Below are 144,179 nucleotides of genomic sequence, written 5' to 3' on the forward strand. Positions count from 1 at the left end.
AGGTCTGGTCCACAACAGCTGCTGTGGGAAATCAATCACTTGTACTAAGAGGGTTTGCTCCAAAGCTGCACTATTGCTCCAAAGCTGCACTATTTCTCCAAACTATTTCTGCAAATCTGTACTTAGGCAATAAGCAGCATGTTCTGAAAGTAGCAAAAGCAATATTCAAACAAAAAGACACCCAAGGTCATGTTTTTATTTCTCAGACTGACTCTATGAAATCAGGGATTTATTGAAGCTGCTATTGGATGAGGATATGTTATGCAGAAGCTCAGAGCAGACTATCCTAACTATTCCTGTAAATATACGGAGTGATGGATTATGCTTCAATCCAAGWCTTGGGTCAGTCCTTACGTTATCCAAACTATGCTTTCAGTCATCATTTCACTGGCATCTTCCAACTAGTTAAGTTTCTTCAATTMTTAAGTGAGGATCCATAGAAGTAGAAAAGACAGCCTCACCTATCCAGGAGCACTCCTGAAACACAGAATGAGGTCCACACTTCAGGAAAAGCTGGTTTTCTAGGCTCTGATCCAAATTTGTGAGAGCATGTTACCAGRAGTCCAATAAAGCAACCAATTTCTTCAAATGAATTAGGATGTTACAAGCAGAGAAAATATTCCATATGCAAACAAATCATCAAAGTGTAAAGATTAAAGTACATAATTTTTACAAGATGAAAGACATTTTAATAGAGTTTATTCTAGCAGTAGGTCAGCTAGGTCACAGCAGGATGTTAAATCCTGCAATCCATGAGGTATTTAAAGAGCAAGAAACCAAACTACTGAAGATGACTTATTTGTATAAGAATCAAGAACAATAGAACTGGTCACTTCTGTGCTCCATGAAAAGTTAGTTCACATTAAAAAAAAAGGTTAAAAATATATTTACACATAGAATCAAGAGAATCAACCAGAGACTRAAAAAATCAAAATTTCTAGAATTGCAATTCAGAGTGAATTTCCAACTGAGGCAACAGACATCTTCTTTGGACAGCTAATAGATGCTGATGTAAATATTCTGAGTCATTTTAGAGGAGCTRTACAAATATGACCCTCCCACATAGTGGAACGTACATAGACTTTGCTCATACAATTATTTTAGAGTTCTTATTCATTTCACCCTGTTAGGTGAATCACTATGGTAATTACCAATTCAGACACAACTGAATACCTGAAAATCTAGACAGTACTAAATAAAGGGAGAAATATCCGAGATACTAAGTTCATTGTCATCAAGAACACAAAGGCTGCTACCTGGGAAAAGGTGAGAAATCCTTGAACAAAGCATGACCCATGTCAACAGTGGGGACAGGGTGAAGTGGCAAGAGTTTGTCTGGAAGTTATCACAGAGCTAACAGCTRCCAGCAGGGAAAAACGAAGCACTGCATGGGATAAAAGGCTGAGGCACAGAAACACAACTCCCMCGCAGATGTCCCAGTGCAGAAGCCTTCTCCTACCTGTGTGCTAGGATGAGGCGTTATTCAGCACAGAAACAATTGTATCATTTGTTTACTCTCCTGTCATGTTGCAGTGAGTTTCCACAGGATGCTGGAAGAGGCTCTTTGTTCTTCAAGGGCAGTGCTGCTCTGCTCCCCCTTGCTCCCCCTTGCTCCCTTTCTCAGCAGATTTTGGTCACCTCACGTATCCAAACAGTGAAGTTGTGGGAAATGAGCTTCAGCCAGTCCCACACAGGTTTCCACAGCTCCTGTTCACTTCTGCACTGATCTGGCTTTGCTGCCAKCTCAGAAGTTCTCCAGGCTGTATTCACACTCCCTACTGTCATCAATGCACTCAGACTTTGGGGAGAAACACATTACATTTGCATTGCCATGGCAGCTGTAACACAACTCCCATGAGGACGTTAGCTCAAGTTAGTAAGTCATTTGCTTCTTTACACACTTGACTCCCTTATCTCCTCCACATCCTTTTGGGCAGCAAGCTCCCGCCCTTGTGATCGTTGACAATCTGCCTTTCCTGAAAACCTCCTTTAGCTCAGGGCTGCAATTCCTGCTTCCACAGGTTCCTGCAGAGAACTCAACCGCTACTTTTAAGGTATTGCTCAAAACTGCTTTTACATGGAAGAGCACTGGCAAGGGTGCTACTTCCAGCTGCACTTCAGGTTGGATGTCTTTTTGTCCCCTTTATTTTTTTTTTTTTTGTAAAATCACAGTTTCTCACAGGCAATACAACTGCAAMATGATTAAATGATGAGTTCTCTCCTTAACACCACAGTTCACAATTGGCWCCACAATTTTTTAGCAGGTACTCAAACACTTCCAAATAACACCATTTATTGAAAATGTTTTGAAAATACATTTGCACATTACAATCTTAGGAAATTTTTCACATTTCACAAAGCAGTGGCCAGTGTCTTTCATTGGGCAAGACATACAGTGACATCAATCCTGCTGTCACTATTTCTAAGGCACRTATTCACAAACTACTTTAGGAAAGTGCTGCCATGAAAATATACTTTGTGTTTCATTACCATTAAAGCTTCTTTTAGTGAAGAGACAAATTTGCTGTGTAACCTGAGATTTTCTATAGCAATGCAAAGCTCTCAAACTTGCTGTTTTACAAAGCTGTAACAAGGAAAATGGTGCTTTTTACTTCTGTGCAGATATCTAACTTCTGATGAATTAAAGAAGTCACTTYGCCCAAAATCAAAATGAAGCACAACACTCAAAATCCAGAATTTTTCTTTATAGAAAARTGTGTTCCAAGCATCTGGAGCCCATCAGTTACATAGCTCAGGTTCAGCTTCYGTGACAGGTTTGATGATGGCCCACAGATAACGGGATCCAGCCTTACAGGCAGAACAGCACCTCTCACCTTCCTCTTCTCTCTCTCCCTGGCTTTGCAGGGCTGCCTGCAGTTGTGATGCAGTGATTTCTAAATTAAAACATCATTCCATTCTGCTGGGGGGTAAGTGCCATGACAATGGAGTGGTCACAGGATGCAGGAAAACAAGGGTGAACCTTACTTAATTTGCTTTACACTTATTGACTGCAATTAACTGTGGCACAGCTGGAGGCCAGATAACTCTCCAGGTTTATGCCTGTTTTTTATACAACTTTCATACAAGAAACTAGAGCTTAACATATAAAGTTATTTACTTTCTCTCTTACAAAATACAAATATAAAACCACCTTTTAATACCACTTCTGTAATTTTGTAGGTTAGAATTACATTCAGTATATCAGACTTCCAGGAGAAGCAGAGCAAATGAATTTATGCGAAGTCAAATCACTTATAAAAAAAAGTGAAAAAACTTGCATTCAACATTAATTATTATAATCACACAGAGCTGAAATACAGCAACCATTTTTCATTTGTACATATTGAACAGCAAAAAAGTAAAAAAAACCACATATACAAGCTTAATAGGGAAAAAAACCTGCAACAGTTTTCTACTGCTCAAGAATAAAACAATTTTCCCTTAAATGTTTTAGTGCATTTCCCCTCATTCCCAAGAACTAATGAATTCTGTCTTCCTGTTCCAAGGCAAACTGAAACCAGTCAAATCTTCCTTCAAACCAAGAACAGCTGTGAACTAGTGAATTAATACAATTCACCTGAGATCACTCTGAAATATAGGACAAGATGAATAATGATTAACAGCTAAGGTGCGCAACCGTTTGGTAACTTTTGAAGAGAAACAGCATTTACACAGAACAGTTTTTGCTACAGAACAGTAAAACTGTCATCTGTAATCAGAATAGTAGAGGAAGAAACAGTATGAGAACTGCAAGCAGTTTACTCTTCTACTTTCTTCTATTCAATATTGGCCTGTTCCCAAGTTTCTGCAACACAAAAAGAAGAGGAAGGAAGATTAAATGTAAAAAAAGCAATTATTAAAAATATTTCTTCTATAACTCAGATTATTTCATGCTTATGTAATTTTCACTCATATTTGTTGATTGATTTCAAAGCAGTCCTATGTAAATACTACAAGTAGATGCATTTCAYCTGCATCAAACAGCATAAAGCAAAACCACAAAGCTGAATATAGYCTACATGTGCATCCAGCTCTGATTAATAGACAGAATTAACCATGAGATAAAAATAAATGAGCCAATGCTTCTCCCATTCCTTAATATCTGRATTTAGTTATTTAATCCTTTCTAAAGTAATTCTTGAATACARTTGGTATCCACTAGTATCATGTTCCAACAAAATCACCATGGCTGCTGCTAACCACTCAAAAACATCATGAAAATACTCATCCAAGCACTGAACAAGTCGTGCTGCCACGATAAACAGAGAACTACCATTCATAAATTACATTGAGGAAAGCAAGGGCTTTTCCAAAGGGACTGTCCTGTACTTTGTGTTGGTCTCAAGAAACAGAACCATTGTGATGTYTGGAGGTGGGAAGAATCCAGCAAAGAGTGAAAAGGAACATTTTGTCTCCTTATTTTTTGCTTATTTTAGGCCATGCATCAGTACTGTATGTACATGTACCAGGTCATTAAATCATTTAACATTCTGTTCTTCACTCTCATGATTTGGGGATGAGCCATTATCTTTAACATGTGGTACATGAAGGAGAAYTCAATTGAAAATATCAGAAGAAACCCATGCATCTAAGGACTGAACTCCAGTTTCTAGCATCTCACTACTTTGATGAGGAGACCATCAGGCAGAAGTGCATACAGAGCCTTTTTAATTGTGTGTTTGGCACAGCTGCTTAGTGTCTACACCACGTGAGACACAATTGAGGGGGAAATTCTGCCTTACAAAAGTGCTCAGAAATACTGAGAAGCATGATTGAGGGTGTCATAACAGCCCCAGCTCTGATGAATCTGCACAGGAAAAATAAAGTAAGACTAAGTTTCAAGCTCAGATCCTGCAGAGATCATGTGCCTCACAGGAAATACAACATCCAAACTGAAAGGAAATCTGTGACTGCCATGTTTATAAGTGAATACACCACCAATGCAACATCACTGTGGCAAAGCCTATGGCAAACAAAGCTACAATTTTATAAAACTCATTTGTATCTCTATGTCTCGGCAGATTAAATCCAAGTATTTACACTGGGATGTCTTTGTGGTATCAATGCATCAGATGCAATTACAGGTGAATATTAATGCAAAATTTAAAGTYATCTCTACGTAGTGTACTTGAAGTGATTCCAACTGGAAAACTGAAGACACAAAAACCCCCATAATTTAAAAATGTATTTTTAATGTATCTTCAAACAGTAACACAACTTGGTTTTGTGCAGTATCATACATAAAAGATGTACCCAAAACACTTAGAAGACTTTAACATCTCAATTGCASAGTTAAGCAGCAGAAGAGGAAAACAAGTGCTACAGACAAGAAAGAAGACATAAGCTCTCAGGTGGGACTTGAAACAAAGTGAGAAATTAATTAGCTTTATCTCCTGTTTTAAGTCTAGAATAAAACAGTCAAAAAGCAGTATCAAAATATTTCAGTTTACCTCAATAGCATCATCCATTTCTGTGCTCTCATACAACCATTTCAGCTTGTGTCAGAATAAGGAAACTCTTTTTCTGGAGAGCTGTCATCACTTAGGTCACTGTAGCTGTCACTGTAAGAAGCAATAAGAATTCAGAAGGATCTAAACCAARCATTTTATTCCAAACCCTCCAACCCATGATGCACATGATCAACACTTTCCTCAAATGCAAYTCATTTCCAGAAAACTTTAAGCTCATGCCAAAACCATGGTATTTTAGAAYACCTTCCTCTAAAGGAATGGGCTGGAGTTTGTAAGACCTGATGAGGAAGAATGTTCTACCTGATAAACAGTATGTTCAATTTCTTTTTGCTTGGCTCCTGTACATTCATTCTATATTTTGCTGGTGCTGTATGTCTATGATCATGATTAACAACATAAAGAATAACAGTTATTCAGAGCAAGAATAAAAGGAATTTCTCTTTTATGGTAAAGAAAATAATTGTTTTGACCAAAGGAAAAACTTAAGACAACTTTATTAGCTCAGAATTCTTCAATTTACACTTAAATTATAATTCTTGCTCTTCTAGTCAGAACACRAGTAACTTTCATGGCACCAAGCTATATCCTGACAGTTTTTCCAGAGGTTTTATCCCCTTTTGCTGTTTCCTGAGAGAAGCAGACTGCTTTTCACAGACCAAACTGCCATGCAAGTGATTGTTTTGTAAGTGGCGAGAACAAGGAAACAGTGAAGAACAGGAATCACCACGGTGACTGAGAGAAAGAAGTGTCCACAAACSGCCATGTTCAGTCAGTAAGATGTCTTTGGGTCTCCAATTTTATCTTAAATCTTTTCAGAAGTGCCTCAGCCTCAACCACTCCCTACTATATTTCACTTCTACAGTCTTTTCCAGATACTCAAATTTCCCCAGATGAGAAGCCAGCAAAGGGAGCCCAGGGAACTCACAAGCACATCTGAGCAGCAGAAATTCTGGACCCAGAAATTCTGTGACCCTGCAGAGCACAGGCTGTGATTAGCACAGCACAGGTGAGGATCTCAGACCTCACTGGAGCGGGAACATGGTGACAGCCGTGGGTCCCAACTCCACACAGTTGTCACATGTCCCTTTTCCCTCCCACCCTTCACGCTGCAGGCAGCAGGACCCAGTCACACCACGCTCCCATCCCTGGGMAGGATCTCCTGCTGAGGCAGCGAGCCCAGGACACCCAGACAGAGCTTCAGCAGTGGGTCCCTGCTGGWAATGCTCCAAGGGAGCCGTGCAGCCCCACAGCTGGAGGCCTTTGATCAACACTGAAATGTGGAACACTGAACAAACTGCACTCAGCTACTCTGCTGCTTGTTACTGAATTTCACCCCCTCTTCTTGGAGAGAAAAGCAAAAYCAAAGAGAGAAGAGCTAAAAAGACAGACACCTGAACAGAGTGGGACGGGAGGAATGGCATCAACAGTCACCTCGTTTAATTTATACTTCTGTAAGGAAAGTCACCCACAGTTACAGCAAGTCACTGTATCAATTTTTGTGTAAAATAACAGATATTCTGGCTGTCCTAACATTAAGACTTCACCTAGAGCAGTCTGCCCTTTCTTTGCATGACACACACTGCTGGAATAGTTCTTATAAAGAGTGTGTCATATCAGGCTAGTGTGAAATGCTCAATTTGATCATGTCACCAGCTGGTGATCAATTACACAGCTCAAATGAGGAAAGTGTTGTTAACAGAATGTTCAAGCATGCCAGATGCACACAGACAAACACAACATCRCCAACATTGTACTTACTTTTTTCTGAAAGTACCCGTGGAAACATGGAACAAAAATTCAGTATTATTAAAACAGTTWTGCGTTTTCACATCACAGCAAAATAGCAAAAACTGTCCACAGAACAGAGAGCTAAACTGTGATTGCAGAGAACTGCATAATCTTATGACAGCCCTGATTTAAGCCCAAAGTCTTCAGAGAACTGGTGCTTTTTTTTTTTATTTAGCTCTGCTGCCCAGTGGTAATCAGAGCCCAAAACCATGCCAGAGCTCTGTATACAACAGTCTGGGACTCAGATGTTGTTGTGGGTAGATGTTCAAGGACAATGCTGAAGGACCCATGAGGTGCATGGAGAACTGTCCAGCTCCATCTCCTGGAGGCAGCCAGGTGCTCATCCCCACCCAGCACTCTCACCCTAGGCCCTCCCCCCTCAATGACACAGGTTTTAGAGGCATTTGYCCACAGAAGCCATCACARAGCCTGGATGTTTCTGTGATTTCASTGACTTACCAGCCCAGCAGCCTAAGCTGTTTGCAGTTTGCCAAAGCTGAGGCTCAYTTGGCCATTAGAGCAGAGGTTACAACACTTACTCAGCTGATGAGCTTTGTTCCCGTTGCCACACTGCCCAATTTCAGTACAASATTTGACACCACATCCCACAGAAGGGTTCTCACCAACACATTCTTGACTTCTGCAGTAGCACCTCACCGTCTCCCCTACTTTAGGGCTGCTCTATGGGGTGTAAGGCAGTTTTATGTCTCACAAGCAGGTCCCCAAGGGCAATAAAGGACCCCAGTAAGGATCAGCCCTTGGGATTCAGACTCAGGTAACTGTCAGTCTCAGTTTCAGCTGCTTGAATGAGATCTCTATGCACACCCAGAACCTGTGGCAGCATCTTAACAGTAACACCCTGGGCCCCAAGAAAACCAGAATTGCAAGAGTTAAGCTGCCAGTGGACTTGAAAGCAAACAGACACTCCTGAAACTTGGCATATCTACACCTGTTACAGCTTCAAACCAGCATTGGTGTCCGGTTTCTAAGATTTACTCTGATGTCAAATGTACTTGACTCATGTAATCTGAAGGAAAACTGCAGGKGGTATCAACTATAAACAAGTCATCTTTTCTCTTTGGAATAAATGTGTACTTTGTTCCAAATTACAATGAGTTGYACACAGATATTAAACACAAAAACCAAATGGATGCTTTGTGCTCACAGTTGGTAATATTAAGCAACCTTACTTAAATCTGCTGGCTGTGAAAGTGGGGGTGGTGAGAAATCAAATAAGYCCAGCATTCCTTTAGGAAATTCTTCCTCACACTGAGCCTACCACTGAAAAAATATGCTTACATTTGCTTCAGCAAGTTTTCTCTCAGTTTGTGGTCAAATTAATTAGTAATTATTTTGGGCAGGAACTCGACACCCACTTCATCTTTTTTTTGTAACAATCCTTACAACAGTGGACTCCAACAAAAAGGAGCCACTGAGCAGATCTAAGGCAACCAGTTCTAAGACCTAACCTAAACAGTTCTTTTTTTTTTTTTTCTTTTTTCCTTTTTTTTTGTGGGATCTGTAGTATAAAGAAATGGCCAAGGATAAAGAAAATGTAACAAAACTCTATGCAGTGTCACAGCATCAGGCAGTCACTTTAGTCTTTAACATGAATAATTTTGGTCACTTTGCTCCTGTAAAATGGGTACCTTTTGAACATTCTGTTTTTCACTTGGAAAATTCAGATCAATATTCTTTAGAAACAAAGTATTTGGCAATTTCAGGGGAGCTCTTCTTTCATTCATTTTTAATGTACAATTGATAAAAAACTCCTTTTCCAGAAATGTAAGGAATTTAAACAACTGTTACAGGAATGCTATGCCCTGTAAGGAGCCAAGCTAAGTACATTTCTCCCTCAGTGCAAATTAAAGATACATGAAGTACAGATAAATTTAGTACAGGCTGCGGTTGTTTAAGTTGTTTAGCTTTTGAGGACTCAGCAAAAGGAAATCTGTGTATTATTATCATTTATTCCCCGCTCCCCAAGCTGAATTATTAAAATGATTATGTCCTTAAAGCATTATTTTGAATAAATGCATATTTGATTRTGCAATGGTTATAACTGCAGTCAGCCATATTCTCAGTATGTATTTAAAGATCATTATGTGGTAAAAAAAATCACAGATATCATTTATGGTCATAAAATATWCATATATCCTTTATTATTATGGTCWTCATYATACAATCCTATGCTTTCCTAAAACCTGATTTCATCTCGGAATCCCTCAGCACACACCCAAAACTGCCCATTCTGAACTCCCAACCACCTGCACTCACATAACTGGACCCAGGATAACATCTTCACCTGGGACAGTCACCAGCAGCTCTGGACAACCACTGGAGAGGAACAGGCACTTGCAGCATGAAATGCATAAGTGACCCACATAACAGTTATCATGAGCTATTTGGTTCCTTAAAGKGCATTTAACAACTACAGAAAAAAGCTTGAGGGGATGAGCTCAGAAGGGTTTTCACTGTAAACAGCGAATATTTAAATGACGAAGTTAACTGACATAACCAACCATTACTAAGTACCAGTATGGTTAAGAAAGGATTTCATKTAAAACTTTTCTCTAGTCCTCTGTAAGAGCTCTGAGGGTAACRGGAGCTTTGCTGCCCCAACCATCCTCAGCTGATGACTGTCACAGGAGCCAGAGCACTCGCCTGGTACTGACTCTGTAGTCAGGACCCCATCCCTACCGGGCCAGCTCCCACCCCTGGCTCCCCCAGGGTCATCGTTCGTGGAGCAGCCCCTCTCTCGCTGCTCTCTTGACAATCTTCAAATCTCATTTCCTTCAAATCACGTCTGGATTTGGCCAATGGAAGCAGCATGATGCTGTGCCAAATGTGTTCTTGACTGGGGACAGGGTCCAGGGGACATGAGACACCAGAACGTGACACACAGGTTGTTTTCTGCTCTGTTCACGGGTGCTTTCCTCCACAGCTGAGTTGGGARATAGCTGGACCATGCTAGTGCAGTAAGCACCATGTGGGCAAATTTTCTGAGATTTTTGGTGTTTTATTTAATGCAACACTCCTTCTGTTCTCCGGCCACTTTTGCTCCTTGTCTCTGAACACAGCTCAYTTGTCATCTTTCATTAATAACCTGCCCAGAACTTGAGTACTCTGTGACWAGAAGCATTGACTGGTGCCTCACATTAGCATATTCACTAATGCTTTCCAAAGGTTTTTTTTTGGCACTAGTGAAAGGCACTCACACTTACCTAGGAACACCTCTCACTTCCTACATTTCCTCCCTTGTACTGGACGTTTGTGTTTAAATTATTTATCTTTAGCTTCTCATCCTCTTCCTCCAAAGATGTCATTAGATTTAGCACAGACTACTGAATTTCCTGCATTTTCTTCTGTGTTACTTCTTTGTTCTGAAGAGCGCTTTCAGCTCTTATTCAAATGATATTATTTGCAAATATAATTAATACACTCTGGCTTACTCTCGCGGGCCATTAATAAAGGTGCTGGTTGTAGACAAAAGAAGAAATAAAGCCTGCTGATGCTRAACTGGATAAGGGGAAAAAAACAAACCAAAACAAAACAAGAAACATGGCTTTATTGTACACCAGTGGTTTTGCAACCCATATTATTCTGTTCCCAAAGATAAGTCAGTTTTTATTAATTTTTCCAAATGAAACTACATAAGTCTCAGTAAAAGCCAACAACATTACATGTGGAAGTCCCCTCTTCATCCACTGGTTTCCTATTAAAACCTTTTGTTTTCKCTCATAAAGCAGCTTATTTGTGAGTATTGCACACTTTGAGTTTCATGCAGTTTTGTTTTCTCTGTCCTTGAAAATGAAAACTTAAATTGGCAGTCTCCCACCACGTTTCTCCCTTCTGTATGAAATGTTGACTTCACTATTTCCATGGAAGGGTTTGGAAAAGGTCATGATCTAAAACCATTCACAAGGAAATGAAGTGCATGCCTTTGTTTGATGGTTGAGCACCCGAGCCATAAAGCACAAGAGGCTGAAACCACAAAGGCATCGTGGGTGCCCAACTACCACTTCAGGTAAGTAAGTAACAATTAATCACTGAGTTACTCTGATCCTTTGGTCAGTTCTTGACTGTCTCTACATACACCAAAGTTTCTAGAAACTAAGCTTACTCCCAACAAACATTCCAGCCTCAAACTAGGTATGTTCTGCCTGTACCAGACTAGGCCTCACAAAAATTTAAGAGACTGTTTATTCCCTTTCATTCACTTAGGGCACTCTCCTGGAAGTYTTAATGCATCTTTAAATTTATTATTAGCTTTGCTGACAAGCTAGGGCTTCTGTCCAGGTGTCAAATATTGTAAAATTGCACCCTAATTATGAGGCTCTTACATGTTCCGAGGTAATAGCTTTCTGTTAAGACTCTTATGCTGAAATACATATTTCCTTTTGTCTCAGGACTTCATTATCATGCACTCTCTTTTTAGTGTTTATGGCAGCCTTGCACAGGTAATCTGCTCAACTTGCCAGTCTCCACAAATTCCCTTGCAGCTTACTTTGCTCTRGCCAACAGTACAACCCCAGCTCATGTGGGTGTGCTGGATGAGGTGTGCAGAAAATCCTTTCCTCAGACTTCTTTCAGCCTTGCTATGACATGCCTTACATTTATAACTCAATGAAATCATTAGCATTCTGGGGTTTAAAAGTTTACATTGGAATTCCTTTCCACTCAGCAGGTGGGTATATTAATATGAGTACATGTGCTGTAATTAACACTGTGATTCCCTCCTGAACATTCTTCCCTACAAAATGTTCCTCTTTTAKCCTCAAAATGCTTTCCTATTCCAGTGCTCTTTCTCAAGACACAGTGGTTTTCTCTGATTGCTGTGTAACCAGGTAAATAGCAAAATCTGTAATTATATATTAAGGTTTGGGGGGGTGGGTTTTTTTCTAAATGTTTAAGATTTGGTAGGAATTTATTCTATGAACTTGAAAAGGAGTTGGRTATACATTTTGAATGATTCATTCAAGTAAGTCGAAGTGCAGCACATTCAGTAGTGGCTGAAACTTTAGGTCAAGGTTAGACAGCAGAGCTGCTATAATGCTAAGGGATCTAAATTAGCAGGACACATGCAGATCACTCATTTTAAAATAAGTAAATTTTCTTTATCTCAGAAAAATGAGTAAGTTTACTTATGGGACGAAGCAGTGTAAGACAGGACGTTGGGACCTGTGAAGCAAGATGAAGTGTGAGACAGAATTCCCACCAAGAGGGTGAGACTGAAGATCACGGAAATGGGAGACTCTGCCTTACCAAGCAACCCAAAAATTTGATGTGTGTTTTACACCAGCACAGATTTTAAATGGTAGCTAAAGTTATGACCACCACTAACAATGACGGGAGTGTTTCAATCAAGCTGTAGTTTCCAGATCAGAAATTCATTCTCTTTGTATGTACATCACTGCACAGTTGGGCAGAGTGAATAAAAACTGATACCCATAAAGGAGTAGGGAACCAAAACAGATTAGTCTGGTCTGGCTTGGCTATTTTCCCATTACTACTCATCATTAATAAAATTTCTATTTCTCACTTAACAAAAGTGAGACTCACTTGGATTTCAATAGATTCAGTCTTGTATTTCAACAGAACACAGGACTCAAAAGAATAAAAAGGCCAACCCACAGAATTAATGTTTGGTGWCYTCTTTARAGGGTAAGTCAAAATGCAAGAGTTRGRTCTGTTCAATATTATTATTCAGTCATTTTGTGATTATTTTTTTCATTTTTGTTATTGTGCCCAAGGCTTCCCTCTGACTTCTTTATTATTGCTATTATAATAAAATTGTAACTGCTACTAATATCATTGAAATAAACAACAATTAGTTAACCCTGCCTAAAAAACATTGCTACATTCAAAAAACCAAGACCTCTGTGTCCAAGAGACCTAGGACAAAGAATTTGGGCTGAACCATCCARTTTTGACCTAGATACAAACCTTTCTGTAAGTCTAAAGGTATCCTAACTGTTTTATTTCAGGCCTGTATGTGCAAGTATTTATTATTTAGCTATTGCAAAATAAAATCAGTGTTTTCTTTGTTGTTGCTATCATCATTCAAGTACAGCTAGGTAAGAATTTCACTTCAATGCCTGATCCTCTGACAAATCTCTTTCCTGATGAAGCTGCTGTCAATGGAAGTTAACACAGAAGGCTGCTGTCTTCATTTGAATTTAATAAAGGTTTTTTACTTTTTTTTTCTGATTGTAATGTGGAGTTCTGCCTTTATCCCTAACAGCCTCTGAAAAGGAAGAAGTGAGGAACTGTGCTTCCTGCTTACAGGTTATTTTACACCCAGGTTTATGACAGGCACACACAGCAACAAGGAAATCAATACATGGAGAACTCCTTTTCCTCTTCTGGCCTKCTGAATTGAAGGATGGGATAGTACCTTCAAAAATGCAACTGTCAAACTGCAGGCAAGCAACAAAKAAAGATTACCTTGGAGACAATTTACATCCACGCTGCAGGTATGCGTTCAGTGTTCCAGTTGCTGCTAGCAACAGTCCAAGGTATGGAGGTGAAGGTTTCATAGGTCTTGAGGAAAATTCTGGGTGGAACTGAACTCCCACAAAATATGGGTGATCTACAAGACAGACATCGAAGAAAATTACACTATGTAGGAAGAAGAGAGTAGAAAAACTTTCAGGAAAAAACATTTATTGAAGATTTCAGACAGGTCTCCAGAAGCCAGATCGGCACATGTAAACTTAAGGGTGAGGCAGCAGAAACTTCTACAAAAAGCTACTGACAATAGAGGCAGAAGTCAGTAGGGAAAACCAAGGAAAAATTATCTTGTGATTCATAAAAACTGAATAATAAACCTGTACYAACATGTAAGGGGCAGGGGAAAGGGGGCACAAGTGGAAAAGTCACTAAGTTTACATTCATCATGTTATTTTCATAGTATTTTGGTTTCCAGTATCTATTTATGCATGTCTATTCAGAACAATATGTTGCTTCATACTTTCTAGAATCTTCATCTCTGTTTCTCACTCAAAGCACCATTTTACTACTACTTCTGCTTCCTTTCTATTTTCTTCAGAAGAACGGAGAAGAAAGAAAAGTTTTTACAATCTTTCATGCTGATAACCCATTCCTTCTCTTTTTTAATGGAGCTAATATTGATCACTTCAAGTGCCAGGACATTGGACAAAACCAACTACAGATCTCCTCTGGTTTGACAACTTCCAAAATAGTTCCCAACATTCAAGGAATTTCTCTGCAGTACAGAGTAAGTGATGAGAAGAAATCAGCACTTTTCTTCTAGGAAGATAGACTGCAGGGTCTAGTATACTGTTCTCTCTGCTGCTGTAATTATATTAAAGAGAACCTGGATCCTAGATTTACCCCAGAACTTCAATGACAAAGCACCAAATATTTCCTGTGGGGATAGTTTGCTCAAAAGTGTTGCCTAAGCTAGCTGGTGTACTGTTATTTTTATGTTTCTGCTCCAACCCACCGTACATACCTATGATTGTTCTTCCTTAGTAACCATCTCCTTGCAGCCCATTGTGAAATAATYCCAAGTTTTACTGCTACTTTTATTTCTTTCACAGAAACATCCAATTTAAAATTTCTGCCTCATTTATTTCTCAGTGCTCTCTACAGAAGTTGTTTCATGTGGGGCAGACAAAATAACCTCCCAACAACAGCAAGTGCAACGGAGATAATCTGTCAGGGACAAACTAACCCAAGAACATCCATAACAATTAGTAGTTTATTAATCTATCCTGCATCTTCAGGTGCCTGATACTTATCTAGCCAACAGCGACTTAACACTAAAGAGTTAATCAAAAATCCAATCAAAATCAAAAAGATGGTTCTGAAAAGCTACTCTATGTACCATTCAACAAACATACACAGTGTAACTCCTTTTTATTTCAGAATCTTTTAGAAAAGACATCAAGTCTTACTTGGTAAAGTAATACTTCCAAAGGATCAAACAYTCATCTCTCTGAATCACTTGTGCGAAACAAAGGAGCTTTCTTTCTATTTGACTTTCATACTTCCATTTATATGGTTCTAACTAGAGGGKAACTGAAAGACAAAGTGATTGGAAGGCACCTTGGGAGGACTCTATTCCCAACCTCCTGCTCCAAGCAGGGATAAACTCCAAGTTAAATCAGGTTGCTCAGAGTCTTGTCAAATTTTGAAGGTCTCTACTGCAAGGATGAAGATAGGTAATATACTCTAGTAATGTCATACACTTTGGCTACATKGCACATATACATTTTTCATATACTCAAGCAAAATGAACACATATCGGGACCTGACCTAGAGTGTTTGAGGGTTCTTAGGGAGCAGGGCAATGTCACTGTAAAACTGGTTTTTATTAAAAGGCCAGAGGTCCTTGATGACTAGAAAAAGCCAGTCACCATGCTCTTCTTCAAGACAAAAAGAAGGATCCAAGGAACCACAGAACATTAAGACACATGAAGGTCASGAAGATTGGCACAACAAACCTGAGAACAATTTGTCTCTGGATGCAGGGAGAGCAATAGCTTTCCTTAATTCTGACTYCAGCAAAGCTTTTGATATGGTTTCCTACCCTTTAAGTTGGAAGTTGGGGACTATGGGTAGACCACAAMGTGTGTTAAAAAAATGGCCAGACTTTGGGGTTCAAAGAACAGTGGTGACTGGTTTGAAGTCCAAGCYACATCTTACTTGGAGATACTCAAAACCTGACTAACACCACTCTTGAGAACCTGACCTGTATTTGAAGGTAGCCCTGCACTGAAGCAGAAGGTTGGACTATATCACCTTCCAAACCACTCTATGATTCTATACAGCCAAATCTCCCTGAGCTAGAATTAGGACCTTTTGGAAAAGAAGCTTTATTTGTCCTGGTTATCAAATACATGCACAGTCTTTGCAGAGAGTAAGACTTTTCCTAACGTACTCTGAATTTTCACCCATTGTAATACACAGGTGGAATTAGCASTAACCCCAGAATTATCTTGGCTGTTATGACAGCTAAATATTATGACTACATCTCATTTAACTATTTATACAGTTTTAACAAATGCAACAAGTATTACAAACAAGTGAGTCACTCACTCTCCAGTTCAATAATTTCCATCCTGTTCCCTTCTGTATCATGGCCAACAAATTTCAAGCCTTTCTCTTCAAAGCAATGAGTCAGTTCTGGGTTCACCTGAAACATTGAAAGCAATAATAATTGTAGTTCTATTTATTTTTGGATTTAACAAACCATAGCAATTAATCGTAATGTTTTTTACATGCATACAGGAATGAAAATAATTACGTAAGAGATGGAAACTTTTGCTTTCTTGTTTTAACAGCTCTGGTATAAATTTRTAAAAGTGGGCACATAMAACACAGGGRGAGAGACTGGATGAGCTGGATTTGYTGAGYCTGGGAAAGAGAAAGGAAAGAGTGGATCTCGTGGCTGACTTCAACTATCTAATGAGACAGCATAGAGACACACTCTGCTCAGAAATGTATAGCCCATGACTGAGACCAAAAAAGAAACTGCGCAAGGAATTCTCCTATTAGACACAAGCAAAAAGGATCCCAATGTAGTGGTTAAGCATTGGAACAAATTGTCAAAAGATACTGTGGATTCCCTCTTCAAAGAGACTCAGAATTAGATGGAACAAAATCCGGAGTGATCTAATTTTACAGTTGGCTCAGCTGCAAACAGGGAGCTGGACCAAAATACTTAAAGAGGTTCCTTCCAATCTAAACAATACTGTCTAACCACTACCAAATTTTGGTTCATGGTTACGTAAGAAATCTCCCACCAGCTTTTTTTCTGACTGCCAATAGAAACGTAAGTTGTCAAGCTTTACTTTTGAGCACCAAGTACTTCAGCAGTGCTTACCTCATATCGATGCCTGTGTCGCTCYTCTACGAACATTTCATCACCATAAAGTTTCCCTGAATATACAACAAAAGAGAAATTAATGCCAATGTGTTGCTTTAACAGTTGCTACAATTATTTCTTGTAATTTAAAACTCAAAAAGGTCACATTTGACACATGTTAAACATAACAATACACTATTTGTCTCACTGCAATTTGCTGTTTTTCCTGAGTGAGGACTAATTTCTTTTAATTTTCTATTACCGGAGTTGACTCATATTCAACATTCCTTGACCAGACATAGCTTAGGTAGATGAGAATCTAAACATGCTGTAAGTAATTCAAATTGCAAAGCTCAAAATATATAAAAAAAGTCCGAGTGAATAAGTAATGCAAAATCTCTTCAGGGTTTTACAACAGTTGCATGCAAAAGATGCAGGGAARGAAGCCTTTCAGTAACATTTGCTCAATTTTAATAGATTATGCATGGCACCTGGTATAATACCTCCAAAGAACAAACAGAGAATATTGYTTTTTTCTGTTTTCCTGATCTCATTACCCAAATTACTCTTGCAGTCCTCTGTGTATAATCTTCAACATTCCACATTTCACAGCAACAAGAAGCCAGTTAGAGGTATGCAGTAAACCAGATTTCAATCGTATTTCTCATATAATCATGGCTGAAACTTTGCTCTCTATTACCCTGAGGTCTTTAGGATTACTATCTTACTGAGGGGTTGGTACAAGAGCTGGACTGCAAGGAACATCTTCAAAAATTGCAGAATAATAGTACTGCCATTTACAAAAAAGTGGTMTGCACCTAAATTTTAAGGGACCACCTTTCCAAAACTATTATTTCCATACTAGTTGTAAAGCATATGAAAAATAAATGAGATTTCGTGATTAAACTACCAGAGCTTTTTATGATTCTTTCTAACAAAAGATCTAAACAGATCTAAACAACTCATAATATTGGTCAAGAGTTACAAGTTAATTTTTTTAAACTTTTCCAAGAAGTGTTTAGGCCACAGAACAACCTGTACTTTGAGATATCTATGTGACATGTAGGCAAAGCATCACCCAGGTTAGTTGGATCACTACTATGGGCATCTTTAAATTTTTCACTAAATGTGCATATGTATTACACTTTGGTCTCCTGCTGAAATAAATGTCATTTTYAAACACTCAGAAGGATACATTCCTTAAGTTCCACACAGCTAATAAAATAATAGCTCAGATCAGTATCAGGGGCAGGGCAATAAAATACACACATATTTAATTGATGGATAAGAAACTACTTTTTACACATTTGCTGCACCATCCATACTGTATAATGGGCTGATTAGTAAGAGGAAAGTATTACTTCAATTTTTAAATACACACAGTTCAACGTAAATAAATTGTTCTATATTCTGATTGTTTTTATTTTGTTATCTGAGCAAATAAAATACAAATTTTTGAATAAAAGAAAAAAAAAACAAATCATGCTCCTTTCCAGCAACAAATACTGTGCTTTCCCAAAACAAGACTGTTTCCAAGGCTGGGCTAGGACTAATGCAGTGCTGGATCAGAGACTGGAGTTAAGAAGGGTCTGGCAAATGTTGTCAAGACAAGGCAAGCATGAAGGCAACAAGGCCAGCTGACACTGCAGGGTGAGGTGCACTGGAAAATCCAGGGAATGACAAGCAATATTTAGGTCTGGCAACAGCACAATGGGCAGGAGTTTGGATTAGTTCTGCCAAAGAAGCTTCAAGGGTGGGATAAGAAGCCCTGGTTCACACCGATCAGCTCATAAAGAAAATAGGAAGAAAGCACTCTGACCTTCACAAGAACATAATGAATTAAACTACCATGAAATGAATTTCAGTTGCCTTGGCATTTTACTCATTGTTTTTAAAGAAGCATTGGACCTTAACTGACAGTTTCACTGGGAATTACAGATGTCTCTCATTTCTTATTTAAATTCCAATGCTCAGTAAATGTAAATAACAGGATCAGAGTGAGTGAGCTCAGGGAAGCTGTCACCCAACTGTATGCTTAAGGTTATAGCATTTTTGATTTTTCATGTTACAAAGCTTCTATCCAAAAGGCAAAGTCATATGAGCAGAACAATAACTTACTTAAAACAGAATTTTCAGTTTTGAAAACAGTCCTCCTCTTCCCCAGTCTCATTGTTCCTCCCATATCTCCAGGATTGTGCTCTGGCATGTCAATAACCTGCAGAGAAAAGTTGTTTAGACACTGTTTCATTCAACAAATAAAAAAACCCTAAAACAAACAATTGCCTAGCAAGTTGCATAGATTTATAAATGGTATGTATTTTACCTCCAACCATTCCCAGTTATTTCTTTTGGCTTTTCAAATTATTTGTCCTTCAATACTGGCACTGTCATAGACAGACAATGTTAACTAATTGGTGGTAACTAACTCCCTCAATTAATGTTAAGATTTTAAAAAGCAACTTACTAATTTCTTTTTTTTTAATTTTTGAGATGGAAAAAAAGGCGTTTCTTAAAAAAATTGTCCAAAATGTTACCAACAGGACAACTCTGCCCAACACTACTCTTTGTGCTAAGAGAGTACACAGAGTTTTAAAAATTCTAATTCATAGACCAAAAAAATCCATCACGTGACAAAGAAACCATCTCTAGAAAAACAAAGTTCCTGAACCTCACAGTGTTAGAGGCCGAAAGATTATCCTGCGTAAATATTCCTGCACACTCAAACATTTCTTATCTTGCTCTTCCTCATGCTAAGAGGCAGAAAGAGCTGTGTTATTGAGAAGAAAACCTCTCTCTTGGGAAGCAGGAGGAGGAGGGCAAGCAGCAGCAAAGAGGAAACTTGTAGCAAGACTGTAATGTTGTAAAAGCAGAGTATGAGAAGAGGTGACTCCAGTATGTGTGTGCTGTTTCAGATCATAGATGTAAATAATTTATCACAGGAAATGGAAAAGCACTCCCCCCTCCATTCACCTCTACTAAAGRGTTTTTCAGATTGCTGAAGAATTCACAAAATATTGGATTGCCTTGCATGAAGAACATGTGATTTAATATAAAATTTAAAGATGAGGATATGCAAATACTCTGAGGACTGAAGCAGATGGGTCCARTGGTTGCTATGTGGCTCAAGTGAAACCCAGGATGGTGGGATTCAGGGCATGTGAGAAACCACACCTTAGTGGAAGGAGTGTGTTTAGTTTTGCTCAGTTTAAAAATTCCTGCAGGGTCTGACAGTCCAGTTTAGAGGAAACCTGTCTAAGAGAGGTAAAACAGTTCAAAATTGTAGAAATGTGTGCCAGAGCTTTGACCTACATATTAGTATTCACATATACAAAGTCACTGAGGAATGTAATTGATGAAGAAAAATTCTAAAAATACAAATATTCATATATATGGGTAATCTAGAATGGATTTTTATTAACTTTAATTTGCCCTCTGGGAGTAATGAAAACAATTTCTGATGATACACTTCATAAAGTGAAGTTAYTCAGTTTAGGTAGGAATGGTGGAAAGTGCTTAGCCTTTGGCCTTGTGCCAATGCATTTCAGCTGTGTAATTATCTCAGGATAACCTTATACCTTCAAAACGTTATTTACTCATTATAAAATGTCATGAGCAGGAGTTGTGATCAAACCAATGGGATATTACAAATCCTTCAATTACCTCTCAAATCACAAAGGTGAGGACTGTGCAAGACATTGAGCTAATCCCCCCTCCACAAATTCAAAGAAGAAAAAAAACACATTAACTGAATCCTTATTATTTTAAAAGTATGAAAATTACTGAATTAATTTTATTTCCTTTCATTTAATTTCACTTTTTTCTTGAACTAGTGGTCACAAATATAAAGAGGGTATCAGCAGCARAGCATCTGCTCTGCTGAAGCCTTCTGTCATCAGACCCCAACGTGGGGCTGCAACCCCTACARAATTTTGGCTGGAGAAATGGGCTCATAGGGAAGATTCAACACCAAGGTGTGGGGGAGGGTGTTTCCAGCTCTCCATCTTTTCCAATACTATTACATTTATCATAAGAAATGGACCAGGTTTGACATACTAACTTTTGTAGTCAGGTGATGAAAGGAGCTACTTTAATATCTCAGAACTGCTTTGGCTCTGTGGCTCAGATGAAATCCAGCAACTACAGCAGCACAGCCCTCAATGTTTATGTATTACTTGGGTTTCTCTGTAACAAAGTCTGTGCAAGAAGCTTTTGAAACCAAAGTGGCACTGCTGCCCTACAGCCCAATGAAAGTAATGAGAATCAGAAAAGTAACTCATATTAATGAAAATTTTTGCYATATTATACAGAATTTACTTAATCAGAAAAAGATGAGCTTTCAAATAGTGGTCATTTTGAACAAATGTGCAACTGAATGGAGTCTTCAAAGAGCTTATGGTTCCTGGAACAGACTAAATCAGTTCTTCCTATGCATTAGTTCTTTGAAGGGCAGAGAACAGCACAGAGCACACACAACAAGAAACAAAAAAGTATCAGTAGGGAGGCTGCAGGAATAGATAAGGTCTATTTATTAGGTCTTTCTTACCCAAATGTTTGAAAACTGCCAAAACTACAGGGATTTTACAGAGAACATGTATTACTACATCAGACAGCCAACATGAAATTAAGCATGAATCATTGAAACACAACACAAAGCAGTCTGATCAGCTTTAAATCACGTTGCTGATGGAAAGCGACTTCAACCACCCATGAACAGAAAACTTCTTTCAGATATCTACTGCTTGGATTGTTTCATTGTTGTTAGAAAACATATGAAAGCTGATGAGAAAACCTTTCAAGCCCTGACACTCAACACAGAGCAGCCAAAGGCACTGAAAGCCCCACACCTATCATTTCAGTAATCACCCCAGGCCCATCACACTTTATCTTTGTTTTGCCTTGTGTCCTGCAATGCCATTTGGAGAAATACATCAACTCTGGTTATCTTGGCAGGAGAAGGGGGGAACGTGGAGCTGTGTTTTGYTTGTGGGCTTGGTTTTTCAGTAGCTGGGGAAGGAGACAAGCACTACTTGATTTGAACAACTGATTGCTAAGCAGCTTTGGAAGCATGTTTTTACAAGGTTGGAGTTTGGATTTTTTTTTTGTGTTTTTACTCTGCCCTTGACTGGTGAGCAAAAGATCTATCAATGCTGAAATAAATTACTACAAATGTAAGTGCTGATCAAAGCATCAGGAGATGCCATGACCCTGGGGATTAACTGAACACTGAAAAGAGGCTCCAAACACACAGCACACCAGAGATGTGTRCAGGAAAGGTTGACAGGAGCAGCGAATACAGTGACAGGAATTGATGAATACTAATCCCTGCTGAACACAGCTATGAAAAAAAAAATCCAGCAGCACAAACTGACAAGRACTCAACCCCAACTCAAGGAACTCATCCTTTTATTGACTATTCCATCATTTCTCTACAGGATAAGTCAGTACTTAGTAGATTTGATATGATCAATCAGTCCCAAGTTCATCAGTAAACAAACCTAGACACCTACAAATGGGTTGCTCATACTAATATCTATTCTATTTTAGAAACAAACTTAGTACAAACATTTAAAAGAAAACGTTGCCAGCTGCAACAGTACCAGTGGCACTGAGAGCTTCCAACCTGGCAAGGAAACAAGATGCCAGACTTTCCCTGTTCGTTAAAAAGGAGGGTTCATGTTCAGTTACTGAAAGAGGTGCAAGGATCACATTTGCCTGAACCCCTTGTTCCCTTTCCCCCCAGAGATATCTGAGTTCCAAGCAAAGCCCATCACTGCCCACCTATCTAAAGCACTCAGCACCCTAGGACTGAACAGCTGCCAACAAAGCCTCTTGCAAAATTAGCACTTAGTGCTTCATTATTCTGGCTGAAGTAATGTTTGTTTTTAAAAAGATGACCACCACCAGCAGAAGATCACAGCAGAAATCATCAATAGCTGATYCATGCAGTTACATACTGATATGAGTAACCAGCTTGAAAAATCCTGTCCTCTACTCTCTTCACCAACACACAGCACAGTATCCAAGCACTCCAACAAACACCAGTTTAAATCTCCTAATACTCTTAAAATCCCACAGCATACTACTGCCAACTATTTTCCAGTTCAGGCGACCCTCTTTTCCACAGATTTGCCATTTCTTATTTCAGAATTAAGTAACTGCCATGGAGCATGTATTCATTAAAGTTAGAAGCTTTCTAAGGATCCTGTCTGAAAAAGCAGAAATYCTGCTACAGAATGCTTTATAACATTTTCTCCTTAAGAATTCATTAAGGGTGTGGCTTCTTTTCAACCAGTGCTTACTCACTTGTAAACAGAGTGCAGTGAACTGAGGAAGTTAATGGAGATGTTCATATGCAAAGCCCATACAGATATTGCTCAACAGCACTTTGAGAACTCATTTTAGTTATTCCAAACACACGTCCCAGAGTCAGCTTAAAGACTTAATCAAGCATTAAGTTTCAGACTGTTAGCATTAATGAAAGGCACAGGGGTGGATAGTGCTGGCTATACAAATTCACTGGAATGCCAGTCACGCCATGCCATGAAGGGCAGGATTTGCCACAGACTTGAATAACTAAAAGGAACATGGAAGAGTATTCTCAGACTTCAGACTGGTCCATCTCACATTATAATTAATGATTAAATACTCACTGATTTAATTTCAGAAACATCAGCAAATCTGTAGCTAGGAGAAATCCTTCACCCCATCACACACATCTTTCAAAAATCAGAACTGTGCCACTRCCTTTGAAGGCAACTTCTCCAACTGCAATTGCTTGTAAGTGAAATCAGGTATATCAGAAGGAGGAAGGCATGAAGCAAGTCTGTGTCTCTGAGTACCATAAGCACAGGGAAGAATCTAGAGAGTGAGATAGAACCTGGTGATCTCTTCATCAAACATTCTCACCACAATGGTGAGACAGGAACAGGCAAACACAGCCTAAGAATGAACCATAGKACACTTGGATGGTCTCTGACTCAGAGATTTATTATATCCTGCAGGCAATAGCCATGGAAGACTCAGYCATAGAGAAGCCCCATTTCCTAAACTACACAAATTAGCTAAGGAAGCATGAGATTGTCCATGGYAGAGACAAAGCACAGCACATTTTACCCTCAAAACTGTCCAGTTTTGGACAGTAAATTCTACTTCCTCTTCCCCGAATTATCACTCATGAGCAAGAATCCATTTCAGTTGTTTCTCATTCATGAACCCAATTGTGCTATTTAGAACCACCTCATTGTCAGTTATCTCTGCCTTCAACAAGCAAGACAGAAGGAAAATCATTTACCTCAAGGAAAGAAAGCAGGAAAACTGCTTATTTCAAGTGGTCGCTACTCCAAACCTTCCCTGAGAATTATTGATACCATGTTTCAGGCAATGCTCAGTGCCACTATTTTATATCCTAGTACTGTCCTAGAAGAAATTCTGTTCATCTGCCATAAAAGCCAATATCCTCACATGGAGGATGAGGAAAACTAGCAACTGGTTTTCATCCCATTTCCCTAAAGTAATCAGACCACCGTCAGACCTAAGAGTAAGAAAGACTGCATGGATTCCAACCACTGATCCTTCTCCCAGAATGGTGCCACCACCCCTTTTGATATTCTGCACACCTTCCAAACCTACCCAGTGATGATTTGGTACTTGATAATCAGGGACACAGAAACTGAGGCATTTCTTTTAGAAAGRAACTGAATGGGAAACAGGTAGAAACTTACAGATTGATCTATTTTAATTTTTATTGGAAAATACTTTTGTTGTAGTGTAAAACTTCCCAGATAAATGTGGAGCTGAGAAGAAATCTCTGGAAAAGATCCTGAAAGATCAGCTGAAAGACATCTGTGGATTACTCATGTTATTTACTGGATATGGAAAAAACATTTTATCAAAAGGATAGCTATTTGAACAGAAAAAAAAAAAAAAGGTAAGGTACCTAGCTGAAAAGCTGAAAAAGAGACTGGAAATTTTCAGGAAAAAGGTCTTCTCACAGAAGAAAGAAGTGCAAATGCCATCTAGAGTATGAAATTCATGTCAGTTTTAAGAACAAAAGATAAACATATCTATATTTTTTGTGGGTTTGCTTCTATTTTAAGAGAAATTACTTTACTTTCCTTTTGATTCAGCCTGATAAGTCATTTTTACATTATCTGACAACACACGCTTGACTGAAAATGAAACAAATTATAGCAGCTAAGATTTCATCAATTAGGTTTAGTTACATCTGATTAATATATCAATAAATGGAGATTTTAAAGTGAAGGACAAAAAAATACAATCACACTGGCTGATAACGACACAAGAAAATGCCTTACCTAGAACCTGGAGTAAATGATTTAAGTAGAAAGAAAGGATTCTAGCTCCAAAAGGATTTCCCTGCTACAGATATGTAGAAGCAGCCCAGTACCGCTCATTCTAATTACAACATCATGCTTGATATTATGTCCAAAGACCAGTGGCTCACCATCACTTTAATGGATGATTGATCACCTTTTGAAATGGACAYCAGAATTTAAAGCCTGACATTTCTACATTAAAAGGAGTTTTCTACTAGTTGGATTGAACTGGTATCTCTGATAGATGAACATTCCATGAAAATCAACTGAACAGAAGGATAAACAATACACAATACTAAAAAAAAAAGCTAATGTTTAACATTTCTAAGAATAAAACACCCATAATACAATTCAAGATCCCAAGGAAAAGCAAAGTAGTGAGAAAATATCTTAAAATGTGTTAAAGAAACTGGCGAGCAAGCATGTCAAACTCCTTGAGGTATTTTGCAGGCTGTACGTCTTTGGAAAAAAAACCCCACTACAGACAACTGCAGACAGTTGTGAAAGTAAATCTTGATCTACACCCTGAGCCAAAATCTTGTGCCAATCTGATTCCTTTAACAGGCAGCTCWGCTGAGTCCACTCTGGAAAACCACACCAAGCAGCCAGCCCACGCCAACCACTGTAACCTTTAATTGAAGCAATTTGTTGTGATGCACAAGTCTATTTTCTTTTCAATTGTTTCTTTATGTTTAAGCTGCAACTTTGTAGAAATGAGAATCCATGTAGTTAATGAAGGCTGGAGTAGTTCTCATACTAATTTACAGCATAGTCTTGCTTCTTCCTACCTTCCACCCCTTCCTTTCTGCATTTACATTGTTGCATTTTGAAACCCCCTCTCACAAAGGATCACAACTAGGAGGAACACTGTGCAAGCTAAAGTAACTGGTGTTGGAAGGCATGCAGCATCACTTTTACCGTTTAAACTGATTCTTTTCTACCACCTAGATATCTTGAAATATTTTACATGCATTTCTGTATTGCCCTCCTTTTCTCTTCCTCTTTGAAACCTTGTGGTTTGATTTAACTCCAGTTCAAATGTCATCCCTCACCTCCACTATCTACTCCCCATAACAAAGCATACAAAATGAAAGGCCCTGTAGAACTGAAGCTGACCACTCTATCACTTAGTAGTCCTCCTACTTAATTTACTAATTTGAGAAATTCTAGTAATGTTAATCTTAGGGATTAAGAGCAGAACACACATATTATAACAGGGATTTCCAGACAGAAATCCCTCTGGCACCATCACTCTAATTTTAGTTACTATTTTTGTCTTCCACTGCATGCCCAGAACAATAAATGTACTTTGATCTATCTGGTCTTTCACGTCTGTAACTCTTCCTAAATAACAGAGAACATGGATTCTGGGTGTCTTGTTAGGCATATAGGATTGACATTTATTCTTTTGGAAAGCTCTCCAGCAACAAGCAAYGGGATTTTCTTTACCCCATTAATTCAACAGCAAATTACTTCCAGAAGTCCTTATCTTCTCTCCCACATATACATCATGATATTTCTCATTCCAGCTGGAGAACTGGAAGTACTAAAGAAAGACATGGATATCATATACTGGTAATCAAGGTGYTGATTTGTAATTCTAGGATTTTCTAAATCCTATTGTTTCCTATTGTAAATTACATTAGAAAAAAAAAAGAAAGGATAAGGAGATAATTACAATGACACAACTTTAAACAGTTATATTAGTTAGTAAGKACTTTGGCATTTTCATTACTATCTCTCCAACAACAGTAAACATATCAGCTTCAGAAAACCAAAAGGAGTTATATGTATTAATGCCACAGCAGAGATTAATTACCTTGATTACCTCTGCCAGGCATTTCAGAGATGCTTTGAGACACATTCTCTACATTACATTTAATAGTTTCCTGCTTCCACTCAGAAAAGCTTCAGTTGGCCAAAGACCATCTTGTCTGAAAGAATCTCAATTCTGGTAARACACTTATGACCTACAATCCATTATTTTTTCTAATTTCAAGTAGAAACTACAATGTCGTCCTTCTGAGCAGGATTCCTATCTCACTTTGTCTGTCCTACTTCCTCCAAAAACCTGATAGACATCACTGTTGACATCATAATTTAATTCTGCAATTCTTGTGATCTTCTACCACAGCATGTTAACTCTATTCCCTTCGACATCAAAGCACAAGAATTCCTCAGAATTTGCTTTCCTTAACCGTGTTTATAAGGTATAATCAGGGGGCCAAGTTCAGATAGCACTTAAAAGGACAAGTGGCTTGAACAGTTGCACCCATGCCACCTACATGAAATACTAATTGCTTCCTGCCCCAAAAGGRCACCAGTGAGCACCACTGGGATGCCTGAATTCATGTAATAAGGTCCAGAGTCAACGTGACAGTCCAGACACACCTGTGCAGCTCTTGTTTGCTAGGAGTTAATAAGGCCAGAATTGCAAACACCCATTTTTTGGGATGAACATGGTACACTTTTAAAATAAAAACCAATAGAAAGAGCTACATGTGAGGAAGTAAGAAGAGAAAAGCAGCAAGGACTTGTGCATGCATATGGAGAACCACTAGCAAAAAGATCACAGAGGAGGAGGAATGGATCTTCAGATCACTTCTTATTTAGCAACTATACGGTGAAAGCCTCCAGGAAATTCTACCAATATCGTTTCTAAGAAAGTAACATCTATAGAATCAACATTATACTAGCACAGATCGAGCATGCATTTAATTAGTGTGACATCAGCTGAACACACCCAGCTGCATTCCAGACACCCTCTGTGAAAAGTGTGGGTGGCCGGGTACAGATTAATTCAACAGATAATGAGGTGATCTACTCAAATGCTACAAATGTTTACTAAGCAACCAAAAGACATTGCCACACAGCCAAAGTTCCAAGCTGTGTCACCACAGTGGCACAGTGGCTCACAACAGGCACCTAGCACAGCCAGCCTCACAAGTGATCCATTTTTCAATAGTGCCCATACAAAACTCATTTTTATCCTTCACCTGCACCTCTGATAGTCTCCAACAGTGGAATGAAGAGTCAGTGAGCATGTGGAAAAAAAAACAGTTTAAAAGAGTAGATCTACAGTGAATCACTGTCAAATCCACTGCAAATACAGTTCTGCTGCTCAATGCCTGACTCCCCAGCATGAATATCATATTAGCACACACAATGAAGGATGGCAAGCAAATAAATACAGAATTAACAAAACAGAAAATCTCATTAATAAAAAAGTCTTCCTTTTGGGGGAACTTCCACACTCTTCTAATTCCTGTTATTTTTCTTCAATAAAACTTTAGCTAATAGCTTTTTATTTATTATTGATAAAAATKAAATACTTCATAACATAATGAACAGGCCACTCACATCTCATAAAATACACCCTCCAATACAACCATTCAGCTGATTTGAATCCYTTGGTTTTTATTGCCCATGAACTTTTAGGCACATGTTCAGTTGCACTTCTCACTCCTGGCTCTTAGGAAAAGGCTGGAAGTCCTCAGGTGCTGCATGGACCTTTTGCTGCAGGTATCAAGTCACTTTACAAAGATAAGTGGTTTTATGATCTCCATTTGGCATGGGAAAAATAAGGTAGATTAAACAATTTTTTTAACCTAGCAGAACCAGGACTTCTGTGATATCTAATCTTGTTCCTACACTTTAGAAACAAGAGAGCTGAGGATACAGAAACCACATTCCTGGGTGAGCTTYTAACAAGACCAGTGCCTAGATAGAACTTGGTTCCTTATCTAGGTAGGAAAAACTTCTACAGAAATGGCATTCATAAAATYGGAGATTTCATGTAGTTTTCAACATATGAACTGCAGTAATCTATTGAATTATGCTGAAATCTGTGAGCAGGTAATCTATTTCATGTTTTCCACTTTTCTAATTTTTTGTTAATACACAATTTCTGCAAGCTGGTTTGAAGGCCGGTGGGTGGGGGAGGTGTTTTGGAGGTGTTCAATTCAGCAATATCACAGCATTTAGACAATCCCTTTCCAAATTTCTTTTCTTTCATTGATCAGCAGTACATTTTTAACTTGTCAACTGGGACAATGGTGACAAACTAGCTCACCAGTTCCACTGCTTCCCCAGTGTGTGGGAATCATCTCACATGACTTCAACTGCCTCACTTTTAGATAAATAATTTAAGGGAACTACCAGAACAGGGACCAGAACACAGACAGGTGCCAATACACTCCAGCTGGAGAATCACACCAGAACATGTTGCAGCTTGAAATGCTCAYCTAAGCCATGAGATAAGCAGTGYTCTTCTGCCCTAACATGCATCACATGCTTGCACAAAAACAGTTTTGTGAATGTCTCTTTAAYATCCATTCTCTGTCAACACTACAYACACCATCCCAGAGCATCCTTAGTTCATTCTGAAGTGACACACAATATATTGCAGTATTACCAATGCAGTCCTCCATCAAATAGATGTTCTCTGCTTGTTAAATCAAACGTTGACAGACATTCACCTACATCCACTTCATCCAGAAAAATGTTTTGTACATAGCATAAATTTCCGTACTTGATTTACAATTAGTTACACATCATTCCTTTTGTAAGTACTGAAAAGGGCAAAGCTTTTTCTGATAATCCAACATGCAATTCTACTTAGAAAAATGCCTTTTTATGAAAAAAAAAATTAAGAAAGGAAAAAAGGAGATTATTAACAGCAAGAAGGCATTCTTCACAGAAACTGAATGTCCAAATGAAGAAACACAAATACATTTAAGTTAAATATATGAATACCAAATAATGAATCCCACCCTGCAAATATTCAAGAAGAAACTTCCAAAAGGAAGTTTCTCATAACTGAGAGTCAAATATTTTCATTCATTTTCATTTAGGGAGAAAAATTTTGGCATTGTGAAGTTAATCAATTATCAGATAAAATAAAACTTACACTCATAACTATGACCATGGCAGAAAGGACATGAGCATTCTGCTTGTGTTCAGTGTCAAAGAGTTTGAAAGACATTCCCAAGCTAAAATCCATCTTCAGAGAAGCTCTGATGTGCCCATCTCAAACAGAAGAGTTAAAACAAGTGGTTACAAAACAGACAAAATAGACAGTAATAAAATTCACCAGAAACAGAAGGTACTCATTCAATTTTGAAGCAACTGAAGGTTAAACAGCTGATCCAGTACCTGTGGTGAATAACCTCTCATCAACCTTGCCACCCACAGCCACCCAATTGGCAAATGCCTCGGAGGAGAAACAGAGACCCAAAGACTGAACCAACCCTGTGCCAGGCAACAYAGCTGATGCTTTAACAAAAATGTAGAAGTAGAGGACACCTGGGCAGCTATAACAGGTTGGGACATTGCCAACAAAGATTTTGTAAAGGGAGAGACAGGTCAAGTCTGGCCAAGTGGGCCTTTGGTCTGTATGGGGCTGTGATCTGACCCAGTGTGCTTTTCTTATGTAAAGTTGATACCATAATATGCACTGTAGAACACCACACACATTGTCTACCTCTGATATAATCATAGGTGTTCACAAATGTATTTCATCAGCCCAATCTGGCTTCTAACAGGAAAGCAGGGCTCTCTTAATTCACTATCTCAAATAAAGGTCCTCACAGTGCTATTTGTCACTTGAACTTCAGGTTTTGCTGAGTTGGCAAATATGCGGTAGAATGAAGAAAACAAGTTCACTGGCAAAAGGATTTTTAGAAACATTTTGAGTTGTTTGCTTAAATACTGTCTCTCTAACGCCTCCAAGAAGACAAATAAGATTAAATGTCTAATTACTTAAGTTTCAGCTCAGAAAATGCAGGTAAAAATTAATTAAGTTGGGTGAGAAGGTGATAATATATTCACCGCCTAGTAGTGTTAATGATACTAATTCTCAAAAATGGTAATTTACTTGGTATTAGTGAATTCGTATCATTTCTCTACAGTATCACTTACATTCCACATTCACAGTGAGAGAAACAGCAAGACAACACAAACCTTGAAAGAACTCTAATTATCTCTACTTAAAATGGATTATTCTGAGAAAGATTAGAATATTTCTTTGTCACAAGACAAAAAGAAGTTGTGCACAAAGTCAAGCTGTGCAAGAAGGCACTGTCGCTGATCTGTGTCGTTTGTAGACACAGCATGTCTGCTGTGATTTGTCAAAACTCATTTTTCATTTTACAGATTGTGCAATACTGAGGTTTTGGTGTTTTTCCCAGGCTCTTGGGCAATGGTTGGGCTTCCTTCTTATCAGTGAAGACCAACACTAACAGTTTCATGGCAAGTTACATCTCTGATGCCTACAAAGGCTCTCCCTAATTAGCCAGGCCAAATGACAATCCCAATGGAAGCCACAGATAATAAATCCACATCATCTTTTAGCTCCAATGCAATAATCACCCAGTGGTTTTAGAAATGTATTTTCATTATTTTCATATTTATAATTCCAGATTCTTCACTGCTAGATATTAGGGCCTGTTAATATTAGGATCCAATGGGCAATAGAAGGAGACTTTGCAGAGGTGCCGGGAAAAATGGACTTTAGTAAAGTCTCARAGGAAAACCAATGTTTCTCTTTTTTTTACATTTTGGCACAGAACTCACAGGTCTCTTGGGGTTACACAGGTCTGTTCCAAACTGATACCAGCTTTAACACTGACCTCCATGTGGCATCTGGTATGCAGCCTTATAAGCTAAAGACACTTAAAACTTTTTTATCAAGTTCTCTCCACTCTTGATTTTGAATCTTAAGAAATCACTTAAAGCTCCTATTTGTTATATCCTAGTTGCGGACTCCTGTGTATTACAGGAAGAAAAAAMCAAAAAAGTGAAGTCCTTTTGTGTTGAAGAAAAGATTAGTCACTAACCTAAAATAAATGAAACTGGCTCTAAGSTAAATTCAACTTAATTGATAGCTGGTTTCCCAACTAGAAGAGCTGAAGAGCGAGTTATGACTGACATGGATAATTTGCTCATTTCAGTTTACAGCAAAATGCAAATCTACTTCTTCAAAGTTCTGCTTTACAGATGTTATAAATTGCTCATTCAATGCATTTGTGAAACTGAGAAATTCYAAACTACTACTGTTGTTACTTACTGAACTTAGTATAATGTGGCTCTGATTTAATAATCAAATTGAGTAATTAGAAAATCTAAAATTAAGCTAGGTATGCAAGCACTGTCCTTTCTTGACTACAGTTTCTGTGAGTAGCCATAGCTTAMTTTCTTTCAATAGGCCCTAATCACTTACTGCTAACTAACAGTTAGTTAGTTAGGCTCTTCTCATAAGCCTCATTAGTGCCTCTAATTCTTCGATTTTTCCTCATTTCCCACTCTTATTTGGTCAAAACAGAGGATGGAGGGGAGACGTTTGTAGCAGCCTTTTGCTTCCATTGTCCTAAATTCCCATATTAGAGAGAACTGAAAGTTATTAATGGTAATTTTGAAAGCTCTCCTTTGGAAATAACTGAGCAAACATCTATTATATATAGATACTGATACATCAAAACGCTAACAGATGAGGGATTTCTATGCCAAAGGTAAAGCCATTACTTTGTAGCATCACTTTTGTTATGTTTCACATTGGTAATGAAACATACCCCAGCATACCACTAATGATCTGATCTGACATGGCATGGCTCACTTCCAGACTTCTGACTGAGAATTAGTAACTTTTGGAGCTCTACTGGTGCACATAAGCACCTCTTTCTCTGAATCAAAGAGAGAGCTCCAAAGTTCTTACCACTGTTCTATTTATTTCTCTGCCTCTGCATTTTGTGCTGCTGAATCTGGTCAGGCCAGCAAAGCTGACCATCTACACAGTGCTGAAGGTAAAATAAAAATGGAACAGAGAGGTTCAGATGTTTCTACTGAAAAATTGCCTCAATTTCTTTCTCCCTAAGGGCATCTCTCATAGTTGCTGCTGTTTTCCCCAAATTTACCTTTTCCTAGAAGAATGCGGGTGGTCATTATCTAGCACAATCACCTTTATTGTGACACTATCTCAATATTTCCCTTCCACTTCAGCAACAAAGTCAGCACAGCTCCAGCGGGGTCACAGGGACCTAAAGGGTCACTGCAGCACAATTCTGATAAAAGGCATCAATCAGTGATTTCTAGGGTCTTTGGACATGGTTAACTGTGCTGAGAGCCCACTGTCCCTACCCAGTGTACATCCACAAAAGAGTGCACACTGGTCCATGGGATCAAAATACCAGAACACTCATTCTCCCAGCTTCTGCTGTTAATAGAAAAGGCAGAATCCTTTTACAGAAGCCAGAACCCCAGGTTCCCCATCCTTCCCACACACACACAAAGCGAATCCAGAGTATCCTATCATGTCACCGTACCATCATCTCAAGCTGCAGGCTTTGTAAGAAAGCTACACAAACTCATGTGGTACCAGACTCCTCTCTGTCAAATCCTTTTCAACAAATTGTAAAAAATACAAAATGGATTGCACCCTTCCAGGATCGAGACAACCAGATATGACATTTCTGACTCACCAGTAGGATTATTACATTGACAGACAATAGTCCTGGACTCGCATGAAAACGGATTAAAACTATTTATAGCTAAAAAATAGGCTGGGCAAGGAAGTTTCTTACATGGACATTTCCCCTTCTGAGATAAGACATCTCAGTGCAATGTAATCCCTAAATTATGAGTCCATGYGATTTATCAGATTTACTTCTGGACCTCTTTTGAACAGTCCATYAGGTTTGCATTGTTGGGAGCAACAACAATGGTCTGAAAATTAACTACAAACTTCATTCCAACTCTCCTCACTGATTTTTTCTTCAGGAGGAAGAAAGGTTCTTAGACAGRGCTGTGACATCTAGAGACTCCCGGCATCACCAGGATTAAAGGACAGCTAAGAAAATACCTAATCTCACCACAAAAAAAACCAAACTTGCTAGTGCTCCTTGTACAGCATTACATTACTCATACTTTGCCCTACCTGAAACTCAAACAAAGTCCATAAACTCTTCCATAAACCCATACATGCTTTGYTGGAATGGAGATTTACATATTTTTGATCACTCTAAAGAATTTCAAAAAACAAATYTGAGTTTAGTATGGAACAAAAAGGTTTAGGGTTCTAACAACTACGTAACTGTAAATTTGAGCTGTGGCAGTAACAACAGCATTGCACTGCTGCACAAGTCAAGCTTCACAAAACGGAAGGATAAAACCTCTTATTGAAACACATTTTCCCTCAAAACTATCTTGTGCAATACAGAATATCTACATCACAGTGAGTTTCAGCAATAAATTAGTCTGCCAGAGGTGTATGTATAGCAGCAATAGCTGACACATATAGCTACATGAGTAACACATCATGGATTTAAAGCTGACTACAAACAATGCATCTTATTAAATCATTCATCCCCATAGCAGTCACACCCAGTCCTGTTTAGGTAGACACCTTCAACATCTCATTAGGTGTATGTCACAAGGGAGGGCCTGCAAGAGACTCTTGTCAGGATAACCCATATAGCTCAAGTTTAATTTGTGAGATGAGACAACCCTTTTACACGTCACCACTACAGGTTTTACAAACAATGACAATTTTAACATAGGGAATGCATCATCTGTGACACATAAAGGATTTTACAACTCATTCCCATCTTCAGTCTAACAGTTCCATCCCTCAAAGCAATGCCATGCTCTCCACAATGGCTAGAGTGCAGTTTGCTGAACTTCTGACCCACAATTATTTGATCTTTTTCAGAAAGTTTGTTCACTGGATGTTCCTTTTCTCTCAGTCTGTCTTTTGTCTCCTCCTAGCCTGACAATAAGAACCAACTGACAACATTGAAAAGTTCTACCACAACTCCCCTATTTGCACAACAGAGCTAGTTCCCACATCTGCCAGCSAACACACATCTTGAAAAAGGTTACCCATATATTAGACTGGCTCTCAGTATACCAAATTTAAAGCCCTTTCCTTTTTGCAGACAGGTCAAGAATGTCTGAAGATGACTGCCTGGAGCTGCAGGACTGATTCTCCGCAGAACTCAGCAGAGCCCTTGGAGCTGAAGTGAATACACACCATTGTCACAGCAGACATCTGCATCTCTATGGTTTTCATTATTTGCAAATTAAAGTACAATATATCCCATATTTACCTCCAAATGCTGCACAGGGATTGGTAACTTACACAGGCACAGACACACGCATATTCTTCATATTAGCACTAGTTCTATACAAATTCTGCTCTATACAAATTTACTCAAAATGAAATCACACCTATTTGACACCTGTGCAAGATTTCTTTGCAAATCAGACAGGAGTCATATGCTCCACAGAGTTCCTAATCCAGCCCAATTTACTTTAATTGTCCCATCATCTTTCTCCCACTACAGCAAATAAGCAAAGTTAACACAGGGCTTTGATCTAGAGATGGATGGATGTCTGTAATCCTGAGATGATGCASGAGCACTACAGAAGTAGAAACAAGTRAACRCTAAGCASAAAGCTGCTTCCWGCTCTTTCTTTTCAAGWGCTCAACATCCACAAAGGAATATTCTCCATTACAGCAAACTTCACCTTGGCAGCAGAYATTTCAATAATTTGGCCAGGCTGTAACATAAGCCTCACAGAGATTCCTCAACTAGYTTTAAAGTAGCTGGGCTCACATGCAAGTAAGCCTGGTGCTGCTACAATAAAATACACCAAAGAAGGTGGAAAAATACTGGAGGGTTAGGGCGTTAACCCATCASTAGGGGATTAAACAGGATGATTTGATATAGTTTCTGCCTTCAGGTGACAGCCCCACCCCTGTGGAGAGTGCCCTGTCCCTTCCAATAGTGTCAATGAATGGCACAGAAACCCACTTGCAGGCCAACCCAATTTGTGTCCAGCAYGTTAAGGTAAACAAGGAGCACAGATTCACGTAACATTCAGCCATCAATGGTGGCAGGAAGGATGTGACAAGGGTAAAAGAGACAGCACCTGAGTAACCATCCCATTTAATCCATCATTAAATGCACATGACTGTGATGCCATACACTTCACCCCTCCTACCACTAGTCGTGGTGCCCCAACTTCAGTCATCCTGTAGCTTGTATTCTCTTACTCTCCAACGTGACTGGAATTGCTTGCTCCAAATATGCCAACAAACCAGTTTACTAGGAAAATATTCACCAACAGGCAGCTTTGAGTGAAAACTGAGTCTGCACACACCATCACTGAAAGAAAAWGACACACAACCATCACAGAGACATGTGATGTGCATTCTTAAACAAACTTACAAGACATCACCAACTTAGTCCTCTTTTTGCTAACGACTTTGTATCCAAGCTAAAATAAAAATTTCAATTCCAAAAGGCTAMTGAGCTTACTAACATGATGTCTCAGGCAAACGAATTGAATTATGTCATAAACTGCAGGAATTATATATTTTCACACATGCAAGAGAGAGCAGGAAGACACTGTAACCAAAGCTGGGCTGCTGTTTCTGTACTGAAAGTCAGCTTGCATAGACTTTAAAGCTTCAGGCACTACTCTTTAGCATAGATAAATGCTGCTGTCTGCTAGGCACACATCATCTAACAGTATGCAACAGCAACAGTAATAAATTACCTTCCCCTACTGCTGTTCAAATTCTTAGCAAGCAACAAGAATTCCTTACACCTGGATATCATTCTGCCATTGCTGGGCTGCGCTGGATTAGCTGGATGTATTTCAGAATAGCATTTACGTCCTACAAAGAAGTCTGGAAAAGACAACGTACTGGGTCTTGTCAAACTGAGTTCTGTGGCAGATTCCAATACCAAGTTCAGAGATGCCACACAAACTATTGGAGAAGGGTACTGCAGGCTAAATGAGAGTGAAGAGGACAGAGTCAGGAAATCAAACTCCAAATCCCAATTCCACCAGTCTCTCATTCAGATAGCCTTGAAGACTGCAGTGGCTTGTGAATAAGGCTGATCTGAGGGCAATGGATTCATCCCCAGATTTGGCACACAACTCTTGAGCAAATCACCCAAATTTCCAGACACTGATCTCCCAYTTTCACAGAAGATGTTTCAGTAAAACTGGTAATGCTATTTTGCAATTAGGCGGTGTTCTTTAATGAACCCTTAGCAAATTAACATAGCTAATGTGCTGAATTCCCTGAGTTGTGATCCCTCAAACATAGTTTTTTCATACTACTAAGCACCTTACTATTACATTTTACACTTAGGGAGGTGCCTTAGGTACAAAGAGAAGTAATTTGAATACTTAAAACAGATCTTGCAAATACTGCAATGTCAACAGTACAGATCAGGCACATCAGCTTCCCAGAACTGCCTCCAAAAGGGATAAAGCAGTAAGGATGGTGAGGCTGCCAGACAGGAGCTGCCAGGAGGAATTAGCAGGTGGGGAGCAGAAATCTCAGCATAACCTGGTCGTGCACTGCTACTAGAATTTCACCACCTACCAAAGGTGGCAAAAAGGATGAAAGGAGAAAGAGAGAGACATTTATTTTTCATTTTGTTGGAAGAAGATGAAAAGGACTTAGGACTATCTTATTGTCATGAATGACCACAGAGTTCACGCCCCAGTCTGTTGTATGGGACTCACCCTAACCCATACAAAGCATTCCAGGCCACGAGTCCCACACTKGCTTGCACTGCTACCCCCATATCCCATAGCAGCAGTAGGGGTTCTGATAATATTGACAGCAGCAGCTCCCAAATTTCTGTAGAGCCAAAAAGCAAACACAGGAGAAAGTGCATTTCCAGCTTTGTGCCTCAGTTGGGCTGGACAGACACCTGGGATGCCTTGCCCCAGTTCTGTGGACTTCAAGCTAATGCCAAGCTTTTGCACTGAATTTGAAATKAGGTGTCAAGAAATTTTACACAAGTCTTCCACAGTTAAAAACCTGTAGCTGGACACCTTCCTGTAAAATAACATAGAGATTGTCCTCATCAACCAAATGCCTCAGGAACTATTTAAATCCTCAACACCATGAGCAATCAGAATGGTGAACAAGTGGTACAACCTGGGACATGGCATGACAAGCAGAATGGGAAACAACTGAAGAAAGTCAGGAAGAAATTACTAGATCTGAGAAGCAGCACTCACAAAGGAAGACTAAACTAGCAAGGATTTCCAAATAAAAAAAAAAAAAAAGGAGTACAGGGAATTTTGCTGATGTCAAAGGCCATTTAAAGAAAGAAGAGGATAGGTCTGTTCTGCCTATCTGTGGATACAGGAGAATCAAAGGGCTTAAGTGAAACAAGGCTTGTGGGCATACAGTAATACAGTCTAACATAACCCACAAGGAATACATGAGATAAGGAGATTGTGGATTTCCCATTATTTAAGGCACTTAAGTTCAGCAGACATCCAGCATCAATATTGGTGACCCCCCTACAGGGAAAAGGAAAGAATTATATGATCTCTAGGGGACTCTTGTAATACTTGACACTTGGATGTGAGTACAAGCACAATCAAACAGGCTGCTAATGCAAGGTGTGTATTTACATGATTCATCTACCAAAGTTTGCCTGGTTTTGTCAGGAAACCTCCTAGTTACCTGTTATGGAATCCTACACCCATATACGTGCAGTTCCAAAAACTTCCCTTCTGCCCCATCCATCTCCTACAGATCCACAAAGCTCTTGGTTCAGAGTTATAAGTGATGCAATGACAATTGATTCTTAAGAATTSATGGACAGAGTGAAAAATCTAATCAGTGGGTCTGGAGCTAAGCACCAGAAGAAAGACAACAACAGACAGCAGGTAGATTAGAAACCACAAGCAGAAACCACAGCCAGAGCCAGCAACTCAGCAGCTGCAAAATTAACAGTGTTGGGTCATGAAGCATCAACCACAGGCTGATTATCAGCTCCAGAACGTCCCACAGAATACCAATGGAACATGATCAAACCATTGGAACATTCAGAATGGAACATTCACAACACAATATTCCGTTCCAAAAACCTGCTTGAGAAGGGACTGTTTTTCAGAACCTTACATTCAACTCACTCATTTAGAACGCTTCTGTTTCTTTCCATTTACATCATGGAATGTTTTGATTCTTAACACTAGCAACCAAAACTATTCCAGAGGAAATTCAYCTCTTTCTGGTGCTAAGAAATAGCACAAAATTTGAAGAAGTGTGATTATCTACTCACACAAAGAGTGAATAGCTTCTTAGTATTTTATGTATCTGGAATTTAAAAAAAAAACCAACAAAAAAAACCCCCTAATATTTGCCATTTTCCAAAAAGCCACTATAATAGCAAATGCTTTAGATATTGCAATTGGAGTCCTTTTCACACTTCTTTGAGTGTAGTTCATCTTGATGTGTAGAATACACACATTCAAGCAAAAAAACCTCTCCAGGATCACCCACAAAGGCCAAGTAAATATACACCAAGTGCAGTGGAGTATGATGATGCTTTTCAGAGATAAAAATAATATTACTCATTTCTGCTGCTAAAGTATCCTTTCCTTTGACTACTGAAAGCACAATAACTAGTGCACTGACTCAATGACACATGCTAGTTTCATAATTAGGGTGGAGCATGCAAGCAACTATAAAGGTGGCCCCAATCTGAGACTGTCACTGCTGGATACATCTGAAAGCTCCGGACACYGAGTGAGGTAAGCATAACCGAAATATATTGGGCCTTTCAAATCCTTTAAGGTAACTTAGATAATTTCCTTTCTTGGGAAAGTTGATCAATTTTGCAGGAAAAAACACAACTCTTTTCATCTAGGTTAAGTATTACTCATTAAATGGTTAATTAACGAAAGAAGMGAGTGTCAGATACATTTCAAATTCTTATTGTTACTGTCTGTTTTGTTTGCAGTTATTTGTCAAGACAACACCTGAGAAACATGGAACATCTACTCAACGAAAACCTTCTGAAGTATTTCACCGAGTATGCTTTAAAGGAGGGCAGCACCAGTGCACTGTCCATTGGTGGGCTGAAGACTCTACTTCAGAATCAATTTGCACAGTACCTGAAGGTAAATTTCACTCTCATTGTATTCACTGTGTATCTATGAAATGCATAGGATAAAGGAAACACAGGCAGTGATGTTCAGGGCATATTATTGTGGCCAAATGGTTTCAATAAATTTATAAATAGTTCTTAAATAAGGTTTGGCTTATAAAACTTCATTTATATTAATGAACAGTAGCTCCAAACAGATATTTGAGCACAGTTTATAACAAAGTCCTTTGAAACAAAATGCAAAAAAAATCTAAGAAGCTGTTCTGTTTGGGTTTGGKTTTTAGGGTTTTTTTAATGCAAGTTGAATTTCACCTAAAATATCATATCCAAATGTTACAAAATGWTTTTCATTTCAGTCTAAGCAATTAATCTTAAATCTAGAAAATATATAGAAAAATATCTATAAACCAAGTAAAACAGTAGAATACATTAAAAGCAAGACCTCAGCCAATTTCCATCTAGATTAGATAACCACTATCACAAAGTAAGTCTTGCCATTCCAGAACAATGCCAAGTAAAGAAAAGAGATGCCACCAAGCTAGAGAGAGAAATACCCATTTCATGCAGCTAGAAGAAAGTCTGTTCTGATTTCATATATATTCTCTGCCAAATCTTTCCTGAACTGCATTAGGACTCAATTTAGATTCTTCTGCTAAACATATCTTTAAATACTGTGTTTTGGATATCTGACAAAAGCAATTTCTACTAATGGTTGGAAAAGTGGCACTCCARTAGAAAAATACAGTATTTTGAGAACTACAGTAATTCAATTTAGTCATTTCAATTAACATGAAATGGCTTATTAGCAGCAACCCCCCCAAAAAAACCCTAATAAAACACAAAGGGTTTTTTTCTTTCACTTAAAAGCTTAGAAATTAATTGCCAAAAAATTAATACAACTGTGATGGCAAAGTCAGAAGTATAATGCTTTTTATATTAACTGAAGACAATTCAGCGTCATACCCATTTTCACAGACATGTGAAAATGGAACTGCTCAGAAAAAGCAATCCTGATGTTTTTCTGTCTGGACCTCAGACATTTTCAAGCAACAAGTCTGTTTGCAGACATTTATGGCACCATAATAAATCAGCATCAAAACATAAGAGGACATTACAAAACATGAATAGGTATAAGCTATGAAAAAAAAAGAAAACATTTTAAGAATTTAAATTATAAGTCCAAATTAGGTCTATATTATTTAATTAGCCTGACCAGGGTTGTTACCAGAATACTCACTGCATCAGGATGGTACATGCAGTCTGAAAAGACACAACRAATTAGCTAATAATCTAAATTAGATTTAATACATTAGCAAGATTCTTTTTCAACAGCGAACGCAGTATTCCTAGCAAAGAGGGGAGAAAGTGAGGGAAAGAAACTCTCAGATCCTGGCCCAAAGGATGAATAAAGTAGCAACATGTTTTCAAAYAGTGCATGCTACTTAGTGTCTACCAAAGGAGTAGGTGGTATGCATATTCATTTTTACTGGTGATTATGTACTTGCTCCAGCTGTTTCACCTGCTCCATTGCCCATATTCCAATTTACCCACAAGACTGAAGTAATAGTTTGTATTTCTCAAATGGTTATATATCTTTGTTAACATTTTTGGCAGGCAATGGCAGGCACTGYCCTACTAGTTTAACCAGTCAAATGAGTAAATACACCACCACCAGTAACACCTTCAAGTAACACTGACTGTTATTGACTGYGTCACTTCTCAGCAACACTCTTCATAGAAAAATGCTCAGGGCGATCTAACAATTTCTTTTTTTTTTTTTCCTTAATTCTTCTCCTATAAAAACAGGATCAATTCTCACTTGACAACATAATTAAATCGTTGGACAAAAATAAGGATGGCTCTGTCAGCTTTGATGAGTTTATYATGGTTGTAAAAAAGATAACTGGTACAGGACAGTGAGGAATCTGCAAGAAGGAGTATCACTGCTTTGAAGAAGAGCCTGGCATTTGTTTACATTATACATACACCTAAACCCACAGATTTGTTATTATCTTAAAGCATATGGAATAAAGATTTAACAGATAAAGTATGTCTGTATTGTGTTTCCTCCACACTCRCTAGCCACACATTCCAGACAAAATGCCTTACAACTAGTTCAGAACTGCTGCTTCTATTTCATGCTACATTTGAAGTGTTATTTAACAAATCCTGCTTTACCTGGGCTATTATTTGTACCTCCAGARAAATTCAAATCTCACCATTTCTAAAACACACAAAAGAAAGGTGCAGCATTCCATCTGAGGAGAGTTTCCTAGTGTACACTATCCAACACTGCTCCCAGTCCAGTTTCATCATTCCCAGAKATGACACTTCATTCTGCAAGCAGTTCAAAATTTTAGAAAATGAAGTACCTATTTTCAATAGTAATGGAAAAATGCCAAGTATGGTAACTGCAACATTAGATGCTCCTTTTAWACTATATTTACCTAAGTATGTACTTCTTTTGTCGTGACTCTGTAAATGGGAACACATAAGTATATRTATAAACTGAGTGACTATTGTTGCAGTTAAAATCCATTAGTTTTATTTGGTGCAGYTTTAACATTTTCATTGCATGATTCCTGTGACAGATGTGTTTTCACAAATGTGATTAATGGGCATTATTATTTACTTTAAAAATAAATTAGTGAAAGAGAAATACAAAGAACAGACATTTTGAAGACAAACAAGCAGTGGATTAGGCACTAATCCTACTAGAGAACTTGAAATTTCAGACTGAATTTTAACACCAACATCACYCATTACCTTGACAAATCATTTAGATCTCAGACTTCAGGACTTAAAGACTCAGCTTAATTGCAAAGCCTGTTGAGTGCATTCAAGATCCCATACTACTGTGGTTCCTATCCCTAAATTTCCCCTCCATGAAATGAGGAATAAAGTATTCCACACCAGTGATGCATGAATAGAATGCTTAAATGTACCACATTTAAACATGGTATGAATGTCCTAACAAGCTCCCAGGCCATTCTTTTACAAAACTCCTTTAGCTGTTGAAATKTGTTGTTTCTTGGCAGAAAGGAAAACATAGTATTTTTTTTCTGGTTTATGAAAGTATTCTAAATTAATATGCTTTGATTTCAAACTAAATACACTACCTGCACATTATGCTAAGCTCCACTTTACACACCTAAGTACAATCACAGAATTTTAAGAGATGCTTTTGCATGTGTGAGACACAAGTTCCTTTTCATCTCTTAGACAACCTTAGAAATTTTGGAATTCAATCAGGTAACTCACAGCCTGAATAGGAAACACAAGTACCAGGAAACAAACATGTTTTAAGAGTGTCACCTACTGGCAAACTATACTTCTGCACAATTTCTTGAGTATACAGAAAATGCAGTCATTTTACCCAGTGCACTAAGTTTAGGTTCATGATGCTATACAAAGTATAATCGGTCAGGAAGAACAATGGTCACAATTAAAATCAGCTTTTTTAAATCAAAGAGAAAAAAAGCATTAAAATTATTTCCAGAAAGAGTAATCTTTTTTTCTAGAACAATATTAGATGCAGTTGCAATAAAATTGATGAACATAACTAAAAGGATCATTARAAAATAATTAATTGCAATAGTAGAGGAAGATGAGACAAATGGAGCAAAACAAATAATTCTTCATCCATGCAGTGAATCCAGTTTGCTAACAGTTCAGACTATATATTTTTCCTTTAAAGGAGTTATTTTTGAAATTACCATTTGCATGAGAAAATTCATCCCAAGCTCTATGCCCAAGCAAATGCATTACTTTTCTGAATAATCATCTTCTTGCAAAGAAYACGAAAAATTTACCTATCATTATTTTTCAAAAAGGCTAGAAAGTAAAGCAGAAAGCTTAAGAACATATAATGGGAACATAACCTGCAAATAATCAMCCAAGATGAGAACAAGAACTTGGGCTGTGCTCAGAGCTCACACACCTCCCTCATCTCCCCCACTAAACCTTGGGGAAGGCTGCTGGAAAGCTGCCCTGGGGAAAAGGAGGTGCTGGAGCGTGTCCAGAAAAGGGCAATAGAGCTGGTGAAGGSTCTGGAGCACAAGTCTGATGTGGAACTGCTGAGGGAGCTGGGGTTTAGCCTGAAAAAGGAGGCTCAGGGGTGACYTTATCAATCTCTACCACTGCCTGWCAGGAGGCTGTAGCCAGGTGGGGATYGGCCTCTCCTCCCAGCAACAGGATGAGAGGAAATGGCCTCAAGCTGTGCCATGGGAGGCTCAGGKTGGAAATCAGGAATAATTTCTTCACTGAAAGGGTTGTTAAGCATAGGAATGGGCTGCCCAGGGATGTGGTGGGGTCACCATCTCTGKAGAGGTTCARGAYACAACTKCACCYGGCACCTGGTGCCCTGGTCTAGTTGACAAGGTGGTACTTGGTTTAAAGTTGGACTTTTCCAACCTAAATGATTCTGGGATTTTGTGTAATACTGAGGTACATGAGTATTTGATAATTGCAATTTTTATTTGCAACAAAAAGGTTCAAACTTACACAGATGCAGACAACAAAGGGAAACAAAAGAGGCCAAGTATTTTCTAAGAAGTTTAGATGAAACCATCAACTTCAGTAGTAAAGTTCTGAGTATATGAATGCTCAGTAAATTAAGAGATGAAAGTAGCTGTATATTTTATGATGCCACTCAGGTCCCCTAGCAAACTTCATGTTTCAAGTTTTGTCTCTTTTTTAAAAAACAAAAGGACWTGTAACTACTGCCTCACTAGTATCCTTCCTCACCCTCTCCAGTTTCCAAAGGAGGGGAAACCAAAAGCAAAGTGCACTGCTTCGGTCCTAAATTAGCACACAGCAGCATCACAAGATAGTACCAGAGATATATTCCAATTAACTTTCTTGGATAATGAAACACCTACATCAGTTCCATAGTTCACAAGCTTCAGTAATCTGCTTCTCTTCCAATTGTTTTTATTGATTATATAGAATATCTAAACAGCTTTCAGCACAAGATGGACTCTGCTAAGGCAGATTATTTAGCAGCTCTAATTATTGAYAATGCAAATCTCCCACTTGGAATGATTTACATTTGTTTCTTGTCCAGAACTGAGATGTCAAAGACAGGATTAAGATGCTGAAATATAAGTGGCAATAACCAATTTCAGAACCTTAATGTAGCTCAGAAAAACAGAATATCCATTATACATACTGCAACAATACTACTTCCACTGCAAACCAGGTATTAATCTTCTATGACATATATGTTCATTCCATTATTTTCTTAACTTTATGTCCACATAATTTTCTCTTTAACATATCTACCTTACTTGCCCTTGAATGCAAACTGCAAATCACCCRGTTACACAGAATTAAATCAAACTGGCACTCAAAAAGCCCTAGAAACAAGGATGCCTCAGAATCAGTCTTCTGTGCTCTCCATTCATACAACCCAAAATTTTACAGAAAGCTTTCAACATYTTCCACATTTTACAACATTATGAAATTGACCCCTGCAATGAAAGAGCACATCTTTGCACATACTCAAGGAGGAAGGAAGAGACCTCTAATTATGGCAAGACCACAAATTTGATGCCAAAAGCAAAGTTTACCTTCACTCACCTGAGGACTTCTCCAAACACCCCCAAGTTTTAGCAGAAAGTCTCACACTGAAACTCTGAAGATCTTTAATTTACCCTCAAACCTTCAGGMTGGATTATCTTTTCTATGCAAACCAGCCACTTTGACAAACAGGGTAAATGCTCTGAAAACCCTCCTGTTTGCACATTTCAGACTAAGCAGACATGAAAAAAAACGTACCTTTAACTTGCAAATCCCAACAAAATTCTTTTGAAGGAAATTCATACAGAAACAGTAGGTCACTGTGAGCAACCCACCGAATTAGTCACTAGAGCAGATGTCTACTTCTCACACCACGATATTGCTTTATTTCTCATATTTATTTCTGTTCYTTTTCATTTGCTTAAAAAGCCTCTTTCACTGATCACTTTTGAGTTTTACTACAGAAATAAAGTGTTTTCTATCATCAATATATGATGCAGAAAGCCCTGCCATATCTGGGGCATTGAAATTTTTGTCAAAAGGAGGATTCTAAGATGTATGGAGAGGAGGGGTATAGTCATCATTTACATTGTAAATGTAAAGGTAAAATAAGACTTTTTCATTTCCATTTAATCCTTACCTTGTCCTATAAATTTTTTTTTTTTGTAATAAGTTTAGTGCTCTACTTCTCAGCTCCCTTTTATATTTTATTCCTTAGTAAAGTCAGCCTAATCATTATTTTCTATTCCCAGCATGAGTTTACAGATGAGGAAACTATTACAAAAATTACAAAAATAAASCTAAGGTAATTCACAGAAGCAAATAGGAAATGGCAAGAGACTATYAAAAGAAAATACCTTATTAAACAATATTGAATAAAGACAGCAGATACCACCTCATGTCCTACCATATAAAAATAGAGATAGATTTTTAACTAAAACAGACATAACTCCCTTTTTAACAAAGATGTACGTTCACAAGACACATAAAGGAAAAAAATATTACTTACAACGGGGTTTTTTGTGTCTGGGTCAAATTCTGTAGAATTTGCATCTGAAACAGAAGTAYAGAGTAAACACAGTACATTTGCTCTACATGCACTACAAACTCGTGGCAGCTCTGTGGCATTTCAGGAGGGAATGTCAACAATTACGTTTCAAACTAGTGTTGAAATGTATCCTGCACCACTTTTGAAGGAACCACATGAAGCATATGACCTCAGACACATAGACTGCCTTTCCTTCTTTCCAAARCACTTYCCTCTCTKCTCTTAGTAATAGAAATCYGTTGATGAGTTAAATCKCTTCACACTACCACTGCAATAGCTCTGCTTTGGCTACTCTGACTAATGGAGGCAAGAGAGAAAAACACTTCTCACTTTTTACTCCTCACCACCTGCACACTTCAGAACGAGACTACAGAGGTCAACTCCAAGCACAGTTTCTCCTACACTCTTCAGATCAAGAAGCAGGTTTCAATGAATCTGCATAACAAAGAGTTCTTACTCTCTTGCAGAGAGGTAGCACAGGGTACTTAGCTGAAAATKATCTTGCTGCAAGAGCTAAGTACCCAACAATCACAGGATCTGTAAACAGTTGCAAAAATAGACATACATTTCACATAGAGAATAAAAATTCTTCTAAGCAAATGATGTTCATACTAGCACACTGAGCTCACCTTCCCAATTCAAACAGTTTCTTGCAAATTCCACAACTGCTAACTGCATTCCCAGGCAAACCCCTAGAAGAGAAAACAAAAAATCCAGAATTTACCAGGACAAAAGGCAGGACAGACAAAGTATACGCTGTTCTGTTTTAAACAGGACTACTTTGAAATCTTGATACTCAGTGTATATACACAGACTTACAAAAAGCTAAATCTAAAGTGGCTGCTTAATGTGAAACTCACTCTTCAAGTCTGGCACACTATAAATACATCTGACACAATTATGTGCTTTAAGCTCTTTCAAAGATATTTTTCTCCTCCCTTCTATTTTAGCAATAATTACTGCAAAGACAAACAGAAGCTGAAAACCTGGACATATCCAGATTCAAACTTTGCCTTGGCAACTACTCAGACACTTTAAAAAATGCAAGAAATGTGGAGTAGTAAGCAAAGTTTCAGAGGCATTTACACAAAGAACACTTTGCTTATAGGCCACATGACATCTTTAGACTTTACTGTAATAACACATGCCAGTAAATCAAAAAAGAGAAAAATTAACTTCATAAAAGTGGTCCAAAGCCACCTATGTTTTTTGCACACTGTTCAATATATAGAATTATAYTGATTTAATTACAGTGAGAAGCAAAGACTCCACTTTTGTACATAGCAAATTAAACCTTTTTTTTTTCTTTATACAGATGTGGTACACAACTACAGTCCTAGGAATTCTTTACAGGGCAGGTATTCACAATATCACTTGCACTTCCCTAAGACAGGTTCCTTCCCTACTGTGGGTTTTGAGGTTTTTTTTAATCAAATCAATTAGCTTGCTATACATCTCCTAAACACAATAATTTCTCACTCTAATTATCTTACCAAGGAAAGGTTTTTTCTTTTTTCTTGCCCAGGAGATAGCTTGGAGTTTGCCTTCTGTTCCCCTAATTCCAAAACCTCCTGGGACCAGAATGCCACTGTAAAGACAGACATTAATAACAGAATCAACATTTGGAATCAAACAGCAGAGGAATTCATACAACTTGAAGACTTTTGAGATTATAACTAAGCATGCACAATGCATGAAAGGCATGTTTAACATTACTATTCAGAACACAAAGAAATTAACTCTGAATTTGGAGATTTGTTTTATCTACCCACCCCAATTCTCATCTGACCAATCTCATGCCTGACAGTGAAATTCCCACTGCTTAAATAAACACTGCTCAAATAAACTAGCTACCTATTAACCACTTGAATCTTAACACCCAAACTTTAGATCTTCTAATTATTACCAAAAAGCTTAAATGCACTTAGATGAGAAATCTCTTTACAAATATGAATTTAAATCCTGGCAACAATTCTTAACACAAATATTTGCAGGGTGTCACTAGCATTTACAAGCTCCATTCACTATGCTGCATGACAACAAAAATCCTTTGTCAGCTGGCCTACACTGCAAAGGAAGCCCAAATATCCAAAAAAGCAAAACAACAGCAAAAAAAACCCAAAACCCCAAACCAACAACCTAAAAGCTGAAACTTGTGTAGAGGTATTAGGCAGAGTATGAGGATATAGGTTGACTAATTTGCTGAAGCTTTTCACCACCCATGCAATCTATCCTTTCACATAAGTAACAGAAGATTGGATGCAGTGAGAAAATATTTGATTTATTGAAGCATTTTTCATCACATGAAATAAATACCATGGTCTGCATTTGGGATATAGAATACCCAATGTTACTTACTCTGCTTTGCACAGTTTGTGCCATGCCTGGTGATATTTCACTGAGTTCTCTGCTTCTGTAGAACRCTCAAGTTCTGTTGAATCTATGTACTAACAAAGAAAAATATGTAATGAAATGGTCTCTTCCTCCACAGAAAAGAGCAGAATAYAACATATAATCAAGTGTTTAGAGAAATTATTAAAAGTCTCAAGTGCATTTGCCAATTCCAAACATGTAATAATTTCATTGAAGACCCAGTATTTTGTGTTTGCTCTAATTGCAGCAATCTGTGCCCCTTTCTTTGCACACAGCTCAGGATTCTGTCTGCCTAAAGCCCTGTTCAGCACCCTCCAGGCAGGCACACTTGCTAGAATTCTTCCCAACTGTGAAYCCAGGTTATCTTCCTATGGCAACCAGGGCCATACAAGGAGTGGTGCTGACATTATCCTGTTATCTCAATGGGATGTGGCCAGGATGTTCACCTTCCTGGCTTTTGGGTGCCACAGTTTATCCAATCTTATTCTAATAARACTGGAAAAACCTGCATTGTCTATGAGAACGGTGTTCCTGGGAACTCTTGTGTAGAGATGGAGACAAACTCATTATCTGTGCCCTACTAGAAATACTGCACTATAATTTCTAGTGCCATTAAAATGCACAGCTCCTGAGGCACTGCTAGAACAAAATGAGGGAACTATATACTGCACTGGGGACACAAAAGATCAGAGTTTGATTCTGGATTTTGTCAGTCTTTTTCTCAGATTAATATAATTAACCACATCCTGACGTAGCATCCATCCTCCATAACCTGAGATCATTTGAAATGGCAGCACTCACCTGTGTGCAGCGAAATGCAACTTACAAGGAGATTGCTGAAAGTTTCCCAGACAGGACTGCCTTCTAGCAAATATTTTCTACTTTTTCCACATTCAAGAAGGCATCAAAAACACAACAGAAAAATAACTATTTCTGCTATTCTATACTAGAAGAATACTTACTACAGGACTGACAACTTACAACTGAAAGAACACCATGATACTGCAARGTTGGAAAGAGAATTACAGTTGGAGTTAATTCTATTTTCCTTGCCARACATATTGAGAAGACACATTTATCAGTTCAAGCAGTATCAAYAGCATTCAGATGAAGCAGTTACTTCAGAACATAGGATTATACTGACAGCCTTTGGGCAAGAACACTAAAAGGAGGTTTGGACATGCAGGTAAGTACAGTGGGAGCTGTGCCTGTTAACATTTGAACCCTGCACTGGAGTTCAGCAAGCATCAGYTCTCATGCTTGCTAATGCAGAAGCCCCACCAAACTTAAAACCAGCTGCACACAAAGCTTGATGTGCATTTGCAGACAGGACACCTTTCACCTTTTTTGCTAAAAGCAAAGCTATTTTTCGTATCATAAAAATTTCCCGCTATGCAGCTGTCAGTATGAAACACTACAGAGACACAATCACATAGATCAAAAAGGACCTTGGGAGGTCTGGAGCCCCACTCCATGCTCAAAGCAAGTCAAATTAGAGCAGGTTGCTCAGGGTTACTTCCAGCCAGGATCCAAAAATCTCCAGGGATCAATTCTGGATGTTCCCACTTTGTTGTTTTCATGCACATAGAAATAAGATTTTAAGAGTATTTGCTAATAATCTTCCCAGAGAACAAGGAAAGGCTGACCACCTGCCATTTCCCCAAATCCTAGTTTTTCCTTTTCTTTTTTTAAGATTGGTACATGTGCCCTTTTCCTGTCATAGAATAATTAGATTGGAAAGAATGTCTAAGATCACTGAATCCAACTGCTAACACAGGACTGCCAAGTTCACTGTAAAACCATGTGTCACAAAAACAAGTGAAATCTAACTTGGATGGTAGATATAAATGTGCAGATAAATTGTGCTTTTTCATCAGATCCAGTTTCAGGTAACTTCAGTGTTCCTTTCAGGTAAGTTTAGTTCCAAATAAAATAATTAAATCTGTAAGCATTTCTTTAAAATTATGAAATGCTTGGTCAGTCTATATTTATCTTCATGATTCATTTTCTAATTTTCACATGAATTAAAACTGCCTCACGTGATGGAAACTAGTAAGTTGTCACAAAATGATACAATAGTAGATTGAAAGTATTCCTGAAAGCAAAAGCCAGAAATATCCTCACCATTAAATCCAGTTTGTAATTAATTGCCAGCGCAGAGTGTTCCAGAGCTTTGAAAACAGATGCATAGCAGTCACTTAATTTCGTGTACTTGCCAACRAGAGCTATGGAACACACCTTCAGCAACCTTTCATACCTGCCAAAAACAAGTTTGTCAGTTACTATACCAGATTTCACAAAAAAAAAAAACCACCATTTTAACAGTGTTTGCTTTTTCTTTAACTCCACAAAATATTTCCTAAAATTTCCAAATTGCTAATAATTTTAAACCCAGACCATTCACAGCTGTTGATCACCACTACTCCCAGTTCAGTTTGGTGGCTTCATAGCAGCTGGAAACCTAACCTGAATTAAAGCACTTCGAGAAAAAGCAGCAGGATGGAGAATACCTGCAAGCCATTTTCTTCCACTTCATTAGAAGATCACTTGGCTGGTCATCAATAGGTAAATTTAGCCTTTGTTTGAAATACTTAAGGATGCCTTGCTCCTCCAATAGGATTGGTACTCGATAAGTAGAAGAAACATCATGAATAAATATCACCTAACAAGAAAAAAACAGAACACAAAAACATTACATMAATTTTTAAGAAGAAACATGCATTCTACTTTTGAATACTACATGCATTTTTTCATTCTACACACATTCTGGTTTTTAAGTACCTTCCTTCTGAATGAGCAGGACAGCACAGCTAATATTTAAGGTTCCATTAAATCTACAAGATAAACGTTACTCAAGAAGTAAAAAATGTGTTCTACTCCTCCACATCATCACACTGGCTTGTCAAGCCTATCAATGCATCAGTTTTAATGCAAACATCTGGCCACATAAGCATCCTCACTAGCACTTCTTTCTTCCCTTCTCACAAATTAGAAATATATTAACCATGAAAACCAAGACCACAAATTAAACCTAACAAAATGGACCCAATTTGATTGTGATAAAGTTTCCTAAAAGTATTTTGTTAGCAAACTAGGTTATGTGATTACTGAGTGCAGTCCATTCAAGTACCTTTTTGTTAAGAACACATTTATAAATTGCACCCGAGCTGCTGGCAATTAAGCTGATTGTGCTTGGCTTATCTGAGATCACAAAGCTCAGAATCCTGAGCACAAGTGTTCTCTTCCCTGACAGACATGAGAAGTGAAGGATATTCACTTTATTACCCTTGAGCTACTTCTGTTCACCACATAACTTTGTACAAGTGCATCCTGCCCCATGCCACTCTATGTGCCCATTCAATTTGAAATACCACATAATTACTTGCATCTGTTGTATTTTTAATATTATCCATTATGTTGAGGAGTAAAGTGCTCTCACTTGCAAAAATATTAATGAGAAGTCAATTAATCAAAATTAGTATTTGAATAGCAATTAATTGCAAACTATTAAAGGAAAAATCACACATTAATTATGAAAGGATATATAACTACACAGTAGATACATGTCAAAGGCCATAAATAGCCTATTATATATTATCACAGTAAGAGGGTTCATGTGGCTGTGACATCTGTGGATATAAGCAAATCACCCAGCTTTAACTATACTTTGTTCATCCATGATTACAATAATCTGAGATTATTCATGGGTAATAAATACATCATAATAAATAACAAATYGAAGCAGCCATAGTTGTGAAAACTACACTCTTTCATGCTGTGTAAAACAACTAACCATGCACTCAAAATCTATTCCTTATATTAACTTTTACACAACATGCATCTAAATTATTAACAACTGTTTGACATAAAACTTTTCATATACATTCCCAATATTTTGAAAATGCTATAATATCCATAACAGCAAGATAAAAATTATCAAAACACTATTAATGAAGCAGTYGGATGTTGAAAAGAGAAATGCATAGATGTATTTGTATGCTTTTCCACATGTAATGTTAAGATACAGACCTGCTCAGGCTCCACATGACAAAACATGGAAATCTTCTCCTTCACAGCCATCTCTATAGGTTTTGCACTTCTGCAGACWATCTGTCATAACAGAAGAAAAACTTCAAGAATTTACCAGGCAAACCAATAGAAGATCCTCAATAYTTCATAGAGAAATTCATCTCCTCTGGAAGCAGAGCACAAACAAATCTCCCTTTTTTTACTCTTTCCCCTCTTCTGGAGTTCTACAATATATCATAGCTGACAAATATCTACTTAGCAAGGCAGAAGTAAATCAGTCGCCTGCCCATACTGACCCATATTCATTCATCTTTCATGGGCAGTCTCTGTAATAGTGCTTCCTCATGCTGTCCTTTCTTGCAGCTACTACTGTAATACCCTTTACCTAAAGCCCAGCACTCTCTTAAGTATGACATCATGAATCAAAAGGAATTTGCAATCTAACCAGTAAGATCAGATTTAAATTGAGATCATTAACACTTAGTTTACATGCATGAGTATTTCAGTACTTCARCATCTTTTTAATGTTTTATTTACACGTCATGACAAAAGGAAGCCAAAGAAGAGAAAATTAATTCATATTTATATGGAGTTTTTACTACTGCAAGTATTCTGCTAGTATTTGACTGATACATTTAAGCCMCAGTAATTTTAGAAAATATTGATAATTTTTAACCAATGAATAAAACAATTATACATTCTGGTGTTTGTTGGAATGGGTCTTTTCCTGCACTTTGTATCTCCAGGCAGYTAGTTCAAAATGCAGAACTGCAGTATCAAAGTGCCTACTGATTACTCAGTCTAGTACCTTATTTTAAAACCTRAAAGTATATCAGAAAGTAGGATGATCCAGTTATGAGATTAGTTCATTACTTTCCCCATCTTTCTAGCAAATGCAACTGCTCAATGTATTAAGCCCTTTTGTTCAGAAACTTGTAGCTGACCTTTGATCACCTTGCTAATGCAGCTTAGCTACATTGATATTGATGGAGTCTAATTAACTTACCTGTAATTACAAGTAATTCTAGAAACAGAAAAAAATGCCAAGTATAAGGGAAAATTAGCACACGTTCAAATCAAAATGGAAACAATTTTTACATTCAATTCACTCAAGCACAAGTCATACTTAAAAATTTGGTACACTTTGAAACTGAAGGTATAATTCATAAACCTTGACAGTATGAGCATGTGACTAAACCCACTTTGAAATCCATCATCCATCTTGCAGAGACACATTTAATGCAGACACAGGTATTAAAAACATTAGAATCAGCATGAAAATTACAAAACTACAGTAACAGTGGCAGAGGTGCACCACAGATGTCCTCACAAAAGATGAGGAACAATTGAATCCAACAGGGCAGCACTCMCAAGCTCAAAGAGCTGCATCAGAGTACATGATCTCTGCAGCTCCAGCGTGTTCCTCTGGCACTCAGAACACKGCACAGAGAACAGAGAGGCTCCTGCACACAGAGCTGAGCAGGCAGGGAGGCAGCAGGGATTCTGAAAGGATGCCCAGCTCAGGCAGCCTGGCAGCACAGCACATGATGGAARCTTTCCTGGCTGCTGCTGTAGGGGCTGCCCCATGTGTTGTCCTGGCCSAGACAGCAAACATTTCACTACTGCCCTCAAGCAGTGCCCAAGGAACTTTATAAGGGTGCCAAGAGGGGGCACCTCGAGTGAGACCTGTCCCTGCTGCAGCAGTCAACAGCAGCAGTCAACAAACAAAAATGCCCCTGGCAGTCCCAGAACTGCCCCAGGCAAGAACTCAAGAAGAGAGATAGTGACTACATTTGTTTGTTCTCCTTTTATTACACACACTTACTCCACAGGCTTTTTAAAAAAATTTTTTTTGGAGGGGAGGGAGAAGTCAGGCACTGGTAATTGCCTTAAAAAAACCTTCAAAAAGCACCAACTTTTCCTTTGCAATTAGCACTAAAAGAGGGATTTTGGAGATTAGGCCCTGAAACTTGGAATACAGTACATTACATTAATACAAGTCTTTCCTTGCACAAGCTGATTACAATTACCATGTCACAACCACTTGACACCAACCATCTTTCACATATCCTACTTACAAATTCATTGGTTTAGTAGTTAAAAACACACTCATTCATAAATGCAAAAGGCAAGTACTCAAAAAAAAAAAAAACCCAGAAAGAAGCATAACACAAAATTTAGTTGTGTGACTATCTTCTTAAGAATAATTTTTCTTTTTTGAGGATATTCACATTGCTTCTTCTTAATAATGCATTAAAAAATTTCTGAATGTTAGAACAGAAACATTCTATGCCTTCCTACAAAGCAACTAAGTTTTCAGATTATTTTTAGCAGTGAAGAATTATTTTTGTAAAAAGATGCCTTTAGAAGAACATAGCTACAGTCCCAAGATACTGCAAGAAGTAAGTTGAATTAAGTTAGCTTAGAGTGATTTTGAGTAATTTGATTTCCTGTGGCTTTAATGGAGCTGTGTAGCACATATTTTGCATTTCTTCTGAAATTCTCATCTCTCCTGAGAGACTAAGGCTTATCCTTTGAACACAGGTTACACAAGGACGTATCTAGATGACCTATAAATATAAAATCTGTATTTATTAACTCACCAAATCTGGAGACAAGCCTAGACCCCTCAGTGCTCGAACACTGTTCTGTGTTGGTTTTGTCTTCTGTTCACCAGTAGCATTAGGCTGGAAAGGCAYATTTTGAAAGCTCAAATAGCAATTACATCTACTAACAAAGCAGTTACAGAATAAAAGAAAAAATTAATTGTAAGTAATAACATTTGCAGGAAATAAACATATCCAAAGAGAGCCATAATATGACAGAAACAGAAATAGCACCACTGTCATTACTTGTATATGAAATACTGTAAAGAAACCATAGAGTCACAATTCAGGTCAAGTTTATTTTGTTTTGTTTTCAGAGAAATATCTCCATACAACTGGCTCAGGTAGARGAAGAAGAAGAATATTCCAAAAGTTGAATTTGGCTAATAAACAGAGAATGTGCAACACAGCACAAAGCCTTCAGTGACTGTCCTTGGAATATTCAGACATAGTACATAATTCTGTTCTCAAATACACAGAATCAATCCTATCAATTATTGTCCAATCCTGTAATCCACAGCTGTAGTTGGTAGTTATCTTTTCATCCATAAAAGGTGAAATATATAATCATAACAAATCTTTGCTTACCAAAATCTCCCCAGTGAATAGTGAAGTAAAATTTAGAGTTCAAATGAAAAAATACTTCTAACTCTGTACAGAGAGTTATAGTGGTCTTGACTTGACCCCAGCATGAAAGGGTTAACGGGACAGTAAACAAATATAAAGCCACTATAGAGTGAAATTTATTTTATTAATTTTATTAACTTACCTGTGGTACCAGGCTAACATGAATATTACAGAAGTTCTCTCTTTTTGCTTTGAACTGAAACTGTCTAAATGCTTCAACAAATGGCATTCCTTCAATATCCCCAATGGTTCCACCCAGCTGAAAGGCAAAGGTTGGATATGTCAGTGACAGAAGCAAAAACAAAAGGTCTTGTATACTTCAAGACATTTCCTGAAATTTTTATCTCAAAAAAMCCCTTGAAAATTGCAATTTGCAGGCATACTCTACAAAGTGCTTTCATCTACTCTGCACATTTTGTTTCTTACGGAAAACATTAAACAATTTTACAGTTTATATTCACTTTACAGCAAATACATAAGCATCCCAYGGGAAGATGTGTGGTGCTGCTGAAYAATACATGCTTTCACACTGCCTTCAAAGTGGTGAACCAGTAATCAATAGTTAAACTGATGCGAAGATTTTTGTATTGAAAATCTTTATTTCCTGTCAGAGTAACGAACATTTGTGATTAACAAGAGACAGACATTTCTCAGTATTATCATGGCTTTCCAACATCAGTGATCATTTACAACCAAACCAAAATGCAAGACTAAGCCCATGCTGAAACTTTATTCATGAAGATGGAAATCAGATGCCTTTCAAAGACACAGCGAGCCAGAGCAGACTAAGCCCCRAATAAAGCAGCTCAGCACAGAAGCCTGATGAAATAGTTGTATTTTAGAATGCTCCTTCTGTGCCACCAACCGGCTTTTGACAGAATTACATATTTCTGTTCATCCAGTACAAGAAAAACTGACAACATTTGTACATCACACACACATTCAGTCTAACTCCTTCAGGATGTTTCCATCATTACTTTGGAAAAATACTACAGTATTTTTGAAGTACTGAAGAAAAATAATTTTATCAGGCTGGAGGTATAAGTGTGTAACAAAAAAAAGCTTAAGTTTTAAGAACTGATATGACCATCACTTATTAATGATCATGCGCAACTTTTGTGTTTACTTTTTCATATTGGTGTTAAATGAAATATTTGACTTTCACTGTGCACATCATGAAAAGATGTAAAGCTATACTGGTAAGTATATTTCAATCAAGGCAGATTCTTATGCATAAGAAACACTGAACGATTCTGCTGCTGGGTCACAAAGTTTATGGCATTATTGATTACAGTGGTCACTTTTGGCACTAAATCCGTGACATACTTGTCTGTCAGATTCCCAAGCCTAATATTTTTTCATTGTTTGCTGCTGTAATTGGAATAATAGCATTTCCTGGCTTTCATCCAGTTGTCTCAATGCCCTACAAAGGGTGAGTAAAACTCTTTGTTTTCATTGTGCAGAGCATCAGCAAGTAAAGTGATTAACAAAGTTGCGTCCAGAGATCTTAAAGATAACATTAGAAAGTGGGAAACTAACTTACACATTGTATGAATACATAACACGCTGAACAWTGGAAGTCTGATGGGAAGGTAGAATGTTAAAGGTTCTCCTACTGACCACAGGAGATTTCAGGTATTAAAMACGTTTTCTCAATACTATTAACAGTGAAAAGCTTCAGTCGAACATCTGGGTCTTGGAATACACATTTGATGTTACAGTAACTGTCTGYTTTAATTCTCTAAGTTAAGAAACTCTTAAGCAGCCAAATTTCAACCATATTTTAGATGGTCTTAGTCAAATAAATGGCAGCTGTAGAGATAAGTCCATGCCTATCACTTTCAGAACAAAGCACAGAATATAAAATGTGTCTTTGCATTTCTGCTCTCCATAAAACTTCAGTCTGACCTCTTCCCAGTAAGGAGCAATGAGAAGGCAAACAAGTTGGTTGTGTTCACTGCAGATATACAACCTAAAAGGTTCCATACGTACCTCAATTACACAGATTTGTGGCTCTCTTCTGTCATCATCCACTGGAACTTTGGCCTGATTCATTACCCATTCCTGAACTGCATCAGTAATGTGTGGAACAACTACAAAACAAAACCAAAGAAGGCAAGCACAGCTTACTTCAGGCCCATATACTAACTTTTGCATGCAAAAGGGGAAAATTAACAGAAAGCCAAGAGGAAACTACTAGGTCCTTTCTCTAGTTCTACTTTCTTTGAGCCCAGAAGCCAAACATTACAGGAATACACACATATCTGTTGGACCAGAGAAAGGAGTAAGGTGGAGCAGCAAGGAGCAGCCTGTTCTAGCTGATCCCTTCTTTTGTGAAGACTGAATGGACTAATATCCCACAAAATTAAAAATAATTACCTTGAACGGTTTTTCCCAGATAATCACCATGTCTTTCTTTATTAATAACATGCTGATATATCTTTCCAGTCGTGATATTGTTATCTTTATAGAGATTGATGTCCAAAAATCTCTCATAATTTCCCAAGTCTAAGTCAACTTCCCCACCATCATTCAATACAAAAACTTCACCTGAAAAAGGAAAAGCAAAAMCAGACACTAAAACAATAATCCAAAATTACTAAACATACAGCAGAAATACCACAGACATCTTAAAACAGAAGAAAAACTTGTAAATTATATAAACAACATATCAATAAAGCCCATACTGCAACTCAATCTGCACTRTCATTTTTTAAGAGTTAATATCCAAGTCATTAGTTTTACATCTAATGGCCATCCCTCAGACACATATAGTTTTGAAAATAAATCTAAGTTATATTGCCAAAATATTTAAGTGACATAAATATTTAACAAGCATTTTGATAGCMCAATAAACCTTTATTGAAAGAAAACAATCTCTAAGATGCACAAATCAGCAACAAATAAAATATTAATTTACTAGCAGGAGACAAGAATTATGCTTGTATAAGCATGAATTATTATACATGTTCAAAGTGTTTCACTATAAGTTCTTGTTRTTTGGATCTATTTTAATGATCAAGGCTTGGATCAGGAGTAAGGTTGTGATGAACACAAATGCKTCTTCAAACACAATCACTGTTTCTGAGTTGGTTGTTTCATCCAGTGTATTTGGTTCACTATGCCCACAGCAAGGGTTATTTCTGACCTTGGAAAATCTACTTAAAATATCCCTCAGGTTCAGACATTTCTTAGCCCTGTAGAGTCTTAAATTCTGAATCTAGTCAACTTCTGACAGAACTGAAGTTGCTAGATAGATCTTGAGGTATGGGTGGAAAGCTCTTTAGGAAAACTGTAAATATTTTGCCACAACCCAGTAAATCAATGGCTAAACAAGATACAGGACTAATGCAAAAAAAAAAAAAAAAAGGAAAAAAAAAAAAAAGAAAAACAAGATACAGGACTAATGCAAAAAAAAAAAAAAAGTGGACTACAGAAATGTATATCCTACCAAAGTACAACACTCCATTTCAATGAACTGCCTAACAAATCACTCCAACATGTACAATGGAGGGGAAGAATTATGCCTGATTCTGTGAAGCGCTTAATAATGTCCTCTATCCTAAATCATCATTTAAGCCAACAGAAGCAGAGTGGAATTAACACTTCTCTTAAGCAGGCCTTGGAAGAGAAGAATAAAAAAATCTATTATTAAAAAGCCTCCACAGTTAACTGGGAATCACTAAATTAATCACATCAATTGTATTTCTGTCAAAATGTTAATGAAGGAGTCTCACCATTCTGGCTCATGCAACTTCCATATACAACCCAGCAAGCCAGTATTTCTTCACAAGCAAAAAGAAACCTTTCAGTGAAAAAAATACATACCAAAATGTTCCCTCTGCCCTGTACCTGATCCAGGGRAGGAATACATCCTCACAATCTCAAGTCATCCCAGGAGTCTTATGACCCACTCAACTGCCTAAGTAGCAGCAGAAATGCTCCTTAAARTGCAGTAAATTTTGCTTTTTGATAAAAGTCTGATGTGCTCTCCTCTTTCTCTACTTAAAATGCAGTGTTTTTTCAGTTAAGGAGATAAACATATTTATCTTCAGTTCCAAAAATTTTGGTGTGGACTAAAAGTAAGCAAATAAAATCCAAAACATAAAAATTATTAGAAATGTCTACTGGCTGAAGACACTTTGAAGACCATTGTCTTTAATAAATGTACAAGTCACAAGCCACACAGCTGAAGGTACATTCAACAACATAAATGCAACGTCTTGTAAATCATCAGCAACAGTCAGTACAATCAGCATGCCTTAGAAAACTAACCAAACTATGAATCTACTTTAAAATTATATCATCAGTAGGCTCCCTAAGCATCACTGATGTTTTTCACAATTGTTTTTTACTAAAATGAGAACTTATGTTAACTCTCATGAAGGCACTAATAYCCAGAGAACAGCACTCTCAAGTAAYTGTTAAGGACTTAMAYTYCAAGTTTTATAGCACTATTTAAAAGGTTTTTTAAATCAAGTTGAATTTAAGATAGCAYTAACTGAGAAAGCCTTACAGCTAGGATTTTCCCAGTAAAGTGGTAGTTTATAGAAAGGAAGCATCTGCTCATAACAGTATCTTCAAAAAAACAGGCTTCTGTTTCTTCACTTAGAGCAGACAATGCCCTTGAGAACACACAGCAAGCACTAAACTTTCAAAATAATGATAAAACAGCCAGTAAACACCACACTATCAGCTTTCAAAAAACTAAACCAAAACACATTATTGTAATTACAAACATTTATGCGAAAGGGAACAGCACTAGCCTTCATACCATGTTCATATGGTGAAAAGGTTCCWGCATCTATGTTTATGTATGGATCAATTTTGATTGCAGTGACACGTAGRCCACATGATTTCAGGATGGTGCCAATGCTGCTTGCAATGATCCCTTTGCCAATGCCTGAGATGACACCACCAGTTACCAGGATGTACTTCATTGGAAAACCTGCACACATATGCAGACCTTGAACTGGAAATCTGAAACAACAAAGATGCACGTAAATTCTGATAAACGTAAATTCATGCCTGGGAAGATCACACACTCGGACTGCAAAGAGTCTAAACTAAAATGACCTTCAGTAACAAGACAACAAAACTGACTATTTTGGAATCAGGGAGGATTCACCTTTCCCAGCTTATACAGCAATATGTGTATAAACCTATGTTGTTTAAACACCTCTGTTGTCCCTAAACATGTTCTGATGAAGCTGATCAACACATAGAATCGAGGTATTAATTTACAGATCTACACAGAAAGGGCTTCTGGGTGGCAAATCCACAAAACAACCACCAAAATTTTACTATTTATACACTTTAGCAAACAAAGGCATCAATGTTCATCAGCTACAAGCTGCATTTTTCCACCCATCTGAAACAGGATTATGTGTGTATCTCATCGTTAAATGAATTCACATTCCATTCAGGCTGCTGTCGAGGCTAATCACTGAAYAATTTTTGAACAATGACAGCACGGCTCACCACAGAGCAAGAACTCTAGGGTCAAGAAAATCTTACCTTACTTAAACACCCAATTCATCCAAAACAACATGCAACAGCACATGATCTAACAGCCCTCAGTATAAATCATAAATAGTATAAAGCAGTGTGGTTCTTCAGCTGCTGGTAACAAGCAGTAGCTAGTCAATAAACATTTGAATTTTTCCTTTCACTCAAACTAACAGAAATACTGAAGTAACATAAATAAGGCTAAATCTTCAGGACACTGAGTTCAGGAATGTAACAACACTTGTTATCAAAGCTCTTACATTTCTGGTAATAGCAATTAATAAACTATTTGCTTGTCAGTATGGTCAAAATGATGACCACAACCATCAAACATATTTAACTCAGGAGAAAAAGGAACATCAGCAATTATTTTTTTTCTGCCATTTAATATGTAATTTTTTTAATAGCATAGACTTTTGGAATTGGACCCTACTACCTTTGTTTCAGGCTGTTCCTTCAGAACTCAGCCAACATAATTGTCAACATTAACATTATGAATACCTAAGCCATTTTCAAAGCTCTTTTCAAGAAAACGGGGGGTAGTTTCAACAACGGTATAAATCTCGAGCACATGCCACTTTAGAACTCTTGACCCTTGCTTACAGAAACCAAAATGAAAAGCTCGCTGTGATTTTAGCAAAAACAGCGATTTCCCAGCAGCTTCGGGAAAAACGCGTTTACTTGAAACAGGAACAGAGAACACCAGGTGGTCTGGGAAGCCACTTGTAAAAGAAGGAGAAAATAGGGAAGGGAGTGCTGAAAGCTAGTACTATAAGAAATCCTTTTGCTGAGAAGTGGCACGCGAATTACTCTGTCCAGCCTTATCTCCAGGAGCTGCCGCCTCCAGCAGGGATTTGCGGGCGCTGCACCCCGAACATGCCGCACCACGGGAGCGCTCGGAGCGCCGCGGCCGAGCACGGACAGGCCTCTGACTTACGTAGGTGCTAAAGGCGGCTGCTCCGAACCAGAGCCCGGCAGCGCAGACGAGGAGCGCCCGCCGCGGGGCCGCCGAGCCGAGCGCACCGCCGGGGGACGGGGGCGGCACCTGCCGGGGAGGGCGCAACCCCGCGGGTAAAGCGCCTCCGAGCGCGGGGACACGGAGGGGACACGGACACACGTGCGGGCACAGCCACAGCCACAGCCACAGCCACAGCCACAGCCACAGCCACACCCGGCCGGGGCCACCCCCGCCCCACAGGTGCCGCGCTCCCGTCCCGCCCGCACCCGCCCCTTCCCGCGGCCGCTCCGGCGGAAGTGGCGCACGCGGAAGGAGCGCGCAGTGGCCGCCCGGGTTTCCGCAGCGGCGCCGGCGCGGCCCGAGCGCGGAGCGGAGCGGAGAGGAGCGGAGCATAGCCGCCCCTCAGCCATGTTGCGCGGCCTGGGCAGCTGGCTGGGGCTGGAGCGGGCGGGCGAGGAGCAGCTGCTGCCCGCCGGCAAGAGGAGCGGCCCCGCGGAGCAGGAGCAGGAGGAGGAGGAGGAGGGCGAGGAGGAGGCAGGGCTGGCCGCCCAGGAGCAGGGGGAGCTGCAGGGGGACTCGGAGGCGCTGCTCAGCCAGGCCAAGGGACTCGGCAGTGAGTGTCCCGGGACTGCCGGATTGCGAATATCAACTAAGGAAACAAGGGTGCAATTGTGCCTTTGGGTTCTCGCCTTTTCCCGAGCTGTTTTTAAAAGAGCAACATTYCCTAAGTATCTGCCCTGTTGGCACTGTGGGAGGAGATCAGTGTGTAGAGAGAATGTCAGTGTAGAGTGATGTACTTCATGAATTGCTGTGGGCTTTTGTTGTTTTTTCATAGGATAATAATAGGATTTGATGATTTTGTTGAACATATCTGCAGTCTTAGAATCACAGAATGGTTTGGGTTGAAGCCGATCTCATTCCAACCCCCCTGCCAAGGACAGGGACATCTTTTGCTAGACCAGGCTGCTTAAAGCCCCATCCAACCTGGCCCTGARCGCTGCCAGGGATGGGGCAAAGCTGTAATTTACTGTAAGTAAAATTCCTGCTTTACTGTCGTGTATTCTTGGATAAAATTAATTCAAACTACAGATCTGTATTCATTACTAAAGGGATTTTCTTGTTTTGTTTTGTTGTTTGTTTTTTTTTTTTTTTAATTGAAGCTCTGAAATTCGGGGTTAATACAATCTGAGGAGTTAATCTGAGCTGGTTCTTTACTGTGTTTTGTCTCGGGCAAGCTGAACTGCAGCAGTTCAGTCTGTGTAGTTTGGTCAAATACCTGTCTAGTTGTGGTTAATTGATTCTAATCTGCTAATTGCTTTGACTGTTCTGATCTGCCAGTCGCTGTGATTGTTCAGGAAAGAAAACGGACTTTAGATTTCAGGGGCAGAATAAGTATYGACTATTATCTATATAAATATCCATCCCATAAATTGCACTGTAAGCAAAAATTTGGTTTAGTGGTCCGTGGATTCATTGTCTGTGTCACCAGTGTAGATTGTGGTGGAAGGGATTTCTAGCTRTTTTAACACATAATCCTAGAAACATCTGTATGGCCAACAGGGTAGCTGTGTACAAATASTCCCCTGGCAGATAAAGAATTTTACTGGTAAAACCAAAGCCTTATAGACATTMTTTTTTGCTCATTATCATACTATTACAGAAGTTATGAATGTTTTGCTAATGTAAACTAATAATAGAAATATTGGTGTATACATATTCTTAATGCAGGCATAGCCTTGTAATATGGAGGGTGAGTTTCTTAGTAATTTGAAAGTGTTATTCTCTACCACAAATCCTTTTTTTCTAAGACTATGTACCACCCCTTCTGTAGTTTTATAGTCCCTTATTTCAAAAGAATGTTTACTCTTACTGGAAATAAAAAGCATTTTAATCTTCAGCCTGATTCCAGGACTGGCTAAAACCCCTTTGTGCAATAATGCCAGAATGTCACCAGACAGCAAATGTCTCGGCACCTTTTGCACCTAAAACAATTGCGTATGAGAGAGTTTCCAGGTATACATGAAACAACCAATAAAAGCTGGTAGGGAGGAAGCAATCAGTAGGTTGCTGCTTCTTCTGCTCTCATAAGGAGGATAATGTATGTGTCCATATCTAAAGTGTAGAAGTTAAGCATTTTTTTATACCTGAATCATGTGATGGATTGTAAAGCCTCATAAYAGATATAAAAGATGCTAGTAAGTGCTTGAAGGATGTTTGCTTAYCACCATTCACTGACTTATGAGTGAAAGTTAAATATAAAAAAATGCCTTGCTTAAGGATTGGCTAGACCTCTGCATATTTCAGTATTGATTTGGTGATATCATGACAAAAGAACATTTTACACACCACCAAGAATAGTCAGCTTTCCAAAAGGTGACATCAGCATTCCAAAGTAACTTATTCTACCAATGGCTAAGAACTGTGTGTTAAAGGAATTTTTTTGTAAAGATAAGATTATTTTTCATATTTCTAACCCTGAGGGAAATTGGATTTTTTTGAGAGTTCTTGAGAAGGAAGGTTGTTTTTTTTTTTTGAAACAGAGGTTCTGGGGTTTGGTTTGGTTTTGGATATTTTTTTGTGTGACCTCTGTATAAAAGTCAAAGGTGATTTTCTGGAATAACTACAATATGTGACTCCTATTGACACCAAGCAGCATCCCCAGRTCCCTTTCTGCAGGGCTGCTCTCCATACACTGCTCTCTCAGTTTATACTCGTCACAGGTGCAGAATCCAGCATTTATTCTTGTTAAATTTCATGCCATTGATGTCTGCCCAAGTGTTCCAATCCATCTAGATCCCTCTGCAATTATTTTATTTACTATGGCACTGTCACAATGTATGTACTGGAACCGAGGTACTACAATCATAATGGGTGCATACCCGTTCAGATCTAATAAAGTACCAATGTGACATCATATCACAAATAGTACCAATATTTTAAAATCACTTGTCAATAAGCTGCTATTTAATGTTTCTGAGAGTGTATGATGTACCTCTTGCTGCTTGCAAAATGGTTCTCTTTAGTTAAAGTAGAACTACACAGTATAGATGGCCAGGCTATGTAGTTCTTCCCCTGCCGCCTCTTTGTATTTCAGCACCACTAATATGAAAAATGTGAGTTTTTGAGAATATTTGTCACTGYTGTTGTGACACTGAATATATTCCGAAAAACGAGCCAGTAGGGTCACACTGCTTTTCATGGAGCTAAAGAGAGGAAGACAGTGCAAAACAGATAAGGGCAAACATCAAGAGCAAACTTCTATGCTAAGACTTTCAAAGGAAGTGTGACTTGGATTTTTTCATGGATTTGCTGCCTCAGTTTCTGAGGCTTTATTGTGCATATTGATTTTCTTAAATATAATTTTGTTTTAATATTGTAGCCAAGTTACTTTGTGGCTTAATGTCTTCCAGATACTTACATGAAATCAGAAAAGACACATTGCTTTAGAAAACTCATTGCAGAGAAGGATTTCAAGGACCATTAGGAATATTTGATTTAATAAACAAGGTTCATGTATAAATGCTTGATTTACAGAAAGTTGTGATCAAGCATACAATTTGAYCATCATTGTTAGAGAATATAAACTAGAAAAGGATAAGTGGAATTTTAGGAGTTTTTTGTAGGCCAGAAGCTGGTATTCTTAAGTAGGTATCCAAATGTGTAAAGAGAAGGAAAAATAAACCTGGAAAGAGARCTGGATGTAAATAAATCTATTCTCAGGTCTTTCTTTTTTGTTCTGTGAAAGGTTACCTCTTCAATTTTGCCACTGCTGCTACAAAAAAGATATCTGAATCTGTTGCTGAAACAGCACAGACGATAAAGAAGTCTGTAGAAGAAGGAAAAATCGACAGTATCATCGATAAGGTAATTTATTTCTAGATACTTGATCTGAAAGATCTGTTTGCTTACCTTTATTWTATGTGGCAAATCTGGCATTTAGTGACATTTCTTTATGCTGTCTTTAGATACATCTTTCAAGAGTTATTATGCATGAGGATATGACTGAAATGTTTATTCATTGTACACTTGCCAACAAATGGTCACCCTGCTTTACTCAGTGCTGCACCTGTGTTTGTTCAGTTCCCTCAAGATGTTGATATGCTGGAGAAAGACTAGAAGAAAATAAGAAAAATGCTGACATGGGTGAAAGGGCTGGAAGAATTTGAGACAGGCAGTTGGAGAATGTTTGTCCCAAGATGTGTGGACTGGTTTCTTTTTGCGCCACACAATATTTGGTTGGAAAAAAGGGATGAGGTAGCTTGCATCTTTAATACATCTTTGCAGCAAAAGTCAKAATTAGCTCAGCATTGTGGATATTGTATCCTAAGACCCTAGGARTATACAGGTACAGTTTCATAAGAGCCAGTGACCTAATGAAACACCTTGTTATTGTCCTTTTCTTTTCCCCACCCTGACCCTGCCACGTAACTCTTGCCCTCTCTGTTCCTGTCTGTCAGCTCCAGTTGCTTTAGTTGTGCCAGCAAGTGTTCTTGCAGTGTTTTAAGCCACAAACTTGGCAGAATAAAAAGTGAAAAAAGAAAAAGGCAGCAACAAGTGCCATGTAGTGTTCCTGGTTTGTTATTGAGAGTAGSTTGGAAGGGAAAGGAAATTGGCCAAAACAATCCCAGCTGTAGTGAGACTGCATCCAGGAGTGTCTGACACAGGCAAAGCCCTTTTCCTTCTCCACTCAGACAGCCCTTCAGGGGAACTGCAGCATTGCCTGGGTTTTTTAATACAATAAAATTCTATTTCTTGATATAATTTGTGTTCATGTTGACTTCCAAACAAATCACTGAATGATATAAGATTAATTTCCATTATGATGACATTTTACATTTTGTCCTCAGATTTCATTGACAACAGTCTTAATAATAGTAGCAGAGATGTATTTCTTTCTACAGTATGTCAGAGTCTAATGTAATTTTGATCCACATCAAAGAGGAAAAATCAAGTAATGAGGTTATTTTTTCATTTAATACACAAATACTAATGCTCCGAGTAAGCTGTCGCTGAGTACCTACAGCATATTTTGCACCTAATATACCTTTTTTTTCCTGTGAATGTCTTAGAGTACTATGAATTCCCTGTTTTGATTAATAGGTATTACATATGGGAGAAACAAGATTAAAGCTGTATCATCATAAAGCTTTCTTCTTATACYGTATAAAATATTTTATTCCATGAACAGAAAAAATTCTTGTAGCTTAAAACCAGAAGGAACCACAATGATCTATTTGTATAACTCACACTACTGTAGTTCTCTTACTGATAATAATCTTAAACTGAAATACTGGGTTGCTGAAGGAAAAAAAATATAGGAATTTTATCAGGATTTAGCTTGACGATTTGTGTGCGTTTTGGCAACTTGTTAATCCATAGACCACACTGCATAAAATTTGTATTTTGTGAGTAGTTTAAGTATTCATTTCTAGCTTCATCTTTCTTGCCTCTGCTTTCAACCACAGAATATTTGCATTTTTACATCTAGATTATGGCATGCCAAGTCCTGGGACCATTCTCAATTTTTTTGTTTCTAAATTCAATGTAGAATATTTCTGATTATGATTAATGAAAATTTGTCAACAACATAAATGGAGAAGTTATTTTGTTTCAGCTAAGCAGACATTCTGAAATCCTGCTTTTCAATTTTGGAAGTCCAGTTTCTTGCAATGGATATATTTGTTAGGCAACTCTTGAAACTTACTGTAAGACCAAAGATATGTTTAAGTGTTTCGTGCTTTAAAAATATGTTTCAATTAGTTTAAACAGTCTGTGTTGTCTGTATTTGATTTGGTAAGACATTAGGTGGATATGCATAGTATACCAATRTGCAAATTATCAGCTAAGACTTTCCATCTTCTTTCCTTGTTCCCTGAGCTTGATAAAATTATAAATATAATTTTGAAAGTATACACAATAGTTTTAAATGCAAAATCAAATGCTTCAGTAAAAGGACATGTAGGATTGACATGAAACACCTTTAATTTAAAAAAAGGTCACCACTGATATGAGAGTTTTCACTGTTTGAAAGCACTTTCTGACTGAACATAAAACAAAGAGTGAATATTTTTTAATTGTGGTTCCCTAATTTTTATTTTAGACAATTATTGGAGATTTTCAGAAGGAACAGAAGAAATTTGTCCAAGAGCAGCAAAACAAAAAATCAGGTAATGTTTGCTTTTTWTGATGATGCCTAACATCACGTAAGTGAAAACTTGCTGATAGCTGGATAATTGAGTCATATATAAAACTAATCTATCAAAACACTATTTGTTGAAACACATTATGGCAGAATTTAATGCATGTGGTGGAATAGGAAGATTATATTTTTAAGTGAGGTTAATTTACATTATCTACTTGGCTTCGATTTGCTTTTTTAACTCATTTTGAGTTATGATATAAACTCAAAGATCACCATGCTAGCATAGCTGATCTCTTGGTGCTGCTTTGAATCTGAAGCCTATGTATTTATTGAAAACAGGCATGTTGATTTCTYCTGAGCTTTAGCAATCATGCCACATTTTCATAATGAAATAAAAAACATGGTTTAGGGTTTGCCTTATAGTACTTAATTAGTTTTCTGCAGGAGTTACTCTACTTACATTAAAGGCACAATTGCTCTTTTGCTTTCCCATGAATCATTTGCTTTATAATTATCTGTGATCTAAATAATTTGAGTTATCCAGCCATGTACTATTGACATCAGTGGATTTATTTATGACTTTAAAATAAGTACAGTTATTTTCTCACATTGTTTCATCGTTGACTTTTATATTTTTAAAGTATTACCTGAATCAATAATTTCTGACAATTTGAATATGTAGTGACTCTGTTGTTAATCTTGAAAATGAGCTGRTTTTAAATGGATTGTGATAAAATTTTTCATAGTGTCTGTATTTAGTATGTTAGTCTGTTTTCTTCTTATAAGATTGCTTGTAGGATTGTGTTTCTGTATTTCTTTCTTTTTGTCTGTTAGTAAACTTGGGCTTCTCCTAATACATTTCTAAAAGCTTCTTGAAAATAGGTAGTTAGATTGGCCAGAGGAGGAATAACAGATGGCCTGACTGAAAGAAGCATTAGCATCAGATGTGGATCCATGTGGGTGAAAGATTTTGCTGATACCAGCTGCACAGGCAAATAAGCATTGTTAGTTTAATGGCACAATTATTACTTGTTAATTGTTAAAGATGCATCATATTGTCTCTGTAGGCTGAATTTGCATTGACAGTGAGGAGATTAATAAATATCTATACATCTACATAGTTTATTTTCCTCTCTGTGCAGCCTAAAGAASTATTTTGAAAGTATCTGCTTAAAGATATAAACCAGCTGAACTTGAGTAGGCTTACTCAATGTATAGAGGGTTGTAAGTCATAATAAATTTATAACTTTTTTCTCCATTGTTAAAGAATTGGTGTCTTCTGGGTGTAAATTATTTTGCAGACCTAATTTAGACAAAGATTACACATTTAAAGTGAATCTGGAAATACTATTTGCAGGGATCTTAACCAGTTATACAGCACTACTTCAGTAAGTAATCGAAGAGGCACCAAGTTCTGACTGGTGCAAGCAGCAAAGAAATCCCCACAGTTCTATTTTTGCAATAAYCCAGACCAGCAACTATTTAGTTATTATTCTTTTACCTCTGATAAGCAAAGATCCATTCCTAGGGTTTCTCTCTTATGCCATGAACTTTATTTAGGAAAAAGGAACAATGACTAGGCCTACTGCTGTAACTCTGCTTGGTTTTGTGACACTGTGTGTTACATTATGTAAGGTCTATTATTTGGAGTGGGTTTTTTTTTAATAATGCACATGCAATTGTCTTCCTCTTTTCAATAATAGAAGCAGCAGTGCCTCCCTGGGTAGACAGCAATGAAGAGGAGACAATTCAACAACAAATACTGGCCTTATCAGCAGTAAGTATTTTATTTCCTGTAAGAAATTACAGAATTATTAAGAAATAATTTCTTAGAGAAATTAAAACTACTGGGTTTTTTTTAATGTAAGTTTATTAAATTATGTGTTTTCAATATACTTTTAATATGTCTGTCACTGTACTGATCATGTGCAAGACTAAATAGTTCTATCAGTTTCAACTTGAGCCAAAGCAGATCCTCAGTATAGTTTTTATTTTTGTAAAGGCTTTAGAGATTGTTTTGCTGTTCTTGTGTGTGAAATATGGTGTCCTTTTTCTGATATCGGTTAATGACCATAAATATGTTCTTCAAAGGATAAACGGAATTTTCTRCGGGATCCTCCAGCAGGTGTACAGTTTCATTTCGACTTTGATCAGATGTACCCCGTTGCACTGGTGATGTTACAAGAAGATGAGCTTCTCAATAGGATGAGGTTTGACCTTGTTCCCAAACAGTAAGTAATTTCTGCTGGTAACTGTGTCATCATGCTTTTAAGGGGTCTGTAAATACTCATAAATTACTCCTGTTTGTTTTCACTTCCTGCAATTCTTTATGTTCTTCCCATGTGTATGTATATTTTTATCTGCTAGTGTCTAACACATGGAATAATGCATGTGCATTGAAGTTTAGCAATTGGAGGTAAGAAAACAGTGTATTTGTGAGACAGAATTATTAAGGACCTGTTGACTTAAGTATGGGAGAGGCCTTTGGTATTTCCATGTCCAGTGTGCTAGATTAAAAGAATTTTTTTCCCCAAAGAAAGGTAAAGGCAACAACAAAAGTGTTTAGATCTGTTGGTGTAACTGACATCCCAAAAAGGTGATTACAGATAKTCAGAGACTCCCCTTGGAGAAACAGTAATAGAGTGTGTCACAAAAAAAGCAGCAATGCAAGCACGAAAAGCTGGATTTGGATAGGAAATGGGAAGAAAATGTCTTTGTTGCAGAGCTTTATTTCCAAGCTGTTACTCCTTGTCCAGTCCCATATTCTGCTCCTAAAGCTTATTTCACAAGTCAGCTTTCTGTTTAAGTGGGAATTCCCTATATTAGCCTTCTCGTCTGAGGGTGAAAACAGGAAAGCAAATCTTTGTGGCATTTTCTGTCTCAAATCCCCTCCTTTTATAAACCTTCCCAGATCCTCATTCTATTACTTTCTTCTCTGTTGTCAGTTCTGAAGTTCGCCCATATTCTCTGATGCTCTGTCTTCAGTCTCTGGTCGTGCTATCCTTGTTTTTTTCTATTACATTGCTTAATATTTTTTTTTGCCTTAGTGGTCAGCATTTGCCTAAGTGAGAAGGTGACTTCACTCTTTCTTTCTCAACCTGCACAAGTACTTCCCTACAGATCTTGCCGTTTATGCCTTCTGTTGCCTCTGGGTTAAAGTTGGATCTTTTCTTTCTTGCAGGAGGGATTTCAGAGGGAAATGTTACCTGAGATATCTGATAGTCTCCCACTTACCAGAGCTGGTCATTTCCAAGATGACAGTTTTAGTAAAGGTTCTGTGGATGTGCTGAAAGATGTGCAGATAGTGAAATAGTACTGCTGCAATCTAGGAATGGCTTCTGCCACCCAGTGTCACCTGATGTCTAGGGAAGATGTAGACAATTATAGTTTGACAATAATAGAATGTTAAGCTTATGAGAAGAAGTAAAGGGAACAGAGTTGTTTGACTTGTTGGGTTTGTTTACATAATTTGTCAGGCGAGATGGAAGAGCATAATATTTTTCCATGCCTTGTATTGCTGCATGCTGTTAAATTTGAAAAAAGTGTTATAACATTACTGTAATAYGTTCAAGTCAATTGCAAATGTTTGTGAGAAATTAAGAATTTCTACAATGATGGATTTTTTWAAAATGTGTTAATATCACATATTCCTTTTAAGTTTTTACTTAAATAGCAGCTATGACTACTCCTCCTCTCTGCATATTTTATTTCACTGCTAGATGGTAAAAGGAACCATATTCCAAAGGTGATAATCAAATTTTTTTGTTCTTTCTAGTGTAAAGGAGGAGGTGTTCTGGAGAAATTATTTCTACAGGGTGTCCCTAATTAAACAGTCTGCGCAACTCACCGCACTTGCAGCTCAACAGCAAGCAGTAGGAAAAGAAGAGAACAAAGGCAGAGAAAAAGAGGATAGTCAACTGAAAGGTATGGGAAACATTTGTTGTAGCACAGCTAATTAACTTTGTGYCACACTGTTGCCTAAAATCTAAAGAAAAACTTTSMAAACAGTATTAGAGTGATAACATGAAGAGCAGTCTTTTAATGAAAGCTTTCAGGTTCACCTACTATACCTATGTGTATCCACAGCATTGAATTTTCACAATTTTTTTAAGAGTAATTAAGTAGCTTATCTATAAAGTACATGCAATATAGCAGTTGCCCTGGTAACCCACCCTGCCCTATTGGAGCCCTTCAAAGGTTTCTTACACCTGTATCTTGTTTTGTCTACAAAGTATCTTACTGTTTTGGCCCAGGTGCTGGTGTAAAACAGGATGTCCTTGTTAGAAATCTTTTTCCTTGAAAATAAGACTAAACAGAATTCCAAGAATGTGGCATAATATGTGGGAAAGGGCAACTACTATTCTAAAGTGTAAAGAAAAGCTATATTTTTAAAATCTACAAAGCTACAAATACATTAAAAAAGCTAAAAATCTTTAGGCATCATATCCCCCCTTGAGAGACTTGACAAAAAATTCTATCTTTTTCTAGTCTCTAGCACTTGCATTTAACATTAAACCATAAAGGTGAACAGAAACTATGTCATTGAATCATACAGCAATGATGTAACTACGAATACAGCTAGTAGGAAGGTATTTTATCCAAGTCCAGTTTGGTAACCATGAAGTAAGTGTATGGAAAATATTTTTAAAGTCCAATGAGTCATCTTCRAGAGTTACCTGATGTAAAATTTGAGTTTGTTTCCAAATTTCAGCCAAATCTTCGTTAATTCTTCCACTCTGATCTATATAAGAGCAACAACTGGTGTTAATGATTGCACACACAGCCCCGTGTGAGGCTCGCAGAAAATCGAGTAAAACACCAGTTAACAGCTAGTTGTTATCCTCATCAATTGTTGGCATTTGAGTACAAATCCAGCAATTGTTTTTATGCAGAGCATTGGATACAATTTGAACTAGAGTYACATGCAAATTTTGGTTCCAAACCTGAATCATGGTTACCAGCTGTGAAGATAGTAAACACAGAAAAAATTATTTAAACCACATCATCTTCATCTGCATCAGTCTCTGCTTTTCCAGGTGTTCCAGGAGCAGAGGCTCTCTTAACTCTGGACTAGTGAATCCAAGGTCCTTTGCCAGTGRCTTTGACTGCRCTTCGAGTAGTCAGCAGGACTTGAAATGGTCTTCTCCTCTTAGGCTGCAGAGGGTCACTGTCCCACCATTTAACATAGACCAGTCTCCAGGCTGGAAGAGACCAGAAGGTGTGTCCAGTCCTATGGGTCTGGATAACACGATGAMTCTCTGGAGCTTCTGCAAAGTGATKCTTAGAGYTGTTAAATASTTTGYAAGTCAGGTGTGAATTKCTCCCTGGGCCTGCCATACAATATTTCATAGGGACTGATGTTATCCCTCTGCCTTGGTAGTATSCAGATTCCCAGTAATGCTATAGGCAAGGCCTGAACCCATGTCATGGGTGTCTCCTGACAAATTTTGCTAATTTGTGTTTTGAGGGTACCAAAACCACTCGCCTGGGGTCTGTAGGGAGTATGCAGATCCCAAACAATTCCCAGAATTCGACTGACCTCCCCCCCTACTGTTGGAATGACCCCATAGAGTGTGGCCCTCTGTCTAAGGACAGATCCAAAGGAACCTCAGATCTTGGAATTACATATGGAGCAAAACTTTACAAATTCTTTTGCTGTGTTAGTACAACAGGGGTAAGTTTCAGGCCATCCAGTGAAGGTCATTCACGCTCATACATGAATAATTCAAAAGGCTTRGTTAAGTCTGGAAGTCCCAATGCTGGAGCTGACATCAAAGAATGTTTCAGCTTTTTAAATGTGGCCCTGGTGTTGTCTGTCCATATCAGGATTCCCTTATCAGCCACTTTTAGTGCTTCAAACAGAGGCTTAAATAGTAACCCATAGTTTGGTATCCACAAGCAACACCAAGCTACCATTCCCAGGAAAAGCCTACATTTCTCCCACTGTCTGGGACTCCAGAAGACAACAGATGGCTTCTTTCTGATCTCTGCTGAGTTGTTGATATTCACAGAAGATCTTCTCCAGAAGATCCCCATATAAGCCATTGCTTCCTTGGCACTTTGTGATTTTTCTTTTGAGACTCTATACCCTCTTAGTCCAAAAAAAGTTTAACARACTTCCAGTGAGTTGGATGCTGTTGTCTAGATTTTTGGCAGCAATCAGTATATTGTCTGTCCATGTATTGTAAAACAGTTAACTCCTGGCTGCTGCCTTCTCCAATCCTCCAGTTCTTTTGCCAGCTGATTTCTGAATATGGTTGGGCTATKCTTGAAACCCAGGGGTAGGATAGCCCAGGTGAGTTGGGTTCATCTCCCTGTTTCAGGATTTTCCCATTCGAAAGCAAAAAGCTTTTGACAGTTTTTATTTACAGGCACGCTGAAGAAGGCATCTTTAAGATCCAGCAGAGTAAACTACCTTGAATCATCTGTCAGTGTGGTCAGAAGGGTGTAGGGGTTGGTTGCTACTGGGTATATATCTTCTGTTATTTTGTTCATTCTCTTAAATCCTGTACTAATCAATAGCTCCTAGCATCAGCTTTTTTACTGGTAAAATGGCATGTTATATTTGGATTAATGTTATACCATTTTTTACCAACCCAAATTTGAGAAGTTTTTCAGTTATAGGTGCTAATCCCTTACAACTTTCTAGCTGCAAAGGGTATTGTTTTTGTCTTGTCAGTGTGACTCCTGGTTTGAGTGCAATGCTTACAGGTTCTGCACATTTGGATCTCCCAGGACAATCACTGTTCCACACTACTGGGATGACAACATTTTCAGCTTCTATGGGGATTTTGCCACAGTCCTAAAAGGATAGCTGCCTCAAAAAATTTAGTTTCGGGAATTACAATTGTTACTCCCCTTCTCTTTGCAAAATTTAATTTCAGATTCTAATTTCTTCAAGAGATCCCTACTCAGTAAAGGCTTAGGAGAATTTGGCAAATRGAGGAATTGGTGAGTCACCCAAWGTTTTCCCAATTTAAATCTCAAAGGTTGGAAGAAAGGTKTTGTTTTACTTACCCCTGTGGCCCCAATCATTTTACAGTGTCTTGACTCAGTTTCCCTTCCAAAGTGTTTAACATGGAACATGTCACTTCCATATCCATCCAAAACTCAATTTTGTCTTTCCCCAGCTTAGCTATAACCAGATATTCTGCCAGGGAAGAAACCGTTGGTTCTTTTCATTCCACATTCACAGGCAGTTTGGGAGCTGGGTCTGGAAATTTCTTTTTCCCCAATATTGGACACTCCTTTTTCCAGTGTCCTTTCTTCTTGCAAAAAGCATGCTGATTCTGATCCAGAGGGRCAGCAGCACCCTTTTTAGATACCTTAGGTACCTTTTCCTGATCAGCCCTCTTACCATGCTGGCATTTGCCTCTATGATACTTGTGACAGTGAYGGCATTTATGATGCTTGTGGCAATCATCCTCTGCCACTGTCAATGGTTTTGCCCTACCCTCTGAATCCCTACCTTCTGGATCCCTATTCTGATACACCATCCAAGCTATATCCAATAATTTACCTATATCTGTCATATCTGTCTTTTGCAGCTCTTTCCTTATATCAGGTGCAGACTGGCCTACAAACAGATAGATCATGTGTGCCTTCCCTACAGCTGAATTGAGATCTAAAGTTGTATATTTTTGTGCAGCCTCTTTGAGCCTATTCCAAAAGTCTATTGGGGATTCATTTTCATCTTGCTTTATGTGGTATAATTTCGACCAATTTATTGGTTTAGGAATAGCATTTCTTATGCCATACACCACCCACTTTTGATAGCATTTCAGCCTTTCCATATGCTCTGCTACATTAGGGTTCCAGTTTGGATCCTCTAAAGGGAAAAAATCACTAACTGACCCTTGAAGAGTTTTGGCYGCTATTTGTTTCTGAATCGCAGATTGAGCAGTTCTTTTAACCATCTCTTTCTCTGTTCTACCAAGCAATGTATCCATTATAACCTCCAAATCATTCCAATCTGGATTTCGTGATCTAATGACTCTTTCTACAAAATTAGCCACCTTTTCTGGATTTTTGCTATACTCCCCAACCCAGTCCTTCCATTGTTGCAACTCAACAAGAGAAAAGGGAACTTTTATAAAGACAGGACCCTGCTTACCCACGGCCTGTCTCAGGGGAGCTGGTTTAGCAGCTTCTCCCTTTTTGGATCTAGTGCTTGTAACAGTAGGGCTGGGGGCYACCAAGGCCTCAAGTACCCTTCTTCCCCTTCTCTTCCTAGTTGTAACAGATGTTTCTCCCTCAGCCTCTTCCTCTTCAGCGGAGATATCTGACCTATCCTCAGTAGAGGTATTTGGGTCTGTGCTAGCAGGGTTACTTTTAATGGTTCTTGCTCTTGCAACCTTCTTTTCTATGAGTGGAGGGGAATAGGGAGGGTGACCCTGCATTTCCCTTCTGACTTCTGGGGTGAATGTGACCCCGCCTCCACCTCTGCCTMTAATAGCAGAAGCCCCTTCTCGAGWGGCAGAAGTCTCTTTGAGCRGGTGAGTTGCCACAGGAGMYATGGCAGCAGTGCCTGCAGGAGCCATGTCCCCACCCCTGCCTCCACCTGTAATGGTGGGAGCCCCTTCTCTAGCAGCAGCAGCTGCACCATGGATCAGAGGCGCAGAGGTGGCACTGCCTCCTGCCACACTCCTGGGACCACAGTCATAGCAGCCAAGCCTCTCCTCGGACCTGTTAGTCCCCTCATATTTGGAGCAATCAACATGTCTAAGTGATGTATCTGGGCCTCTGGCACAGACTTGGCTAATAGTGTTCTTTTTACTTTGTTTCTGTTTCCTGTTATCCTTCTTTAATGCCTTACCCGAAAGTTCCACTGGAGCCTTCTCGGATTCATTATTTTTTTGTAAATCTGGGTGTTGTATAAAGATAAGAAATAATTGTGCRTACATGACCTCATTCCATCTCTCTTCCTTCTTTAGGAAAGACAAAAGTTGTAACACAGTTTCAATTTGCAGAGATCCAAACTCTGGCCATGTTTTCCCGTCCTCTAATCTGTGAGACGGCCAAAGGCATATGCTTAATCTAATCAATTCCTGCCTTTCAAGAGACGTTTTTGGGCCAGTTAAACGATGCCAATACCGTAATATTAATCCAAGGGGGGAATTTTTGGGGATCTCTCTCTGTCGACTGTCCACACCCCCCATATTCTGTTTTCAGGCAGAAAAACAGTGAGAAAAAACTTCCCWGTCCAGGAGCTGAACTCACGCCTCCCGGATACCAAAACAATTTCCCAATGCTGTGTGCCACCAGCAGGCACAGGCAGGGCTATGCCACTGCAATGTCAGAGGCACTGGGGCACTCCAGAGGGCGTCCCCCCTCCCTAACAGAAGCCACACCACCCAAAAAGCAGCAAAAAGCTGCCCGAGCTGRGCTAAAATGAGCTCCAAACAAAATAGAAAGGGCAGAAGAACGTCTGGGTGCTGTGTCACAAAAGTGAAAGCAAGTGTCCCCCCCACCCTGTCCTTCCTCCCACACAAAACCCACAGCAGCCTCAGGCCATGCCACGTTGAGTCTCCATAGACTGGAAAAGACAACTGACTTTCACAATACCAAAGGAATCCCACAAAAAGTTATAATCCTGGTCCCTAAAAGGAGAGCTCCCAATATTCCAGAAAAACAAATTGCAATTGCTAGCAAATAATTACTGAAAAGAGCTGCTTTTGATGTTTTGATCCTCCTGTGTAGGATCTTGGGACCTTGGGATTCTTAGGTTGCTGCAGGAAATTCTTTGAAAAGTCCTGGCAGAAGAATGCCTTGTAGGATGTAATTCAATCCAGAGAAGTCACAGGGTCCTTTGTCCCACGTGGGGCCACACTGTTGCCTAAAATTGGAAGAAATATTATCCAAACARTAGAAAAATTAAAAACATAAAGRGCAGTCTTTTAATGAAAGCTTTCAGGTGCATGTACTGTACCTATGTGCATGCACAGCATCAAATTTGCACAATTTTTAGAAGTCTAACTACGTAGTGTGTCTAGCGAATACATCAGTAGGAGAACGTTGCCCTGGCAATCCACCCTTGGATCTGCCCCATTGGAGCCCCTCAGAGGGCTCTTAGCACTACATCTTGCTACATCTATGAAGTATGTTATGCAAATGCTGATGCTGGTGCTGATGCAAAACARGATGTCCATATTAGAAATTCTTTTCCTTGAAAATAATACCGAATAATAATTCCAAGAATGTGGCATGATATGTGAGAAAGGGTTACTACTGTTCTAAAATGTGAGAAAGTGCTGAAAACTATACAGCTATATATTAAAAGTATACAAACCTAATGGTACATCAGTCACACCTGMCTGGGGCTCAGCACAGTGTAGAGCAGCCGTGTTCCATCTGCATGTGAGCAGCAGGTGGGGCCTGAGGCGCCTCTCTTGAACAGCAAAGAGTTACTGACATGTCCTACAGCTTCCCCAAGCAGGAAATGCTGGAGCCTCTTTGGCTGCAGCCTTGAGTGCAGTGACAGATCCTCTGGAGATTAGGAAGTGGAAGGAAGAGAGAGGATGGGACAGAGCAGKGGGCATTGAGTAGATGAGCTATAAAAGCAGTGACATCTACTAATTAAGGGATGATTTTAATTAAAGCAGGGCTTGATTTTTAAGAATTAAACAAAAAAAATCAGAATTGCCGAGTTAGTAGGAAGGGTCCACCTGGGCACCCTGCAGGAAGCAGGGTTGCAAGCTCAGAGCTGGTTTGCATGTGTAAGCCAACAGAACTGCTAAGCAAGCATTCCATCACTACCACAGCCTCCTCTGTTGTTAATCCAGCCACCTGGCTCTTCACTGTAACTCCTCTCCCCTGAGAGCTGCATGAGGAAGAAACCTGGAGTGTTCCTTTACYTGCCAGGGGAAAGATGTAACCTTGCTTGTAAACAGGTGACTTCTTAGCACCATGCTGTAAATACAGAATGCACAGCAAGTTTTCTTAGGAAGTTGGGACAGCTTCTAGGGTTTGTTTCTAAGTGACTTCTTTTGCCTTGTGAGAGGTAAGGCTGCAGAACACTGTTTACATGTGCACTTAGGGATGTGCGTAGTACATATGCAGCCTGCCATGACCAGACTGGCACCCATGTCAGTGGTAATACCCAGCCAGGGGAGTTTGAGAACTTCTGTGATAGACACTGACTGGATTTCATGATCAAGTCTATGCATTTGTAACTTTAAAGATCTTGGGATTTTGAGGTTCAGAGGGGTCCCGTCCTTTAAATTTGGAGTCATAATGAGGAAGTGGCTTGCTAAATTTGTTTTAATTAAGAATAGCAAATGGCTTCTTTTTTACTTTGTATTTGCAAATGGTTCACCTGTGGCTAAATTCAGCCTTTAACCAGAAGGATTCCTTAAAATRCAGTATTTTCTTTGTATATTTAATAGTTATGCAAATTAAATGAGGTTTTAATGTATTTAAATGTAATCWTTTCTTTTTCCTCTTGACAGAAACAGTACGGCCAAAAACACCACCTGTTACAATAAAGCCTCAAATAAAATCTCAAGAGGTAAAAATGCTGTTATATTTTACATGGTATTTAGTGTGTGAAGCTGTTCCTTAATAAATAATTATGCATCCTTTTGAGTAAGTTCTGCTATGAAACCGTAATAATATAGTGTCTGACAGTCCTAACCTGCTGCTGTTTTGCTGTGATATTAATTTTAGCATATAATCTTGAAACTCATTTTTCAGAAGAATGTTTTCTTTAGTATCCTGCACATTATGATAAGATGTGATTTTACTCTCAAGAGTGAAATTTCCAAAATGTTTGRAGTAGAAGGTTGGTAYTGTATTGAGACACGAGTAGTACCTTTATAAAAAAGTATTTGTGTGCCATGTTCTGGCCAACTCTTCAAGCAGTGGTCAGGCTGAAGTGTAGGAAATGTAAATGATGCACTGCAACCAGTACTGCAAAAACATTTACCTTAGACACATAATGACCCTTGTTCATTTCTGGATTGTAAAATTGGTGCCAGAGAATACTCTTGGCAGAAGCAGAGCTGTGCATTCACTTGCCAATAGTACGCAGTGGGCAAAGATTTCCAAAGAACAGTCCTCTCTTAACCTTACTCTTGTGCAGAGAACTGTTACTGAATTGCGGTCAAATTCTTAATATTTAGGTCCTGTTCTAATCTACTTAGGAGTGTGTTATTGTTTCTGAAGATTACAAAATCAGAATTGAAGTTGTTAAGAGAACACAAAAAGATAGCCTAGAATGTAAAGCAGATCATTTTCAGTATAACTATCTAACATTTTTGTTTCTACTAAAATACTCTTAAGGAAAAGCAGCCAATAAAGAAAAATAGTTGTGAGAGTAGTGTGTTCAGGTTTTGACAGCTCTATTTAAAAACAGTCACATGAATGGAAGTATGTATTGGTGAGKTTTTTTACCTGTCTGGATAAGTTTATACCTGAAGTGTCTTGTTGCAGGATGAGGAAGAGATTTCCACAAGTCCAGGTGTATCAGAATTTGTGAGTGATGCTTTTGATGCCTGTAATCTGAATCAGGAAGATCTAAGAAAAGAAATGGAACAACTRGTGCTAGACAAAAAGAAAGAAGAGACTTCAATAGTAGAAGGTAAAGCTACTATTACCTTGGTTTCTTACATAGAGCAATTCTGAGGTTGATTTAAAAGAAAAAGAAAAYGTAATGTAGAATACCAGTTTCTTGCATCTAATTCTTTGATGAAAGAATATATTTCAATAGGTCATTAATGTGTTATTTGTTTAGAGAAATCTCAGCTGGCAGTACTGACTTGGACTCTGGAATTGCGTACCTTCCGATCTAGGCTGAAGTACTCACCAACGTGTAACACTTCCAACGCCCAGTTCCTCCCCCACACGCTTGCCTTTGATAGGTAGAGCTAATTAAAACTGAGATTAACAATACAGGAATGCCTTCTGACTCATTTTTTGCCCTGAAGTATGAAATATGATTACCTTTAACCCTGATTAAATGAGCTTGCCTAGCTACAGGTGTAAGTCAGGAGAATACCATCTTCATAATTTTAAACTAGATTTTGATTTCTTTTTTCTGTAACAGTATATCAACACTTGTAAAGCTTCTTTTTTATGCAGGTTTAAAATTGCAAAGGGAGATTCAGTTGATGGTAGAGTGAAAGACTGTAGAAAATTATCTTGCAAAGGGACACTCATAATGACTTTGCTGTGTATTTGCTTTTTGTATCTTTATTATAGCATGCACATAGGAATATATGCTTGCATATTAATTTCTACTTGTGATGAATAAGASGGTGAAATTTATGATCTTGAAGCTTCTTTAGTTTTTAAGAAGAATTGTCCATAAAGTTTAGGCAATATAAAAGAGATCTATTGCAAATTCATTTAGTTTTACATAAATAAGCAACRTTCAGTATTATCAATTAAATTCTTACACATCATTTATCTCTTGTAGAAGAAACTGCTGATTGGGAAAAGGAATTACAACAAGAGCTTCAAGAGTATGAGGTGGTGACAGAATCAGAAAAGCGTGATGAAAACTGGGATAAAGAAATAGAAGAAATGCTGCAAGAAGAAAATTAAATATTTTCACAAAATCACTATAACCCAAAGCTTTTTCAGAGGACTGACATGGATTTCTGCTTTCATATTTGCTTACAAAGATATCTTCAGAAGACATAAAAGAATCTAAAGTCATTATAATTCCATATGGGAATACAACCAGTGTTTCTGTTCTTTATATGAGCAGTTTCTGAACTTCTATATTCTTCAAAAGAAAAAAAGAGGARGCAGACACTGCAGGTTATATGTCATAACTAGAAGTGATAACAATACAGGAAGCAATGGTTCAGTTTGAGGCATTTTTAGGTGATCAAGACGCTCTTCAAAGAGATTTCTAAATCTTAAGAATCACAATTTTTTTGYCTACAGCCTTCTGTTTGGGATGTAAAAATGGATGTTGTAAGTAACTTAGTCCTTGAAAACAATTCTCTCTTGACATTTGCACTCTGCCCTGTATAATCTGTAAATGTGTACTATTTTTAAGGTACTTGTAGCTGGTAGATTTCACGTGTATTTAACTTCCTTAACATAYGTAGCCAAAGAATTCATAGAAAACCCTATCAAATAACTTTCAAGGATTTGGTAAAACATACTAATGCAGACTCCAAAATAAGCTGATTATATATCAGTCAGGTGGCAAACATTTAAGCATTTAAATTAGGATAGGGTTAGTAACTGCTTGAATTAAATTCGGGTTTGTTAATCATATTGAGATACTGCCTTTCCCCACAGAGAGAAATGGTTTAATGCATTCTTTCTGCAAAAAGCTGTTATGTTTCCATTTAATTTTACTGTCTGAACTGAGAGCAAATTAAATGCTTCTCTTTATTTTAAGTGCTGAAACATTTATGTAAAAACTTTTGCTGGTTTGGACATCTTTATTAAATATTGTAAATATGTACAAAATTGGCTCATTTATTTGGAGGGAGTGCAGAGTAAGGAGCAACACAGACTTCAAAAATAAACTTTTTCACAGTGCTTAAGACAYAGAGTTTAAATATAAAAACGGAGTTTTTCTCGAAATGGTTTTTGATTCTTCATAGGTATCTGGATGTTTCTGAATGTGGTTATAACATTAAGTCAGTATCTTTAGATATCTAAATGAAAATTTTATGTTCTGTTTGTCATCTATTTCATAAACTTCTATGACAAAGCATTAATGAAATTCCAAATACAAAGGAAAATGGGTAAAATTAAGTAGGTCGGAGCCATTAAGTACAATTGAATTATAGGCATGTTACATACAGTAAGCTCTGTCTTAATGACATAATTCTGCAGAAAACTTTTGTAAAGAGACTGAAGAGATTATAGCTGTAATTACTCAGTCAATATTCATCTCGTGGGAAATGAAAAGAGCTAAGTAGTTTCAACTGCTGTTACTGTAAGAAAGGACTATTTAAAATTGTCTCCATTAGCAACTTGGACAGAAAGTTCTCCGCTATTTCTCATTATGGAAAAGGAATTGTTTTAAACCTGCATACATTTTGCTTCTCAAATTAGTTTATTGCCATGTTCTTTCTCATCTGCAACCCATTTTGTATTCCTGTAGTGTTTTTCACTTAGTTAACAGATGCAAGGTAAGTCATGGTAAGTTACAGGTACTTAAGAAGCTTTTTATATCTGGGATTAATTAAAGACCACAAAAGTTAAATCTGTTATGCTCATAAAAATAAGACTGTTCACAGCTTCATATCTACTCTTGACAAATACAACTGCTCGTAGATTTAGGCTGTAGATATTAGGMTCTGTCTACTGTACAGTTTGACACGACACCTAAAAAGGTGGGTAGTTCTATTCTGATAGTGGCAAATCTTCTGTGGATGACTGAGAGATCCAAAATCACTGCTCCAAAAGTCCACTTTCWTAAAAACAAGCCTGATCATTCCTAGCATTTTCAGGTGTATGATGGCCTTATTTGTATGGRGCTGGTACATCAAGTCTCATCTTTCTTTCATGTAGGCCTAACCTATATAGTGGTCATAGATATTAAATTCAATTTCTCATAAAAGATGGTTCCTACATATAAAAACTTTGTTTTTCAAGTCTCGTGAAAAGCAAGTGTATCTATAAAATAAAATAAACCAACCCACTATTTAAATTTGCATTTTAAAAGCCAATAATGTAGCAAGTCTGAATCTGACTTGAGCTCTGATATTTAAAGTCTCTTATCAAAAGTCATATTAWTATTTTCACATCTGCATATCTGGTTTTAACCTGAAAAACCCTAGATTCTCCTTAATCCTGCAGTTTTCAGGCCTGGCCTGTGCCTTTCATTTAGGATGATGCTACAAGTGCCTAGCAGTTCTTACTGTGCATGGGAAGACGGAAAGTTCCTGCATTCCACTTGCCACAGGAGATGAACACAGGTAGACCTTGTCACATTCATGGTGAATTTTGCATGCCTTTGTACCCAAATATGTCATAATAGTATGTTGCATAAGCAAGTGTGCTGGTCTTTTCTTAAAAAAATCATTCCAAGCACTGGGATRGTGCAGATGCCAAAATCCAGTAAAACAACAGTATGAAATCAGTGACAAAATGAAACCAAAAATGAATATAAATAACATTGTCCCATGAATGCAGTGTGACAGAAAGTAGAGTTGTTTAAAACATTGAGAAGACGCAAACAGCCAATCATAAGGTTGTTAACAAATTTTCTTGTAAGATAAACTTGCAGATTTTTGAGTTAACCTTTGAGAGACAGGGAAAAGATTGCCCAGGAATCATGCAGATTAGCTTAAAATAGCTCTGAGATACCAGCATCCCCAGTTATTCTGTGCACTGAAGAATCATCTTCAGCTATTAGTTTACTATTCCAATTGGTATTAATTAATACCGATAAGCATTTTTTTTTAATTTAATAATCTGTCTGGAGATGAGGAAGAGGAAAGATTGTAAAATCCTGGAATAAGAAAAATAGTGAGAAGTTCCACTATGTTTTTATTCAATTGCTTACAGCTGATCTCTTATSAAAGTTAATCAAAGCTTTCAGTTTCCTGAATTATTTTAGTAAACTTTGCATTTTTTTAGTTTGTTGCCTCAGTATGTTTTTTTCCTCGCTGTTTGGCAATCTTGGTATTTGATGGGGTGATGTATGCAATGCTGAAGTGCGAGATGTCAATTTTAACCTCATGCACTTTAAAGAGTAACTGTGCAGGAGTCTGTTGCTGGACTGTGAGATGCACCCTTGAACTGTTGGCCACTCACATATCATTGACTTTTACTTTGCAATATCTGTTGCACAGAAAGGAGCAAAGTATGTCCAGCAGTTGCAGCTGCATCAGCCCTCAGTCCCTGGGCTGTGTCGAGAGGGTGGCTGTGCCATTATAGAGAGCCACCCTGATAATGCTCTGGGTTTCAATGCAGCACAAGTCTACAAGATGCATTCTCTGGCTTGAGACTCTTATGTCAGTGCTGACTGATAAATCTAGAGCAGCAATACAGTATAGAACATCCTTGAATAAATTTAGTAGATTTTTCTTCCAAAATACTAATTTTCAGTGCTTTTCTCCTTYGTTTTAAAAACTTGGAGTGTTTCTGTGATCATCGTTCTATTTTTTTTTAACAAAATGGCAAGACAATTCATTTCTTGCTACTTTTCTTTGTATATATTACAGTTAACTATTGGAGAAAACACCAATTTTTACAAAAATAACAGAAGAGATGCATGGCTTTGTTTTATTCTCAGTATAGCCTAGCAATGGCTATATATACATATATATATCAAGACCATGCATTCATATATATGCAAATCCACATGTATCAAAGTGTCTTATATTAATGAAACTAAAATGTACTTTTCAGTTGTTACTTTTAACTAAATACCATAGAGAGACATGGAGCAACCTAAATAATTAGCATTAGTTTGTCACACTATCRTTTTTAATGACAGTGTAGAAAATAAGAATGAAATAACTTGCTTTGTTTTCTAAAAGTCTGGTTTTCATTATGGACAGTCTGGGGACATTTTCCTTTGTTAATTCAAGAATTCATGAATGTATGATGAGCTTCTCCACATAAACTTGGGATATACTTAACCCAAAAACTAMATGGGGAGATAGGTTATTTTGTCTCAGTGTGATTCTGGCAAATAGGGAAGGACAAGAAAAATGCATTTAGTTAAGAGCTTTATATAAAATTAGAAGAATAAATATTTGATGCCTGCTTTGATATATGATGCTYTAAAGAAAAATAAGGTTAGTGGATGTTGTTTTGCTTGTATGCATGCTCGGAACCTTCATTCTGTGGTTGCTTTTACTTATTTGTTCTTGTGGCTATGGTTTCCATATGCAAATATGAAGGTTTCAGTCAGATATAACTGCTGTTTTTCTGCATTTCCCAAGCAAGCCCATTTACCTCACAATCAAATAATGGCCAGAGAATGGGTTGGTTATACCCAGCTTCTTGTCCCACTTACTTCAGAAATGTTTTAATGCTGGCCTTGTGCCCTTTCATGACTTTGATGCCAGCAATTTAAACATCAAACAGTTTTGGTTGTGCTGTATGATCACCACCTTTCATCCTGCATCATGCGTAACAAGACTTTCAGGCCCATCGTGTGTTGGGTGGATGAAAGGTCCTGCTGTAGGGACATTACTGGGGTGGAGTGGAGCTTCCACAGATGCTTGGAGTGGATGTGGAAAGAAAAACCTTCCGGTGGGATGTAGTGCAAAAAATTATTGGTCATGTGCAGGAAAGAGCAGGAACCATTGCATAAGCTTGCAAAAATACTGATGCAAAGGATCTTTCAGGTGGAGGAATGTTGATAACCAACCCATTTTGTGTTTCTCTGGCTATGGATGTACTTCCTAGTCAGCTGACATGTCTGAGCACAAGTTGAAAACCAAATGGTTATAAGCTGAATGACCACTAATAAKGTTTACCCTGAGTCAGCTTGCCTCCATCCTGGCCACTGTGCTATTCCCAGTGGAGCTGGCAAGCAACCCAGCTTTGGAGGCCAGGTGCCAAGATGTACAGTAGGGAATGGGATTCATCTGCTTGATCTGGGTGCCAAGAGAAATTCACCAGCACATTTAACTCACAATTGCAAGAGTAGCTTCTGGCTCGGCCGTCAGGTCCCCAGACATGGCCACAGAAACACAGGAGTGGAGCAATTTTAGAGTGAGCAGTGCCAGGCTCACCTGARCCCCACACCAACCACCTGTCTCATCAACGTGGGCCAAGGGTCCCCTTCCTACCCTGGTGGCTGACATCTGAATTCTATTGCAAAGTATGTTGAAACTGGCTATTGTTCTTATWAAAAAGTACAGCTCCTTTTTAAAACTAATTCGTTATTTTCCTGGTATTGTGGGGTAAGTAATTCATTGATAGTGAAGGGGGAAAAATCTTTTTTTTTTTTTTTGGTTTTGAATGTCCTGGGTTTTAATTTATCTGAGCAACGTGTGGCTCAGGAAAATGGAAGAACTTGACTTTGCCTTCTTTGCATGTCCAAAAGTTACTTTCTTGAGGCAAGCCAGAAGTTTCAAAATTCACTCTTTTCAAATTTTAATGGGGGTAGTTTTCCATGTACCAAATAGTGTGTTACAGCTTCCTTTAAAACATATTCACCTTTGGAGGTAATTTTCCAAAAGGGAGGTGTGACATGCAACAAGCACATACAAGAAAGCACCACCCAGCTGACACATCCTGGTTCCATTCTCTSTATTTCTCCTCATCTCATTCCACATGTACCCCAGCATCCTGTTTGTTTTTGTCTATAGCTATACAGTATGTTCAGCCAATACATGTTTGCAGCATTGTCCACAATGGATCCCYGGCAACTTCTCTGGCAGCCAGCACAGAATTTTTGAATCCTGCGAAGTGTCATGGTTTGGGTTGGGTTTTTGGTTGGTTTATATTTTTCTGTTTCCCTCCTGCCTTCATTTTAACTTTWGATCAGTTATTCTGTGAAAAGTAACTTTGGAACTGTTCCTACTTCAGTGTCATGGTTTAACCAGAAGGGAAATGTTCCAATAAAAATTCTGATAGTCCTGACCTTCTTTAAAGTTCCAGTGGAAGCAATTATCATAATAATTGTGAGGAAAGGACAAAATGAAATCGTTTCCTGACTGCACTGTATGTTGTAACACTGCTGTCAGAAAAGAAATAGTATCTTTATTTTACAGTTTCTCAATTGTCTTTGATTAGGGATTTGAACGTCTTGTTCTAGTTGTCACCTTGCTGATGTGTTTAAACATAATGAACTGATTTTTCACCCAGTTGCCTGGGAGTCTTTCTGCTATGTGGGCAGTGAACTACCCAAGAGATTGTCAACCTGGCTGATAAGTGTARAGGTTCATCAGAGGTTCAAGTCAGACTACTCTTAAGCAGGGTGATAACCACATAACTTGGCTGTAGTTCATWAAAAGAGAGTGCTCCAAAAATGTGTAGAAAGTTGATGACTAAAGATTTCTGCCAATAGATACTTAGTTATATCCTAAACAATTATTTAAAAGGACWAATTTTCCTGGATTTCAGCTTCTTGCCTGTCAAAATTTGAGACCACTATGCTTTGGCAACGGCCAGTTGGGTGAAACACCTACTTGGCTGCTCCTGGTGTGCAGAACTGCACAAGCACTCTCCAGCAAGGTCATTCACAGGGCACAATTGAAAATATGTTCTCAGTACATGTATTTACTTGCAGGAATAGAACATAAATTTCCCATACTGTTGACATGCCCTTTGTTGGTAAGTGCATTTTTGAGGGAAARCAGTTCACAGGAACACAAGGAGAGACAGGGAGAGAACCTTAAATGTAATTTAAAATACTAATTCTTTTTATTCAGTTTCTCATTTGTGTTCTTCAGAGGACAAGAACACAGCACGTAAACAGTGCACTAAAGATCTGAGTCCTGAAGCTGATGATACCTCTCTCACTACATCTGCATCWGCTATCCTTGAAAAACCAGAATTTCCAGAAAACTGTCTTAGAAGGAAATGTCTTTCTTCACAAAACTATTATAATTGATCTGCATCACTTTATCAGCAGAAAAAAAAAAAACCCAACATGCAGTTTCATATGTAAGAGAATTACGGCTGGAAATACATTCTCTAACATTTAATAATTTTTGAAGAAAAATTTGTTGCCCTTGACAGAGCAGTGCCTTGTGCCTGCTTCTGCTGCACAATATATGCCCACTTCCATGGCACCCAAATTCACCAGAATGGGCCTCACAATAATTTTCTTGCAGATGGCAAGAGCTCTGTGGTTCTTTATTCTATTTTCTCCAAGTAGCTCATATTTGTAATTAATCTTTCTTCCATTCAAAATGTGACTGGAAGRGAGATGGTGCAAAAATAGTCTRTATTAAATAAATAAATAWATAWATACTTTCATAYRCACACATACATACATWCATACACACTTTCAAATAATACTTGAGAGAAATTATTCTCAAGTCCTATTTAAGGATTGCATGAGCTATCCAGGGATCAAACAGAGTGCGTTTGATGAATGGACCTCTTGCCACTCTCAAACGGAAGGGATGCATGGGGAAAATACATCAAAATTCTGTTGAGGAAGAGKTGTGGGCCTTCTTTCTTTTCCCAAGAACTTTTATCAGTCTTATGCATGTTTGTAAAAGAACAAGTGTTATTTTGGGAGACGAAATTTCCATCTAAAGACCAGGATGATACTGAAAAATGTAAAATTATTTTTCATCTTGAAATTAACAGTTTAATGCTTATGCTAAGTATAGATTTAAGATGTAAGAACAAGATATTTTAAGCACGTACTGCCCCATTGAAGCTACTTCATTCAACATTGACACTTAACCTATTCTCTGAAGTAAGTGCTTAGGTTTAGAGTGGTATTTTTGTTCAGTAACTCTAAAGTTCCCGTCATATATGAAGTGGGTAACTTTGTTTCCCTGGAAAGCAAGAGCATACACATTTCTAGSATGTTTGTTTCCACCAGTTTTAAGTTATTCCCCTGCAATCCCCGGCAGCCGAGGCCCACATGTGCAGATGGCACGGACGGTGATTCCCSGGAGCGCAGGTGTGCCTTGGCAGCTTCATTCTCCGCTCCGTGCGCTGAATCCGTGTTTGCACAGACGCGATCCTTTATCCCGGCGCCGCCGCCCCCCGAGCAGGAGCCCCCGGCGGGGCGGGCGATGGCTCCCACGGGCATCTCCCGGGGTGCGCTGCCCGCAGCCCCGGCCTCGGCTACACCCGCCAAGCAATTCCTGGCACAGCTTCCTTGCGCAACTCGCTCTGCTCGCACACACGCCCCAGTTTTCGTGAAGCAGCAGCTGAATGTCACCGGGTATCTCCAGAGAGCCCCCCTAACTGGAGGTATTCCAGAACCGCGTGGACACAACGCTGTGCTCTGGGATGGCCCTGCCGGAGCAGGTTGGACCAGATGCCCCGCTRTGGTCCACTCCAACCTGACGCACTCTTCGATTCTGCTGACCCTGGCCGCCCCGCCCCCTGCCCCCTCACGGGCACGCCGCTGAGTTGGCCCCGACTTCAAAGCCGTGACCAAGGCAGGAATACAGACAAGAGATGCGGGACGCAGCGCGGCCAGGGAGGGGACCGTCACTATCGCTCTTCGCACGGGGCCGTGCCGCGCCCCCGCCCCCCGACGGCGGGACTACAATTCCCGGCACGCCCCGCGGCAGGGAGGGCGCGGGCCCCTCACGTGGGCCGTAGTACTGCGCGGCGATTGGCTGCGACCAGGAGAGAGGCGGGCCCGCGGGGAGCACTTCCGGTGCCCCGCGCTCGGCACTTGTTTGGATGCTGCCGTCACATCATGGCGACGCGCGGGGGCGGCGGCGCGGCGGGACCGACCCGGCGGAGCCCGAGCCTCAGCGGCGGCGGCGACGAGGCGGCGGCGGCCCCGAGCGGCAGTCCTGAGGTGAGGCGGCGGTGCGGTCGGGCCTGGCGGGAGGGAGCTCCGCCTTCTTCGCGGCGCCGCGTTCCCCGCTTGCCCCGTCCCCACGCGGCCGCCCGGCCCGGGCGCACGGGGCAGGGGAGGACAGTTCCCGCGCCGCCTCCGCCGCTGCCGGGAGCCTCAGTGCCGGGCTATCCCCGAGGCCGGACGCGGCCGGGCACCCGCGGGCGTGTGTCGGGAAGGTGCCGGCGCGGTCCCCGGGGAGCCGCGCTCGCCCCGTGGGGTCGGGAGCGGCCCCTTGGCGCTGCCCGRGGGTCGCGGGGCGGTCCCTGCCGAGCGCGGGCCGCCGGGGGCGGCAGCACGTGGCGGGCCCGGTGTGCGTGGGGCGGGAGCTGCGGGCGGGGGAAGGGGGGCTGCCGCTTCCCCGGGGTCCCACCGGCGGCCTCCCCGTACCTCTCGRCACGGCCGGGGTGCGAGGCGGGAGTGGACGGTGGCTCTGACCGCGGGGGTGGCGGGAAGGGTTTCTTATCCTCCGAAACAGTTAAAAAAAAAAGGCCATTTTTTCTATTTCCATCTTCTACCAAAACCACACTGAAAGCAGGGCTGTTCTCGGTGATTTTACAGTAATTCCTGGTTGCATATCCGTRTAAGAAAAGCTTAAAATACCTGTGCTTGGTCACCAACGGCAAAGATTTAAAATACACTGTAATTCAGCTGTTGTATGTAATATCATCACCCCGGTGTTTTATGTGACAGAACTGCCTTACTAATCTCATGTGCTTCTAAAGTATTTCATCCTGTGCCCTTACATAAGTTCAAGTGGCTTTTTAATGGTACCTTTTTTCTACGGTGCAAAGGATAACAGCATCTCAGAAATAGTAACTTGTTGGTGTTGGTTTATTTTGGATGTTAGAGAGGTATAGGAAGCTATGGAGCTAGTTTTCGTCGCTGAAAAGCACTGGCTCCTGCAATGTGTTTTTTCTAGCTCTTTACTAAGAAGTAACTTGTAAGTAACTTGGGTTATGAAAGCAGATGATGATGATGTTTAAAAAAAACCAAACCAAACCTGCATTCTATATTATTTCAAATACAGTCAAAAGGACTTTAATTATTTTAAAGAGGTGAAATGTGGCAGGCAGTGTTAAGCAAATTTTACTTAGAACTTTTTTTTGTGAATTAAAAATCATTCAGCACTCTCTTGCGGATMTCCCTCCCCCTACCTTGATATTATTTTTAGGTTCCTTGTGACCTGTTTGCATTGGGAATTCAGAACTTGTCAACCCTGCTTTTTCCAGAATAGTTCTGTGGATGACTGGAAAACTATTAAGTTTATAGTAAAGAGGAAGTGAAACCTCATTGGCGGAAATGATTCATGCTATATTAAATGTTTTCTTAATTAGCACCTGTCTCAGATGGTTACATTAAAAAAGGTCTCATTAGATGTGCGGCACTTTGTCATGTGTGTTAATGTGCTGAAATCTTTCATGTAAGCTTTGGATTCCTGCAGTGAATTTTTTGCTATAATTACAGGTGTTTGTCAGAAATATTTTAGGTTGCTCAAAGAATCACCAGCAAAAGCAGGTTTAATATTAAAGTGAAACCACGGCAGAGTTTGTTGGTGAGGTTCACTCTGCTACTCATTATGTGGTTAAAGTAGGCAGAGAAAAAATGCAATAAAAACAGTCAGTGTAAAATTAAAATCAACTAACATGATCAACGTGAAGGCTGGGGATGGGAAAAGGGTAAGGATATAAAGGAATAGGAGAGACTCTCCCATAGAGCCACAAGGATCAGAATGGATTCCCCCCTGCCAATCTTTGCTGGAGACTTAACTGATAGTTTAGGCACAAAGGTTTTAAGAGCACTTAAGCTTAACAGCACTTAATCGATACCTCAGGTTAAACAATTTAACCTAAGATTCTGTAGAGTTTACTTTCAGTACAACAGTAAGTCACTTACAGGCCTCACTTTTACACATGTAAAGCACTTAATCTCAGAGAGCAACATTTATAGTGCTRTAGCATATTCACGCTGGCACAGACACAGACTTGAAGAGTATAGACAAGGACAATMTATCTGTGAAAAATTCACCTTGGATTCAGGGAAATACTCACATTGGATGCTTTTCCATCTTCTCAAGGGTCAAGGAGTGGTATCAGCCCAGGCTCCACCATCAGCGTTTGGCAGTGGGTCCTCCAAGAATAGCAAGCTTGGGAATTCGCTGGCTCTGAGAGGTGCCCCCCAAGAGACAAATGCTGGCCACAGCCTGCTGCAGTCCAGGAGAGCTCASRGGATCTCACTGAAAACCACTGTTTATAGGGTCGTAAGAGAGAGGGCTTTAGTCATAATAATTTTTCAGCCTGGCGGCAATTTGTGATGTTAACTTACTTGGAAAGTTCGGTAACAAAAATATTGTTCTACTTGGGTTGTTATTTATGTAGAAAAACAAATTTTCAAGGATGTTTGTTGAAAGCTGTGAGCTTKTTAGCCATCACTAGTTCCTGGGAGCAGACAGTGTTTCTGATAAGCTCCAGATGAGCTTATTCCAGGGTGCTGTTTGTCAAGGCCAAGGCCTAATGAATATTCCTGAGATCATAGTGTGGCCTGGGGCAGGGGTGTGAGGGATGCACCACCACTGTTTTAATGTCTTAAGCTAAATGAGGGAAGAGATGGGATTTTTTTTTCCTTTGTGGTTGTATTTGAGGTAAATTGAAAAGCTTTTATTTGAAGCAAGCATGTCATCTGTGTCATGAGGCCACTGAAAGAGCAAAAAAACCCAGYGTGGTTAAGGGTAACAGGAAAAAGTAAGGACCTATAAGCAAGGAGTCACGTGAGAATGTTTCTGAACCAATACTGAAGACCAGATCTTGAATTATAAGGCCAGGAATTTTAATGGTCAAATTCTACTAGCAAAGCATCTGTATTGACTTTTATGAAGTTAAAATTCAAATTTAGGAAGTAGGTATTTCTTAATAGTCCTCCAGCTGAGGTTGGGACTTTTGTCTTTGCAGTGCTTCGAAACTGGTGAGGTGCAATGCTGCAGGTGCCTCAGTCCAGTGTTTTAAAAGTAGATAAATGAGTGCATAGAACATAGTTTTTGATGTAATGACAGAACAGGGTGAAATGTTTGTTTGAAATGACTTTCAGATTGCACAGCTAAGATCCTTGTTTGGTAGGGAAGCCACCTCCGAGGCCATTAGGTTTTCAGAAAGGTATAATTAGACTGCATGATCATTCAGGTCAGTGAGCACAGTATAGGGAAGTATTGCATGGAGAAATAACCTTAATAAGCTAGTCTTGTGGTCACAAGCATCTGAATAAATTGTGTCTAGGCCAGTGGGTGAAGGCGCACCTGCTACAAAATTCAAACCAAATCCTAAAATAGGGGTTTCATGCAGAAGTTGTAAATAAAATTGCTACCAAAAATGATTGATTTTTCAACAGTTATGCTAAATAAATTTATCTTGAATATTTGCACTGAGGAAAAGTATATTACATACGTGTTTTCAAGATAAGTTTTTCTGTGTTAGCAAGAAAAATTAAATTGCTGGGATGTGGGAAGCCTAATATTTGTTATGAACATAAACTTATCCCAACCCACTGCACTAACAAAAAAAATGTGGCAAAAAAAAAGTAAGCTGTATTTATCACAAATGTTTATGACCAGTTGAAAATTTAGTCAGCTGAACAGTGTTATTCAGATTATCTCTTTTGGAGTCTGATGTTTTAGAATTGATTATATATTTACTTATATTGTTAGTTTGTCTTTTTAGGTGTAAAAATCTGGTTTACATACATGTTCGTTCCAAAGCTTCCAGGATAGTTCTTGAAAGTATTAGAATTCCAAAGGCTAAGAGTGTAAGAGTCTTTTCACAGCACAGTCCAGCTGCTACTATGTGCTACGTAGGAGTTGTTTTCACAGATTAATGCTAGTGCTTATGTTTTTTAGGGTAATTAGCTAACATGCAGGAGAAAATGAATGCTGGTGCRGCTACTAATTATGGTTTCTTTTAWTAAAAGCTACAGAGAAGTGTTTTCAGGTGGTTTAGGGAAAGATTGCATATGTGTATGCACAGGAGTATGCTATACAGGTAAACATGGTACTGATAATAAGCACAGTATATTTTAGGCAGCATTATGTGCTATAGATTTGTTTAGGTAGTAGAACAAAAAAATAAGTCAGTTTGTGCTACATTTTGGCGTGGTGGTTGGACAAGTTCTGTCAGGCAAGTGTCTATTTTATCCCTTTGTGCAGCACGTTCCTGAAGCAGTACTGTTTGAAGGAAAGCTGGTTTAGGCTCTTGTGATCATAGCCAGTTTCACAAATAGGATAGCTGTCTTGTGTGCTGGGCTTTTAGGTAAGAGGTAAGGTAAGAGTTTTCTTGATGTGCATCTTTTTTGATCAAGGTATAAGTTGAAGGAGCAGAGCAGAAGACTGAATGAAAACTTCAGGGTGAGCAGGAGCTGCATTGCCAGTAATTTTCCTACAGTCATCCTCAAGTGGTTTGTCCTGTAACTCTTTTAAATAGCTYGAAGATGATATGTTTATTCAGAAATGTCAGCAGCTTGTAATAGCTGGTTTCACAGCTAGGTAGGTAGTGAATATCTTATTTTTTAATGGTAGAATTTTGATAAATTTGTTATTTTAGAAAGTTGCACGTTACCTGTRCAACATACTCTTTTTGCCTCTTTGTAAATCTTTCCAGCATGTAGTAGACTGACTCTGGGGTGTTAGATCATGAGGCACCTGTAGCTGAAGATGGCTGGAAGCTGAGAGGGCATAATAGCAGCTGGAAAAGGTAGCAGCGATTTCAGTAGAAGGTCTTTGCTGGGATAGTTTTGTTTTGTTTTTATTCAGTCAGTACTGAATCAGCGCTATTATRCAATGTGCAGTGGGAAGTGCTTTGTTCTGGCTGGAATGTTAAACTGAGAAGTTCACTAGTGTGATGAGCACRCATTTGAAAAGGTAAGAGGTAAGAGTTGGGGTTGTTCTCACCATTGCCTCATGAAGGAGGGAGCAATTTCAGTGAATAAYATGGGTTAGTAATTAACATTTTCTATGTGTTGTTTATTATTGCTGTGCTCCAACTTGAAGCTTGATACAGACCAAATCTGAAACTACCTGTAGTTACAGTGTTTTAAGAATAGCATTGAGAATAAGTAGACTTTTAGGAGTGCGGGCTAATATTTTTAATATCTAAAGTTATAGCTAATGTAGAAAATCCTTTGTTAGTTGTAATCAGAAAATCATCTAGATGTTTGTGCTTGTGGCCCCTGTCAGGCAATAGCTGACTCCTGGTGTTAAAAATAAAAAACAAACACTTCCTAATTTAGGTTAAATAAGTTAGAATTTTAATATGTCATGACACTACTGTCAAATTTGCTAGARCTCAGACGATACCTTGACAGATAGAATTTTAACTAAGGAGGGAATTTTGAGGGGGAGGGGTTTGTGTACASTATCAGATTGTTCTAGCTGCTGGTGGAACCACTTTTTTAAACACGGTATTCTAGCCTGTGGTCAACAATTTGTAGTTGTATTCAAGGTAAGAAAACTGGGTATTTTTACAAAACCTGTCTACTGCTACACTGAGCTTTGGTTTTGCAGGGAGCATACTTGCTTGTCACTAAGCTTGGATTTGTTCCATGTTYACTGGAAAACCAAAAGAAGGTTGACAAGTTCTGTATATTCTCACCATCCTTACAATTTTCAAATACATTGGAGATGTACAGGACACTTGTACATAAGCCTGTTTCTTCAATTCAGTATTCTGATAGTTTATTTCTGCCTTTTCTGTTAGACTTCAGAGAATGAGTCTGAAATTCTAAAAGTCCTTGTGGCTTTTTTGACAAAGAATAGAGAATACTCAGAGTTTAGAAATTATTGTCAGTAAAAAATTGAACTGACACCTAATTTGATTTCAACAAAAAGCTCTGCTGAATTAATGAGGTGGCAGTGCTCACTTCGTGCAACTTCCAGATGCTTTAGAATATGCATGTGAATTGCCAGCTCTGAATTGACACTTAGGTTACTGTGATGATTTACTAAAAAAGAGATGGGCATTTCATGACTTACTGGTCACATGTGTGGCCCTGCTAGTAGTTATTTTTTTCCACTGGAAACAATGTAATTTTCTCATATTAAAAACCAGTGAAAATTTTTTAGTTGACTAGGTTTGAAGCAGTGCTGCTCACAAACATGGTCTTGTTGATGTTCCAGTTCTTCAGTAGCCAGTGTTAACGGCATACCACTGGTGAGGATAAGATACTGTGTGTTTAGCTCCTTGTACTCTGACTGTGATTAGATTGACTTTTATTTTTTAGAAGCTCTCACGCTTTGGCTTCTTTCCAATCATCCTGCTTGCACTTCTGTTGGCAGGATTGCCTATTGCTGTGCAGTGAACTGGGTTGAGGAACTGATCTGGCTGTAAACTGTGTTAAAACAAGTTGCACAAATGTTGTTGCTGGCCCAGAGAAGGCGGGTATGAAAAAGAGGACTGAAATGATAGTAAGAGTTGCTTGGGCACTGCTACTGTTCAATGTGTAACTGCAGCCAGTCAGATCTTCTCAGYTCCTGTTGGAGATGTTGGCAATTTTGTGCTCTGCTTTCAGGAAGAACCCCCAAAGTCTCTTTGTGAATATCAGTAAGTCTGGAAATGCTGTGCCAAATCCAAAACTTTGAGTTTAAAATGTTTTGCCAAACTTGGGTGCAAGTATCTGAACCAGAAGTTCATGTTCTGTGCWAAGAAAAAATTGCAAGTTCAGCTGTTTTGTTGGTACTGCAGGTACTCTTGGTATTGTGTTGTGTTAAAATAATCTGATCTTTCTTGTCTTGTCAACTTAATGTGACACAGTGTGTTCAGCTTCTGTATGAATCATGGGTTTTAGACAACATCTGTATGAATCATGGGTTTTAAACAACATCTGTGCCATGGTTTCAACCATTAGTACATACAGAGAGGTAAAGTGAGCTGTTTTGTTTTCAAATTTGGTTTTTTGTGGCTGACCCTAGAGGGGGAAGGCTTTCCTGGAAGACCCACAGTTTAAGACAAGCCAAGGGGAAAAAAATTTGCATTTTACAGTTGACTTCATAGAGGTGTAAAATGTAATTGGTTATTTGTTCCAGCAGTTCAATTACTGCATGACCTTTGTAGGCATTTATCAATATGTTGTGTGACAAGATTGGACACTAAAATTGCCATGCATATATCTGTCCATAAAGTATGTGCATCATTTCCACGCTTATAAAGAGCTGTGCAATGTGATTCTTCCTTGGTAAGTCAAAAGTTGCTCCTTATTGTCTATACAGGTTATTTGCAGTTWAAAATTTATTGTCCTTTGAGAAGGATACTGCATGAATTCCATCTACTCAAGTATGAATCTACCTTGAGATTAGGTCTAAAGGGACTTGCTTTAAGAATAGAGAACAACAAAGCTGTTATGCACGAATATTGCAAAAAATATATWTTTTTTTAATGACTTTTAATTAATTTTTTCAAGCATGCTGAACAAATTTGRAACTGAAATACATCTCACAATATATTATTAGTGTTGGCTACATTCTTTTGATGTTGGCTAGTTCCTTTTGAAGAGGAAAACAGTCTTGTGTGAAATGTAAAACGCAGTGCAAACCCGTGGCTTTAAGAATTAGCACATTTTTTACTATGAAAATGTAAGATAATCTGAAATTAATTTGTGCTTGAACAGCATAACTGTGTATAAACGAGCTCTGTTTTTATAATTCCTAGTGATTTTAAGGAAGTTTACCTTCAGTTCACTGAAAACAAATCAGCAAGAATGATCCCTTTACTTTGGCAGTGAGTTCAGCTCTGCTTATCGTGCTCTTAATTATCTGTGCACATTGTGTAGTGGGATTGCAAATGGACAGCAAAAAAAACACTCTGCCATCTTCGAGTGTTGTCCTGAGTCCCAGGCCCTGCAGTGTAACCAGATGAACAAAACAGAAACACACCCAATCAAACACCCTTGAAGTCCTCATCAACCTTAAATGTTAGTGTTGAAATTGAGAATGTTGTTCAGGTGATTGAGGGAGCAGTCTGGAGATGCTTGATGAACTAGTTTTACATAAAGAACCTTGGATATTTTGCTCAAAATACGGCCATATCACAGCAGTGTTATAAAGCAACTGATTATGTTTAACTTCTTGGTTAAGTGATGAAAATTTAACATTTTAGAAAATCTTTAGAGAAAGTTCTGTTTAATTGAGCACAAAAAATGTATTGTTACAAATCATAGATAGTAGGACTCCAACCCTGAAGCCAGTTAATACTCACTTTTTTGAATAATTTCACAGATGTGAATTTTACAGTTTCAAAAGGGGGTGTACGCCTGGTACTGKTTATCATTCTTGTTATAATAACCAGTCTTCTCCAGTCAAGGGCTGACAGTTGTATTTGGCATTGTGATTGAAGTGAAATAGTTAAATCTCTCACCCTATGTCATTGAAACAATGTGTTTATGTAGATTTCCTCAGACTTCTTATCAGGTTTATTTCTTACATTTTACTCTTATTTGTCCATGCAAAAGAAGAATGGAAATTTTAAATCCCTTTGCTTGACTGTTTACRTCCACTTTTCTGCTTTCCATTCTGAATGAAGGTGTTTGGTGGTGCCATGGAAGAAGCTGGATCTGGRGATATGGGGATGAATAACCAGGATCAGCTGGTGAAGAGCAAGTGCACTGAGTTGTCTGATCCAGCGCTGCAGTATCCGCAGTCCAACTGYTACAGCCTGGAAAACACGGGCACCCTGCAAGAGGCTGAGTATATCACAAAGARTAGAAAGCACCCAGGCTCCACGTGCTGTTCCCAAGAGTCCCGTGAGGAGACTCCTGGGAGAGAAGAAGCCCGTACTGATCCACCTGATGGCCAACAAGATCCAGAGAGTGAAAAACACAAAGAGAAGACTTTGGGTGTGTTCTCTGTGGCATTTGGGTTTTTAAATGGCTTTAATATTTTTGTAAAAAAGCTATGGATTTGCTCTTTGTCTCAAATTTACTCCGTAGCCAAAAACTTGTCACCCATAACAGGACATTTTGAGAAACTGTGTGTGCTCCTACTTGGGAAAGACAGTTCTTAATGCATATGTAAGAGTCCTTCATCTGGCAATGCTATTTTTGCATGAACTTTAATAATAATGTGGTAATTGCTAATCAACCTTTTTAACTTTTTCTGGTTTAAATCTGGGGGTGTGGTGTTCAATGCTGCCAAAGCACAGCTGATAATTAAATTCCAACATATCTGCCAATATCCTTTATTAGTGAAACTTATTTTTCTAGATGTCATTTTTTTCAGGTTTTTCTTTTTATCTGTGCAATTAAAAATATTTTTGTTTTAATATTAAAGTGATTTTTGCTATCATAGTTGTTGAATGGCACATAAGGCAAGAGAAATTTATTCTTGGTGTGATGACTTCCCATTTGTCATCAGTTAGGATTATGCAGCTGTCAAGTCAGGGAACAATGTAAATCACACTAATTTCTCGTAGATCTGTATTTTACTTCTAAAGACAGGTGGCTTCTCTGGTATATGGTTTCCCTTCCTCAGTATCATTGTGTTTCATCCATTTCATAGGAAAAGAAGTGTTACTATTAATGCAAGCCTTGAACACACTTTCTACTCCAGAGGAAAAGCTGGCAGCTTTGTGCAAGAAGTATGCTGATCTGGTAAGTAATTTGTAAAGACAGCAGAAGTTACTCATGTGTTAATATTAACTATGGCATGCAAGAACAACTAATACAGGACATTTAATGGTTATGAATATTTTACAGTGTTGGTAAAAAAGATACTCAAGCTAACTGAGTATTGCTTCAGCCAGACTTTCATGTAGTCATTTCACTTCTATGTGACTGCCCAAATCCAAACAAAAATAGGTTTGGATGACTTGGTGTTGAAGCATAATACTAGGATTAACAGAAAAGTTAAATGTTCTTTCGGGAGTAATTATTTTCCTAGCCGTTGATAGTGCTTTTATGCTAGTGTTTTATCATTGTAGGCTAAAGAGGAAAGGACATACTATCATACAGGGATGGGGTGGGGGGACTGTTCAGTTACATTTAACTCTTCAATGATTTTTTGAGGAATGTGGGACTTTGGAAAGGTCTAGGTTTAATTTTGGGCTTTGTGCTTTCTGATCATGTAAATAACAGATAGAAAGGGTTGCATTTCTTCAGTAACAAAACAAAAAGAAACAGTTTATAAAGTGCATACCTGCCTCAAGTGGGCAGAATGATAATTTAGTCTCTAAAACAACTGATCACAAAATTGGGGGGTTAGAGGAGAGGACTTGTAAGTTTACCTTCCAGAATGTTCTTGGAGATAACACTTGACTCATTTGTCTTAGACAGGGCCAGACAGGAGTGAAAAGACTGGAAATCCTGTGTGTTCATGCTTTCCCACCATATTTGTAGTTAAAATATGAATGTGAACTAAAGCATACATTTTCTCTCTGTAGCTGTCAAGTGTATCGTATGCARATATTTCTGAAAATGACAAAATGGCTGCACAACGTGGCATAACTCTTCTGAAATAATTTTTTTCTTTTGAGATTTATACTGTCACCAAAACTTTGAGGATGATCTAGTGGGTACTCTTTTTTACTCACAGAGGCAATATTGATTACTTAAGAACAGACTTAGATTAGCTCTGTTAAGGAAATCCTGAGTACTCCATGGAGGTCTGTTATATTTTTTGCTTTGTTTTCCTTGCTCTCTCATGTGCTCTTAGTTCACATGAATGCATTTCCTTTAAAACCAGGAGGTTCTCTAAGAAGTCACTTTTATTTAAATGAGAAAAAAAAATAGTTTTGTGTTGTAACTCAAGGATGGGGATGCCACCTAAAAATGAGCTTTGATATTGTGGGAGAAAAATGCAGTAAGTTCGTTGTTTTTTATGAGCAATGGCTCATGCATGTGATGCCGTTTCTGTTTGAGCAGACAGCTCCCATGTCTCCTCACAGTGGTGATGATGATGGTCTGCATGAGGAGCTAGGCCAGCATGAATCCCTTGATTCTGCAGAAAGGAAAGGGTCTGCCCTATCTTCACTTTGAGTTTTATTATTGAAGGAAAGACCTCAAACAATTAGGGAACAGCTAGACCAAATGAGTGTAATTTCCTTCAAAGGAACTTGGCAGTCAGAAAAGATACGTTCTTGTTAAGGCTTTTGCCCTCCCAAGAGCAGAGCAATAGACTATAGGCAGAGTAAGCATTCACTGTCATCATCCTAGARAACCACTTGCTTTCCCCTTGATGCTCAGAATGTCTAAGGAGCTGGGTGGGAGCTTGTCTGGGTGTAAGAATAGCTCTGGTTCAGCTAAATGAGTTTGAAAGATGCCCCTGTTCCACTTAGAATGTTTACGTTGGATCTGATTGTGTTCCTTTTAAGATGCATTCTTCTCTTCATGATAGTGGTGGAGAGCCACTGGCATAGGTGTCAGCTGTAATGCCAGCAGAGGTTTGAACTGTTTATGACAGTGCACCTACAATGCTTTTTTTCTTTTTTTAAAGATTCATCATCTTTAAAGCTCACTGTCAGGTTTTTCAGTGGTGTCTCATGAAAAGGACTGTACAATGAAGGTAGGAATGCCTCTCTCCTGGCAAAAGATCTTCCACAATTTTTTTTTCCGTAATTTGGAATCTATCAGGAGATCAGCCTATGATGAAGGAAGGTTTGCATCCTTGGTGTTATGTCTCACACTGGCACACTTTTACATGCCTGAAGTTTCATAGATACGCAAACAGCACAGCCACTTGAAGTGGTCACTGGCCACGCTAGGAAAGGGCTTTTCRTGTTCGGATGTGAAAATATTCCCTTAATATTATTTTCCCTAAACTAGATTAACTACACATTTAATTTACTGTTGTCATGGAGGTCCTTAACTTTATTCTTTCTTCTGTGCTTCAGCATTATTTTGAGCTCTTTCAGAAAACCAGCATTGTATTATTCTTCTGTCAGTGTGATGTTCCTCATTGCCAGCCCTGTTTTCCTGTGGTGTCCCAAGGCTGAGGCACTGTCTAATAAGGAGCAGTCTAACACTTAACATTGTTGCCTTCTTTGCAAAGGAACACACTAAATGGTTTCTCAGGGAGCCCAAAAATCATGTGTAATGGAACATACCCTGTGAGATATTAATATAAGAAGCTTCTGTTTACTGGATATTCATAGATTTTGAAATATGTATACAGAGTTTAACTGTGTCATCTATCATGTAAACAGCTTAAAGGAAATAGAGGAAAAGATCTGCTTCAAATGGTTGAGACTGCAGATCTCTTCAGTCATTGAAGTCTGGTCTATATAGTTTTAATAGTAACTAACTTGATTGTCAAGGCTGCTAGTTTTGTCTGTTCTTCTCTGAAATATATCAGCGTTTTACAGACTTGTGTCAGTTACTCCTTCCTGTGGTAGGAGCTCCTGCTGACAAGGAGCTCTATACAGTTYGGTGATTTTTCTTTTTGATAGCAAAACCAAGACCTGTTGGGTAAACAGYTGCATGTACTTTCAAGATAAGAGTGGGGAAAGTTGTGACTTGTTGAAAWGCCAGTCTCAGTTGGCTTTTAATTTTACTTGCCACATCTTCCTTTCAGAGGGCTACTCTTACCCCTCTGGATGAAAGTAGGCTGATAGCTCATGGTCAACGACAGGTCCATGCTCTCTGTTCCTCAAAGGCAAATATTAAGTTGGAATTTGTATATTTTCATCTTCTGTCCTTGCACATTTAGAATTGTCTGTAGGATGATGGTAGTTTCWCTTTAAGATCAATTTGGGGTCTTAATGCAATTTTACTTCCTTGTTTTCATCCAAAACGTTCAAAAGTTTCTGCAGTGTGCTCATCTACATGCATAAAGATGGTTTCACTTATGTTTATTTAACAAATTTACTCTAACTATAGTTGGAGGAGAGCCGGAATGTTCAAAAGCAAATGAAGATACTGCAGAAGAAACAAGCACAAGTTGTGAAGGAGAAAGTCCATTTGCAGAGTGAGCATAGCAAGGCCATTTTGGCACGTAGCAAACTGGAATCTCTCTGTCGGGAGCTTCAGCGTCATAACAAAACTTTGAAGGTTAGTTTATTTACATAAATTACAGTGCTGCTGGTGATGGAAATCCTACAGATCACTGCTTAAAATCAGGACTGCTGCTTTTTTCTTTGTCACTTTGCCCATTATCTGTTTGTGTAGGAGATGAGTGGCGCTTGGTGTAAGTGTAGCTGATTTGAAGGTAAGGAATACAGGGATAGTTAACTTGGCGATTTTCCCCCTTCCCCCCTCAAACTATTTCATATTACTTGCAGTGTTTGATCTTGTCATATCTGTTTCTGGGAGCAGTGCTGATGATGGCTGGAAAAAATAAAACAAGTGAAATAATAGCAGTGTGAAATGGCAGGGTATCCAAAAAGCTTAGTTCTGTCAGAATACAATCAATGGGAGTGAAATAGAAGAGAGCAAAGATAAGAATCTGTGATTGCTGTAGGRTAYTRCATTATAGTATCAATGATAYYTTTTACATCTGGATAATTCTGACASTTGCAAAGGTATTTATGTAGCATCTTAATACCAGCCTTTGGGTAATGGTTGGTAGTGGTAAAGACAAGAGTTTGTAAAAGTTTTGTAATTTATAGAATCTTTGTTCCACCCACTTCAYATGTGTAGTCAACATGGCATCTTATGATTGTGACTTRTATTAGTTCTACCASTCTAGAAATTGAAACTGTACAGAAGTGAATTATTGCCATTGTTTCTGACTCCAATARTGCAAAGTTTGACCTGAACACTTTTAATATTTTATACTTAAATATTTTATTATTATTTATTCATAAAAGGAAGAAAACATGCAACAAGCACGTGAAGAAGAAGAAAGACGGAAAGAAGCAACTGCACACTTCCAGATCACACTGAATGAAATTCAGGCTCAACTGGAACAGCATGATATACATAATGCCAAGCTCCGTCAGGAAAATATTGAACTGGGGGAAAAACTGAAGAAACTCATTGAACAGTATGCATTGCGAGAAGAGGTGCTTACAGTACACTTCTAATGGGATTTTATTAGTTCCTTGACTGTAAGGATCAGATAATTATGGAAAGGGCAGCAAAGCCCATCATGTTTTACAGCCATTTTATATAAAACTTTAAAAATTACTCTTTTTACTTCTGAGAAAAATTGAGTAGCTGTTTGGCTCACTGTCTGCCTTTCCTGACTGGTTTTGAATATCTAAGTTGTAATGCCTTGTRAAAAGTCATTCACAATGAAAGTAATCAAATAGAAATAAGTTGTCCAGAGACTGGAACCTCTGTCTTTAGAGGTATTCCGAACTCAGCTGGGCAAGGTGTAAGTAACATGATCAGGTTTTGAAGTTGACCCTAGTTTGAGTGGATAAATGGCCTCCAAAGTTTGTTTCCAACGGGAATGTGTATTAATAGTTGAAGTTCTTCAGAATTACAATTTAATATTGTAATAGGAGGGGATATAAAAGTTATTCTGGCTTCTTTCTTCTGCTTCATTAAGGTTGGGGTCTTTTTGGGAAGCTCYTTTGTGTACAWAGGTGCTCTTGTTGGCATAGAATCRAAGTAAGCTATCATGCTTTAAGAACATATTTGGCCTGGTGTCATGGAAGTGTCACTACTCTAGGGCTAACTGAGCTGTCTTTAATTGGCACCAGGATGTGAACGAGCTGCTCTAGGCTACAGTGATGGAAAACAGCCAGTTCTCCTTGTCCAAGAGAACTGAGCTGCATGGAGTTTTACAGCTAAGATTAGTTGGCTGGTTCTTAGTTGGCACAGGAGATTTGGAGTATAATTTCTCAACTGTTTCTGGGAGGTTGTTTGTTTGKTTGGTTTTTAATTGGGATCAGTAAGAAAGCTCTCTGTYAGCTAATTCCCTATGTTTTGCAATCATGGGATATTTGTATATACCATGAGAGTATATGGAGAAGAGAAAAGATAGGAAGCTGCCATTGTGCTGCTTTATGGATGGAAGTAAGACTACAAAATGCAGCGACTTGTGGGATTTCATCAGCTAAGCAAACTGTTCTTGCAAACTTTGCTCATTTTGAGCTTTTTTAATTATGAAGAGAGAGTTTTTTAGAAGTAACATAATAAGGACTAGAGGTAGATAAACCAACTTTAGAAGCAAGGATGTAGTCCCTTGGCTACAGGATTTTTGAAATGTCTGGTGTGAAGTGATTGACAGTATTGTACCAACTTAATGAAACAGGCACCTGGCTTCCATGAAAGACAAAAAAGGGTTATTGTAGCTTATGGAGATAAAAGGGGGGAAAAAGGCGTCTAAAGCAGTCTTTTGCCACTTTTTCTTTTGCATGAAACAGTTAAATGCTACACTTCCCTTCATTAACCAGCAGACTGTATATTTAACTACCATAATTTACTTTTTTCCTTTAGCATATTGATCAAGTGTTCAAACATAAGGAACTGCARCAGCAACTTGTGGATGCCAAACTTCAGCAAACTACTCAGCTWATTAAAGAAGCAGAGGAAAAACATCAGCGAGAACGGGAGTTTGTAAGTGAACTCTAWATATGTTAAGAGAAATAAAGCCCACCAAACCAGACTTTGCCTGATTTAAAGCAAATACAGGAAATTCAGAGGACTACCWTTTGAAAGTTAGTATAGATTTCAATAAGGAGACTGAGATTTAGTTTTTGTACATGATGACTATAATATTGATGTCCATGGTAACATACAAGTAATCTTACTGTTTGCATTTTCTCAGCAAATATTCAAATTTCTGTTGGACTGGGAAACATGCTGTGAAACACCAAAAGTAACTTCTGTGYAGTCAAGAGTTGTAACCTCTGTTTTTAKGCTGTAAGAAATAACAAATGCAGAATAAAGCACATGTCTTTCTGCACTGTTTGCTCTCCAAACTGTGTTTGGTGGTTTTTTTTGTATGTTGATAATTAGCAATGTATTTGCARTCTTCCGAGAAGCTTTATTCCAATGGATCTGTAATTTCTAGACAAAAACCCTTCATTTTTCTGTATAGTCTTAAAATGACCCTCCAGTGTTGGATTYATCTATTTTTTTTAACATAATTTCTGAGTCATAAGCAGATGAAAATCTCTTCAAAGATGTACCTACAAAATGGTGTAAAGTTGAAGTAAAATTGATTTGAACTAGTTTGCAGAGATAATATTATGACTGGAGAAATGAAAGTGGAAAACGACTTAGAGAGGTTACAAACCAGTTATAAATTACACACAGTTTGTTAGCAAACTGTTCATGATTTAGTAGTTCAAACATGCTAGAAAAATAGAAACATTGACTTATATTACCAGTTAGAAAAATGTCTYAATAAAAATCTCTGCATGCCATCACATGCTTTAAATTGTATATATGAAAATATAGTGTGGTAATAAAAAAGCCCAAGTGAGAAAATGTGGTTGAATAGCCCTTAGGTGATGTTAATGTTTGTTCATTTTTAATCATAGATGAAGTTAAGCCATTTTGGGGGTACTTTTTTTCATTACATGGCTTTTTCATTGTTTTTTAGCTGCTAAAAGAAGCTACAGAATCCAGACACAAATGTGAACAGATGAAGCAACAGGAAGCTCAGCTGAAGCAGCAGGTATCTTTTTTTATAATGGAGAGATCTTTAGTAACAGTTCCAAAAAGAAAATACCAAGATATTTGTGACTATACTGGCCGTARTGCAACAGCTGAAAGAACTTTAAATTCATCAGATTCTTGTGAAAAATATTTGGTATTTTTTTATTGTGTCAAAGTTTAGTTTACAGTAGGTAACTCTTCAGTAGGGAAGCATAAAATATAAATTGTAAAGAATCAATGATTTATACTTGCTGTTTAGTACATCTGGAAAGTACTGTTCCTGGAAGGTGCTAAACATTGAATTTCTGGAGTTGGTGCCCTTTTAAATTAATAGTATTAATATTACCAAGACTAGAATGTAGGAAAGCRTAAGAAGAAAAGCTTAGGAAAGCTTGGCATCTCTGAAAATGTTCTTCTCTTGTGACTATGAAGAGTTGTGTGGGGATTTTTATTCAGGCAGGTTTTAGAATCTGTTTCTTACTATTTCCATCACCACCTGTTGTGGAGGATTGGGAGCAAGCAATGTCACATTTATCCCTGTAGTTATTCAGATTTAGTAACCTCACTATCTCGGTGAATATGAAGACCCTGCTGTCTTCAAATTATTTTCTTGTTACAATGTAAATGCTACAGCAAAATCTACTCTGAAAGAGAAGAGGGTCTCCAGTTTYTGTGCTTTGGTTCTAGATCACCTGCAGTCATTGACAACGTGAGCTCAGCACAAGGCACAGGGAAGTGGTAGTTTCAACCAACACTGAAAAGCAGTAGTTATTTTGTTCACTGTATGTCTGTTACTGCTTCAGCTGAGRTTTTGTGTGAGGTCTCTGTCCTGGTTTCAGCTACAATGGAGAAAATTTCTCTTCTACAACTGGTACAGTGTTTTGGATTCACTATAAAGAATAACACTGATAGCACACAGATGTTTTGGCTGTTGCTAAATTGTGTTTATCCTAAGTCAAGGGCTATTTTGTGTCTCGTGCTCTGCTTGTGAGAGGCACACAAGAAAACACAAAGAACTGGGAGGGAGCATAGCTGGGACAAGTGAAACAAACTGGCCAAAGGATATTCCAGACCAGAAACATCATGCCTAGTATATAAGCTGGGGGAGTTACTTGGAAAGGAGGCTGATGTAGGCTTGGTAATAGGATCTTATATTGGGCAGCAGGTGGCGAGCAACTATGTTGTGCATCACTTGTTTTTTTCCTCTCTGTTACCATTGTTATCATCATCGTGTATTATTCTTGTGTTTTACTTTGTTTCAATTATTAAACTGTTCTTACCTTAACCTGCAGTATGGATTCTCCTCCTATCCTGCTAGGGTGGGGAGTGGGGGTGAGTGAGCTGCTGTGTGATGCTTAAACCAGTTTCCAGCTGGGCTTAAACCATGACAGTGTCTTTGAAAGTTGTTCCATATCCTTTTTCCACGCTTACTGTTCCCAGTTGTCTTTTAGGCTTTCCAGGAGTTAGGTTTAAGGTTTGTCTGTATGTGTGTAGTTAGATGTAATCATGCACATCTCCATTGGACTTGAACACAGGAATATACAGAGATTTCCAAGTAGGCTTTTTGCCACACTTAGTCTTTTTTCCAAGTTGGTTACTCTTTATTTAAAATCACACCACCTTTTGGTGTTGTTTTTAATAGTTACAGTGGGTATTGTTAATGGTTTCTTTGTCTTGCTGTTTTCTCTGGTCCTAAAATTATAAGCCAGACATGCTTAAAGGGATAAAAAGGATTTTACCTCSGTATTTATTAGGATCCTAGGTGCAYAGCTCATCAAGGTGGAAAATATGCCGAAATGCACACCTTGTACAATGCCTATAGAATTTGTATAGATCCTGCAAATTAGCATRYCTGACAAAGATCCCCCAGTARGAAGCTTAGTAAAATGACATGATATCCCCCTACTGTAACAAATTCCCCCCAGATGAGCTTGGACCCAGTTTACAAAATACATTCCAGAGAGAAGGTTTCAATCAAGGTTGAAACTTTGGTTTACTTAAGATAGCACAGGGCTTTCYGGCCTCCCACTGAGGATGTTTGGTCTCCCTGCCCAGCAGAACCTCAGAACAAAGCTAAAATATCAGACTGCAAAAATTACAAGTATGTAGGCTAAGGACACAGAGAATATATGAAAGGCATATAAAAAGAAAAAAGCAAAAATCATCAGGCATCATTTGGATTTTGTTGTAGAATAAGATGAACTAGAAAGTTCGGTGACAATATTGGCRAAGAGTCATGATGTACTGCTGACAAGCTAGGCTAATTCCTGTTACGAAATTCYCTTTATTAGTAGAGCAAACCACAATATTTCTATGCTCTGAGTTGTCCTGTGACCAGTGTAAGAATTGAGAGAACCTACTCTTCACTGRGAGTAAGAAGTTACTGTTAAATGGTCATGTGTTCATGTGTGGACATCAAATGACACACTGATCAAGAATAATTTTTTAAAACTGTTATTAAACATACTTTGCAGTTCTTTCTTGGTGATTTACCATGTGGTGCAGGGCAAGAAATTTTTCCGTTATCGAACATTAATGCTCTTTACTTTTTAAAGTGTAATGMTTTTCACTTCTACATGAATTTCTTTTCAATATTCACTTTCCATGATTTTTGCTTACTGGGCAGATTACATTGGTTSTGAAGGTGTATTTTGATTTGTGGAATCAGACCTGTTTATTTTTCCCAGTCTTGGTTATTAGCCTTGGCTGGTTAAAGTGGAAAGGTAGGTAATTCCTAAGTTGGAATTTCACTAACCAGGTGCTGAATTTCCTGTATGTGTGTATGGCCACAGAYTATTTTTTTCCAGAAGGGAAGTAAAAATGAGGCAGCGATGACCTGTGATGTCTTCCAACATTTTATTAAACATAATACTCTTTTTACTTCAGAATATATTTCTGTTCCATAAACACAGAATTGTACTTCATGTGTAATTTGARTAGCACATTTTCAGACAAGGTCTGCATGTTCCTCAAATGGAAATTGTAGCATAGCTTAAAAATATAAGGAAGTTCATGTTTTCTTATTTCTAGTTTCATTTTGCCTTTTACCTACATGTTTTTGTCTTTGTATACCACTGGTCAGATTAATGTTCCTGCCTCTTTTCCAACAGCTTTCTCTTTACATGGATAAATTTGAAGAATTCCAGACCACCATGGCAAAAAGTAATGAGCTCTTTACAACTTTCAGGCAAGAAATGGAGAAGGTATTTACAGGATTACCTAGTTTCATAAAAAGTTAAATAGAAATGCATGCTGTTAGTGGCTTGCATTTTAGATTTTATAAGCATTTGCCTTCTGAAAATATATGGAGTATTTTGACAATTTGATTTGGATCATAAAATAGATGTAAGAATTATGGAAGAGAAATGTCTTTTTTTTCTGCTTTTTGACATATTTACATAATCCCTAAATTGCAATTTCAGTATTTTACCAAATATTGCTTCTCATTCTCCTTGGCTGTGCTTATGTTTTAAAACTTCTTTTCCTGGAGCTTTTTATTACTTGTGCTTGAAAGCTGATAGTCTGTTTCTTTTAAGACTCAATCTTGTTTTCTTTGAATGCAGAATCTGTATTTGTGGGGGTGATTTTGTGCAGAAGCACTTTTCCAAAGTAACTTGTTCAAACTGGTCTTGGAAAGTAACAGTTCTTGAGAAGTCAAATTACTCATGTAAAACCACCTATGTTGCAACACAAGCCACAAAATTAAATATTTTATTTATCTTTTGTAGATGACAAAGAAGATTAAGAAACTGGAAAAGGAAACCATTGTGTGGCGTACAAAATGGGAAAACAACAACAAGGCTCTTCTGCAAATGGCTGAAGAGGTAATCATGTTTTAAGCAGCCGTACAGTTCAGCAAGAGTCTGAATCCTAGAGAACTTCATACATTTTTTCAGTTTTAGAGAACTGGAAATAATACACTGTAGCCTCTTCTTGCATTGTCTGCATTATGTTTTCTGTTATGTAATGTATGGTTCTCAGGTGTGTAAAATGGAAGGCTGCTGTGTAAATACAAGTTGATGGCACAAAAAAATTGACCCTTGTCTTTGCTTACTGTTTATGGTGGTGTGATGTGTATAAAATCATACAAGCTGAAGGAATTGACTGTTTTTCAATATGCTGAGCAAAGTTCAACTGGTGCTGCAATAGAAATCTGCTTGAAATACAAGACTGACATGAAAGAAGTCATCCCTGTGTGAGGGATCTATTGCTTTCTTGCATTACTGCTGCTTTTGAGGTCATGAAGTGCCATTACTTACTTGTAGTGTGGCAGCAGTGCAGTGCAGCTGTGCCTGCACTGTCCAAGGCCTGGTTCTGGTATGTGAGGTCTGGCCCTGGCAARCTCTGCTGTGTTGAGTAGGTTCTGCTGTAGTGCTGTTTATCTTTCCCTCCCTTCCTATAAGGAGCTCATAAGGAGAACCATGAGTGTGGTACACTCTGGCTTGGATGTTGCTGAAGGGTTGTGTATTTCTTGTTTCTATGCTCTTCTCCTCCCTACAGTTGCCATTTTTTGGGATGTAGTTGACCATGTTGTGGGATTTCACATTAGGGCCCTGGTTGATGCCCAGTTACAGTTCRCATTAAGTGGTTATGTAGTTCTCATTGCTTACTATTAAAGGTTTTATTGCCACTCCAGCTCATAGTTTGGTGGAAATTGGCTCTAGTTCAGCTGGAATTTGGCCTACTAAATTAATTAAGACTTAATATTCAGCATTAAATACTTGTGATGCTTTTCATTAATTTGATGGGGGGAAAATGGTTGTATCACAATTTTTATTTCCTTTGTCCTTCAGAAAACAGTAAGAGATAAAGAATACAAAGGCTTTCAAATAAAACTGGAGCGTTTGGAGAAGCTATGCAGGGCCCTTCAGACGGAAAGGAACGAGCTGAATGAGAAGGTGGAAGTGCTCAAGGAGCAGGTTTCTCTTAGAGAAGCAGATGTGGATCTGGCTGTGCAGGTGTTGCAGTCCTGYACACTCAATTCCCACGAGGAGCTGGGAACTCCCATTGACATGGAACCAGGAATCCAACCCGATGTGGAATCATGTGCGGCCAATAGGTCTGAAAAGACTGTCTCAACAAGTCCTGTCCCTGGCACTGAATCTGTAGACTAAAATGAAGTGTAAACACTGTATTGAGAGATATATTTTGTGTATAACTTTCTCTGTTGGTGGTAACTATTTGGTTTTGTGGTGAAAATTTTCTTACTTTTTCTACCATATCTGTATTTTCTTAGAACTACTGGACTTACGTGGTACAGGAAGCTGCATAGCAGCTTTAAATAGCTTAAACTATAAATTTTCCACAACTGTGTTGCACATCTGCCTCATTTTTTAAAAGAAAATATTTTTCCATAAAAGGATGCATGTGCGTTTCCTCCCCACAACACAAATCACTGTCATGGAAGACTGTGTACAGATCTAATACCGTTCGGGGACAATGGTGACAGCAGGTCACTCTTTGGTTTTAAAGAACAGCACTCTGATTTTGTTCATTGATTTGCCACTCAGTGTACTAAAGATTATCAATTTTTCCGGTAAATTTAGCTACATAAGGATGTCTAATGGCCAGTAAAAACATCAGCTTTCCCCCTATATATGTTTTCATATACATGAATGAAAAAGTAAAGGTCCAGACTATAGTAAAAGATATGTTAAAAGGGTTTTATGTACTTTGTGGTATGAAAAAACAGCTTTGAAAATACATTAAGTTGCAGCTGGTGAAACAGGGTGTAACAGCTTTTTGCAGATGTCTCAGGATTGTGTTGTAAAGGTTAGTTTGGACTATTTGCCCTACCTGTGAACATGTTAAATATAAACGTGGGAAAATGTATAGTGATGCTACCAAGTGGGATTTTGTAGCTGTGAAGCCTGTTGCACGGGGTGTTGGTCACATTCTTCCCTCTTAGCTGCAGTGTGTCCACCATATGGTTATTCTGACTAGAGAAATCCATTCATGTCTGAGCAAACCTCTGGATTATCTGAAGAGCTGGAGAATAAGACACTTCCTGCTGTAGGTGTGGAAGACAGGAGTCTGGCATAAAGACTTCCTCTAATAGCCAGGTATGTGATGTATTTGTTTGTTAAGATTATACTGGTTGTAATTGAACATGAAGATTCAGATACTTTCCTGAAGTACAACGTGGAATTTTCTGCACATTCGACCTCAGAGCTGCACCAGTTGGCAGAGTGCCTTCCCACTTAGTTTATCTGGTAAAGATGGTACTTCAACATCCTGAAATCAACATAACACAAGCAGAGCCCCGTTATTAACCTTAAACCATATTGCATTTTCCTAGAMAATTTGATACAAACATTATGACTTCTTTTCTTGAAAGAAACTAGGACCAACATTTATTTTGGCAGAGCAACATGATCTAACTACAAGCTACCCCTCACTTTAGTTCCCATGCATTTACTTTCTAGTTTTGGTTGCTGTCATTTTAAGAAATATGAACATGTGTAGCCTTTTCTGGTACTTAAAGTTTTTTGCACTTACTTGGGAGGGGATTTCTGAATCAAGCACATCTCAATGAGCTTCCCACCCCCATTTGCCCTTGGCAGTTCAGTGGCTAAATTACTTGAATGTTCAGGCTGCACTGAGCTCCTGATCCTTTTCCTGTAGTAATGTACGTTGAAATAACATAGCTGTATTGGAGAGAAAGGTTATGAAAGGCCTAATACATGTGTTTTAGCTCATACCACTAAGAGGAACTGTGCAAAACTGACATTTCTGAAACAGAGCAAGTGGGAAGCTGGCCATCTTTCTCCTAGATTTATGTGGGTTTGGTGTCTGTGATCCAAGCACAATACAGGAGTGAAAAGAAGGTAGCAGTGAACAGTCAGGTTAGATTCAGAGCTTTGAAATGCTGATAATGCAGACCGTATGGCATAAAAATAACTGGAAATAAATATTTCAGATTTGCTGTTCAAATTACTTACTTTATAGAATCAAGCTTGAAAAACAGGTGTTGTGAGAACTGGTTTTCAGCTAACACTAAGCATGATGTAATTTTCCTGAGGAAAAGTGAAAAACTTTGTATCTGGTGCATCGTACGCTTGCAAGGTAGGACATGCAGTTTTCTATTTTTACAATTTATTATTTGGACATTTGTATTCTGAACAATTCTTTCTATAGTGCTTATTTTACATGGAGTCAAGAGGGAGTTTTTGGACCCTGCTGCAAGAATATTTTAAAGGGCTTTTAGAGACACAACAGACGTATAGAACAGCAATACAAGTATCTTTGTTACTGGCTAAACATGTAAATGAAGCAGAATGCCCCAAGTGAAAGGTTTTTAAAATGGGGATATCTTCTCTCTTTTCTACCCTCAACATACTCTTACCATAGCAACTTACCTGGCCAAGGCAAGCTGTACTTTGCTTCCTGAAACCAGTCAGCAGAGTTTCATGCATTGCTTAAAGAGTGTTGATTGAAAAAAAATACAAATTGATGTAAGGGATAAGCTCAGCACTGTCACTGATCTGCCATACTGCAGGCTATTGCACTGCCAGGCTGCAGCCAAAGGGGCTCCAGTATGGTTTTTAGTAAACTTGTATTACTGCCTTTCTCCCACTACTACAAACAATTTAACTTGGGATGTAAACTGATGTAGCCTGAGATGAGTGTGTCTAATTGTAAAAACTGGGGTCTGATTGACAGTTTCACCATGATTAAGCTGCAAAAAGCTAAATTGTATGTGATTTAAGACCCAAATACGTGTAATGTACACACGTAAGTTAGGGCTGTATCTCTATTGTTTTGTCCTTCCTTTCATTACACCTGGTTACGTTACAGTTCAATTCTCAGGTGTTGCAGAAAATCTACCTCTTTGGACTGTAGATGGAAATAACTGTGAAAAAAGTGATGCAGAAATCTAGTTTGTGCTAAACACACTGCTTTATTTTTACAACCCATGTCTGCTTTCATGAGGAAAAGTGATAAATGAACAGGCAGTCTTTGTTTTGCTTTTCAAAAACATTTTGTAGAGATTTTTCACTAATGTGAATCTGAAATTTTATCTACTCGATTCTGTATAGATTAAGTAAATAAGTATGCTTAATATACTGGACTCTGAGTTTTTCTTTAACTTCATGTCTTCTAACTGAATCTGCTGGAACTATTTTTTTGAAAAGTCAAGCATAAAAATTAAACGATGCGAAATTTGAGTTGAGGAGTATTGTTGGAGTGAGCTGCCCTGGGCAGGGGCTGCTCTGGGGTCGGGGCAGTGACTTGTGCATTCCTGGTGGTATCGTGTGGGAGCAGCCTGGGGCCAGGGGTGAGTGGGTGCTGCTCTCTGCTCACCTCGCTTGGAGTGTCTAAGGTGAGGGTCACTTGGACCATGGAGGGCAGGAACTCTGGCTGAACCTGCCCCTGCCTCCTTTGAATTCTGTTCATRCCTTTTCCCTCCAAAAATCTATCCATCGTAGTTCATTTGGGTGCTCTGTGAAAAATAGGGGGATTTATGCCAAAAAATAACATATCCTAGTTAGGGTCCATCATCAAACATTCCCCATTCTGTCATACTATGTAGGGTCACCCGTTCCTAATGCACACTCCCTCCCAGTTTCCCAATACTGAAAAGTGTTCTGTTTGCCTTTTTTGGCATATTCTCTTACATTTGGCAACTTCCCTAAAATGGGCTTTGTTTTRGAACTGTGTTTGAGTTCAGTTTTCCTTTTTTGTCTTTTGTTTCTAGGTAACATTTAGAACTGCTCTACAACAACATACTCTGATGTGCTTTGTGACTCTTTGAAGACAGTATTAACAATTTTTTTTTTAATTTTAAAAATTAATTTGTTTGAAGATACCCATTTTATAAAATGAGCAACAGAGGTCCTAGCCTTGAGCCTTTTCTAGAGCTGTGCCAAGAATTTTGAAATCCAAGTACAATGTCTGGTCTTAGTTTCTCTCCTTGTACTTTAAAGTATTCCCTCATATCTGAGACTTACCTCCTCAAAGGTGCTGCCTCTGCTCCGGTGTAAACACCTCTTTCTTGCCTCTCTTCCAGTGCATGCTGATCTAGAAGTCAAATCTGTTATTACTTCCTTGGAACTTCGCACTTTTCCTAAGTTCCTTTTGAAAACTGGTCAGATTTGCAAGCTTTTGCTAGAGGGAAATGTGGTCACAGTTAATAGCTGGGGATTTTTSGCTTTTTCCTTTTTTTAATCAAGTGCTAAGTCTCTCTTGTTAATTCACATGCACACATGTACACACACATTTGAGCTTTACTTCTCATGTGAAGAGTAGGTCTGAGGGGAAAACCTCTTTCACCAGCTGCATTCTGAGCCCTCCAGGCACATGTGTTTGATGTAAGAGATACTTGTTTTTATGCCTTTAAAAGTTATTCCTCACTTTTGGAAAGGAACTTTTTGTTCCTTTCTGGTTTGGTTTATTTGGTTGTTTGGATTTTTAAAATTTTATGTTTTACATTTAAATTCTGGTAATTCCACCTTTTTCTTCTTGTTTAGGAATTCCTTTTTGAAGGAAGGTTGTATTTCCTTCTAACAGCCTAACTCAGCCTCATCTGAGTGTTAGCTTTTACAGATCTTGCTGACTCTGGCACCCATTTAGCCTGAACTTTTAAGTAATTTAAGAATACYGTGCTGCCCACGAAGACTTTATTTTAATTTCTGTTAAAACTGCTTGTTATCTTTTAGCTTTGAGGTTGCACATTGTTTTGGATTTCTTGTTCAGACAGGGATCTGGGCTGTGCCTCTCATGGACTGGGACACTTGAAGCAGCCCTTTGTGTAATTCCAGACCGTGCCAAGAACACTGCTCCTACAGTTCCACTTCAAGAAAGTAACCTCTTAGAGCCTTTACAAATTTAAATACCCTGTTACGTTTTAGGGTATTTCAAGCTAAGGAAACGAATTTAAGTCACTCTTTTTTTAACTCAGTGTGGATACAACCAAGTGACATTATTCATTATCACTTCCACCAAGTTTATGTCCTGGTGTTAAGGGTCAAAATAACCACCTCAGCTCTGCCAAGTCCAAGATACAATGCTGGTATTTAATCCACATAATTAGTTGGAGTTGTTTGGTTGGTTTCTAACCCTTAAACATGTACTCATACAAAACCATTTGGTCTTGGTCGTGCTGCCTGTTTTATAAATCCTGCTCATCAAAACTTTTGCTGGCTTTGTGCATCTGCTGTATCCTGCAGGGTGGTTACTGACTCTTCTCCTWACCCTTTTCTCAAGCATAAGGATTTGATGCACTGTTTATGTTTTAAAAGAGAAATCTGTTGCCTTTTAAAGGAGAAGAATAGTTGAACTCTCCAAACCTTCTGTTACCTATGCTGGACTCTGCCTGAACTGGGGGAAGCCTTGGGAGTGAAATTCACAGATAGAAGCTGATGTTGAAAGAATTACAAAGAATCTACCACACASAACATCCCAGTGGTGGGAAAGCAGCAGGTCAAACTGGGGGTTGACTTAAATACTTGCTTCCTGTAGAGTTTACTCAGCTTTACTAAGCTTTGTTCAGCTGTTTCAGTGCTGAAGAGGTACTGAGGATGAACATACACACAGAGGATGATGAAGTATAGTTTGGATAATGGCATAAACCATGTGGCTACATATCAAAAATTACCTGATATCCAACAGTTAATGGTCTTGAGGGTCTAACATTAAAAGCAAATACAGTTCTTGCACACAGTAAAGGAAAAACCCTGAACTTGCTTTTTGCCACATTGAAGCAAAATGCAGGAATGGTATACATCCTCTTACGTTTGTTGTTGTATAGTTATCAGTTTTCCAAAATATATCAGTTACTCTTAACACCTTGCAGCTCCTCATCGATGTTTCTGTCAAGTTTATCTTATGAGGAGTTGGTGATGCAAACTCCCATTCTTGGGGAAGAGTGGGAGCAAAAATTTGTGATGCACACTAGTAATGGCCCTTGGCCTTATTAGCAATAAAAGACCCATCTGTCACAGTGCAAGAGTGCTGCTGCTCTCCAGAAGTACTGGTGTGGTGTGATGAGAGCCTGGCTGAAGATTTTTATCATTCAACTTCTGGAAAAACATGTCTGTTGAAATAGAAAYGGTTTCAAATACAGTTTATAATTTCACTGTATTTCAGTACGAAGAGGAAAGTATTTAGATTTCCTTGGTGTAGGCTGAAAACCTTGGGGAGAAAAAACACTGAAAATTTGCATCAACTACATAGCTATTGAGAACAAGTGAGGAAGTCATCCTAAACCAGCCTTTTTTTTTCATTTTAAATTATCTTCTGTAGTTTTTGTTATACCTGGTTTTCTGGAAACAGCCAGTACAAAAAAGGTAGGTCTCAAAACTCAGTACACAGTTCCCTTGAAAAGAAAGGCCAGTGGATGGAAAGCCTGGTCGTGCTTCTTTGCCCCTGCACATGTGAACCTGCAGCAGTAACACACACTGAACTAAGTATACTCCATAAATACTGTGTTRGCACACCTAAAGTAACTCCTCTCTATTATCATAAATATCTTGCTGGAGCCATTGTTCAGGTTGACAGTTTGTGCTTTTTTTTAAGCTTCAACTTCCATTATATTTAATGCTACTAAACAGCAGTGCATAAGCAGTTATCTACTTCCTCTCAATCTTAAGGCATTCAGCTAAATAGACTTAAATGCAATCTTCCAATGTTTCACAAACATGCTACTCAGGCATTAAAAAATACTGAAAAAAAATTACTTGCAAATTAAGAACTGTGTTGGTCCCAGCACTGCGTTCTCAGTAACAGCACTTTTAGCCAACTTTTCTCCGAATTAAAYACTGGCTATGGGACTGAGCGCTGAAGAGGCCCTGCAGGAGGGAAGGGTCATGTCACAGAGCACTTCTCTTTCTGCACTAGGAGGAGCCACCATCATGCTCTTGGGGAAATATTTCTGGTTTTCCAGAAAGCTGGGCCATTGCCATCTTAATTTCCAGCTTTTCAAGAGCTCCATGTGTCAGAATGATTGTCAAAAGAAAGTGGGGCCTGACMAAAACCCACCCCAGAATTCAGTGATTAATGCTTATCATGTGCTGTCACTTGCATTTGCCCAGCAGGTGGGGGGAGAGAATAGGAAGAAAATCTCCAGCGTACAGCTGGAGGAGTTTCAAAGCAGAGTGTGGGGGGATAAAATCACTTGTACCCTCCTGGACACAGGTCAGTGTCCTGCCACCATCTAAGCAGTGGCCACCACAAAAGGCCCTCTTCACCTTCCTCCACCCATTTCATTGCTGAGCATGGCCTAAAGAAAGGAATATCCTTTTGGCCAGCCGGGGTCAGCTGTCCCAGCTGTGTCYCCTCCCCAGCTCACACCCCTTCCCCCCCCAGCCTACATGAGTGCAAGAACCACTCTGCAAGAGCCAAAGCACCAGTGTGTTATCAGACTGTTCCAGCCCTAAATCCAAACCACAGCYCCCAGCACATCACTGCTGGGATGGACAGGCACTCCATCCCAGCCAGAGCCAGCACATTCAGCTCRGCAGCTTGAGCCCAGCAGTCTATGAACTTGTTACAGTTCCAGTGAGAGGAGAGCAAGGTGTCACATTCTATCAGTCACCACAGGCATCTYTGTATTTTCAGCCTGAGCAGAAAGATCAGGACAGTCAGCAATTCATTTACTTGAGGTCTGTCTTAAGTAAGAGCTTTAATTTAAACTCCAGTTAGACACTGACTTAGATTTGTCTGACTGACAGCTCCCAACATAATCCATTACCTGTCTGTAGATCCATAATAAATATGGAGAAATAGTGCTTCTACTCAGTCAGAATTCTCCAGTTTTTCAAACAGTCATATGTTTAGAAGCAACCTGTGTTTGTCTTGTATTTGTTCAGACACTTATGTATTTTAGACAACTGCCCCATTGCCTCATTTAATGAAAAAAATACTACAGGAGGGTTCTAACTAAACACAGGCAACACCAATTCACCGAGGGCACTCCCACCTTGACATTTAAGAAAAAAAGGACAGGGCTTTTACCACCACCCACAAAAAAMCCCYRYAATACATTCACACAAAACCCAACCACTACTCACCTGAACACAAAGAAGTTATTTGAGTCTGCTCAAGATTTATACTTGAACTTCACATGAGATCTACTAGCTCTTCCCCTGAATTCCCTAAAACTCCTATATCCATTCCCTTTGTGAAAGAGTCAAGTTATCTATTTTAATTTTTTTGCATGAAGACAACTCTAATCTTCCCAGACCTTTAATTTTGGGCTAAGTTACGATAAAAAAATACATAACTTTATCACGAGGTAGCAATTAAAATTATATTCAAGCAAGAAGGCATTCAACTTAAGCCAGTGGATATTAAACACACCAAACCTTTTTGTAATGGGTTTTATTTATGCAAAGTCACTGAAAAATGGTGTGTAAAAGTGAAAGGTTCTTTTTACATATTAATAATAAGGGGTGTTTTTTGTACAGTTTCTATGTGTGAAGAGTATGTGATCATTTTATTTACAGTAACCCACTAAGTTTGTTTAAAAATACARACATAAGAATGACTTAACACCTATTTTCTCTAAAGGTAATGGCTGTACAATATACAACACCTCAAAGTGCCCACATAACCAGAGGGATCCCATGAGAACTTGATTATACAAGCTTTTTGCTTATTCCAATTAGGAATATTCTTGTTTCCATGTAATGCTTCTGCCCTGAAGTTGTGAGGTTTTTGGTTTGGATTTTGGGTTGGTTTTTTTTGGGGGGGGACTTTATTTTCTGTATACGGTAGTCGAATTATATCACTATGTGATTCCCAGTAGTTCCTTGAGGAAGAAAAGTTACATTCCTTGACCCTCCAGTTCGGCTGCTGSTATATCAGGTTCTTCATCATTGTAAATGTTTTCAGCCTGAAGACACAAAATGTTACAAGTGATACACACAATTGTTTTTAAAAAATTTTCTACCCCTCATATAGAAAAAACCTTGATAATACCACGGTGGCACAGCCATCATCCCCTCCTTGAAGGGATTTTCTCCCTGCCCTTTCTTAAAGGGCAGCCAAATTGAACAATGTGCACACAGTGGCTACATTTTGGCAATAGCCTTCTTGCATCGTTATATTTCAACAGTAAAAGCCAGCAGCCATTTAACCATTAGCCATATTATGAACTTTTTATTTGGAATTATTTCAACCTCAGTCTAAACAAACAAAATGAGGACAGGTATTAAAAAAAAAAAAGAATTCTGACCTGTGATAGACATTTAAGTCCATTAGTTTTTTAACCTAATTTATTCCCAAATTACTTTTTTATTCCCCATTTAAAGACAGCTGATCAATTTCCTGTAATATGTAAAGTAACATGAACTAACCAGGGAGTTAAAAGGTATCTTGCTTTACTGCCAACATATGGAATGGACAGAAAGAGTAAGTCTTGGCTATTATTTGATAGACGTTTGCAACTGCTTTATTAAGAATAAATTTTAATATGAACTAGTACCTAAGACTTGGAATTAAGAATTATCTAGCCATTGCTTTTATTCAAGTTGCTTTAGGATTTGTTTTCTTTTTAAAGTCTTGCACTGTTTGACTAGAGCAAGAAATAATACTGCATAGGCAACTTTCAGTCCTTGAAGGCACAAGCTGCCCTAAGAACAAGCCTTTTCWGTTTCATTTATACAAAAAGCTTCAGAGCAACTCAAGAGCTGTTGTGACACTCACCATTTGCCATATCTGCATTATGTTGTCCTCTGATACAGAACAGATTACCCAAGGCTCATTAGGATTCCARCTGAAGTCTGAAATTTTGGCAGTGTGTCCTCCATGAATAAACTGTTAAAAAAACACCACAAGCTTCAGTAAGCCATTTCAGCTCTAGAGAAATGTTAAAACCTGGGATTCTTAAGTTAAATTCTTCATACTAACAACTACACAAAGAAACATTTGCTACTAGGGATTCACAGCAGACATAAGCAAGGTGTGTGTTCAACTGCTTCCCATCACTGCTTATGGACAGAGATGCAGTTGCTGAGACAACATTTGAGACAACAGTTCCTATTATTATAGCAACAACTGACATCTCAGAATGGTCTCTTCAAAAGGGTTGGGCTGTGAAATCCAGCCATATTTCTTATGATTATTKCTAGGACACTTACAGAGTCACACAGGAAATGTGGAAACCTTCAGAACTGAACAGAGGTAGCCTACAGAAGTTAGAGCAATGGACTGGAAACCAGAGAGGTGAGAAGATTTATGAAYAGGTGCAGTTTCAGCAGCACAGTGACATCTCACTGCCACACAGCATGTCAGCACATTGAAACTGGAACAAAAGGGTACCARCAGCTCAGGAGGCCCATCTTCTGCATCCTCTGCAGACTGCTCTTCTCCAATTTTACTGCAAGAAAGTAATTTATACTTTTTATTACAATGACAATCGCATTCTATAGCAGCTCAACTGAACAGTTCCTGGCATTTGTTTCCATATTTGCAATTGGTTTTTCTGATTGTAAAATAATTATAAGCATCAGATATAAAACATCAACTGTCTGGCACTGTCATTATTGAAATGGAATCTTAACTTGTGATGCACATGGAAGTAAAAATCACTAGTGTGATGCGTGAAGATTTTTAGCTTTTTTCATGTTTGTAGCTTTTTAGATTTTTAATATGCAATTGTGTAATTTCTAGTACTTTTCCTACCCTCTCTCACATTTTAGAATAATAAGCTAACCTTAACACATTYTTGAAATTCTGTTTAGTCTTATTCTTAAGAAGAGAACTTCTGACYAGGACATGTTGTTTTCTACCAGAACTTAAGAGACATAAAAAGWAACAGGGCAAAGAAACCCCTGGACCAACTCCAAAGGGGCTGACCCAAGGGTGGGTTACTGGGGCAAGATTGGATGTACCTGCTAGATACACTAATTAATTRGYCTTTTAAAAGTTGTAGAAATCCTTYATCACACCTGCACATAGCTATACTTGTGCACCAGAAAGCTTTCATTAGAGAATTGCTTTCTATCTTACCACTTTAACACCATTGCAAGTTTTGCCTTTTGAATCCAGGCAACAAGTGGACAACAGAAAACAATGCTATTAGCAAGAAATCCTGATGGAGAAGTAACATTAGATGTACTGTGCTGGTTCTATTTACACACAAAAGACCAGGCCTAAGGTAAGCAAGGAAGGCTAGAGAATAGCACAAATCAAATCTACCAAATAATGTAGGCCAGCAGACTTTTCTTTAACCATCTGTTCATATATGCCAGCAGAAAGAAATTGCTCCTCACCTTAGATCCCACACATTAAGCCGACGATCAGTACCACTTGAAGCAAGAATGGTTTCATTATGAGGAGACCAGTAAACCTATTGAAAGAAAACAGCTTCAGTGGWGCAGTTACTGATTTCCAAACCATATCCTGAAAAAAACAGCACAGTGGCCACTAATTTTTAACTACACCCTGTAAATCAGTTTCTTCCAGCACAGAGGATATGCAGCAGCTCAAATAGACTGCTTTAAAATCTTAACATTTCTCAAACTGAACAGACAACATTATTTCACTGCTACAGATTTACCRTATTTCATGAAATTAGTCTAAAAGTCACGGTTTCTTGCACCTAATTAAATAGGCAGAGTTCACAAAATTAGGTTTGAACCCAAATCCATTCTAAAACACATAATTTGAGAAACCTTCTACCTGTACTAAAGGTACTTCTGAACACCCAGTATCTTTTTAGCAGTTAAGTTGTTCACTACTTGCTTCAAATTTAAGTATAGAAAGGAAATAAACTACATGGTACTGTCTATAATTCTCAAACACACCACAGTGAGTTTTGCAAGAACAGAAATCTCCATGTTCTCATCCAATTCAGTACTCTTCTTGGGTTTTTTCTATAGTTTGTGAATAGTTTACCCACCTGAAAAATCTCATCCTTATGAGACTGAAAAGAATGGAGTTTCAGCTTTAAGTTTCGAAGATCCCATAGAGCCACCGTCTGGGAGACACAAGTAGCAAGAAACTGGTTTTACTATAATGGCTTTCATCAGCACGACTTAGGAATGTAAAATATACACAAGTAAAAACCTTGTCAGCAGAGCCAGTTGCCAGAATGAACTCGCTGTAAGGATTGAAGGACAGACAGTTGACCTCGGCTGTGTGAGCATCTACTGAGTGACTTGGCTTGGATGTGGCATCAGATCTCGTGTCCCAACTGTGGCAATGAAGGGTTTGGGGGAGGGTCGGGGGCAGGGATGAAAGAGGGAGAGCAAACAAGTTTTTACAGAAGGTTCTTCCCTACACTTTAGACTAAGAGACTGCTTTACTAAACCCACCTCTGAAGCTAGTTTTCATTCCAAAAACCTTTAATATTTTGTATCTGTTGTATGTGATCAGCTTGCACCAGGAAGCTGACATACCTATTACTTACATCTTCTTTTCAAGTGATGTGAGCACATTATATGGCATGTAGATTTCAGTGATTCTGCACCATCACTGCAGCTGATTTCCATAAAGAGCTACACAAAATTGTTCCACAATTCAGACTTTTTATCCAAGTGCTGTGGACTAGATCCACTGGCAGCACACAGCAGGCACTATCCAGAAACCTCCTAACTTACATCATAAGCTTCTGATCATCTGCCACAGATCCAAACAGAGAATCATGGAGCAGGTGCCATGCCACGTCTTCCACAACTGCAGAGTGTCCGGTAAAGATGGCTTTTGCATCAACAATCTTGCCTTCTTTGGGTCCAGCACTTATATCCCACAAACACACCGTCTGTAAATAACCCACATTCTACTGAAATGCAGACTCTGATTGTATCATCTTTCAAATAAATAAGTATACTCTCTATATAGACAGAGATGACACACCTCAAGCAGTTCTTTGGTTTTGAACAAGAATACTTAGTATGCCATAAATAAAAAGAGAGCTAAGTAATCAATAAGTTTTCTGCAAGTTCGAGGCCCAAGGATTATTAAGGTCACAAAACCAATTTACACATTTGAAGTTCTCAAAGAAATTTATAAGCTATTAGTTCAATTGATCTTTGAGAGTCTTASTAATTTATGGTCTCAACCCAAGCCAGTTTAAAGGGTTTCTTCCAGCAGACAACTATAAAAACATTTTGTTCTTACATCAAGAAACTTAAAAAGAACTCGCTGATTACACCCTACAGCCAACTGACAGCCTTTAGAAATGTAATTACAATATGTGAGAGCTTCCCCACGTAACAAYACAAAGCTGCACTAGGACAGCTTTTCTCCAGTTTTCTACTACAGCATAAATTAGAAGGAGTTGGGTTTTTTTAAATAGGGGAAAAGATGTGGTTTTTACATGATCATCTGATGCACTGAGAAGATGTCCACTCAAATTTGAATTCCATGATAAGCCATAGCCTTCCTTCTGGTGTCCTCTTAATCTAAGGTCAGGATTACACTCTCCACTTGGGTCTGAAAGTCAGAAAATTCCTTCCATTTAGCATCACCTTGCACAGCAATCCATAGGAGCATSATTATCACCCAAGAATTTTGYTTCTGTTGCAACAGTTATATTTTAYACATGAACCTCTTCAGACAGGGCTGCTTCTACCAAGATTCTCTCAAAAAAGTGAGCATAACCAGGCAGTTAAAGTCATTTAAGATATGGCCCTTCTCTTTTAAATTCCTSAGCCCAGAAACTCTCTCCCAATCCCAGTTAAACATACATTTACCACTTGATGTCAAGAGGCATTTTGCTTAGCTCCAAGGAGTCTGACCCACCTGGCTTTGCAGGATGTTTAGYGTAGTCAAACACCAGCACATCAGCAGAGGGTGTTTTTGTGGCAATGATGCAGGGATTCTGGGGCATGTATCGGGCACGGTTCACTTCACCCTCATGGTTAATTTTAATCTCCATCTCAATTTTGCCAGTCACAGGTCCAAAGCCWCCAAATTCTACAGTTGTCAGAAAAATGTCAGTTTACCACATCAGTTATTTTAGACTGCTGAAACAGCATTTCACAGCATCTTCYCTACTCCAACAAACACTGGGAGCATCTTATTAAACACACACAAAGACTAGGAAATACATCACATAACACAGCAGCATTAACACTTGATATTTGGAATCTTCTTTCAGAGCTTTAGTCTCTGAGGTAAATTTGTACCAGTTTTCAACATCACTGAGAGAGCTGATAGAAATTCCAGTAGGGATTGTATATCAATGTTACCTAAGCTGTTCTGAAACAAGAAGTTTCCTCTTCTTATTCATCTAGAATTAGTGTGGACTGGTAACTATATATCCAGTTCAGTATTTAACAGAAGGTTAGAAYAACATTATCAGAACAACTGAAAGCAGTAATAATACTGCTCAAACAGAACCTAAGAATGCTCCATACCCACCTCCTTTCTCACTGTCACATTGCAAAGGATCAAACCGATCATCGTTGGGAATCTGGACTTTGGCAACAACCAGGTGGTTCTGTTCATCAGCCGTGTGTGTTCCCAAAACCAGCCAGTGTAGAGCATACTCCTTTCCTTCTGGCCTGTCGAGAATTATAAATGTTGGAAGAGAATTATGCACTCAGTTCCAGAAGTTTCATAGCTTGCATCAATAACCCCCAAGATCCAAACCTCTGCAGGGAGCTAGAAAAGAGACACTCAAGGAGATCCTCCCTTTGTTGCAAACTTGCAGTAAAGCAAACTGGACTCTGCCATGAGCAAGCCAAAGACACAACCAGCAAGGCTCAAGTGACAATACAAGCCAGTAAACATTGCCACTGTGGCTTGAAAGGGACAGTTACAGATTGCACAGCAGTTAAAGGTGGCACCAATCACTACTTCTGTCTAATTTCCATAGAGTCCCCTAGTATTGATTTAGGAAACAATCCTAAACAATCCTCCTTTCTATAAAACATAAATCCAGAGGCAAAAACCRGCAACCTGTTTTAGTTACTTCTCTTAGAAGCTTTTACAAGTTATGGTAACTAGAATMAAATTTCTCTTTTGGTGGTTAAATGCCACATTTAGTCAAAAGTGAACAGCTGGATGGACAGTGCCATTTATCTCTGAAAGGACAAATTTGAGCAGTCAAAGCCAAGCCACCTCTACATTCTTGAAAGTAACAAACTAATTATGTTGCCTGTATTGTAATTATCATGAATCCAATCAATCAGGAATCATCTGGGTAATCATAAACTACCACCGGAATTACTACCCTACTTCCAAGTGTAGAGAGGGAAAAAATACAAAACCAAACAAGAAACACACAATGCACATGCACTTACTTGCATCARGAACAGGTGTCCCATCATAGGTGCCATACAAAGAGGCAGTCCTTGCCTTAAATGGCTTACATATTTTGACACTGGATAATTGGAAATACCAGGTTTTAAACTGAATATTAAGCCAATCTGCAAAACACGAGGCAAGCAGAAATGTTCCTCATAAGGGCACCACCCCCTCAAATCCCATTTCATTTTCACCATGCCATGACTAGTTAGCTGACATCTCTCAACATCATCCCCAAACATTCTGGTACACCAAATGAAGTGATCACCTAACCAACATGTAAAACATCCCACATGTAAGGTGGAACTTGACAGAAGAAAGAGACCATCCTCTGATAATTRCATGCAGCTTACACATATTTTAAAACCTACCTACGTTCATGTTGTACCAGTCCTTCTCCATTACCTCAGTGGAGCCCTGAGTTGTTACTGCAACAATTGAAGTTCTGTAGTAACTAGCACATGAACAGATTCTATGCCCATCTTCATGATTCTTTAAGAAATTAAGGTGAGCCCACATTTTTTTTCAGGGGAATGTGGAAGAATGGAAACTTAAACATACAAAGTCAACAATGAACCAGGGACAAAACCAGGATGTGAAGAACCAGTTTCAGAACATTCTCTTAAATAAGTTCAGGCTTAAATGATTTCAAGCTTACTGTAGATACCATAGCTTGGACAGAAGAGTATATACAGTGCACAAGGAAAAACAGTCTTTAAGAATAAGCTAATTTAGCAGATAGATTCCTCTGGTCAGAATTAACGAGCACTGGATTTCTTACTTAGAAATAAACTGAGAAAGAGTTCTGTRTTCACAGCTCACACCACCTCTGCTAGGCTAACCTACACTTTCGTGAAGTATCAGCTTGAGACCTTTTTCCTCGATGCTTCTGCACACCTGAAGGGCTTTTAAAGCTGCAAGCAAAATAAAGTGCTGCAACCTTACAAAGAAAAGTCTAAGCCAAGTTATTCTCGTCTTGCATGGCTTTTATCCTTAAGTTACTCAGCACACACGGTTAAGGGAAAAGAAGCCCTGCGCCTTCCCGGCTTCTCTTGCCGTCTCTCACCTGGTCACATCAGGCAGCCACTGCACCGTGAGGCTGGGCCACTCCAGGGCGTGTGTCATCACCAGGTCGTACAAGAAGGGGGTGTTTTTCTTCCAGATCTTGTACTCCTCATTGATGACACGCTCCTCCACCGTGTCCTCCAGCACTGCAGGAAGGGAAGGGATGAACCGACAGAGGAGTGGGGTCAAGGGGGTCGCAGCCCCGGCCGGGGCTCTACCGGGGGACGGGGCAGGAGCGGGGCTCCCGCAGGGCCCTCGGGAGAGGCCGGCGGGAGGAAAACTGCAGCCGCTCCACCGCCACTCCCACCTCCCCTGGAAACTCCTCGGGGAGGAATCCCGGAGCGCCCAGCCCCGCTCCGCCATCCCCGAGCACATGCACACCCTCACACCCCACAGCCCGGCCGGGGACAGGGGCACGGAGCGCGGCTCCTACCGTCCTTGCTCGCCATGGCCGGCGAGACGCGGCGCCAGCACGGAGCTGAGGTGACAGGAGGGAAAAGGAGGAGGAAGCAGGAGGGGACGGGAAAGGAGGGAGAGAGTGCGCACAGGAGCCCCTGGAAAGGCAGGCGGGAGAGGAGGTGAGGTCGGGCGGAGCCGCCGATGCCGTAGGACAGCCCCACCTCTGACAACCCCCGGCCCCTAAAGAGCTGCCGGGCTGGGGCGGGGCGGAGGGGGCGAGGCGGGGCCGGGAGAAGGCGAGGCGGGGCCGGGGGAAGGCGAGGAGGGGCCGGGGGAAGGCGAGGCGGGGCCCGGAGAAGGCGAGGCGGGGCTGAGGGAAGGCTCAGGCGGGGCCCCGTGAAGGCTCAGGAGGGGCCGGGAGAAGGCTCAGGGTGCTGGGCCGCGCTGTGGCCGCGAGGTGGGGCTGTAGGTAAAGCAGAGCCACCGAGGAAATTCCTATTAAGTATTTCTTACTAAATTTTATTAAAAACTTGGAAATTAATTCCATTTCGCAACTAGAAATGATAGAATCTTTGAATCTTAGAGTGGTGTGGGTTGGAGGGGACCTTAAAGATCAGCTCATTCCCACTCCCCTGCAGTGAGCAGGGAGGCTTTCTACTACACCGGGTAAGTAAATCTCTAGGTAAAAATTGTTACGGTTGCCACAGTTGAATAGTTACTGTTTTTTCAGCAATGGTGCTGAATACTGCTTAATTTTCTAGACGAAATGTATGCTTGAACTATTTTTTAGTTGCAGTTATGGAATGGAAGGCACTGAACTGCATTACTGAACTGTCAAACTCACAGGATCAGTCAGTTTTACCAGAGTTTTAAATTCCGTTGCTCTCTAATGGGGTCATTGGTGGTGTCTCATACTCTGACAAGCGGCATGGCTTTGTTTGAGTAGCCACGTACAAATCAAACAGTGGAACTCACTGCTCAGCTAGAGATGGTGGCCAGAAAGGGAAACAGCCAGATAGTAGCTGGCATTTAATTTTCATTTCCCCTCTGTGAGGACACTCTTCATGGATTGAGCCTTCTAGGGCCTGGACACCAGTTTTTCAAACAAGGAATCCAGTTATGGAAAATGTTTATGTCTAGCAAAGGCAGGAGACTCCGAGGCTGGTAATCGCTGCCAAAGGCTGTAGCATGGGAATCAGGCAATAAGACTGAGGAAGGCAGCCAGCTCCTCCAACTGGAAGCTTTCCCTAATAAACCACTGCTYTTCTGACCAGAGTGTTAAAAAGCAGAAATCTTATGGTGAAGTTAAATAACTATATATTAATCTTCTCCTTAACCTGCACAAATTGGAATTAAACCTGTGCATGGGTTATTTATTTAAAGTAAGAATCYTGTTAAATTGCATGGAAGCTGTACAGTGGTCAGCTCCATAGAGTGCAGGAGTTAACACAGTGCCTTGTCCTACCAGATGTGGCACCAACTTCCCTTTGGCACTGCTTTCTCGATGCTTTGGTGTTTGCTGCCAGGTATGTGCCTACTCCTACGAAGTGCAGAGACCTTCCTAAAAMATTTTCAGAGTGAAGACTGAAACTTTCAGAGCCTGTGTTTTGTCACAGAGTGTTGATCACTTAAACCTCAGATAATGGGTAGAGGAAATCTCTGTCAGGCTTCCTGGCTTTAAGTGACCTCTGTTAGCTCTCACTRAAGGGTGAATATGTGGCCCCTTGAAAGAAGAATGTATGAGCATTTAGGTGGGATGCCCTTTGTGATTTTGTAAACAGCAGTAGTTGTGGCCACAGCTTATCTGGAATATGATAGGGAAAATGTGAATTCGTTTTGAAAAATGATAGACAAAATTGTTCTTCAATGATGTCATGTAGGGCTTGGCTGAACTATAAGCGAAGAAATGCTCCCTAACCCTCCACAAATTTTTGCTGACTCTGTTTAGGATCTGGAAATCAAGTTGGATTATAATGGGTTCCAGAACTAGTACTAGCTTTGCTGAACAAAACCTGTCATGTCTAAATCTCAGAATAGTTGGTAAGTGACCAGCACAGTTCTTTTCTCCTTTTTAACAATTACAATTGCACACAACCACATTTTCTTTTCATTTAAATCTGTGCACCAAAGATGTGTTATTAAGTGCTCTTCTCTCGTTTGGATTATCATGGAAGAGACAATTTATAACACTACATCTATCAAAGACAGCACATCACCAACTCTTTTGTTGGTTATTTGCAATTCATTGGTGTGGTCATATCTGTGACCACACATCTAAAACATATCCTTTGATTCCCATACTTTGTAAGGAAAGCAATTACCCAAGGCTGTTGTTCATCATTTGCAGGATGTGTAAAATGTACCATAAATTGGTTCTGAAGTGAACGAGTGACTTGAATCATAAGTTTTATTTTTATTAAGCTGTACTTCTTTCAAACCTAAGCATGAAATACTGCGTCTTCATTTCAGTAAAAACCCACCATCACCTGCATCCTCAATTGTACGTGCTGCATTCTGCTTCAAATTGGCAGACATATTTATGAAGAATTACATGCACTTGTTAATTTTAGCTTGAAGACTGATTTATTATTCTGCAAAGAATTAGCTGGCTTGCTGTTGCTTCTGTCTCTTAAACATTATGCAGAGCTGATGGATGTTCTTAGCATAACTCAGCAAGTAGATGTAGGTATTACTGTGAATGACCATGTCAGTAGGAAAACTGCGTGAAGTAAAACAAGTTTGCACAAAAACTCAGAAGTGCCCATTGGAAAAGTGAAACAGCATCCTCAATAGTTGTAATTCTCTAATATATTTACTGTCATTGCATAGTTTCAGTAGTATATTTGGAATAAAGCATCATTTTCTTCAAAGATGTAGATAAGAAAAGCATACTTCATTTTAATCAATAAACATTCACTCTAAATTTCTTGAAATGTGACTGTGTTTATTTTCCCCACTGCTCATGCAATATTTCTTTCTATTTACCCAGCAATTGTCATGTCCCCAGTATCAATCACACCTAACCAAACCTCTGCTGTCACAAAAAATCTTGAGCTGCAGCCATGTCTTGGACATGTTCTCTGTGACATGCAGGTTGGGATTTGTCTAATGACAGCATGTCTCCAATAGTTCACTTCTAAATAGCCGTGGCTGTGTTTGATCCTGATGGGCGACATCTGTGTGCTGCATAGACATTGTGCAAATAGCAGCTTTTGCTTTGCATTGAATAAAGTGCATTTATGGGAATGTCAGTACTTAGGGGAAAGYATGACTCACTGGGATTATATCCAGCGTTGTGGACAAATACTCCTCTCACACCTTCTCGGTGGCATTGTTCCCACCATGGGGATGCTGTRGCAGGAACTCATGAGCTGCAGGGTTTGGATAGCTAGCACTGTTAGTCACACTTTCAGCTAACTGCTGCATATTGCATTGAATTTCAAGCTGCAAATGAGAGGAAATCCTATGGCAGTCTTATGTGTTCCTTCAGCATTCAGGAATATACAATGTTTTACCTTTGAAGTGGAATACGTTTATGCTGTAAGGTACAAACCAAGCCTGTTCTCATATAACAAGTCCCTCCTTCAACTCCCAAAGTAACAGTCACACTGAGCTAAGACTAATCCAACCTGGCTGAGCATATTTTTGTTGCTTGCTTGGACATGGCAGTAGTCYCTCAAGAACTGGGCTTGCTGGGCTATTTCTGTGATATTTGTTTAGCATTTTCTATGCTTTTTTACTTTTTTAAAATAATTCAGTGGAGAATAGCAGGTAAATCGTTTAAGAAATAGATATCAGCGATTATGTAACTGGCTTGGTACAGTTTTATTGATTCTGCACAGGGTACTGGAACTGGTTGAATTACAGAAGAGCAAGGGAACATGTGAGTAGTTTTTAAGAGGTCATGTTATGAAACAGTGCTGCAATATGTGCTGTTTTGCATGCTATGTATTTCCAATATGTATTTTCATTTTCTAGTTTGCTGTAGCTCTGCAGCCTCTGGCCTAGACAGGTTATTGCTCATATGTGGAGTTGCAGACCTGTAGGGWTATTAAAAGTAAAGGCAGAAAATACTTCGGCTTTTTGTTAGATGTAACAGATAGACAGATTTGTACAACAAACAACCTATTTTCCTAGAAATACAAATGCTTAAATTAATGCCAACAGGAAGATTTTCAATAAAATGTGAGGAGAATTCTGACTTCTGAAGCTTCCAGCACTTGGCTTGGAGTTCCTTGTTGCTTGTTGCCTTACCTCCCTCTTTGTGATCTTGGAAGAACTTGGGGAGCAGGAATCAGACCCAAGCCTGTGTCTGGGTCACAGGAATAAGGGGAGACTGTAATCCAGACACTGCTGTTTTCAGTTATATGGAAAGGAGTTGAGGCAAACTGCTGCTCTCAATGATTGCCGAAGCAAGGAAAGTCTCAGCCTTTCATGCCAAAGAAGGTGAAAGGGAGTTGTTTATTGTAATCCATTTCCTCTTCAACTTCCACTCTAGGGCTTAAAAGCCTCTGCAAGTATTCAGTGAAAGAAAGTGATCTCTGCTCTTGCCTTCTAATCTTTGGGAATGTCTCCCCCCACCTGAGCTGCCTGGCTTTCTTTTTCAGAGACTTCTCTGAGGTCACCATATGGTTTCTTTCTGTGTTCTTTGCTCTTACTCTTTTGAGATTTGACGCAATTAATAACAGCATTATCTTCAAGGTTGTGGATATCTCAGAGGTGAATCCACTGAGACAGGAACCATGCCAAGCTGTTTCAGCTCACTGATCTTGTTTCTGTGGTAATGAAGATTTTTGTTTATGCTGTTTGATTTACTCAGTCGTTATGGCAGAACGCCCTCACGTGCAGTTTTTGGAAGCTCCAGAGATCTTAATTTTTAGATTCTGCCTTCKTTCCAAGGATTTTAAATACCAAGAGCCACGGTCTTGCACAGTGTGCAATAATGGACAGGTGTTATGTCAGACATCTGGGCAGCTTTTCACTTTGGGAGGTGGAGGCTGGGGTTGGAGGAACTATGGATTCACAGTGTGTTATGGACATCATGTAAAGGAAGAAGGAACAGGCAGACAGATCTGCTGAGACAAGGCTGATGCATGTTTACATTTCTGCAGTCAGTTCTAAAATTGGTGGGTACTCAAGCAAAAAAGCTTTGCTGCTGTTTAAGATAGTTACTCTTAGTGGTGACTCAGCTAAGGTGGTATAGCCACTTGTTCAGAAATGGGAGAAAAAGGGATAGTGGCACTGCCTTGTCGTGCCAGTACTTGGCACATTCTTATATTCCCTGTGGACCAATTCAATGTTTTTATGAGTAGTAGTTTCAACTAGTCTAAGACCATAATAACATTAGCTGGTCTYCACTCTTGCTCACCATTTTTCTGGTCTGCTGAGTGCTAACATTCACAAAGTGAGTGAGGAGCTGAATCAGGTCCCTAGAGTAGCTGACTTTTTTTTTGCAGAATTGGTTTTTAGCCAGGTGACCAGGCTGTGCATGCTCATTGCATGTCTTCCTGGTTTTAAAAATGACACCAAGGGGAGGATATGGGCAAGAGCAGGGATGGTTCATTCAGGTTCTGGCTTCAGATTAGTTTGCACCAGTTGTGAGACTGCACCATGAGCCAAGCAAGTCAATAGTGCTAGCACTTTACTGCTGGTTCACTGCCGAGCCTGGAGTGTTCAGTTCTGTGAACAACCAGCTAGGAGTATTGTCTCTCTGCCACTTGTCTGTCTTCTGCAGATGAAGAACCTGAGAAAGAAGGTGAAAACTCCATTCACATGCTTTCACTGGCTGACATGGGAGGAAAGCTATAAAATTTCTACTGTTACTGGTGTAAGCAGGATATATAATTAGGACTTCAATGGGAGACAATTGAGCTAAATACAAGCATAGGAATTCACACTGTCACAGCACACTGTTGAGACCTTATTTGACATGCATTTAAAATACTCTTTAAAGAGTTTTTTTTAAAGGAAAAGGGTGTTAACAAAATTGCTGTTTTGCTGAGARGCAGCACAACTGGATCAAATTAAATAAAACCTGAATTTTAAAGCATCTTGTGATTTGTGATACTGCAGAGAGCCTCTTTAAAAGATATCTGAGACTAAGCATCTATCAACTGAGGAAATCCATAGCACTAGGGGCTTTAGAAAAATCTAAGCTTTCATATTTGAACTATTTCTCCATACAGCTGGAAATCTAATGTAAACAGGGCCTAAGCAACTTGGCCAAAGTAATTTAGGGAGTCAGAACTGCTGACTGCCAATACTAGCTTAGGTTTCTAGCCCGATACACAGAACACTAACGTTTGGCTTTATTGTTTTGTGTTTTTCCACGATTCTGTGCTGTGAGGTGCAGAGGGGGAACAGTAGAGCAGCGATAGCTGTTAATGTAACGCCCCCTGTTTCTTAGGAAGGACCTGGGTTTTGCTGAAGCTTAGGGAGACAAGTAAAGACTACATAATAACATATTTCTATGTGAAAAGTCATTTTKGGCTCTTTCTTGCTTTAAAAACCGTTGCACATGGGAGGTTAAGGAGGGCGTGAATAACCTCGTTTCTTGTCTGGAGGAGTGACACAGATGCAGTAGGTTGCATGTCAGAATGGCTCTGTTGTTAGTAATGTGTTACTGTAACATCTCCATGCCACGGGCACAGGGCAGCACCTCATTCTGTCRGCACTCTGCAGACACCAAAGGGAGATGCCATTATTGACCTGAAGATGTGTCTTTCTCTTGGATTCTGAGAATAAGACAGTTGGATACAGGAAGATGGGGCTGTGCAAGGTGGCAATTATTGGTGAGCAAAATAAGCAGTTCTCATGGTTGCAACCTCCCTGGCAGCAAAGAAAATATAGAATTTAAATTCAGTGTGAAAGAGACCCAATGTGGCTTTGTGAATACTTACAGGAGAGTTGTGCTTGGGTGAAACAGGCAGGTAGGAAAAAAGGGATAGATAACTTAGTCAGGTAAGACATAGTTTTTTTTTTTTTTTTTTTTTTTTTTTTTTCTTTTTGGTTTAAATTTGGTTTCCTCCAAAAGGAGTTGTTTCAGAACCCTGACTGCAAATCTTCTGGGGTTAACATTAACATTTTAGTTTGGACCAGGAGTGAGTTTTGAAGCAAATCTTGTGATTGTCCCCACTTAGTGCACTTTGGTTGACACTGCAGACTGGTCACAGAGCACTGGTCGCTGGATTCTTCTTGAGAGAAACTAAATCAGAAATATGTTCCACCTGCCAATGAGAGGGTCAGATGTACACAACCAGACGAAAGAGAATCTAAAATACTTGATACCCCCACCAAATATGTTTAGCATGCTGTTAAGGTACTCAAAAACAATTGTTTTGGTCTACAGATCCATTCCTATTCTATGGTATTATTTGCTAGTGTTAGACATAAAGCACCTTGTTTCTTTGATTTTTTTTTTTTTTTTTTTTGTTGTTGAAAGGAGTACAGCTTTTTGGTAGACTTTCAAGTGCTCTTTGCTTATATTTCTTCAGTATGTTGATATCTGATCATCTGTAATGCCCCGGTGGCATTTGCTTAGGTAGCTTTATATGCTCTGCTTAGTATTTGCTGTGAAATTGCACCTATTTCAGAACAAAGTTTCTGGATTCACAGTAAGCATCTTGTAAGCTAAAATGATGTATTGAAGGTAAATCTCAAATGCCTGCTCAGCATTTTGGCAGTGGCACATATGGAAACACACAGTTAAAGATAGTGAAGGTCAGAAATTCTGTCTCAGGGGATTTTGACTTGAAATGTGAGAGTTTAAAAAAAATACGTTACAGGTTTAACAGAACATTTGGAAATACTTTTCCCTCTTTCCCATGTGTGGCCATGGAGTCATTCATCAGTCTCTTCTCTCTACTTGGCTCAGCAGTAGAAATATCTAGGGGCAGAATGCTGTTGATTTTGAATGTGTTTTATTAAGGCCTAGCATGCTTTCAGATCCCACAGAAGAGTTCAGAACTGGTAACATGTGGAACACAAAGAGTTGAGGCGGTGGGCTGAAACGTGGAAACATTCCCCAGTCTCCACACATCTAGAGAAAGGGGAGGGAAGAATTTACCACAGGTTGTTAAGGGGTAATGTAGCACATTCTCACAATCAACCACAGGGAAATGGAGGGCCCCAGAGAGGTGAAACCTGGTTCTTCTCTCAGACTTTTCTTTGGACTGATACAGATACCCACAGCCACTCATGTAGTGAGGCATTTGTGTGTCTTAAGGCTTATATGTGTAGGAGATGGTGGTCAGAGAGGGTGGTCTCAGAAGAATCTCAGTTTCATTGGGACTGAACTGCTACAAGAATTAAGGGCAATAAATTTCCCCCGCTTTCACCACAAATCCTGTGCTCATTTATTCAACAAAGCTTTTGTAATACAATACAAGTAAGTAGCAACATGGGCATTTAGTAGCAAAGGGAAAAAAAGTAAAGCCAAATTGAAAGCACAGAACCCACCTAAGAAGGGATAAAAGAATACTAAACCACTTGTTATGAGAGTAAGGTCACACTTGTAATTCTTAACACACTCAAAACACACTTTGTGCCATAAAGACAACAAAGCTATTTTAATATAATAGAATCCTCAAAATACGTTGCATTTAAGTAGTACATTTCTAAGTAACTGATAATGGCATTTGTGTATTGTTCACATAATAATACAAAATGTAGTCTATGTAAAGACCTGTGCTGCGTGGAGTAGGGCAGCATGTAATAACATGCCATGATGCCTATTTTTTATTCAGACATCAGCTTGCCTCTCTTTTTTCTGAAATAACAGCAGCTTACAGGAAGCCTGAAGAAGTGCCAAAATAGCTACTGTCTGAGAGGAAAGTGAGCAATCAGCTGCTGCCAATGAAATCTTGCAAGTGTTAGGCAACAGAGCTGGTTTGGGAGTTGGTGCCATACAGGAGATCRAAGTATTATTCAGGATTCTCATTTATTTGTGTTTAGAATGCAGCAGGACATTGATAATGCCTRTTAGGTGATCTTTCAGCATAAACAGAGACTACCAATGGGTCTTTTACCCTTTCTGCTAACAGGATCATGTTTGATCACTTCAGAAATTCTTACTAGCAGAGAGAACTTGTGTTAAAAGAGGACAAAACCCGAATCTTTTTTGGCTCAGGTGTTGCTGCCAAGCTAAGAGAAAAGCAAAAGAGGAGACTCCATGAAAATTAATGAATATACTGCATAGCAACTTATATTTGGTTTATTGCATAGAGTAAGGCTGAAAAATGCAGAGGGCTTACAGCATTAATTTTCTCATGGGAAACTGAGGGCTAGAGGCACTATATATCTGTGCCATCTGCTGAGAGAAGCTTTACATCAAAACGTTCTTTATTGTTCTGTGCAAGTGGGCTATGGGCTATATTTCTAGATTTATTTGAACATAGAAAAATATCTGGGTTTTTGTGTGTATGCGCATTGCTTTCCCCAAAATAGTCCTTCTCTCCCCAAAACAAAGCAGATATGGAAAGAACACCAAAGGGATGTGGAAAAAACACATCTCTCACAGCTGTTTCTTGTGTTGTTATGTTTATTTGCTGAAGGGTGAACTGTGACATAATTTCTGGGCCATTTTGTACTACACAGCTGTATGATAATATCATCTGCACTGACCATACCAATTCAGGATATTGATTTGCAAAAGTTTAACAGAGTTACCAGAGCCAGCTCTTTCTCTGCATAACCAATCATGCTATACATTTCCACCCAAACTTGTCCAATTTCACTTTCAAAACCATTAACTAAGTTTGACTTGCTAAATATATTGGGAAACTCCATTTGGCCACAATTACCTAAACTTGAAATTTCTGAAATTGTGAGAACAGAATCAAAATTTCTGATCCATTTAGCCCAAGACAACAGCAAGTCCACAGCAAAGTATTACACAACTGGAGATACACAGTCCTCGTAGGTTGTTAGTGCAACAAAAGACAGGTCAAGACCTTAGGCAGGCAGAACATGATTTTAATTTACAATTCCCTACATAAGCTGCTTCTACCCAATCACTCACTCCTACCCTCATACTGGCAAGCACTCAAGCAAGTGCGTGCCTGACCAATTTTGCCCGGATCACCAGTATGTCATGGAAGGCAATAGCAAATAGCTTTCAGGTCCTCACTACATCTCAGATTCCTCTTCATTGGTGATGACAAATGGGTTTGGACAGGTTTTTTAAACTCTCTAGGCATCAACCATTAGTATGGGACAATATTTTTTCTGAACAACCTTGTTTATTTCATCCACCATAAATATTCAACAAGATTGCTGCCTGTTCTGTTTGCTTCTTCATTTCACATATTAATTTCTGAACGCTGAGATAACAGGGAAAGGAATGTCTCTTCCACTGTGGTGTGGCTTTGCTGCTTTGCTCTGTTGTTTCTTCCAGTGYCATTGTGGATTTCCATCCAGACCAATTCTAGTACTTCTGTTACATAGCTTTATACATTGCAATGGCAAAAATGTTTTTCCACTTTTTCTGTAAAGAAACTTGAAATACATCTGAGCATCTGAGGATCTGAGACTATGGCCCCAGAAAACTTTGAGCTGCGTGCCAGATTTGCTCTCAAGTGCATTACCTCAAGGGACATCATCTGAGTGTAACTAATTATCACTCTGCAGTGAAGTCAACTGAACATCTTTTCACATGCCTGGATACTTGCCTCTGACCTGAGGCTGCTACTCCTGCTTTCTATCCAGTGTTCCTCCCAATATCCCAAAGATGGAGGCGGATTAATGTCTCACAGCTTATTTGAAGATACAAAGCTTATATGAAGACATAATACTTTTTATTGTCAAAACTGAACTTCCCCCCTCCCCCCAAACCAAGCATTCAAACTCAGTTATTTGAGCAGATCACTCAGTGTACAACATTTTAATGATGACTAATGTAAGCCTTTCAAATACATATTCCAAGCTATTTCACCTTGCTGCATATATTCAGGGGTGCAGATGTGCTGTATTAGGTCAGCTGCAGAATAAAACTGAATCTTTCATACATTTTCCCAAGTTCTCAATTTTTGGTGCACATGAAGAAATTTTGATAATGACCATTTAAAATCTATACTTCATTACTTTTTCCTAATATTAGGCACACCAGGATTTGCCATTTTCAGTTATTACATGTTATTGACCATTTCAAACTGACATGCACAGTCACTGAAAATAAAGAGTATTCAGTTCAAATTGCAGTAAATTTTAGTCACAAGACAGGAATTGCCAATATAAGAGATTTACCTCTGAAAGATAGCCTGATGGAAAATGTTTTGTYATCTGGAATATGGAATTTATTATCCTGGCTTGAATCAGTCTAGTGGAGCTCCGTCTCAACAAATGCATCTAGCCTAGTAATGAAGGACTTTGGAGCCAAAGGAAGTAGTTCTTCTTTTATGACTCTTAGAAAGGTTTGGTTTATTTGATTAGATTTATTTCAGTGGCTTGCAAGCAGTTAGTAGTCACTAAAATTACATAGCACTTAAAAAATGTTTGTGCAGTAACTAACTTGGTGATCAGCTGCAGAGTTTAACTCTGCATTTACTGCCTTTGTTTTTGCAAAATTTTAGGTCTTAGATACACATCAGTAAAGAAATAGCTGCAACAATATAAATTGTTATTGACCAACTCTATGTTGTTATCTTTCTGCCAGAGGTGAACACAACCACATTTTCTATGTCMTCCCTTGTGGAATCAGTAAAGCAAAATGGTCCTTCAACCAGTTTGTTGTGAAATTTAGTGGTTTAGTAACAGAACCTAAATTACTGTGAGAAGCAGATGATGCTGAGCTTCTAGATTTCATATGATGTTGGCTTAGAATCACATAAACATTACTTGTAAGAGGTTTTGAAAATGTAACTGTGTCTGGGCAGTGAGGAGAGTGAGGATTGGCAGCATCTTAAATCACTGCAACTGTTTCTGAAATGAAAAAGCACACAAGCCTTGGAATTCTAATCTGCCATCACAGTAATTTCTGTACCACAGCTTTTTGTCATCCTCTACAAACCCCTCGGAAGTGCTGATAAGAGTGTTCAGAATAGATACGATGCTCGCTTACATCTGTTCCAGAAGTATGGCCATTAGTCATTSAGGAGCTAGTTTAGGGAAAAGTTTCTCTTTACCACCATATGGAAAAGGAGATATGATTTGATTTTTGCCTTGAAATGCAGCTTTCAAAATACTGAGTTAGAAAGTCTGCATGAAGAATCAAAGGCTAGAAGTTCACCTATTCTAAAATTTAACAGGTGTTACATTTTTGTCCCATAAATTGTCAGTTTTCCTCAATGAGAGGTAGAAGAATGTATAAAGTAATCCCTAGAATTTAATAAATTGTAATTGATAGCATGCTAGGGCCATGAAACATCTTCACAGAAATGTACCTAGGAGTACAAAGATACCAGACCAAAGAATCTTTGAGGTTCAGTTAAAAATGAGGTGCTTTGTTTCCCATTCAGCACTGTRTATCACCGCACAAAATCCACAGAAAACTGAGGAAGAAAACTCTGAAAAGACTAGCAGTTATCTTCCACTGTATTTTTAGCATGGGATCATAGCCAGACAGCATCACTCAGCTGCCTCCCATAGTGTTCCTTGGTTCAGCCAGACAATCTGAAAGCCCAAGGAATGACTTTGCACTTGTGCTTGTACCAAGCAAGCTGCAGGAGGCTTTCCATCCTTGCTTAGCACAGTCAGTGGTACTAAGAACTGTATTTGTCAACAGCTTTGTATTGCTCTCGGTATCATGCCAGTTATCCTTGCTCCTGAGGTTTCTGCTGGCAGCACTGTCCGTGCTAATGCTGCTAACAGCGCTGCAGCTGAATCACTGTGAGAAAAATTCTTTATAGTGCACCARACTCAGGCTGATTCAAAATAGCAGTGATGCACTGTCATCAAAAAGTACCTGCAAGCAGAAGAGCTCTCATTAAAGCTGGTCAAAAGCTTCCCAGGGGGATCAGCTCTGCTTCTCGTGTCTAGCTGGGATAGCCAGTAGATTTCTCTTTTTTAATACAGTCGTTTTGTCTAGAAGACTGCAGCTATTTGCAATATTCACAAGTACACACCATCGAGGGTTGAAATGTGAAAAAATACTCAGTGGGAGATTTTTAATGATGCTATAGTCAGAGTATTCACYTTTCCTTCACCAGCTGTGGGATCATGGTCAGGTTGCAGAGCTCACGGCATCTCTACCCTTGGGCAAAGACAGAGGTATAACCTAAGTGGATGTACTGAAAGTAGTTTGAGATTAGCTAAAGAGGATGTAGAGGATGATACACATAGGTCAATAAAGGCTCCAAAGTCCATTTAAGAATCCAGGTAAACATTTGTGRCTGGCCCCACTGAGATGTTGCAGCATCTTTTTCCACACCATCTGCCCATAAGTTGACTCTGGAGTGTCCCTGCAGGCTGCAGTCACACACTGACTGCAGTATGGACACATTCTCAGTACTTCTACTCGTCAAGCTCTCTACATGTGCTTCAGGAGTGACTGGAAATCAGAGAGTGTCTGTTAATGTGGATTTTACACCCTCTGCCCAGGGGAGTCTGCTGACACAAGATTATTCTAAATGTGTGGAATAAGAATGCCTTTTTCTGCAATAGTATATTCGACTTTGCTAGTGTGTAATGCAACATTAACAAACATTCCTAATTCTGTAGTAGAAGTTCTGCACATATGGAATCCCTCTGAAGAACTAGCCTGCAAATTCTCAATGTTATACTCAAGACTTCTTTGCAGGTTCCCTGGCTGGAAGGAGCTAGTTCACTGTTATCTCTAGAACAGCTCCCCAATGTGTTTTAAATACCTTGATATGGCTTTCTCCATCTCCTTCTTGAGACACCCCARCTGAAGGTCTGTGCCTCTTCTGCTGGTAATTCAGGATCCTCTTTGCTGTAAGCCCTACCTCAGCTTTTCTGTYTGTGCATTTTATTAAATACAACATTTACTACCTGATTAAGACATTTGCCTGCTCCCTCACACCTGCCAACAGTAACATTTACATGCTATATGAGCTTTAGGGGCTTGCTTGAAAGCTGAGATGTTACTGGATCTGAGCAGGCAGGTATTTGGGAGGAGAGCTGCAGGCTCTTACCTTGCTTTAGATCCCTGCAGCCTTTTCTACCTCCAGAGAAAGACTCCACACTTCCATCCACATCCTGTGCTAGCCAGAGCCAAATTGGCACTCCTGTTCTGCAKCAATTAACCAAAGTGGCATCTCTCATGATGCTGCCAGTGAGACAGCATAAGGATATTAAGTGCCTGAAGTTTATTCTCTGCCTCAGGTGTGTGTGGGGGGAAGAATGCCAAAGTTCTGTCTGGATCCTAACAAAACCATGCTCCAGCAGGTGCTTGCAACCCACAGTTAAGGTGCAGAACCATCCTGGGACTCTGACCCTGCTGAGCCAGCTCTGGGGGGAATGTCAG

At 38.9% G+C, this 144,179-nt stretch overlaps 4 protein-coding genes across 4 annotated transcripts; 2 read left to right on the forward strand and 2 right to left on the reverse strand.

The window, feature by feature from the left end:
* Positions 1-1,149: 1,149 nt before the first annotated feature.
* CTPS2 (CTP synthase 2) lies at positions 1,150-63,275 on the reverse strand. Its single transcript, XM_057375103.1, has 19 exons — positions 63,006-63,275; positions 61,335-61,540; positions 58,940-59,110; positions 58,553-58,653; positions 56,703-56,819; positions 55,931-56,014; positions 53,328-53,408; positions 51,809-51,960; positions 51,423-51,555; positions 49,284-49,372; positions 48,419-48,513; positions 47,555-47,617; positions 46,887-46,930; positions 19,213-19,309; positions 17,113-17,168; positions 16,326-16,422; positions 13,707-13,851; positions 5,451-5,561; positions 1,150-3,805 (listed from the first exon to the last, which is right to left on the reverse strand). Exons 2-18 carry the CDS (start codon positions 61,516-61,518, stop codon positions 5,492-5,494), a joined length of 1,779 nt encoding a protein of 592 aa, XP_057231086.1. The 5' UTR covers positions 61,519-61,540; positions 63,006-63,275; the 3' UTR covers positions 1,150-3,805; positions 5,451-5,491.
* Positions 63,276-63,334: 59 nt separating this feature from the next.
* On the forward strand, positions 63,335-86,212 carry SYAP1 (synapse associated protein 1). Its single transcript, XM_057375102.1, has 9 exons — positions 63,335-63,639; positions 66,772-66,890; positions 69,127-69,193; positions 70,872-70,945; positions 71,260-71,399; positions 72,944-73,092; positions 80,616-80,674; positions 81,598-81,745; positions 82,583-86,212. The coding sequence occupies exons 1-9, from the start codon at positions 63,435-63,437 to the stop codon at positions 82,708-82,710; spliced, it is 1,089 nt and encodes a 362-aa protein (XP_057231085.1). The 5' UTR covers positions 63,335-63,434; the 3' UTR covers positions 82,711-86,212.
* Positions 86,213-90,944: 4,732 nt separating this feature from the next.
* TXLNG (taxilin gamma) lies at positions 90,945-116,344 on the forward strand. Its single transcript, XM_057375125.1, has 10 exons — positions 90,945-91,543; positions 100,138-100,450; positions 101,112-101,203; positions 104,426-104,596; positions 105,355-105,549; positions 106,934-107,053; positions 108,045-108,119; positions 111,211-111,303; positions 111,829-111,924; positions 112,894-116,344. Exons 1-10 carry the CDS (start codon positions 91,049-91,051, stop codon positions 113,212-113,214), a joined length of 1,971 nt encoding a protein of 656 aa, XP_057231108.1. The 5' UTR covers positions 90,945-91,048; the 3' UTR covers positions 113,215-116,344.
* Positions 116,345-121,773: 5,429 nt separating this feature from the next.
* On the reverse strand, positions 121,774-130,042 carry RBBP7 (RB binding protein 7, chromatin remodeling factor). The gene is made up of 12 exons (XM_057375122.1): positions 129,795-130,042; positions 129,363-129,507; positions 127,409-127,551; positions 126,788-126,961; positions 126,363-126,478; positions 125,644-125,804; positions 125,111-125,237; positions 124,944-125,021; positions 124,315-124,391; positions 123,362-123,419; positions 122,747-122,857; positions 121,774-121,934 (listed from the first exon to the last, which is right to left on the reverse strand). Exons 1-12 carry the CDS (start codon positions 129,808-129,810, stop codon positions 121,866-121,868), a joined length of 1,275 nt encoding a protein of 424 aa, XP_057231105.1. The 5' UTR covers positions 129,811-130,042; the 3' UTR covers positions 121,774-121,865.
* Between the last annotated feature and the right edge of the window lie 14,137 nt (positions 130,043-144,179).

Source organism: Malurus melanocephalus, unplaced genomic scaffold (assembly GCF_030028575.1).
Source record: "Malurus melanocephalus ecotype Western Australia unplaced genomic scaffold, MMel_1.1 scaffold_239, whole genome shotgun sequence".
NCBI lineage: Eukaryota > Metazoa > Chordata > Aves > Passeriformes > Maluridae > Malurus > Malurus melanocephalus.